Raw genomic sequence first — 113,951 nt, forward strand, 5'->3', positions numbered from 1 at the left:
CCTAAATGGGTTGGTTCTTCTAACCCCATTCCTCATGCTCCTGTCTGGTGTCTTCGGGATTGCTTTCCTAAATACTTAGGTAATATTTTCTACAAGTGTTACACAATTTTGTGGAGCTGATCATCAAGTACTGTCTTTCAGTTTAAACATTTTAACCTATTGAAAAAGCATTTGATATATTTCTACAGCATGAAAAATTAACATGGTATATGTGTTTAGTTTTGTTTGTTTTACACATATTTAGTAAACAAAACTAAAATAGTGGACCAGGTTAATTTTTAATGCTCTATAAATATCTCAAATACTTTTCTAGCAGCACTTAAACTGAAGTTTTTTTATTAGGAGAAAAAAATGAATCATGTGCCAAATCAGATTGCAATTGATTTAGGGCATGGGTCTCCAAAACCCCACCCAGGGGTCACATCTGGCCTGTGGTTGGATTTGGAGCCCAATCCTGAGCTCTACAGTGCTAGCCGTACAAGCATACTGCTGGTGCTAGGTGTAGCAAACGCGCACATGTAAGGCACCTCTGCAGCACCCAGAGAGGAGGGGCTGCCAGTGCTGGGCCAGCGCCATTTGACACTGAACCTCATTTCCACTTGGAGGGCTGACTAATATTCCAGCAGTGCCAGCCAATGGTAAGTAGTATTGGGATGAGGGGAAGTGAGGAGTGGGTGGAACAGGGTGAGGGATGGTGGGATGGAGGGAGGAACTGGGGTTGGATGGGGGTGGGACTGATGAAGCTCTGCTTTGCCAGATTCTGAACTCTGTGTCAGGCTAGAAGGTCTGACATGGAGTCTCTCAAGTCTTCACCGGCAAAATAACCAGTGCAGACTTAAGAAGCCCCATTGTGGGGCTTGGGGCTTTCCCTGGGGGAAGGAGATGAAAGTCCCCTTCCTCCAAGGAAACCTCCAGCAGCTGCCATGGGGCCACAGGATACAGCAGTAGCCGTTTTGGTGCCACTGCACCCAGCGGTGGCACTGCCTTTGGGACTGGGCTGTCCATCTGGTCAGCAGCACATGGTTGAGCAGCTTGACTGTTCTGCCCCACAGCAACCTGCTAACAGGCCAGGAATGCAGAGCCTTGTGTAGGGAGATGCTTCACTGAAGAGGCTTCCTCAAAGGGGTGTGTGTGGTGGGTGCAGAATCCAGAGTAACTTCTTCCTGATTCTCAACTCCCCAAAATTATAACACACCCTTTGGAAACCCTGAGAAGGGTTTCAGATACATTCCATATCCTGATCAGACTGCTGGCCAGTCACTCCCATTTATCCAACACATCCTGAAAACATGTTTTCTCTTTACAAAATAATTGATTTCTCAGAATTCTCCCAACTTTACTTATTAGTCCATTGTTCCACAACTCTTTATCTCTCCAACATATTAATTCTCTCCCCAATCTCTCCAAATAATTTCCCCTTCAAATTCTTTTCTCAAAAATCTTGATTTTCCAGCTCTTGGAACCATGTCAGATATATGATGCAGTCTTCGTGCTGAAAAGTTTGGGGACCCCTGATTTAGGGCATTGGGAAAAAATTTTTTTTTCCAGAAACAGAGAGCTAGGATGCTGTAGTGGTTCAGGAGTTGCACTTAGATCTGGAAGATCCAGGTTCAAATCCCCACTAAGCCATGAAGCTTCTGGGTGACCTTGGGCCAGTCATTATCTCTCAGCCACACCTACCTCACAGGGTCGTTGTGACAAAAGGAGGGGAGGAAATATGTACAATATACCACGCTGAGGTTCTTGGAGGAAGGGTGGTATAAAAATGTGAAAAATAAATAAACTTTTCTGATTCACAGCGGAAATATCCACATCATAAATGGCATGCCGATAACGGGCATCATCACATATTCGTTTATACATTTCCCATACCTTTACATATATCTCCACAGTAATTAGAACATTAATTCAGTTTTTAAATTTCTCTCTTCCATTTTTTATACAACACTGACATTTATACATGTACCCAAATAGTTGGATGCTCTTAAAGGTGATTTTTCACATATGAAAAAACTAAAAGTATATCTTGAGACTGAATTAGAAAAAAAAAATGGCATCTTCCTAATCTGAACTGCATTGCTGGAATTGGGATCTGATACCTAGAGCAGAAAAAGGAGAGAAAATCAGAACTTGTCGATTCTGGTTCTAGGGTTCTTTCTGATGTTAGTGTTCCAGTTGAACAGTGACAATCCAGTTATTCTAGAATGTTCCAGTTGCATTCAGTAGAACCACTCGGGAGTAAATGGACTGTGTGTTGAAACTGTAGTGTGTCCCTTCAAGTCCCATTTGGAATTTGACCCAAACTCCTTCTTTGCTTCACATGTCACAAGCCAAAATCTGTATTGTATGGGAAAGGGTATGTGAACAATGACTCCATGATATGCTGTACTTTACTAACAACAGAGCATGCTCAAAAGGAGTGCATTTCTGTGTGGTGGTGGAATTTGATAGTCACAACAAAGAGAATAGCAAACAAGTGTGTATGGGATGGAGTAGAGCTACCTTCCTGAAGCAGAAGGAATCATGGCCCTTGATTGCGATATGAAACAGGAGCTTGAAATGGATGGCCTGAGCGATTCAGAACAACCTCCTGGGATCTGGAGCTAACTTCCCATCTAGCCATATCTAGTCATATGCCACCTTCTGCTTTCCTACTTGCAAACTGCTTACCCACTTGTCTGATAGAGGAGGCTGTTGTAGCTGCTAGGAACAAAATGAGGGTTCAGTATCCTCCACAGAAAGACATGCAGGGACATAAAAGACACGGAGTTGATGATGAAACACATGTGCACACAGAGCGTGCCACTAAGCAAGATGTAGTTGTCAAATATATGGGATATGTTAGAATAGCAACATTCACAAGCTGCAGTTGAAATACAATGAGGAAAACCAGAAAGGACTACTCCACATTACACTGCAAAGATGAAAAGTTTGGACACATCATGCAGAGTAAGTGGCATACCTAGAGGCCCCGGCCCCCGTGCAGTGATGTCCTGATGTCACTACGTCACTTCTGGGTTCTCCACCCAGACCATGAAGCTACCACTGCCAGCACCTCCTCCTCCAGGAGAACCCAGAAGTGATGCCATGATGTCACTTCCAGATTCTCCCAGAGGAGGCGGCAATGGTGGCGTCGGCGTCACAATCTGGCTGTCCCCCCAGCCACTCCTTCTGCTCAGTGGTACAGCGCCACCCTTCAAGTGATGCCCAGGGCAGGTGTCCATACCTGCCATACCCTAGATATGCCACTGTACAAAGTCCCTAGCAGTGCTTTAGCGCAGGAATGGGCTGACTTCCAGCTTGCAGAATCTCCCTTGTTTTTTACTAGAACTCCCCTGCACTGATTCATCAAGTGGACCCAGGTACAAACTAGTGGTTCAGGAGTGTCAATACCTTTGGAATTAAAGAATAAAGTGCAAGCTTAGCCCAAGATTTTTTTTTTCTGGTATCATAACTGAGCGCACTGTCTTTTCACACAAAAACCCACCTCTGGTTTTCTACTGAGGTGGGGAACTTTTTGTTGCAGCTATTGTTGTCCTTGCTGATTTGATGTAAGTCATTCAGAGATCTACTGGTAGATCCCAAAAGATATTCTGTCAACCCTTGCTCTAGCACAGCCATTTTCAGCCACTGTGCTGTGGCCCACTGATGTGCCATGAATGGTCTGCAGGTGTGCCGTGGGAGTCTGCAGAAGGGTCATTTATTAGTAGGGCCATTGGGGGATGTGAGCCCCCCACCATCAGCATGGTGTGCCTTGTCAAAAAACTGATGGTGTGCATTGACAATTTTAGTATCTTGTCAGTGTGCCTTGAGATGAAAAAGGTTGAAAATCACTGCTCTAGCATATAGTTAATGAAACACCCTACATCAAGCAAAGAAATGCATATGCGGGCCGTATGGTGCACATGGAGAAAACACGTATTAGCCATGTTGTGTGTGCAGTGCTAGTATAGCTTATAATCTGCTTGGTTTGTAAAGCCTATATGTATGCCCCTCTCCCACAACCAGCTATTCAATATATATTCCTGAACATGTCACGTATCAGAAGGCCCAGATTAGCCAATCAGACCTACTGTCCCAGTCTGTGGTCTGCAGAGGACCACAGGTTGACTATTTCTTTTGGAAGGGGGTGGGGAGAACAGGTACCTCATTCTCTGCATAAACTGAGACAATTTGTTTTGGTTTACAAAGAAAGGAATCCTGACCTCAGTTCTGCCCTTTGATGTGGCTGTATGTCCCCCCACTTTGTAGTCTGAGGTCCTGTAGACCCCTGAGGTCCTGTAGACCCACAGCCCACTCTTATGCATGTCTACTCAGTAAGTCCCATTGGGTTTAATGGTGCTTACTCCCAGAAAGGTGCGTATAGATTGCAGCCTCCGGACCCAATCCTATTCCACTTTCCAGTGCACGATGCAGCTGCGCCAGTGTGGTGCATGTTGTGGGGAAGCAATCATGGAAGCTTCCTTATGGTAAGGGAATATTAGGTTCCTTGCCTTGGGACTGCATTGGTGCTGGAAAGTTGTTTGGGATCGGGCCCTCAGTCTGCAATTTATGCACACTTCTGAGTAGACAAGCACAGGACTGGGCTGTGGGTCTGCAGGACCTAGTCTTGCCCTTCCTAGAAAAGGCAGTTGGGATGCACCTAAAGCGCTGCTTTGGTTGACTGTGGGGCGGAAGAGGCACAGCCCCATATTTATCTGCCTGGAAATCACATGCTTCTGTCACGAAAGTCTACGTGTGCAGCGACTCGTCATGACTGCCCTGGGAGGCACTCTGCACGTGCTCGTGGGCGCTGGAGACGGGTCCAGAGTTCAGTCCCGGTTCTCACAAGCTCTAACGCTGTGCCGCCGCCCCCCCCCCCCCCCGCTGGTGGTTGCGAGCTTGGGATCTGGGTGCAGACCGTGGCTAGACTGCAGGGATCGGCTCAGCCCTCTGGGGCTCCGCTCCGCCTTCGTCTGGTCGTGATTCAGCCGAAGCCTCGCAAGGGCTGCGGGGGAGAAGAGCAGCGGCCGGCTTTGAATCCCCTCCTTGCGGGCTTCTGGAGCCACCTGATGGGCGCCAAGGCTGCCGGCCGCAGAGGAGGGGACAGCGGGCGCAGGAGCCGGGCGCCGGGCAGGGGTCGGAGCTGCCGCTGCTGACGACTTGGGGCTTCGGGGAGCCCTCCAGCGAACTCCCCGGCGAAGGCGGCGGAAGTCCCCGGTCCCAGCAAAGGGCAGCGGGTTCACCCGGCCTGCGTGCGCCTGGCCTCACCCTCCCCTCCCTCCCCTCCAGGATATGAGCACGGTTGCCGGAATGAGGTTGAACTCGTCGGGCTGGTCCCTGCCTGCAGGCCCCGGAACTTCATTCCCCAGCGCTGAGCAGGCCGGACCCAGCAGCCACACGCCACCGCTTTCCACCGGGACTGGCCCGGCGCCAGAGGAGAGCGCCGCTGCCCGCGCGCGGGAGCGAAAGTGGCTTGGGGGGAGGGGCAGCCCCCCTTTCCCCTCATGGACTAAGACCAGCTCCAGATGAACTGTTAGTCACTGCAGTCCAGGGCTGGCCTCTCCCATCAGACCAGGTCGCCCACTGCTTCCCCTTGTTGCCCCCACCTCATGACACCTTCACTTGTCGCAGTTGGTGGTGCAGGCGGACACTGGTGGTGGTGGAGGGAAGCGCTCTTTTTCCGGCCCTCTGTGCTTTCCACTCTCTTACTCGTCCTTGTTCTCCTGCCACAGCCCTGTGAAAAGGAGCACTTACAGTACTTCCATGGTACAGAAAAGAAGTACCAAGGCTAGGAAACCATTCCATGCTCACAGCCGCCGTGCGCATGGTGCCGCCACAGCAAAACCTGGTTCTCACAAAGCACCGGCAAAGTGGCAAGCAAATCTGTGTGTGGACAGTTCCACTTCGGAGAGCGTGTGGGGGCTCACACAGTGGACTGCTCATTACTACCGGCATGTTATATCATATACATGTATCCGTAGGTCCACGTGCATTTTCATGTGACTGCAGTACATGCATTCATTTTAAAAGGCCACACCAGGGCTGGAACCCTCAAAAATGGAGAGTACAGATTAAGCATACAGTACTGCTTTGCATGTACTGAATATAATGTGACTCGATGTGTATATACTGAACACATTGTGCATGTGCTGAAGGTAATATGTAAATAGGGCTTTTAAAAAAACCTTCCTATATATAGATCAGTGATTTTCAACCTTTTCCATTTCACGGCACACTGACAAGGCACTAAAATGGTCAAGGCACACCGCCAGGTTTTTGACAATTGACAAGGCATACCATGCTGCCAGTGGGAGCTCACATCTCCCATTGGCCCTATTAATAAATGACCTTCCCCCCAAATTCCTGTGGCACATCTGTGGACCACTTCTATGGTAAGGCCACACCTGGAGTATTGTGTCCAGTTCTGGTCGCCGCATCTCAAAAAAGACATAGTGGAAATGGAAAAGGTGCAAAAGAGGGACTAAGATGATTACGGGGCTGGGGCACCTTCCTTATGAGGAAAGGCTACGGCGTTTGGGCCTCTTCAGCCTAGAAAAGAGACGCTTGAGGGGGGACATGATTGAGACATACAAAATTATGCAGGGAATGGACAGAGTGGATAGGGAGATGCTCTTTACACTCTCACATAATACCAGAACCAGGGGACATCCACTAAAATTGAGTGTTGGGCGGGTTAGGACAGACAAAAGAAAATATTTCTTTACTCAGCGTGTGGTCGGTCTGTGGAACTCCTTGCCACAGGATGTGGTGCTGGCGTCTAGCCTAGACGCCTTTAAAAGGGGATTGGACAAGTTTCTGGAGGAAAAATCCATTATGGGGTACAAGCCATGATGTGTATGCGCAACCTCCTGATTTTAGAAATGGGTTATGTCAGAATGCCAGATGCAGGGGAGGGCACCAGGATGAGGTCTCTTGTTATCTGGTGTGCTCCCTGGGGCATTTGGTGGGCCGCTGTGAGATACAGGAAGCTGGACTAGATGGGCCTATGGCCTGATCCAGTGGGGCTGTTCTTATGTTCTTATGTTCTTATGACCACTTGCAGCACACCAGTGTACCACGGCACAGTGGTTAAAAATGGCTGATTTAGATAATAATGCCAGGGAGATAGGTAGGCTACAACCCTTCCTTTTTACTTACCAGTGGGAATCTTTTGGCTTGGAGGGGAATTGAATCGTGAGACCCTGCCCTGTGTCATCTGAAGTACCATCCAGGTGCAGTTCTCACTTGTGTGAGAACGAAGCATGAATTTATAATGTGTCAGGGAGTCAGAGTCAATTCCAACTCCTTGACAAGTGTATCTGTGTAGTATATATATTTGCAAATGTAGGTTTGTTTTATTCATATCTCAACTCTGATCCCAAACCTCCACTGCCTTGTGGCTACATCCAGTTATGGAAAAGGCTTCAGGAGTCAACCTCGAGGCAAAATCCGGAACGGGAGTCCCTAAGGCAGTTCATGGCTGAACACAGTCACGTTCTGGCAACTCCTGCGAACCAACCGTACTGGCTTCTGCCTTTCCTTTGGACCATATCAGAGACATGGAGAGGGGGGATTTGCTGCATGGGTAACAGTCTATCCTCCATATCTACCTTAACCAGGCTTCATGCACTGGAGAGGACACTGTTCTGGAACCATTATTCAGAGCGCGATACCATAGTCTTCTGAGACTGAAGGATGCCAACTATCTCAACTATCTTATCTTCAACCTCTTATCATATCTTCAACCTCTCCAGACTGAGAGCAAAGTCCAAAGTCCAGCTGAAATGTCTTCGTGACTTCCACCACCCACTCTGCCAAAGATCTCCAGCAGCTCATGAACTGTTTTAGCAAGGCCTGCCAAGACTTTGGACTGACAATCAGCCTGAAGAAAACACAGGTCATGGTTCAGGATGTGGACTCACCTCCCTGCATTGCAATCTCTGCGAATGAGCTGGAGGTTGTCCATGACTTTGTGTACCTTGGCTCAACGATCTCTGACACTCTTTCTCTGGATACCGAGCTAAACAAACGCATCGGTAAAGCAGCTACCACATTTTCCAGACTCACAAAGAGAGTCTGGTCCAACAAGAAGCTGACAGAACATACCAAGATCCAGGTCTGCAGAGCTTGCGTCTTGAGTACACTTCTGTACTGCAGCGAGTCATGGACTCTTCGCTCACAACAGCAGAAGAAGCTGAATGCTTTCCACATGCGCTGCCTCCGACGCATCCTCAGTATCACCTGGCAGGACAAAGTTCCAAACAACACAGTCCTGGAGCAAGCTGGAATCCCCAGCGTGTATACAGTGCTGAAAAAGAGACGCCTGTGTTGGCTTGGTCATGTCGTGAGAATGGGCGATGGTCGGATCCCAAAGGATCTCCTCTATGGAGAACTTGTGCAGGGAAAGCACCCTACAGGTAGACCACAGCTGCTCTACAAGGATAACTGCAAGAGGGATCTGAAAGCCTTAGGAATGAACCTCAACAGATGGGAAACCTTGGCCTCTGAGCGTTCTGCTTGGAGGCAGGCTGTGCAGCATGACCTTTCCCAGTTTGAAGAGACACTTTGCCAACAGACTGAGGCAAAGAGCCAAAGAAGGAAGGCCCATAGCCAGGGAGACAGACCAGGGACACACTATACTTGCTCCCAGTGTGGAAGGGATTGTCACTCCCGAATTGGCCTCTTCAGCCACACTAGACGCTGTGCCAGAACCACCATTCACCATTCATACCATAGTCTTTTGAGACTGAAAGTTGTCAACAACAACATCTCAACTTTTTTGTGTATACACCTTGATTTTGTTCATACACCTTGTGAAATATCCCTCAATTAATTTGTAACTGAGATTCCTGGTTTTGCAAATAGGAATTTACTGTCTGCTGGTGCTGATGTTCAGTTATGGTGTGTGTGTGTGTGTGTGTGTGTGTGATGAAGTTAAAAGGGAAATAACAAGAGGGGGAAATGCAAGCTTAGGAGGACCATTGCTCATCTATTAGGGTTGAATTAAAATAAGCAATTCTTGTATCTGAGACAAAAAAAAAATCCTGAAGAACATCTTTAGTGGTCTCTGAGACAGGGCATTTCAGAATGAAAGAACTTTAAAATAAAGTAAGGGGCATTCCCCAGATCAAGGGACATCTGGCAGCTCTAGTCCCCATTCTGTGCCCCATTCCCCAGGGGCAAGAACAGTGGCAGAGTCAGAGGAGGAGGAGGGGAGTCCAGGGATCTTTGGGGAAACAGCCTCTGTGGCTGACATCAGAAGCTTCCTCTAAATCAACCACTTCCTGAGTACCCGCATGTTGTACTCTGTTGGTTGACTGCAGAGGAAAGGCAAGAGGAAAAAGAAAACAAAAACTTGCAGGCACATGGCAGGAGATTGGTGGGCTAGTGTTGCTGCATATCCTATCTCATCTCCTACAGTGAGGAACAGAACCACAAGCGCTGAAACTTCTGCTTTCCCTGTTCTAGATATTAAACATTGCTTCCCTTCCAGCTTTTAGAATTGTGTTACACAGCATTTCAATCTCAGCTTTTCCCTTCCCTGTCTGCCATCTTGGCACTCAGATCAGGGTTGCTGAGAAGGCAGTCCTATCTCTGCCACTGACTCCCTTTCCTTTCTTGGGAAAATCCCTGCCACACCCTGGCGGCCTTTCCCCATTAGTGCAATAAGAATGCTTACAACCATCCACTCCACCTCTGACATGTTTAGAGTTTGGAGTTTTTAACAGTTTTACATTCAGATCAGTAATGAATGTAACAGCATTCTGGTTTTTAAGTTAAAAACCTAGAGATAGTGATATCAATAGAAAAATCTGTCAGGTCGATGGCATTAGTTTTGCTACTGTTGGGTTGCCAATACCAGGTATTTGGTGTCTGGAACAGACACTGAAAGACAGTGGCTGAGGCTCTTTGGGGGATGGGGAATTACTGAGGAAAAACCATTTTTTGTGGTTGGCTCAAAGCTGGCTGTGACTCACCCTGGCTGGAAGCTTCTCTGCAAAGCTGACCTAGACCAAATATGAAAATGCTGTTCCTCTACCTAGAGTGGATGTTCTGAATCTCCTGGACCTGTCAACTTGCTCTCATATAACCTGTCTGGTCCTGTGGCTTGTCAAGTTCTAACAGAGCTCTCTCATACCCATCAAGTATCCTGAAACACGTCTCCTTTTCACACTCTTCTTGGTTCTCATCATGTGTGTCTGTCTTCTACTTGTCTAATGGGTTGTGATGGCCAGTAACTACTAGTGAAACTCCTTCAGACATTGCCGACTACCTTGCTGTTCCTAAGCAGAATGTATGGGCATAAGGTGATATAAGAGCTGGTATAATGTAGTGGCTGAGAGACTGAGCTGCGAATCAGGTCTCTCCCTGTTCAGATTATGCCTCTGCCAGGAATTTACTAGGTGGCCTTGGGCAAGCCACTCCCCTCAACCTTCCTCCCCCCCCCCCAGCTAGAATATGGGGATACTAATACTAAACTTACCTTTATGGCTCCTCGTAAGGATTACCTCAAGATAATACATGTAAAGTGTTTTGCAGACTGAAAAAGCCTATACAAATGCTACATATTATTATTATGCTTTATACTGAGTCAGATCACTGTTCCATATAGGTCAATATTGCCTGCACTGACTGACAGCAGCTCTCCAGGGTTCGCTCCCAGCCCTACCTGGAGATGCCAGAGGCTAAACCTGGAACCTTCTCTATGCTGAGCATGTACCACTGAGCTACAGCCCCTCCCCTTGTTACGAAATGTTACAATCCTGCTCCATAGGAAACATTCCTTAGCTCCATTGGCAACAGCTGTAGCCACTCCATTTTCAAAAAACAATAAATCCCCATCTAGTAAAGAGACATCTCTCCTGTATTGCTGCATTAGGTTGCCAATTGTGTATATAATCTTCTAGCAGTAAATTTGTACCTAAATCTGTATTAGTCTCATGAATGGGGAAATCCCAGCACATTTAGGACCTTCTAATACAGATTATTACTTGTTCCATAGTTTCATGTTCATGGAGCATGCAATTCAGTGAAAGGCTCCAGATCCAGGACTGAGCATTAGCCAGAGAAGTGGCTTTGTCTAAAACAAAACTTTCAGTTAGTTTGGATGAAATTTCCCCATTGGGATTATGCTTTCAGTAGGATATCTCCTAGACCCACAAGGAGGATTGAGTTACAGCTAGTTGTCCCTTCACAGTTGAAGATGTTCAGTACATCTGCTCAATCATGAGATCTAGGTAATGAGGTAGTATGATTTACTGAACGGAGTATACGGATTTCGATCTGCAAAACTGGAATGTTAATGGGAACATTTAGGGTTTTATTCCCTTGCTGGTTCCCTAGGGAAAAGAAGGTGGTTGCCACTCATTCAGCTGCTTGAATTTTTCCTGTAAAATCTGAATCTGGAGTGTTTTGTAATGGCAAATTCATTCTAAAATCATAAATTAATCCTAAAGTCCTGACTTCTGCTTCTCTTGATTGAAGTCGCTAGATCCCAATATGTTCTCTTCACAAGTATCTGTATTCCTGGCTTTCAGTTCCCCATATGTAATCCCATCAGGTACCACAGCTGAAGGTAGAACCCAAGAATTCAGCTCACCCTTCCTACTTGATCGAGTGATTCTGGTTTCTCTTTCTTCCTTGACTCCATGATTGTGGGAGGGGTTTAGAGTGGCATGATTCCTGCCATGCTCAGGTTAGCTGTCCCCCTTGGAGGAGAGAAGGCACCTATAAAGATTAAAACCAAGTTGCTTTTTTCCATCCCAGCCTTCGTCATCCCACGCAGCTCTCTCCCAGCTGTGTCAGGGAGTACATTTATAGGAAGGAGAAGTTGAGCAGCTTTTAAAGTCCCTAAAATTCATGGGTTTTGGTCAAGTGTGGGAGGAGAGAAAACAAGAGAAAGAGAAGATAATTCAAAGTCAAGAACCTTTTCCACTGCATAAAGCTACTTGCAGCTGCAGGATTCTACCTTACACTAGTTGCTTCCTGACAATGCATGCAAAAAATCACCATCAACCCAGGGTTGTTTCATCTGGAATAACTACCACTTCAAACACATGAATGATAGTCTCACTTACATGGCCTGGGGAATGGAGGGGGCCCAAGCTGTTAATTTCAGGACTTTGGTGCAGGATCAGGAATTTTACTTCCTGCTGCAAAAGACTATTTGTTTCTGTTATGGTATGCTTGTGTATTTCTAAATAAGAGATATTACGAAGACAATGTTAGTTTCTAGTATCTCTCATCCAAGGGAAGCTAAACATGCTGCCCCCTGTACTTCTCACTGCTTAGGGAAGTGAGGAGTACATAACAAAATAATGTTAAGGAATCCCATAGTTAAGAAGATCCAAGGAAGCTGTCAGGGCTGAAGGGCAGCAGCATGGCTTGGGTTTCAGTTCAGGCTTGAGGGGTGCCTTTTATATTGTTTTTGCTATAATTAGCCAACTGTTCTGGTGCATTAGGAAAGCTCCAGGTGTGGCCAGTTAAAGGGTTTTAAATGCTGACTCAGGCTTTGCCACCCCCTCCCCCTTTCTGTCCTTAGGATGCACTGGTCCAGCCAGTCTGTGTGCCAGGCCTCCTATTGTAGCAAAGCTTGGAGGCGACGCCAAGCTGGCGCCGTGCTCTGCCCAGCCCTGGCTGGCAGGGAGGTGTCTCTGGCCCAGATGCTCCTGCAGGGGCAGGTTTCTCCAGGGTGGAATTTGCCTGTGTGAAGTGAGGCTGGGCTTGTGACCTGATGAGATAGATTCACCTCCAGAGAAATATTTTACATACCCGCTGGCTTTCAGCCCCTTGCTAGAGTGAGGAGCCTCCCAGTGAATAAGCAGCATAGACTAGTTCCTTTCAATCTTGATCAGAAGCCCTAAGCTCTTTTCCCCATGAACTTTGCTGGCTTTACCAGTAGCCCTCAGTCCTGCTCTGCAGCTTGTGTGCCATTCCTGTTTGGCAGAGATCCTGTGTGTTGGACAGTTGCATGACATACATTCAAGTTGGTGATGCTTTTTCCCGCTGCAGGATTGCATCTATTGAAGTTCTACCTGTCATGAAGCAAACAAAAGCATAATGTCCTATAAAAAGTGGTGGCAACTGTTTATATTTGTATATCCCAGTGACTGTCCCTCTGCAAGACTTCCTCATGCCAATGTAGGATTGACACTGCTACTTCTTTTCTGGCAAGGCTCCTGTGTAGTTGCATAAAAGGTAGAAATTCTTGAACCTAAAGGATAGGGAGTCCTTGTGAACATGCCAGGATCTGGTATTGTCAGAACCAGCTCAAATTCTGAAAATATGATTATGGAAAAGTACGTATATAACCACTTTTCAACCAAAAAAGTTTTCAAAGCCATTTATATAGAAAAAGAATAAGATATTTAGAAGAGCCTCTGTGGAGCTCAAAACCTTTTGAAGAAAAAAAAAAAAGGAGACCCTGCAACAGCCACTGGGTGGGAGGCTATGCTGGAACAAATAGGGAATAGTTGCTGTCCCTGGGCTAAATATACCACCATTTTAGAAAGTATCTCTTTGTGCAGTTAGCAGAGATGACAGAAGTTCTGAGATTCTGAGCAATCTAAAGATGTGATTTCCATTACATCTGCATTAAAGATATGGTAGATTTGAAGGGCTGAGAGAGGGGTTGGAATGGCTCCTGCAGCATGAAACAATTACCCCACTGGGACAGTCTGCCACCTGGGAATGAATGGACATGTCTATGACTGGTGTAGACACTGCTCTCTCTCTCTCTCTCTCTCTCTCTCTCTCTGTGTGTGTGTGTGTGTGTGTGTGTGTGTGTGTGTGTGTGTAAAAGCAAAGCAATACTCCTATAAATATATGTTATAGGGCATTTTCCTCTGTTCACCATTCTAGCTCAGTATTGTTTATACTGATGTTTGGCAGTGGTTTCCCTAGGTTGCAGATGCAGGGCTTTTCCAGTCCTATCTGGAGATGCCAAAGATTGAACCTGGGGCTTCTGCTTGTAGTATATGCACCATCACTGACCTATGGCCTCATCCCTGGGGCTGTATTGTAGATACCATTTATGTATTTCCTTAATATTGAGAATCTGCAAGCAACACTTCTCTGTTAGCTCTGTATGTGGTGCAGTCTCGCTTTCTCTCACTCCCCCCTCTTGGGTAGGTGGGTGGTGATGTGTGTCTGTATGAATTTCTATTCAATTACTCCAGTTCTCATTAGCATTGACAGCTGTGTGTATGTAAGGGTAAGGGTGAGATAGAATTTGACAGTACATGATTGAGGTGGCAAGACTGGATCATATAGTCCAGTTTCTATTGGTGTTTGCCATATATATGCTTTACAGACAGCCACAGAAAGAATCTTGTCCCTTGTCTTGGAGGACAAGACTATGACCTGGCCTCTCAAACTTGAGGATGGGGCTAGCAATGTGCAGTTGCTGAACTGGGAAAAAAAGGGGAAGGGAAGCTAGCTACCATGGCTGCAGTTGCTTAACCTTTAAAACAGTTTAATTTTTTAGGGGTATTTTCCTGGCTTCCATGAGAGTTAAAAACGTCCAAGACATTCCACACACTCGCACACAAACAGGGCAGACATTCCAGCTATTTAATCAAGAAAAGATTTCACCATATATGCAAATGCATGTGGGGAGTGGTGGGAGGAGCTTCCATTCTGGCCACTGTGACTGCAATTGTAACACTTCCAGGCTCAATCCTGCACACAGCTTCCCACTGAGCCACTTTAAGGCTACTCTGGGGAGACAGAGGCATTGAAGGAAAGAGTCACATTCTCAGTTTGGCTTTGGGAGAAGGGCTTCCAATGAACAGGTTCCCGTTTTCTTCACCTCAATAATCTCCCTTTTCAGGGGGAAGGGCAAAGCTTGCATTGCTATGTGGGGTGAGTAGGAGGCAGCAGGGCACAGCCCTGGGATGGGCAGAGACACGATGTGCCAGGATTGGAAACTCCCTGCCCTCAGCACTAATCCCTAACTGCTCAGAACCCGCAGCTTGGCCAAGCCCCTTCCCCCTCTCCTGGCAGATGCATTTCAGGAGAGAAGTGACATCCAGTCCAGTAGGTAGGGGGAGGAGTGGGGAAAGCAGATTATGTATCCAGGGTAGTGGTGATTAGGGGAAGCTAACAAGTTGGCATTCTTTGGCCACTTCTGGCTTCAGGTCTGTGGTTTAGTTCTGAGGAAATCCAAACCATGCCAGTATCTGCTTTCCAGATTTCCTACTACCTGGCAACATTTAGGGAGGACACTGGATGGGGCATGCTTAGCTCAGGACCCAAAAAACATTTCTGAGACTCTGCTCCCTGTGGCCGTGCGTGCCTCTGCTACTACCTCTCCCCTGATAAGGGCCCTCCCTCTGTCTCTGTTTTTATGACTGTCTGGAGTTCAGTTCAGACCAGGTTTGTTTATCTCCATTACAGACTGTTCCTCTGTGAGTCTTCATGTGCATGTCCCATTTGGAGAGGGCAACTCATGGCTGGTGGACCTGCAGCCGGTGTGTTAGCACAGTTGCTCCTCTTATGGATCATTCATCCATGTACATGTGCTATTGCTAGCCACTGCCTCGCACATTTGGGAAACTCCTCAAATGGAGATTGCTATATTCCTCACTCCCTGTGTGTGCAGATGTTGATTTATTAGGTAAAACTCCAGCACCACATACACAAGATCACACCCTTCCACTCTGGGTCATTTTTTATGGGAGAACTGCCACACCCTAGTGCTGTATTTTTCCAAGCTGGGGTTCTGGATGTGTGTTTGCTGCCTTGTGGGTAGAGGTACCCGCCTGTGACTTCTTCACTACAAATTGCTGCTTTGAAGCTATTTGCTGTCTGGACATCCAGTTCCGCCTTCACTAAAGAGGATTAGAACTTCCGCTTCACCCATACAGTCACAGTGAAGAGTAGTAAAAAACCTGCCATTTCGACCATTCAGTGTGTGACTAAAAATGTTGATTAAGTTATGTCAGGGTAACAATTCTGCATTAAATGATCTTATGTGTGCATTGTAGAATAGCTGCCTGATTAAGGCTGCAATCCTATCCATATTTTCCTGGAAGTAGGTCCTATTGAACACAATGAGACTTACTTCTGAGTATAGGATTGGGCTGTAAATTAGCTGCTCATTATGTAGAGGCGCTCTCTAAGGTTCTGCTTAGACCCCTGCAGGAAAGAGGTATCGCAGTACACACCTAAATACAGGGGAAATCCTTGGAAGCACAGGCTGCTATAAAGGAGCACATGCTGGAGCTTTACCCATGTATATCAAGAATGGATAGATCTTAGATGGATACTTGGTAGCTATGTTTGTTCAGGATGAGTCTGCAATGATTCATCCCCTACAAAATTGGAGAAGTATATGGAGAGTGATTCCTACAGTATTCAAGCCCTACAAAGAAAGTCCACACGTATTAAGCCTGAAATAATTCTCTAGTAACATACTAAAATTCATTGAAATTTCAATGTTGACTTTTGTATGAAATCTCAGTTTTAACTACAGAATCAAAGCAGCCTCTTGCTTATTTGGTCATTGTCAGTTGTTTTAAGGGCATATTTAATAGATCTGGATTAAATAAAAGAATGGACACTTCCAAACTAGTTTTAATATGAATATTGAGTATATTAAAATCTCAAGTTCAATCCTGGAAACTGTTTGGAAAACCCTGGGAATAAGTAAATAATAAAGGACATCCCTTATTAAGAGCTAAGATTCAGTGCTAAGCTTTTATTTGGTGATAAATTCACTAGCAGAGCAAGGCTTTCTTTTTTTGTTATAGGAATCTGCCTTATAATGAATCACTGGTTGGGGGGGGGCATAGCTCAGTGGTAAACCACATGTTTTGCATGTGGAAGTACCCATGTTCCCATGAATCCCTGGCAGCTCAGGCAATATTCAATCTGCTGGATGCGCCTTATACTGAGTGAGACCCTTGGTCCATCTTGCTCAATACTGTCTATGCTGCCTGGCAGTGGCTCTCCAGGCCTCTTCCCTAGCCCCATCTAGAGTTGCCAAGGATTGAACTTGAGACCTTCTGATTAAAAAGTATGGGCTCTACCCCTGAGCCCAGGCATTTTCCTAGGAGAGAGAAAGAGAGATCTCAAAACATTGTAAACTTACTGACATTGAATGTTAGCTGTCAGATAACAGCTGTAAGGAATCTACAGTCAAGAAAGAGAGACACTGAATGAATGAATATGAAATGCTGAACATATATTGATCAAATCATAAATAGTGAAACAAATACTACAGAGAAGCCTGTAGTCACATGTGGTCAAATATCAATTCAAACCTGAATATCAGAAGTGAGCTATCAAATATTATCACCTGTCAAACATTCAAATAGCACACAGTGTATACTCTTTTTGCCAACAATGTTACCTGGCAGTATTATCAAGGCAAGTTCCAGTGTACCTTGGAATAGTTTTGGAGATTCATTGTGTGAAGATAGAAGTTCCATTGGTTGAACTGGGACAAGATTTATGTATATATGAAATTATATTAATATACTTAATATTTCCTACTGAATTTTTCTTTCACAGAAAAAAATAAAGGAATAGCAAAACTATGGAGCCAAATAGATGTTTACATCAGTTGCCAAGATTCTTCTGGACTATTTTTCTTTATGTGGAGCAGTGGTTTTCAACCAATGTGCTGTGGCAAGTTAGTGTGCTCCAAATGATCTGCAGATGTGCCGCAGGAATTTGGGGGAGGGTCATTTATTTATTTATTAGTAGGGCCATTGGGAGATGTAAGCCCACCACCAGTGCTGTGTGCCTTGTCAATTGTAAAAAAACTGATGGTGTGCCTTGACAATTTTAGTGCCTTGTCATTGTGCCATGAGATGAACAAGGTTGAAAATCACTGATATAGAGGAATGCTGAAGGCATAAATAAGGCACCTGCTATCCCTTTCCTGATTATTTCTCTTATCTTTTTGGAGAATTCAGTAGGGGTGGATGTGGCTGTTATATTTAGTGCTTCCTAGCCAGTGATCCCAAAGGGCTTTCCACATGGGGAAGCTGAGGCCTCAGTGGGGAAGTGACTCACTCAGCTTTGCATGCTGAATCAGAAATAGGTCCAGGAATAGAACCCAAGAATCCTGACACCATGCTCCCCTCAACCCTAGATGGAGAATGGAGTCAGAAACGCTTTAATTCACATGCAGCCCAATTCTATGAATGTTCGTTTTTGTAGAATAAATGGGGCTTACTATTAAGTGCATATTATGGGACTCCCTAACAACCCAATTCTAAAGGCACCATGCCACCAGATGCAGCAGTGCCAAAGCAGCTACTGCTGCATCCTGTGGTACTGCGGCAGCTGCCAGAGGTCTCCTGCAAGCCCTGCAATGGGGCTTCTCAACTTGCTATTTTGCCAGCAGAGCTCCCACTGGTCCTTCCCTTACCCCCTGCCCCCTGCCCTCACCACTGCCTGGAGCACTTACCTCCCCCTGCCCCCAAAGCCCTCACCACTGCCTGGAGCACTTACCTAGCTCAGGGTGGCATCCAGCCGGTGCTGAGCTGGATAGCTCCCCCTGCCCCCAAAGCCCTCACCACTGCCTGGAGCACTTACCTAGCTCAGGGTGGCATCCAGCCGGTGCTGAGCTCAGCACCAACCAGTGGCGTAATTAATGATTGTGTAGCCTGGTGCCAAGTTCAAAATGTTGCCCCAGAAGTGATGTCACAGCCAGAAGTGACATCACACCTGGGCTTTTTAAAAAGTGAAAATTGGGAGGAACCCACCTCCTCCACCCAGCAGCTCACCACCCACTTGCTCTGCTGCCTCCCCCCAGTCAGTGGCATAGCTAAGGCATCTATCTGCTACCTGGGGTCAAAGAAGATTTTGTAGCCCCCCTGCATGATCAAATCAAATTTAATTAAGTAAATAAAAGTTATTGGTTCCATGCTGTACCATAATAACATCTCATTGGCACTCAGCGCAATCAATCTTATAGGTCAGATTGGAGTTAAGCAAATCCACTTTCTGTTCCATAAGCCAGTTGTGTTTTCATTTTCTGCTTAATTGGCCATAACTTTTGATAGAATACAGATATTCCACTGCAGTTTGTTTCATTGCACTCGGCATTAAATTACCTTTCCAATGATATTTAACATGATGGTATTATTCATACATACCAAGATTTTTACAATTTTGGTCACTACTGTCAAGCTCAGCTTGTTGCCCCCTAAAGCTTGATGCCCAGTACAACTGCTACCCCCTGCACCCCCTTAGCTATGCCACTGGCGCTGGCCCAGTCCTGACTTGTTGTAGGGTGTCGTGGGCCAGCCTTACAGCATGTTTGCAACATCCAGCACCAGTGCTGGAGGTCAGCGCTGGTATTGGAGGTCAGCTCTGGTGCTGGCCCAGCTCAGGATTGGGCCCTAAAGCAGCAGTCCTATACACACATACTTGGCAGTAGGCCCAGTTGAACACAGTGGAATTCACTTCCAAGTAAACAAGCACAGGATCAAGCTGCACAACAGCAGTCCTACACAGATATGCATGAAAGTCCAGCTGAAATAGTGCTTAAAGTACTATGTGCTTAAATCTATTGATAATTTCAATGGAATATAGGCTCACTTTATCTAGATTACACCACTCACATTTAGGATTGGAACTGATACTAAAAATAATACTGTTAATAATACTAAGAAATGGTAAATGAAAGTGTTCATTGGGAAATAAATTGTATTGCTGAGGCCTACTTCTCCCCAAATACATTTAGGATCACGTTGAAAGAATGAAACTCTGGTGATCTTAGTTTCATAGTTTCTTCCTGTTTAATAACTAGGGTTATTATACAGTGCAGGTTGCTAAGTGACCTGAAAAGTAAAAACAAAAACAAAAAACTGATTGAGGTGCAAGACTTTGTGTGCTTGAGCAGAGGAGCGGTTCACATGGGAACAAGTGCAACTTGGACAAACCATTTCCAGTTTAAAGGTCACAGTCATCCTTTTAAATGTTGTCATAGTGGTCCAGGGACAATTGTTCAGTACTGGAGCCTCAAATGTTTTATCAACAAAGCTTGGGTTTGATATAGTAGTAAACCAGCTAATGATAGGCTGCGTGGAGAGCTATATGGAGCTATATGGATAGAAATGGTAAAATAAACCAATAACTGAATTGTTTCTTTGTGAAAAGTTAATCACCCAATGGAATAATTCACTCTTTACCTGGTAAAAGAGCTAATCAGTAGCAAAGTGTATACACACACACACTCTCTCTCTTAGCAAGTTAGGCTATCATCTTAAGTGCACTGAAGAGTAAGTTGCATCGATTGTAATGTGTCTGGCTTGAAACCCTAATGAAGAGCATTTCAGCAATGTAATGAATACTGAATACCAGTTTACCACAGAAATGAAGTTAAATAGTAACACTGTATTCAGTCACTAATGCTAGAAAAGTTAAACAGTGAGTTTGCCTTCCACACATTGGATGCCATCCAGCTTTGTTAAAAGCAGAACATGTTTCACCACTGAATTCAACAGGAGAGGAATTGGGCCTTTTATCTGGGAAGGTCTGTGAGCTTCTAACAAGGATGCAATAGTACAAAAGTCCTGGATTGATAGTTGATTCAGTTCAAACATTCATTACAGTCCTAATAATGGCTAAGAAATACAGAAATAAATAGGTTGCTTCTGAGAATTGCACTTTTGAAAACATGAGAGGAAGCCAGAAGAAAAACCCATGTTGCCTGGAAATCTGCCACAGACCAGACATCCTTAGGTCTGCACTGCTTCTCAGCCACCTACAATTTGTCACAATTCCCTCGTTCCCCTTTGATTGTGTATTCAGACTTGTTCATGTGCAAAGTTCTGATAGTTTTTTAAAAGAATTATTTCACTGCAAATCTGATGAAGCCTGCAAAAGTAGGTTGTGCTACTTCATCCACCCCCTCCCCAAAACATCTCCATCAGGAAACCAGTCATACAGGTATGACAGCCCACCATTGTCCAGCAGTTGTTCCTTATGATGTGAAACAAGTTTCTGGGATACAGGACAAGAGTGAGGTCTCCAAGGCTGTGGCTGGGATCTAGCCTGAGGAGCTGTCCAGGATTGTAAGTGCTCAAGCCTAGCAACAGATGACAATGCCTAATACAGTTTCTTTTTGATAGACAATCAGTGAGAGCTATAAATAGTAAAAGCCCAGTCTTTTCTCCCCCTTATCAACAGAACTCCACTCATCCATCCTTGGCCAACCCGTTCTTGGCTTCCACCCTCTTTTTGTATAAGAGTTTTTGCTCTTCCAAGTTGTTACCTTCTACTGCTTTAGCCTCTGTTCATGTTCCAGTTTCTTTTGCCCTTTCTGCTTAATTCCTCCTTTTTCTGATACTATCTAAGAAACATTGTCTTCTTGGTTATGAACTGTGTTTTGGCCAGAAACTCTGCCTGCCCTCTGGGTTTCCTGGACCATTTTCCTCAGCCTGATCTAGCCTTTGCATTTCTCTTTGTCAGTCTTACAGTGTAATCCTAACTGGCTGCTGAGCAGGCGTGGTCATCCCATGCTGGCTCAGACTGTAGCAAAGAGTGCCTCCTCGCTATATCCAAACCCCCACTCCTGTGTCAGGCAGCCCTACACAGGCTTCCCAGATTTGCACCAGCGATATAACTGGCGTGGATCTGAGAAGCCCCATGGGGTGGCTGGGGCTTTACTTGGAGTAAGGGGAAATATATTTCCTTACCCCGAGGAGATGCAGCTTGGGCTGTTACTTATTCAACACACATTTTCTCACATTTCTATCCCACCCTTCTCCCAAGGAGCTCAAGACAGTGTACACAATTCCTCCCACCCACCTCACTTTTATCCTCACAATAACCCTGTGGGAAACCTGAGGCAGGAACAGGGTGACAGACCTAAAGTTACTCCATGAGCTTCAGGGTCAAGCAAAGATTTGAACGAAGTACTGTATCTCTAGACCAATGCCCTAATAACCACTATGCCACACTGACTCTCAAATACCAATCTGAAAATATAGAGTAATTTGACTTTACAACTGTATTGTTTACAAAATGATGGAGGAGAAAATATATGAATGGCTACACTGCGATATCTGATGGTGAAGTAATGGCCTTTTAAAATGGTTCAGAGTGATGAAAAATATCACCAGGCTAAGTAAGTCATGCATTTTAGCACCATGCTGCAAAGAATAGCAATGTATGCTTCCTGATGCAGCATCACTGATCAGATATCACTGTATTTTATTGCTCAGCTGCTCTGGCTTACAGAAGTTTCTTTGCAGGCATCCCGTGCTGCTTGTTTCTTTTTCCCTGCCCCCATTAAGCAAGCTCCTCAAGGCTGGGTACCTTTTAGACGCTTGCCATGCAAGGGCGTGTTGCCTGCCGCACCCTAACCTTCACCCTCCTGCATGATGCCTGGCTTAAGCAGGCAAACAAAGGCAGCTATTAAAGGGCAGTGCCAGAGGCTGGCACTTCCTGCTTTGGTGCCTGAGAGGGGAGTAAAATCCAGGACTGACCCTTTTTCCAGACTGATGGAGCCAGCTCTGTTTGCCCATTCTGGCGGAGAGCCTATCTGGACTTCCTCTTTCTAGATTTCTTCATCATACTAGATTTCTTCACTACTACTGTATCATTATTCTCAGAATCTCAGCATCTACCTATGGCATTGCAGTTTTTCCCCCCTCTGAAGTCTGTTTCCTGATTTAGTTCCACAGAGCTTGCCTCCCCTTTACTTCAGTAGTCTCTACACATATGACAGGGTTTGGACAGACATCAAGATGAGAAATAATAGTTCAAGGACTGGAGGAAAGACTTAGGGACAAGAGACTGGACTGGTACCATCTATGTCATCCCATGAGGAAGGTTTCCCTGATGAGGTACAAGCCAGTTTAGAAAGATGTGAAGCTCTCCCTGACAAAATGTTCTGTGTATGAATGCAGCCATGGAGGAATATAGCTTGCATACCCTCCCATTCAGTGGCTAAGAGAATGCTCCTTTGTTAACCGTATTGACTGCTCTGGTGTAACTGGGAGGATCAGGGGGAGGATTCTCCCCCACCTTTTTTGTTGTTTTCTTTCTTCAGGCCTTCTTTTCAGCAAAAACCGGAAGTGACGTTTTTTAGGGCTTCCAGAGGCCTCAGAGGGCCTACTGGGGGGCCAGGGAGGCTGCTCTTGTCCTCAGAAGGCCTAAAAATATCAATTCTGGTTGTTAGGTCTCTGGGCTGCATGGGGGGGCAGTATTTTGCAGTACTGGACCCAGGTGGCACAGGGGCCAGGATCGCAATTGGCTGACTAGCAATATCTGCAATCCTATACATACTTTCCCCACTGAATACAATTGGACTTACTACTAAGTAGATATGCCTAGGATTTGTCCTTCTTCAAGCTAGGCTTGATTGAGTCAACATTCATCAAGTTTTTAATCCTCTCCCGAATACCAGGTGCCATCTTGGAACATGTGAAATAATAAAGTGGGCACATTCTAAAACCTTCCCTTCCCCTTTGTAATTAGCTGTTACATGTGGTGGGCTTGGAGGAATGACTTCCAAAAGCACTTAAGTCCTAGCACCTCTCATGTTAATAATTAGCACTGCAGTCCTCATCTCAGCCTTCTGCTACTTGACCATGAGCCAGGTATACAAGTAGATATTTACAGCTAGGAAAGTCACCTTTGTTTGTCCAAATTACATCTGAGGAGACTCATTTGTAGGACAGTCTTTCTTTGTGCTAGAAAATCCCATAACCATGCAATGTATGAGAATTTTTTGTCAAGCAGACTATCACTATTGAAAGCAGAAGAGAGTCATACTGTTTTTGAGAGAGCGGTCTTATTTTATTACAAATTGTTTATATATTAGATAAAACTATTGACTACGCACCACTCACATTACTGAAGGTACAATCCTCTGCATGCTTAGTTGAAATTCAGATCTACTGACGTCAATTGAGCATAATGTGTCAGCATGCTAACTCACAGGTTAATATGTTTGGTATAAGAAGGGGTCACTCTGTATCAAAAGGCATTCACTGTTGCCATGGAAAAGTACCATTAACTGATTAATGGGGTGCACATATTCATGTGTGCTGGAATGAATATTCACTTTTCTTACCCCTATATAATCATCTAAGTCTAATTGTGTGCCTTTGTTTATGACCCTAAGCTGGTATGGAGATACCACTTCCATGTCATGTATTATAAAGTTATGGCTGTTGGGCATTTCCTGGCTATAATGAGTAAACTTATTTCACTTTTCAGTTCAGTCATTTTGGAAATGTCATTTTGCATATGACAAATGGTTCAGGTGCAAGAATGTGAGAAATGAAGGGTCTCCCAAATGCCTATGTCATGTAGAGGCCAGAATGTTGGGTGTGTATGTGCACATGTGTACACAGCAGGGTAGGAGAAAACTATGCTGTATGCAGTATGAATGCATGTTTGTAGAAAGAGACTGACCCACCCAAACTATGGTTACTGGGTTTGATAATTACTTTGCACCTTGATCTTCTAGCTGTGGATGTAAGGGTTGAATCAGGGTACATATTTCTCTGCATACAGTATATCAACACCTTTAGGTGTATCCCATTATGTTCCCCTCAAAACTCACCCTTCTGGAGAAGCCTTGACTACGATTTCTTAATTCTCACTCCCAACTTTAACTAAGCATAAATGTGTATTCATCCTTTGCTACTCTTGTCTCTCTGTTCCTTTCCTGCAGTTTGGTAGGTTAGGATGACACTTATTCTGTCCAAGTGGCCCCATGCAGTTATGGACATGGGCACTCATGACACGCACACAATTCAGCTCTCTCTTCTGAAATAATTTAATTGCATGGGGGTAGTTCAGATGAACCACTCTTCTACAGGTGCTGTTAAACCTAATTCAAGTTTAGCAGTGAGTATAAAGAGGTTGTTTGGATGAAATGCTGCCCCTCCTATGATTAAATAAATTAACCCAGACATGAGGAGAGGGGCTGTGATGTACACACACTGTGATTGTGGACAGTCATAATTGCAGGGGGGAGGGGCTGATTGAACAGGTATGTATCTTCCAATCCAGCCCATTATCAAAGTTGGAAGTTCTTTAGGGGCTGGGCCCTGACTTTTTTTTCTTTTTGAAACTCTAAGTACTATGAACATGTATGTGCTGTGTAAACTGGGACAGTAGTATGTAATATAATAGTAATGTATCTGCAATCAGTAACAGACTCAGCCCACCCAACGCCAGGAATAAAGTCCACGATGGCACCCCCTATGTGATGCTGCTCCCCCACACTCACCAAGCGCGATGGAGCCTTATACAACTCTAAGATTGATTGGGGAAGCGTTCTGAAGCTTCCCCGTAGTCTTAAACCGTACTTCCTGAAAACTGGAAGTACAGTTTCCAATCGTGTCAGGAACCTCAGTAAGGCTTCCCTCACAGTCCTAGCATTGCGTGGGCTCAGCGCCCGGAGCATTTGTCCTGTTCAGTCAGTGCTAGGTCCACCTAGGTCTGCAATAAATAAATACATTCTGAACAGAAACATATTTTGCTTTAGGTATTTTTTTTTCTTTTTGGGGATTTGAATGTGGTATGCAAGTCTCTCTAAGGCTGTGTATTCATGTTTGATTTTGAACATGACAACATGTAACTCTGTATTATGTCTTAAATGTGGCATTTAAGTATTTCTGAATCTGACTTTTGCATTTGGCATTTGATTATTTTGTATATCCTCCTCTGACATGTGTAGCTATGCATGGATCCATGTTGGGGGTGTCCATTCATGTCTAAGCACTGGGTGAATTGTGTGTGTGCAGCTGCATCTTAAGAGTGCTCAATGTCCAGAGACTGTACAGTTGTGTATTTGGCTAGCGCCCTGCTAGAGTGTTCCACATTACAAAATTTCTACATGGAAGACAGGAAGACATTCCTGTTTAAGAACTAATGCACATCTGTGGTGTTATCTTAATTCTTACAAAGTAATACTTTCTCAGGGATTTGGTAATATGGGAATCTCTTCTATCTTTGCAGAATCAAATGGGGCATTTGGTGTCTGGAAAGTAAAACTGGCTAAACTAAATGTTTTCAGGGGACCAACAAATGTCACATTTGTATCCCACCTTTTCACCAATTAGTTCTGGTTGCTTTATGGAGAGTTAATTTACTTTATCCTCATTCACGACAAGCCTGTGAAGTTCAGAGTGACGTGCCAAAGAACTTAAATGGGCTGGGATGGATTTGAATCCAACTCCCACCTACAAGACAAGTGTTTCTCAATCAGTGGTACTTGAGCTGGTTTCTGGTGGTACTCACTGAACCCCTTCTGCCCAGCAGCAAGACCAGTAACGTGACACAACAAACAGTGGTGGAGACTTTGTTCAGTGGGCACAGCTCCAAAGCGTGCTTTCCATGCTCAAAAAAACCCTCCTGTCCACCCTGAACCTCTTACTGGTGTTTGTCGCATCACATCTGGCCTCTCAATCCAGATGATGATGTCACCACCAGTTACTTCCATGGTACGTGGAATAGATGGACCATGTGAAGTGGTATGGTGGAGGACAAACCTTGAAAAACACTGAGTCTAATCCTAGGCATGTCTACTCAGAAGCAAGTTCCATTATAGTCTATGGGGCTTAGTCCAGGGAACTGTGGTTAGGATTGCAGCCTTAGAGCCCAATCCTATGCATAGCTACTCAGATGTAAGTCCCGTTACCGTCAGTGCGGCTTCCTCTTGGGTAAGTGTGGAAAGGGCTGCGGCCTCAGAACCCAGGCCTATGCATGTCTACTCAGATGTAGGTCCCATTATAGTCAATGGGGCTTACTCCCAGGAAAGTGTGGCTAGGACTGTAGCCTTAGACGCAGTGGCCCTAGAGAAGCCTGTGGGGGGAAAGCTGGAGGAGGAAAGTATCTGTGCAGCGCTATAGGGCTTTCCCAGCGGCTTCAGCCTGGCCGGTCTTCGCGCGGCCCGGGCTCTCCCCTTTCCCCCGCGGCTCTGCGTGCGTGTTTACTCCCTTCAGACTCCCCTCGCCGCCCTCCCAGCCCCGCCGCTCTGACGCGCGCGCCTTACAACTCCCCCTCCCACTCGCTGTTTACGGGGCCACGAGCTGCCGGGCAATGAGCTCAGTTCCCCCTTCGCGTGCGCCGAGGTGGGCGGGGCGGCTTCTGCTCCCCAGCCAATAGCGGGGCGCTTCCGCCAGAGCCGCGCGGACGGCCTTTATAAAAGGCCCCGGGAAGCGCACGCTGCAGCTCAGATAAGTCAATCGGCGCCCGCGTTCCAGAGGCTGCCCGCCCGTCCCCTCGGCCGGTACGGTACCTGCTCCTTTTGCTTCTGGGGAGGGCTCAGAGCCGGCGCGTTCGTAGGTCGTGGGGGACAGACGCGGATCGTCCTCGCTAGCAGAGTATAGGCAGGGCGGGTGGTGGAGAAGACGCGGCCGTTCCGCCGGAAAGACGGGCTTTTCCCACTGCGATCTGGAAGCGGAGCTGGGGAGGGAGGCGGAAGCGCGCTTGCCTCGCTCCGGGAGAAGAAGCTCGACCCGCGCCCCTAGGCGAGCAGGCAGGCAGGCCCTCCCTGGGCGACCCGGACGGTCCGGCCCGGGCTCTGCACCTTTCCCAGCGCGCGGCTGATGTGCACGAAGATGGAGCAGCCTTTCTATCCTGACTCCTTTCTCTCCGGCTACGGGCAGGACTACAAGACTCTGAAGTCGGGGATGGCCCTGAACCTGTCGGCGGAGCCCTTCCGCGGCCTGAAGTCCCAGCTCCCCCATCACCTCCGCGGCCAGGACGAGGGCCCCGCCGGCTACTTCGCCAGCTCCCTGCAGCAGCAGCAGCCCGAAGCTGGCAACTCGTCGCTCAAACTGGCCGCCCCGGAGCTGGAGCGCCTGATCGTGCAGAACAGCAACGGCGTGATCACCACCACTCCCACGCCGGCCGGCCAGTACTACTACCCGCGGGGGGCCACCGAGGAGCAGGAGGGCTTCGCCGACGGCTTCGTCAAGGCACTGGATGACCTGCACAAAATGAACCACATGCCGCCCCCCAACGTGTCCATCGGGGCGGTGGCGGCGGCGGCAGTGGCGGCGGCGTCCTCGGCCAGCAGCGGCTACGGCGCCTCCCTCCCGCAAGAGCCGCCTCCCGTCTACACCAACCTTACCAGCTACAACCCCGCCGGCTCCCTGAGCAGCTCGTCCAGCTTCCCCAGCGCCAACCTCAGCTACCTGCCGCAGCCGCACGCCCTGGCCCTGCCCCACCCGTCGCGCGGCTTCAAAGAGGAGCCGCAGACGGTGCCGGACGTGCAGAGCCCGCCCGTGTCGCCCATCAACATGGAAGACCAGGAGCGCATCAAGGTGGAGAGGAAGCGGCTGCGCAACCGCCTGGCGGCCACCAAATGCCGGAAGAGGAAGCTGGAGCGCATCGCCCGGCTGGAGGAGAAGGTGAAGACCTTGAAGAGCGAGAACGCGGGACTGTCCAACACGGCCAGCGCGCTGCGGGACCAGGTCGCGCAGCTCAAGCAGAAAGTCATGAACCACGTGAACAACGGCTGCCAGCTCCTGCTCACGCCCAAGATGCAGCAGGCCTTCTGAGCGCCCGCCGAGCCCTGCGCCGCAGAGACCTGGGGGAGAAGCGGACTCCTCGCACAAAGTTTACACGGGACCGGCCTGGCGCGCCTAGTTCCCCGCTCTTCTGAAGTCCTGTTTTCCAAGTCGCTGTGTCTGTGACTCTCGGTCTGGTGGATCCAGAACTTTGACCTGTGCTGAGTGTGTAAGACTTTTTTTTAAAAAAAGTGTGTGTGTGTGTGTGTGTGTGTGTGTGTGTGTGTGTGCGTGCGCGCGAGTGTGTATTTAAAAACACAACCTTTTCTCTGCTGCGTCGCTGGATGGTGCAGCGGGACTGGAGGTACTCTGGACCGCGGAGCCCCAAGCTGGCCCTCCGATCTCTCTTCCTTGTGCCAGTGGAGGAGATGCCGTCTGCTTAATTTATAATTGGAACGAAAGGGACCAGGACAGAGATGGACAGGGGGAGAGATGTCATCTTGGCACCCCCTTCCTCCCAAGAGGCCGCTACACGGACAGAAGGCTGAAGGGGGGGAGAGAAGGGGGTTGTTTACTACTTGTGCTCTTATTTCTTTTTTTTTTTGAGTCCTCAAATTCATTTTTTTCAAAGATTGTATTTGTGTTTTTGACATTTTATTGAAATTATTTAAGTAAACATGTTCTAACTACTTCATCTGTGTGCCTGCTTTTTTCAAAAGCCTCCCACCCTGGAGCACTTTAGTCCTGTCTCCCTAGCCTTTGGTGTGTCGAGGGCTGGGAGAGGTTAGTGCACTGTGACACCTTGGCAACAACCTAATGGTCCTCCTGCTGTGCCTTTCGACTTCCTGCTCCCTCTCCCTTCCTGCGTGCGCCTGTGATGAGCTTTTTTCCTAGCCAAGTGATGATGGGCTCATTAAATGCAAGCCCAGGATAATTGGGGCACGTCATCTTCGCTGCCTTATTAACGAGGCTCTGCTCTTTCAGAGCTCTTTCTGTGTGCCTCGTGCCCCCTGGCGTCATCCTGCTGGGGTCTTAAGTTTCTCTCCAGCTTCCCTTTGATGTCAGAGCCGCGCCTGCCTCTGCGCTTTGATGCAAGAAGCTCCCGCGCTCGGGAAGCCCGCTTGCGCTCCAACCCGGGGAGGGTGGGGGGCGCGCGCACCAGCCTCGGGGGCGGCCTCCCACACGCCCAGCTCCGCTGCCTTGATCTCGCCAGCTCTGACTTCAGCTGTGGTGGGCGGAGTCTGCGGGGCGGAAAGGAGGGGGCTCCGGTCGCTGACGCAGAGGAAGGTGGCCATATATGGTCAGTTTCTGCTCGGTGACGTTGCTCCTGGTCGGGCTCCATTCCGGGAACCCCCGCCCACGTTGCCAGGCAAAGGGGCCTTGGACGGCGGCAATTTCCAGCCAAAGAAGGAAGGGGCCGATGCTCTGCGGCTGGGAATGTCCCAGGGCGCAGCGGAGCAGACGCACTGTGGGCCGGCTGGGCTAGGGTGGGGCGCGCGAGCCCCGTTGGGCTCGGCCTCACACGCGCCTTGTTCTCACGCGAAGCTGAGGGCGCCGCAGCACAAGCCTGTCAGGGTCGCCTTGTTCGCTTTCCCAGCACAGCCCGCGCTGCCAGGAACAGAAACTGGCCGCCGAGGGCTCTTCCCCCCCACCAGGGCTTGTGCTCTTATTAAGTGTCTCTTGCCAGCTGTGTGTAACTTCTCAAAACCAGTTTCTCTGAATGTAAATAAGTTTCCTTCAGGAGCAGGACCTTTCCTTCAAGTTACATCAGGAGATGAGATGGGCAAGTACCACTCAGTGAGCCCCCCAAAACAACAGGAGCTTGTGACACCTTAGAGCCCCAATCCTAGGCATGTCTACTTGGAAGTAAGTCTCATGATCTTATAAGGGGCTTACTCCTTGGTAAGTGTGGGTAGGACTGCAGTCTAAGCCATTTCTGCCCAACGTTGCATATATGCAACAGGGACCAAATATGTACACCCATGACCCAGGCAAAAATGGGTTAGTCTTGGCATACTTAGTCTCACAGCAGAATGAACAAATTTGGACTCAAACCCAGCAGTAGCCACATCTGCTCTCACAAGGTGTCTCCTTTTAAGAAGACCTGCTCTGAAGACACAGTTGTCCTGTATGTATCTCAAGGGGGAAGCAGTATCAGCATGCTGAGGTAGAAACTTTAAGGAAAGGGCTTTTGCTGAATGGGGATAGCTTCCTAAGGGTCACTGCTACTGGCCTAAAAGGTGAGGGCACAATCATTCATGGCACAATCATTAACTTATTTCTTGGCTCCAGCTATTCCACAACCGTGAACTATTATTATTATTTATTATTAACAGTATTTATATACCACTTTTCAACAAAAGTTCACAAAGCGGTTTACAGAGGAAAAATCCCTCTCCCAAAAGGGCTCACAATCTAAAAAGATGCCAAAGATGCCAGCAGGCAGCCACTAGAACAGACACTGCTGGGGTGAGGAGGGCCAGTTATTCTCCCCCTGCTAAAAAGAGGAGCACTCACTTGAAAAAGTGCATTTGTCCATGCATCATGAAAAAGCACCAATGAACACCCATAATCTGTGACAGAGGTAAATGAGAATTATTCAGGAAATGATCTCTATGCTATGGCAGCTCTCTGCTGTTGGTTAAACAAATTTTTTTTTTTACCCCATAAGCTATTGCTTTAATGAACTAGTTAGAACCCCTGAAATCCTCTAGGCCCACTTCCTTGTATTGAAGGGCAGGTCTTCTGTAGAAATGGAAAGCTTGGCCTAAGATTCCATAGGCAGCATTTTGATGAGTCTGTGATTTTTTTCAGAAGTAGATGCAGGTCAATGAGGCCATACTAGTAACTGTATGTAGATAGTGTGTGTTGGGTGGAGGTGTGAACAGTTTCTCTCAAGGGACTTTCAAGAGGGTGTTTTTTTCTGCATGGATTTTAATTTAAGCAGAAAGCAAGGAGGCTGAACCGAACCAAGTCAGGCAGTTCTGACTATAAAACCTAGTTCTGATCCTGTTATCTCATGCTTGCTCCTCAGTCCAGGTTCCTGAACAGTTGCTCTTTCAGACATGGTTTCTGCCAGACACTCTTCAGCCAGCCTTGTGATAGTTTGGAGGATCCTCTGCTTCACTAAGTAAACAAGTCCTAATCTCTGTCAATAACAGTGCTTGCTGGCCCAGAGCTGGGGGTGAGAAAGAATTTCTTTCATGCTGCAAGTATGTTTTGGCCATCCCTTTCACTTGGTCTCATCAAACTGATGTTCCATACAGGACATTCAGTATGGGAGGATAGAGTGACCAAAATTATGAAGAGGCCATGCAATATATGAATATGGTTACCCACATTCCTGAATTTTGCCTTTAATGGCAGCTGCTTGCAGTGCAGCCATCATGTATGGACAGCAAAGCTTCAAACACCCTACATGATCTTGCTAGGGATTTAGCAGATGCTACAGACTTGATGTGTATGAGTGAAGTTGAAGACAAGCCTCAGCGAGGGAGCTTGTGGGAGCAGGGTGTAGGATTCAAAGTTTCCTTCCCCTTTGGTCATCAACAGATGATCGACAGATCATTCAGCAACAGATCAAATGGTAAAGAAAGTAAATGGAATATGGTACCTTATGGAATAAGTAGGGATTCTAGTGATAAGGACATTGTTAACTTACTCTTTTTCTGGATTTTAATGATGAAGCTCATTTTGGGGCAGATCTCAACTAGTTGTGGTTGCATTGATATGACCAACATACCAGCTTCAGCTGCATCACAAGGGGCAGTACAGTTTCTCATATTGTTGATGATACCTCTGAGAAAAGGAGAACTGACAGCCAGTGTTCTCAGTTTGCACATTTAGTTTCGGCAATGGTGTGAAATGAAAGTTTCAGTATAAAATACTGAAGGGAGGGATACTTTATAGCAGAGGTGTCCAAACCTTTTGGCAGGAGGGCCACATCATCTCTCTAACACTGTGTTGGGGGCTAGGGAACAAAAAGAATTAATTTACATTTCAAATTTGAATAAATCTGAATATATTAGAGATGGAACTTGAAGGTCTTGCAATAGCTCAAGGCCTATAAAAGGCCTTGCACAAAGCAAGGCCAGCTTTTCCTTTGCTGCCACTGCTGCATCACAGACATGAAACAACAAGCAGTGGAGGGAGCCCTCGTTCCACAGCTCACGTGAGAGGTTGAACATTTGGCCGTCGTACTGAGAACAATTGTATCTGGCCAGTGCGGGCTCCAGCAAGTTTCTGGAGGGCCAGAGATTCATTGGAGATTGGGGGCTCCCCGTGGGCCAGATTGGGAGTCGTCGAGGGCTGCAAGTGGCCCCAGGGCTGGGGTTTGGGCACCTCTGTTTTATAGAATCACTTTAAAGAATCATTTGGGCAAATAATCTAAATCAGGGGTGTCAAACTCTCTTCATACCAAGGGCCGAACAGCATTCATGGTGCCTGCTGAGTGCCAGAAGTTATGTCATTAGGCAGGAAATAATGTCATTAATCAGGCCATAACCAAAAATAAGTACTTTTTTTTACTTAGGAACACATTAGCTGCAAATGACAGAAGAGAAAATACACAAATTTTGATCATATTTCAAGTTATGGGGCAGCCCAATTTTCATGCGGGCTGTCCTTATGGCAGTAACACCTCAGCACTGCTCAGCAGCTGAGAGCTTGAGGGCCGGATAAAATGCTTCCGTGGGCCACATCCAGCCCCCGGGCCTTATGTTTGATACCCCTGGTCTAAATAGTGTGACACTTGGAAACACTTCAGTGGGAGTTAAAATGCTGAGAAAACGGTCTTGTTTATTTTAATGGCATTTAATTTTTTTACCCTTAAAGCAGGGGTGTCCAAAGTTTTTGGCAGGAGGGCCACATCAGCTCTCTGACACTGTGTCGGGTGCTAGGGAAAAAAAGAATTTACATTTCAAATTTGAATAAATTTACATAAATTAATATTTTCAAGATGGAACTTATATGAATGAATGAAGGTCTTGCAACAACTCAAAGCCTATAAAAGACCCTGCGCAAAGCAAGGCTGGCCTTTCCTTTGCTGCCGCTACTGCATCACAGATATGAAACAGCAAGCAGTAGAGGTAGCCCTCATTCCACAGCTCACATGAGAGGTCAAACAGTCGCCCTCAAACTGAGATCATTTGCTTTGGGCCAGAATGGGCTCCAACAAATCTTCAGAGGGCCAGAAGCTCATTGGAGACTGGGGGCTCCCTGAGGGCTGCAAGTGGCCCCAGGGCCGGGGTTTGGGCACCGCTGCCTTAAAGCATGAAAAGGGCACTTACTTTTTATGTTTTCTTTTTCTATTTTTAGAAGATGCTTTAAGTTAATGAGATAAGACACCTGCATTTTGGCCTCTTCTCCAGGAAAGGAGAAGGTGGAGTGAGGTGGCAGGGGGAGTTGGGCCTCTTTATTCTATATTTTAGCTTTTGTTGAAGGGTCAAGTTGTTGTAGGGGGTCTTTGGTTGGGAATGATAGGCATTAGGAATTGTGTATCCTGGGTTTAGTTTCTGAGAAGGAAGGATGAACCTTAGTGGTGATGGGGGCTGGGAGCTAGAACTCAAGGTTTTCTCCCCAGCTTATAAGAACACAGTAGGTGCAAGGGTTAAACAGTAAAGGAGGTAGGGAGATGAGAGATAGGGAGTAGCATTCAGGCTTCTTGGATTCTGTTTCCAGGCCAGCCCCATCACTAGACTGCAGTCTGGCTGAGGTGTCTGTAGTAAGATCTTACAGAGAAGCTTGGGAACTGGAGTACCACTGAGTCATTCATTTTATTTCCCATTTTCCCTCTACGCTGTTTTGCCATGTGCTTAACCTGAATGACACTGGCTGTTGCCATCATCCTTGAGTGGGGGTGGAGCAGGTTTCTTGCAGAACCAGCCTGGGGTTATTGTCAACAACCTCTTGCCACTGTCCCTGGAAGCACGAGAGGCTGATGAGGAATGGAATGTGGCCCTAGGTGCATGCCACAACTACCGACCTTAGCAGGGCATGTGCTGTGTGAGACACAGTCAGCAACCTGGCCTCCTGTCATACCTCAGGGCAAAAGAGGGGAAGGGTGAATAGATGTTGTGTCATTGTCCTCCTCCAAGTTCACATCTTGGTTGTTGAAACTGGATGGGATGCTGGAGGGGTGGGAAGGTACAGTCAGGTACTAGGGACCTGTTTAACCCTGTTATATCGTAAGGAAAATTCAACAGAAGCAGATAAGAAAAACCAGTTACTGAGGATGTATACAGCATAAATTTAGTGGGGCAAAACCAGAAAAGTAAGTTCCCAAATAGGTTGTGGTTAGCTAAAGATATGAGAAACAACAGGAGAGTGGGGTTAGAATAATATTAGTAGCAAAAGCCAGACGGGGAGGCACTGGATTCAAATGAGAGAGATTGTCAAAAGAAGGCAGAATTACTCAATGTGTATTCCTGTTTCAGTTTTTACAAAGAAGGAAACTATGATGACATATTTAGTGCTGACAAACTAAGGATGGGGAAAGGTCAAAGGCTAGGATAACAAAGGAACATGTTCAAAATATTTGGATAATCTGAATTCATGTTGGTAAATTCTGGTTTGACATTCACTGAAAGTTTTCAAAGGAATTAGCTGAACAAAGCTCAGACCCTCTAGCTATCCTAATTACGGACTTGTTAAAAAAAAATACAACGTGGTTCCAGAAATGCATTCCAGTATCTTTCCTGTTTAAGTGCTCAGTGCAGGGAGCAAGTTATTATTATTTTTAATTCCATAAGATATCCATGCCTGTTTGCCCTGACTGTTAAATGTCAGTCTAGGCCAAAGAGGAAATTTTATAGTGTTTCTAGAAAATATTGATGCCTGGAAGTTGATGGACTTTGGGTGGAAGAGAGTTCTACAGTTGTGGGGCAGCCACTACGAATTATTTTCTGTGCTGCTCAGTGCATGGTTGGTTGGTACAGTTAAGATATCCTCAGGTGCTCTTAATATTGTCTCAGTGTTACAAAGAACGAAGGCAGTCTCTGAGATACATAGATAATTTGAACAAATTTCAGAACTATCCAGGGTGAGGGTGTCAAACTCATTTTATATAGTGGGCCAAATAGCATTCATGGTGCCTACAGAGAGCCAGATCCTTAAACAGATGACCAGAAATAGATTCTTTGTTCTCATCTAGGAAATCATTAGCTGCAAATAACAAAAAATATGCAAATTTTTATCATTTGAGCATGTGATATGGGAGAGGTCAATTATGCAGACTGCCCTTTCAGCAGTGCCACTTAACATAAGAACATAAGAACAGCCCCACTGGATCAGGCCATAGGCCCATCTAGTCCAGCTTCCTGTATCTCACAGCGGCCCACCAAATGCCCCAGGGAGCACACCAGATAACAAGAGACCTCATCCTGGTGCTCTCCCCTACATCTGGCATTCTGACATAGCCCATTTCTAAAATCAGGAGGTTGCGCATACTTCTGCCGAGACATCACTTTGCAGCTCAGCAGTTGAGAGGTGCTCTATGAAATGATGCATAGGCAGAAGCAGCATTGCTGAAAGGGTGGTCTGCTCAAAAATTAGGCTCTCCCAGTACCTCCCCTCCTCCCTCTCTTGGCTTTCTTAGTACCTCCTTCTTGGTCTGCCATATCCCAGGTACCTTCTGCTGCCTCCTTCTGTTTCTCCCTTCCAGCACCATGGTGGAAGTAGCACTACTGAAAGAGCAATGCTGGGAGAGCCCAATTATCACATAGGACACCCTTTCAGCAGCACCACTTCTGCCATGGCATAATAGCTGAGCGGCTGATGGCAGTGCTAGGAGGGCCCAATTATTACAGGAACCAGAGTCTGTGGGCCTTATACTTGACACCCCTGATCTAGGGCAGCAGGCTCCAAACCATGGCCCGCAGGCTAGATCTGGCATTAGGAAAAAACCATCCCTGCGCAGCATGCGTTTTCTGTTCTGTGCCGCAGCCTCTAATCTTTCAAGCCAATCATCTCAGAAACTTGCCCCAGGCAGCCACTTCCACCCAGAAATTGGGGTGCAGAGCCTGCTGGTGATAGGTAGCAGAAGCGGCTGCCTGGCGCAAGTTTCTAAGATCAGTTTGAAAGATAAAAGACTGTGATGTGAAATGGAAAGCGCCATGTTACATGGGGAAAGTTTTTTCAGAATGCAGCAGTCCATGGTGTGCTGATCTAGAGCTTGAATTATAAACCAAAGTTATGCCTTGATTTGCTCCCAGAAGATGATATAATACCAATGCAGTATCGCAACAATATTGCCTATGTTTTTAAAAGGAAAGAAGGGCAATACAAAGAATTGCAGATCTGATAATTTAAGTATTTGAAAAGATATTAGAGCAAACCAGTAAAATTCAGGTCTAAAAATGATCAACTGAGCAATCAACATGCCTTATTGTTAACAATGCTGCTGACCTAGTTTCCTTATTTAATATAAGGGCATCCTAATCCTATACCCGAAAAGCACCATTCAGAGTGTTGTGAGCTGCACTGATGGAGGCTTCCTGGACATCTGCAAAACACTGTGTTGACAAACCTGCACCGCTAGTGTAATTGCAGCTGGTGTAAGCTCCAAAACAGAATGGTCATGTGGAAAGGACATGGGTGTGACATGGAGGAGCTGATGTACACTGTATCTTAAACCCCTTCCAGATGATGGATGTGCCCCCAAAGTCAGCAGAATGCTACTCCTATGTCATAGCTGGTATAGGAACCAAAAAATATCCTATAGATAGAGATGGGAGAAAATGGTTTTATGTTTTCACAGATTTTGCTGCTTTTCCAAGGACAGAAGTACAAAAACTGGTGTCATGTGTCTTTATTCAAAATTTACATTATAATTATAAATTATAATCATTTTAAAAGTATACTAGGTAGGTGATATAGGTTGTATAGTGTTACCAGATGAAACCACAATCACTATCCATGCACCCCATTAAATAATAAATAAAAACCAAATAAAACATTTTTAAAATTTTGTTTTTTACAAAAATGAGATGAGCAGAAAGCAATGTTATGCGTTTTATTTTGTTATCACCATTTTCTCCCACTTCTACCCATAGAATACAATGGAGTGGTGAACACAAAAGCATTCCACTTCCTGCCATACCCTCATGCTGCTCACTTTGCTATGAGGGAGGATAGGATACAGCCACAGCCACATACCAGTCCCAGTACATAAGCCTCTGCCAGGGAGACTAGACCTGAGGCAGCAGGGCAGTTGGCATGGGCCTGTTTCTCTCTGACCTTATCAGAGGTTGTGTGTGCTTAACATGCACATGGGAACTGTAGTGATTGGAACTATGAGGAGAGAGTACTTTGCATGACCAGCCTGCTGCCCTCATAACATGTGGCAAGATCGTTTGTTAACACTTGTCTTGGCAGAATGCTTTTCGCAGGAAGACTCCCCACACACACCCAAGTGGAACATCCATTCCGCCACCCCAACAGGGAAAGCAATGACAATGCGCCAACACAGGTAAGCAGGGGAGGAAATCATATGCCATAAGATATCAATGCAGCATATCTGTTCCATGTTTCTACACCCCCCATTCAGTATGGCCAAACATCATGTTCCTTAACCATCCCTACCTTTGGTAACATCTAAATGCAGTGTCGGCTCTCTTGTGAATGTCAGGTATTCCAACAATTACCATTGCTGGACAAGCAATCAGAGCGCTTTTGTTTTTCAGAAGTTCAGCATTACCATATGGAGCAGGTCAGCACTCACATATTTCCACTGTGCAATTCCCCATATGGGAGGAAGACATGATGCTTCAGATACCATGTTCTCACTCCCAGCAGGGCATTGCTGCTTCAATACCCAGCTGGCATTACTCTCTCAAACAATGCGTATGCCACTCAATCTAGAGACTCTGTGTTGCTGGTACTGCTATCTATGTCTGGCTACACTCTCTGTTTCTCTTTGCTCTCTGTAAGCAGCTGTCTGACAGGGACACTGGATCCACCACAGAATCTGTTGTGCATGCCACAAGGGAAGCCTACAGCATGCCTGGCAAGAGTGACCAGTGTAGTCTCAGCTGTTCCTCTGTCAATTGTTGACTTATTTGTTCCACATAGACCCGTCACTTTGCAAACTCCATGACAGTGATATAATCTGGTGCAGCGAGACCTCACTGACCCCCTGCTGTCTGTTGGATAACTTGCAACGTCACAACAGCCTCGTGCAGATGGGATAGTTGGCAACCCCATGTCTGTTTTTCTTTCCATCTTTGATACTGTGCAGTAGAATCTTTGACTTGATCACACTTGTCACCTTATAAGCAGATAGGGATCTCTTCTTTCCATCCTCATTGTTTCTTATCACAGCGAGCTTCAGGATAGCAAGGAAGGGCGTCTCTGCTACCAGGACTCAGGTTAGCAGCCTTCTCTAATTCCTTGGGCTCTGGAGGAAGAAGCCCCTCATTGGTCACAAACATCAACTGCTGCCAAGATGTATAAGGCAGACAGTTGGGGAGGAGAGGGAGGGTAGCATAACAACAATGCTGGGACTACTGTGCAACAAGTGTCAGCAATTATGCAAAGGGCACAGGGTATATGGCTAAATGGGTAGGCTTCTGCAATAGGCACTTTTCCCGCTCCCCTTAGGCTTGGAATATGATAAATGTTGCTTCAGCTTTATGCCAGCATAGTAGGAACGCCTGCTCTACCTGAGCTTTGGATTATACTGTAATGATTGGGTAGACAAAAGAATTTAGCTTGTATGTGAACTTAGCTGATACGTGAACTGGGTCAAAGGCTTCCAGGCCTTTGGCCTAGACCCCTAAAAATAACATACTCATAAGAAATCCTGAGGAATGAAGGCTAGAAGAAAATAATGTGCAAATGAAATGTGATCTGGAATTCAAGGGAGTTGTAACTTTATCAGTTGACATCACAGGCTTGTAAAGATGTATTTAGCAGTGTTTCTCAGGAGTCAGTGCTGTTTAACATATTCATTAGTCATTATTAGTTGAATGAGTAGCCTATCATTTGTATATATATATTTTCATATACAAATTGTATTTATATGTACAAAACAATACGTATACCTTAAAGAATAGTCTAAAAGCAATACATTTTAAAACCCAATAATTGACAAACCAGGCAGACAGCAACTAAATGAAATTCAATATGGACAAATCTAAAGTAAGAGGGTGAGAATATGACAAGATGGGGGATATGTTTAAGTTAGAAATTGGGAAAATCTATAGGGGGGGGGGGGAAGCAGTTCAGCAATACAGCAAGGTAAGTGAAAGATTATGGCATTTCTTTTCCTGGAGGATTTCAAGGATGATTTAAACATATTTGGTATTCTTGGGATACAGTGTACCCTGTTTAGAGATAGAGGGTTCGCTGAATCCATCTGAATCCGTGTAAATTTCTCATTCTTTAATGTAGCAAAGTGTATGTGGTAAGATGAGAACCCAGACTCTTGGGTTCACTCTCTATTTCCAGGAGTGATTATGATGGCCCAAGACCACCTGATGCCTGAGTGAGCATGCTAAATGCTGCTCTCATACCTAATGATGTGCCGGCTTCTTTGTCTCCCATTCTCCACTGTTCTAGCAGCTCAGCACTCTCCTCCACATTTCCTCTTCCTCTCTATACCCCTCTTCCTTTTCCAATCCAGGGAATAGAAGGAGAAGGAGAAGCAACAGAGGCATGTAAGGTGGACAGAGATGAATGATCCCTACCAATTTGCTCTCTGAAGCAACCACCTTCATGGAAGGTTTGGCCCTGCCAAGAAGCCTAAAAAGAGTTCCCCTAAAAAGAGGAATGCACAAAGTGGAAGACCATATGAACCAAGATAAGCAGGAAGGGAGAGAGAGCACACACACAATCCCAACTTGTTTTCCTAAGACCAAGCCAAGTTATGCTATGAAGAAGCACCTGCAATAAGGAGGCTGGAATTTCATTATCAGTTCTGTCACACATGACAAATTGAGCCCTCCCCCTCTTTCTGCCTCCACTTCCTTTGTTGAGTTTTCAGCAGCATCTTGGTTGAATGTAACACATGCTGAGACAGAGTTCATGACTGTCTGAATTTGCAATGCAATGTAAGATTCTCACAACTGACCTGTTCACCCTTATTCTAGAATACAAATTCCTGGACTGAGTTGTTAGTCTTTGGGTTTAAAACATTTGCTCAGTTTGTGAGCTGTCCAATGGTGCTCTCTGCTGGTACATCCATTAACTTTTCTCTTTACACATTGTTCATATTGATTTTCTTTGCTCAGAGGAACCCAGCCAATATTCTCCACAGTAGCTCAAAAATAGACAAGCATGTTGGTCTATATTAGAACAAAATTACCTGAACCAAGAAAATATTTTTGTTTGGCTCAATTAATGCTTGCAATGTGCTAATTTTTAAGTTACAACCCCAAAAATTGGTATGTGTTCTTATCTGAATGCTAATGAATTGAACCATGGGTGGGCTAGAGCATGCAAGATTGGAGGTATCTGGAAATTTGGAAAGAACATTCTGAAAATAGAAGGATGGGAGCAGGTTTGGTGGTAAGGAGAAAACAGTGAAGGAGAGCAGTGAGCAAGCAAGAGCTTCTACTGTAGACCAGGGATTCTAATCTTTCTCTTTGTTCTGTTGTCACATGCCATGAAGAAGGCCCTAGTGATGACACTTGGTGGGATGAAAGTCATTTTGGAAACTGAACAAGATATACGATAGGGACATGACAACGTGTTCAGATAGAACCAATTAATTTTATTATTTATTACATTTATATCCACATTTTCTTCCAAGCAGCTTACCTGAGGTCTCCAGGCAGTCACCCATCCATGCACTGACTTGACCCTACATCTTCTCAGTTTCAGCAAGGTAGCTGTCCTCCATACCCTTTTCCACTCCAATCACAAGAAGGATAGAAACCCACAAACCAAAATAGACAGGCACTCTGGGCAGGAATATTTCAAGTGACTCACAAACTGCCAAGAGTGAAACAGCTGCAGTAAGAAGGGGGAAGGCCAATTAAGGTGTGTCACACCCACTGCAGTGGAGAGGAAGAACACTACTTCTATAGTAACTAGGCCCCACCTAGTCAAAACCAGCTGAGGTCCTAACTGGAATAGGAAGAGTTTCCACACAAGTTACCTGTTTGTGCCCCATTTTGTGAGTTATCTGTTTGTGCTTTGCAAGTGGTGAGAACTGAGAAGATTCAGGGTGCTTCGCTACCAAAGTTCCAGTTTCCTTGCAAGGAGAAACCACTGGAGACATACAGTATCTTGTGTATCTAACTACACAACAGATACACAAGTTGAGCATTGGATGGAGTTAAACAGCAGTACACTCTGGCTGCAATATTAGGCTACATCAGTTTTACAGGCATTTCTGAACCCAAGGTGTTGTAGGTTCTAGCTTGCTCTCACCCACTTTCTCCATTCTAGTCTGCTGCTTTTCACATAGAACAAATACAGTCTGTTACCCAGAAAGTGTCAGCCTGTCAATATTTTCCTTTGTTCACTGACCAAAGTGAAGGAAGTGGGGGTGGGAACAATAATCCTCCTCTCAAGTACTGTACACCTGGATTTCAGTTGAGATTTCTTATTCAGAGGAGCATCTTTGTGCTTCCTGAATGATCAGCCAGTGACTTGGTTAACAGAAACCTGGGCTCTTGGTTCCTATTAGAGAATAGTAAAGAACCATCAAACAGCTTTTTGAATTCTCAAAGAGCTGCAAGAAATCTGGCCTGTATTATAGTGTGTAAGAGCAGTTAATCTCTTAGCTATTCATAATTCTGAATCAGTTCTTAATCCCTCCATATTTTGTGAGTGTGAGGCCCTACTGAATTGGGGTTCCTCCTACAATAAAATTACTTAAGACACTCCACTACTGTTTTTGATGCTCCCAAACTTTAGCTTTTGAGTAAAACACATGGAGATTAAATAAGCTATATTTTGCCTGTGTGCACCTTTTCATACCAGTATTGGCAGATGAGACAGTTCGAGGTAAGGGGCCAGAGTATGACTGCATAGTGGCACTCATGCTTTTTAATCTATGACTGCATATACCAGTAGGTTTCAGCAAGTGCTTGGTGTCATTTGAATCAGTAGGAGCTGGCTCATGAAGCTACAGCATCCTCTAGTGGCAGAAGATAGAAGTGTCTATAACAAGTATGAGTGTGGCTGTATTAGAAACAGGACCAGTCATCTCATGGGGGGAAAAGTGGGAAACCTCAAAGAAATTGCAACAAAAAAGCAATGCAATTTTTCAGAAAGGTATCCCAACACCTGCCAAACCCAAAGTAGAGGAAAGCTTCCACTTGGCAGTAGCATAATTTAAAAAGTGAAGAGCCCTCTAGACCTGGCCCCAAGGCTATTGGTTCAAGGGGAATAGGAACAGGAACCTCTTGAGGCTTCGCTGACTCATCCACCAAAAGCTGGTGAACAGATGCTTAGTTTATATGCATTCACCTTTCTATCTGCAGAGGTATGAAAGAGTGAAAAAAAATGCAAGTCAGGGACCAGAACACAACCACTTCCTAAGCAAGGGGATCCTGTTTCTATGACTCAAAATGCATGCAGAATTCTGGATTTCTCATGATTCTACAGGTAATTTCAGAACAAGTGGCTGGAAGGGGGGAATCTATTGGAAGGCTCACTGGGTGCCAATGCAGCTTGGTTTGCTAAAATTGAACTTTGAAAACAAGGTCTGCAGTGGTTCTAGGACAAGCAGTTCCAACCCAAATTTGCATTGAGCAAGTTGACTCCATGCTGGCTGGCACCTTTGATTGATGCCCCAAGCCTCAAAGAAAAGGGCTCAGAGGAAGAAGTACTTTTCAACATGGCTGGAGATTGAGGACTGGAGACAGCAGTTTGCATAGAATCAAGAATAGATCCAAAGGGGATGTCTGGATCACACAATCTTGTTGGTGAAGGAGGGACTTGTTTGGAGAAATTGAGCAGACCATGTTTACAGGGTGCTTGTAGCATAGGGATGAGTCATGTTTACTTGACTGTTTAGCAAGGAGTTATGTGGCATCAGAAGGGGTTCTTCTTTGAAGGCAAGGTTTGGGAACGTGGTAGTTACATTTGCCAGAACCAAGGCAAAAGATTTGTGTACTGGATGCCCAGACTACTTCTACCACTTAAGGCAGACACGGGTGGAATCTGACTGAGACTTCCGGGGCAAGATCTCAGTTCTCTGGCCATTTTATTGCATAGTCAAGACAAAACAAATCCCATTTAAGTAAAATCCAACACAGCTGAATATTGTTGTGGCTCAGACAGTAGCAGGAGGGGGTTGAGGCACCAACACCTGATTGGGCACAGAGATGTCACTAGGCTACCCTCAAGTTTTTTTTAAAAATGCAAGTGCATTAGCATACTCTGCTTTCACCCCCTTTAGGAAAACAGCAAGCCCCCTTAACTTTCAGAACTAGCCCCCTTAACTTTCACTGCAGCACCATTAAGCCAGCACTGCTCATCCTGCAAGAGTAAGGTGGTGGTAGCACCAAAGTAGAAGGTATGGGAGTTAGCTCTGGCTGGCCATGCTGTGCCTTACCTTACACACCCAACTATTTTCTACATAGCTGGATGGTGATAACTTTTCTCCTTCCTCTCGCAGCATTGCTGAAGAAGGTGGGCTGCAACTGCCACACTCTTCCTGTAAGCAAGTAAGCTTGAGTAGAGGAAGGTGCAAGCCACAGCCCAGTTTGCTGCCCCCCTCTTGCCACCTGAAGCAAGCAGTTCAGCTTCATTGCTATGCTGGTCCTGGGCATGAGTGATGGATACTGGTTAGTAATGACTTGTTTGGCATCTCAGATGCCACATCATGCCTTACAAGAGGTGCAATGTAGTAGAGGCAGTACAACTGGGACAAATACTGGTTGCACATGTCAGATTGCCTACAGTGTAACTTGAGAGCCAAGGAGAGCGTGCACATGTGCCACAAGTCATTATGCTGAACTTCTTGCTTATTGATTCTAGCTATGGGAAGACTGAGGGCCCAATCCTATTCAACTTTCCAGCACCGGTGCAGTTGCAATGCAGCCTTGAGGTAAGGAAACAAATGTTCCCATACCTTGAGCAGGCCTCTGTGACTGCCTCCCCACCGCAGGATGCAATGCATGCCCCACTGGCACAAATGCACTGGAAAATTAGATAGGATTTGGCCCTTAGACCACATAGGCATCCAAGGTATGCCATGTCTGTAGGAGATAAGTTACCAGCATTTAGGATCTTTGCCCAGGAAAAGCTTCCAACAGGACCCCTTCATAATCAAGGGAAACATCTTTAAGAGAAATAAAAGGTTAGCCTGCTCTTATATTTAGAACTAGGGAGCAGACATGTTTTGCTAAGGTGTTTTCCCCCCACTTTCACTCACTGTCTCAACAGTGACTTGATATTTCAACACACCTGGATGAAGCAGGTTTTTATAACCCATAGATCAGGGGTGTCAAACTCATTTCATACAGAGAGCTGAAGTTAGCATTCAGGGTGCCCACTGAGGGCCAGAAGTGACATAATTTAGCAGCTGATGGCCCAAAATCGTTCTCATATAGAAGCTCATTAACTGCAAATGGCAGAAGAGAAAATATGCAAATCTTGATCGTATTTCAAGATATGGGAAAGCCCAATTTTCATGTGGGTTGCCATTTCAGCAGTAATACCTCAGCACTGCTCAGCAGCTGAGAGCTTGAGGGTCGAATAAAAAGCTTCCAGGGTCACATCCAGCTCCCAGGCCTTATGTTTGACACCCCTGCCATAGATGATGCTTTCCACAAGTAGCAACATGAGCTTAAGTTCTTACAGTAACTGCAGATGGATGTTATCTTCCAGACCACTCTACTGGAGCTCCACCACAGCAGCAACTTTTATGTCAGGAATGCTCAGCAGCAGCATGGTGGGAGAATACTCTGAAATCAGGATGGAGCTGTGAGCAGCATTTCCCCCCCCCCAACTGGCCATGCAGCTCTAGTGAAAAGCCCACACAGCTTCGCTTTTGCACTCTGAAGCTTGGCAATGACATCAATGTTCTAGCCAAGCGCTCCAGAGCTGCCCTTGTGCATCCATGGGAGGGCCCTGGGCATTTGGGGTGAAGATGGGGAACACTGGCTGTGAGCTGAGCAGGTGTGTTCATGGTTCCCTTCCAGCTTCCATTTTACACGTACACCCCATCACTGCACACTACACCAACTTTTTGGGGACTTCATGTCACTGAAGATACTCCAAAAGACAGATTATTTTAACCACAATTTTATTGAGGCATTACGAGATTCCCTATGCAGACAATATTCAAGCTAGTTCTACCAACTACTCAAGGGAGACTCAAGTGTAGCCCAACTCCAAGAGAGCTCTTCCTTCTAGGTAGGGTGGATTCAGAACGGAAAAAAATCTCTTCATATTAGGCTAGATTCCTTCAGCAGCACAGCAGCCATGCAAGACAGGAAGCCTACTGCTGCTTGGCAAAGAAAGCCTTGCTGTCTTTCACTGTTGGCTTGATGGTGTCCCCACCAGGTTGCCAGCCAGCTGGGCACACTGCAAGAACAGTGGGAAGTGTTAGAACAAGTGAAGCAACAAAATCTAGGGGCAGTCAGAATAGGCTGCGGACAGATAGCAGGAAGGCAACCAGAGAAGTTGGAAATCCAGAAGGTACAGTTCTGTCAGATTTATATCCCAGGAATCTCCTTCAAGTTGCATTTTAAATGCCATGTACAGCTTGCACCCCATCAGTTCTGTATGGAGCAATCAGTGTATTGGCAGAATTCTAGGAGGCAGCAGCTGAGGACCTCATGGTCTTGCCTGGAGAAAAGCAGTAGCTAGAGAGACCTAACCCAATTGTTCCAGGCAGGCCACTTCAGCAAACTCTTGCACAAGAGTAGACAGCAATTGACACTACGCTTTGCCTCATCTCTTCCACCAGTGGTGGTTTAGGCTTTAGGATCACAGTTGAAAAAATTAATCTAAGCCTCACCTCACTGCTGCACTGTTGCTGTCAGATATTCTCAGCAGCAGCTTGAGGCTTGCCAGCTATAGCACTGGGCCAGACAAGTTATGATAGACGTTTCCTTGATTTGAAGTCAAGACTCATTCCTCCCTAGTGTGTCTCACCACATCATAGAACACAGTGGTTTTTAGCTCCTACTCATTGGTGCCTGCACTCACAACACACATGTCTTGCCAGAGAGGGAAATACATTAAATCAATTGCACAAAGACACCAAACAGATACACAATACACAACTGATAGAATTGAAGACCAAGACTCAAATATTCAACAATACAGTATTTCATTGAACTACATTGAAGGCTGCTTTTGTACAGAGTCTGCAGTCTGAATATGTTGTCCAAATTAAAGGCTACAATTTAGGATCTAAATTGTATTTAAAGTTTTAAATTATATTTAAAGGATCTAAAGTTCTATTTAACCTTTTAAATTCCAGTTCATTTCTCTACATGCAGGTTGCGTATCATTATTTATGATGTTAATCATGAGGGCTCCATTCCCAAAACTCACGTGGATGACAAAAATCACATTAAAGCAAATCCACTTAAAAACCAATGTCCCTTTGCTAGATGATTTAAAAACAGCTTTGCTGACATTTGTGATGCAAGACAAATCCATCTGTCTCTCCAGGTGCTTAGAAAGGCTTCACTTCGAGCCAGCAATCCCTCCGTTCACTCAGAGCACAGCAATGGGAAAGAATGCCAAGTGATGATCTTTCACATGTTGGGGGAAGGGAGGGGTCGCTTGCCTTGGAGTGAAACTGTTCTGAGTGCCTGAAGAGAATGAATGACGGATTGTCAGCAGGCTGCCCTCTCTAGCATTAACAAGGCTATTGTTAAATGACTTTTCTCCTTTAAAGGGTCCTTCTCATCACACTGAGATAAAACCACAGGTGAAAAATCCGTGGATAATTATGTTATACCTGTACTTCTCCTGAATCCAGTCAAGACTGCCATGTTATACTCTGAAGTCCACTCTAGGATATCAAAGTCATGAGCAATGAAGGAGCACCAGCTGTTCACCTGGATGGCTCCAGAAGAACTGTGACGTACTACTGCACTCAGCAACACAGGAAGGTGAAGGCAGCTTCCTAAGTAAAGCATGTCACTAGAGTTACCCAAAGCCTTTTGCTTACAGAGGTTTGGAAGTTGTGTACAGACAAGGCCAAACCCTTTTTCATGGGGAACTGATGCAACTAGGACTCAAAACAGATAACCATTCCCAGAGTAATTGGCCCATCCTTGTGTCAACTTCATTATTCAAGACCTGTGGAAAGATCCTACCCCTTACCTTCACCATGCTGGTCTGTGAACTGGAAGGCTTGCACCAGGCGCAATGTCTCATCCACTGAACGCCCCACAGGTAGGTCATTCACTGTGATCTGCCGCAGAATGCCTTTGTCATCAATAATGAATAGGCCTCTGAAAGCAGGGGAAGTGACAGATAACCCTTAAAAGGTACAAACTTGAAAGATGACATAGCCAAAATATAAGTAGTCTTACCCTGCACTGATATATAGAATCTTTAATAAAATCCAGCTGCTAGTGGGACAAAATTAGACTGTATATTCATGGATGTAGAATTGCCAAACACCACAAAGTAATCTGGGAGAACTGAACAAGGACAGGTGAATAGGGCAATAGGTTGTTGCAGCCACAAAAAGGTGCTTCCATTTCTCTGTTCAGGACTAAGGTTCAAGTCTATATACATACCAAAGAAAGGAATATATTCTCATTAGGGTTGGACACTTTTACCTGGCTAGGTTTAATGTTTGAATTATATGTGGCCTGCTGGTTGGTCAATATGTACAAAAAAGGTCAGCATCAGGAAACTGGGCAGATCTATCAGGGATGAGTAAAACCTTAAACCAGGGGTGTCAAACTCATTTCATACAGAGGGCCGAATAGCATTCATCTGCTGAGGGCCAAAAGTGATGTCATTAGGCAGGAGGTGATATCATTAAACAGGTCATGACCAAAAATAAGCACTTTTCCTCACCTGGGAACTCATTAGCTGCAAATGACAGAAGAGAAAATATACATATCTTGATCATATTCAAAATATGGGAGAGCTCAACTTTCAAGTCGGCTGCCCTTTCAGTAGTAACACCTCAACATGGCTCAGCAGCTCATGAGGGCTGGATAAAAAGCTTCCGCGGGCCGCATCTGGCCCCCGGGCCTTATGTTTGACACTCCTGCCTTAAACAGTTGAGAAGAATCACGTACATCTTGCAGTATGTAACTAGGTGCCAAAACTAAGACTTTAGAAAGGGATTGATGGATGCCAAGATGCTCTCAGAAGCAGTCGCTATCAGTTACAGTCCCAACATCTAGAAGACTAGCCTATTATGGTTTCCATACCTGTAAGAAATACCATCCTCCACCTTGAGCACTCCATACATTTTGGAAAGACTGTGGTTGACATCTGCCACTAGGGGGATATTTATGGAGCCCAAGCCCCCCTCCTTTCTTGGGGTATTGATCCTGCAAGGAAATAACTGTTAATAGCAACAAGCTGTGGGCAACACTTTTGGCATCACCTTCTTTGGCTCAAGTCATATCTGAAAAGAACTACTCTAGCCATTTAAGAATTTGATACTCAGACAAACTATAAGGAATAAAGGTTCAGATTCTGTGGCTTAATTCAATCTCTGTAACCTGTGCAAGCTATCTTCCTCAGTGGAAACAAGAGTTATTTGAATCAGATATATAAAAATATATATTTTTTAATTCTGTAATTCTAGCCCATTTCTCCAACCCTAGTGAATTGTTCTCCACACCAGTTTAGGCTGCAATCCTATGCATACTTCCTGGGAGTAAGTCTTACTGGACATAATAGGACTTCTGCATAAACATGCATAGTTAGCTGGGCCAAGCTGCTCTGCCCACATCAAGCAAGAGTTGATAATTTTCTACTGAGTCAGACTGTGGAAGATAAGGGTGGAGGTCCCCAGCAGTTAACGTGCCTGGCTCTCTCCCAGTCTATGGAAAACTGGTATTAAGGCATTATCTGTGTTAGCAGAGTATAAAGATTTAGTTGAAACATTTCAGCAATTATTCATGGTTGCCAGGGAGGTCGTTTGGGACTACGAGCGAATGCATTTGACTCAAGGGTATGTGAGAAGTACTCTTGAGAATTCCCAAGTAGAAAGAATCCTAGTGGCAAGCTTGTTCAAGGCAATCCATTGGGGTTAAACCTTATTATATGCACAAGGCAAAGCAGTGGGAAGTTAGAGATTGGGCTGTATGTTATAGGACTATTATAAGCCATCAAGTACATGTTCTGTGCCAGCCAAGCTTCTTGATGGCAGTGCTACTTGGAGCATAAGTAGTGATCTTGAAAGCAGGTAGCCTTGTGCACACTCCCTGCATCTCCATTAATCAGTATTATGTTGCAATTCAAATCCATTTGCTTTTAACTCAGTCTAGTCGAGCAGATTTTGACAAGGTCACACCACTTTGTGAATCCGTTACGCTAGTACATGGAGAGTGAACAAAAGCACAAGGATTCACATTTCACCAAGGTTACAAGTGATTCCAAGTGGACCATTCTGTTGTCTGCAAGGCAGTGACAATGCTTTCATCAGACATGCTCCAGCTCTCCAAAGGCTGCTCAACTGCCCCAATCCTCGGATCACAAATGATCACTGTAGAACAGGGGTGTCTAAACTGTTTTGGCAGGAGGCTCACATCTCTCCAACACTGTCGGGCGGGGAGGGGGAAGAATTGATTTACATCTCAAATTTGAGGAAATTTACATAAATGAATATATTAGAGATGGAACATCTATGAATGAATGAAGGTCTTGCAATAGCTCAAGGTCTATAAAAGACTTTTTAAAAAGCAAAGCTGGCCTTTTCTTTGCAGCAGCAGCTGCTGCATCACAAACATAAAATAGCAAGCAGTGGAGCAAGCCCTCGTCCCACAGCTCACACAAGAAGTCCAATCGTTGCCCTCATACTGAGAGCAGTTGCATAGGGCCAGTGCAGGTTCCGGCAAGTCTCCAGAGGCTCATTGGAGGCTGGGGGCTTCCTGTGGGAGTCCCCGAGGGCTGCAAATGGCCCCCCGGGCTGGGGTTTGAGCACCCCTGCTTTAGAAAAGTGCTCCATTCATTCATGAATGGAGGTCATGCTTGGCTATTAGTCATAACAGTTGTACGCTGCCTCCAGCGTCAGAGACAGCACTGTGCCTCTGAATGCCAGTTGCAAGGGAAGAGGGATATGCTTTTTCCCCTGCTTGCTGGTTTCCTAAAGACAACTGGTCAGCCACAGGGTGGGCTTTTGGTCTGACCCACAAGGGTTCTTGTATTCTCAGCTGATCCTGAAAATGCAATTAGAGATTTCTATGAATTATCAAGACTTGGTCAGTGCAGCTCTTCAGGAAACATTAAGCAGATGCCTTTCATTCCTTTTCCTCAGTTCTAATCAGGCTTCAGCAACCAGTACTTGTTCTCCATGATAGCTCCATGCTGAATAGTGGAATACTCACCAGGCCAAGTGGGTGAACTGCGAGTCAATGGAGGCAGCAATAAGCTCACAATTGATCTTGTGGAACTCTCCAACTCTGTCACTGAAAGCTATGATCTCCGTGGGACAGACAAAGGTGAAATCCAGTGGATAGAAGAAGAGAACTACATATTTTCCTGTGTGAAAGACAAGGTAAGAGTCTCAGGTACCTACTCCATATGTCTAATTAGGACAGGTCTGCATTCACTGACAGTGTACTTAAGCAACATCTTATGTCTGGACCATGAGGAGGCTCAACCTTTTCTCTAGGGTAAAGCAAACCTATAGCCTTTTGTCTGTGTACTGCAACAGCCTATTGTATTAAGCAATGCATACTCCATATCCACCAGTTCTCAAGCTGCCATGTTCAGTGCAAAATAGCAATTTTAAGTCTCTTGATGCAGACCGAGTACAAAATCCTTTTTGGTCCTCACATCCTTCAAAGCTAGATTGTAATGGGGCATGGAGGAAAAAAGCTCTTCGCTGCTACAAACTCAGCTTCTGTGGTAAGACCTAGGAAACACTTCTACAGAAGCAACCTTGATTAACATTCAACTTAAGAATTTTCTAAGTTTGACATGCCTGGCCATATGCCCATAAATGGCATTAACACCCATTCCCAAACATTCCTCATCTTATTCCAGCCAGCCCAATCAACCTACTTTTCAAGCCAAGGCCACACAATAGAGTACTGTAAATACATTTTTCATATTTGCTACCAATAGTAGCAACGTTGAACTTAGAAACAAATAGACCCCTGGAACCCAAGAAGCTTCCTTGCTTATCCTGCAGTTCTACAACCTCAAGGCAGCTTACAACATTAACTGCTGTTAGTATGCTATTAAACTGTGCAACAAGTAAAAGCAACAGCAAACAAACAGTAATCAAGTGACAGAAACAGCAATTTATTACCTTTGTAATCCGACAACTTTAGTTCCTTGAAGGCTCCATCTACTACCGCTGTGGCATGGAAGTCTGGGGCTGGCTTCCCAATATAAGCATTACCACAGGCCATTTCCTGAAATTAGATCAGCGCAAGTCCTAAGTCAACAACTGGATTGAGTCCCCAGAACCCAGACAGCGGTTCCCAAACTTCTTAGGAGTAAGACTCACAAGGCAAGTCTTTGTAGGGGGGCAAAGGCAGCAATGCAATCCCAGGATCACATCGCAAACAGGGGCAAAGGAGGATTTTTTTTTTACTTAAGAGTGCTGCTGAGTAAAAGAAATCCCTATTCACCCCCATTAGCAATGTGATCCAGGGGATTATGTCCCTGCCTTCCCCCACCCCTTAACAGACCAGTGGCTGAAGCTCTCAGGCAGGGGCATTGCGACACCTCAGTTTGAGAACCTCAGACTAAAGAGATTCTACTCCAAGGGCATTTTGAGCTATATAAAAAAGGGAAAATTTAGGCCTGTTTTGAAGTTTTAATGAAGCTACATTTTTGACTTGCAAACCTTTCCCCTAGCTTCTACCACACATTTTTGCAGTATCTAGCAACTAAACTGCAATTTAGCAACTAAACTGCTGCTTGAGGAAGAGCGGTCTCCTTCTCTGCATAGTGGTGTACAGATCACAACTGTAGTCACACAAGTCATCCAACTGAACTGTAGAACACAACACTTGCATTGAAGACAATCTGAATGCAAGACCAGGTAGCTGTGCACTGCCATTGCTGTGAAGGAAACTTCCAAGTACAAAAGGCCTCCTTCCTTTTCTGAAAGGAGTTATGTACTGCTTGTTTGCAGCTGGTAGTCAATATTCTCACTCCCACCACAGCAGGATGTCACCCAATGGCAAGTGACAGAATGCCAATGCCCAATGTCACCCAATGCCATTTCAACTCTGAACAAGTTATAGAAAAAAAGCCTTAGCACAAACGCAGGTCAAATGCTAACCAGTATGTCATTCAGTAGCAGTCTTCTCAGCCACTTCTGTAGGTCATGTTTCAGTTTGCTCAATACCACCTTGGGCACTTTTTATGACACATGCAGTTTCTCCAGGAGATTCATTACAAAACATATTAAGGTTTACAACACTGAGCCAATCACCACTTCCATTTTGGGGCAGGAAAGGTCATTAAACAAGATAGTAGTTCCTACACATTTGAATCAATGCCATTCCTTTCCCTCATCCAACCCCCATTTTCCAGCAATCTTAGTCCATTACAAGCTCAACACCTAATTTAGGTTTGCCAGCTTTTTTGTGAAGTAGTATTTGTTGGTTTCTGTAATCACCCCAAGGCTTCCCCTGCCTTTCTTGGCACACACAAAATGTTTTGTTTGTGCATATGAGCACAGGACTGCCTATGCAACTTTTTACAGAGTTAAACCTGAAATCTTTCCAAGAAGCAGCAGCAGTATATATTCTACTTAATACCAAGGATAATGAGATAGAACTGAAGCAGCCTGCAACAAGCATGGGCCTGACTGCTGACATACCTAAACTCAAACCATCAGTGTTGGATGAGCACTAAACTATTAATAAAGTAGAACTCTCTGGATAGACCAGACGTTCCCAAACTGTGAGCCAGGGGAGCTGCAAAATCCTTGCCAAAAACCTGCCACCCTACCCTATACAATGCATAGGTTTGTAGCCCCAATGGGGAGCTGCAGCCAATGGCCCAGTAGGTCAAAGGAGCCACCAATTCAAAAAGTTTGGGAACCACTGGGAATGACTATGGAATAAATGCAGTGTTCTCCAGCACCAACTCAGAGAGCAGCTGAACACTTAAAATACTTTGGAAGCTAATCTTGGTGGAGAGGCAGGCTAAAATGTATAGTTATGAAGTAAATGCAAGATACTCTTATAAAGAGCTGGGGACAGACCATGGTGATGCACAAGAATATTGCTAACTACAGAGGAGTGTCTTTAGTCAGTACTGAACAACAGAAAAATGTAGGAGGGGTTATCAGTTACTGGAATGAAACCAGGACACAATGCATTTCAGACTCATGCACCCATTTACCACCATCATTCTAGTGACATGTCTCAAAAGGAAAGATCATTCACTGAATTAGCCTATGCTTTGAGGTAGCACATTGCTGACAATAGCAAAATATGAAAGGCAACTTCTTTGGTGACCCAAGAAGTCAGCAATTAGTTTGGCTTTAAAGGTATTGGGCTCAAACTTACCTGAACTACAAAATGACAATGAAGTTGGGAGTTATTTGCCAATCAAGGAAAAGCTGTCATGTTTGTCATTTTATTCCAAGACAGGCAGGCAGTACATGGATTTCATTGCACAGTGCATCCTAAATCAAGGTTTGCTTTTGGCAACCAAAATTCAAAGGATGAAGAATTTAATTGTGTAGCTTTGAAGCAAAAGTTTGAACAACTCCCTTTCATCTGAATGCCATTTTTTCTAAAGAAGAGATGAGGGTGTTTTTTTTTTTGCAAGAGCCAAGAGGTTTTATCACAGTTCTTCAGAGACCAAGAATAGGGCGTTACAGAGGGGGTAGCCTACCTTGAACTAGGAGATTAACAGTCTCTTCTGACCCAGCACAGGCAAACAGTATGTATGCAAGAGGGACAATGGAAGGCTTTGTTGGCTTGCTCAGGGTCTTTGGTTACTGGTGCATCCAGTTAGCACAAAAGACTAGCAGACAGATTAAGCACCACAATGTTCCCTCCAAAGTTCTTGTACCATAATCTTGCCCCTTCCAATAGCTGCAAGTCTCTTGAAAGAATCTCAATATTCCGTTTGTCCATTGAATTCTAATAGGGAGAACAGTAGCTTAAACTTACCATTCCTCATCCTACCAATCCATTTGAGAACTCACATGATTCTCTTGTAAATTGCAGCTCTTAAGCACTTTCATAGCATTTCTGCTGAACAGTAGGGAAACCCTGCATATAGCTCAATATGATTGTTTGCCCTGTGGCACCCAAGGAAGCAAAATGTTTGGTTCATCATGCTAAAACACAGGGAAGTCTTGAGCAGACTGTTGGTTTCTGTAGAAAGCTGAAACACCTAAATCAGCAAGGTGTTTGAGCTGCAGTGGACTGTCAATCCTGGAAATGGGCATGGGGTCTGGAGAAGGAAAAGCACTGGTTCAAGTGTGTAGGGACTGCTATAAATGGTCCTTCCTACAATAAGTGATGATCAAAACAATCATGGATAGGGACTTTGTTAAAAATGCATAAAAATACAACACTGCCTTTTTGGTGTTTGAGGTCTTTTTCATAAATTAAAACAGATCACTTTTGCAGGTAGAAATACTATGGCTGCATCTGCTGACACTAAAGCACCTACCTAGCATATTTTTAAAGCAACTATAATTAATAATGATAATTTATTATAATGCACCCTTGGAATAAGAAACACACAACACCACAATTTGCTATTTTAATCAAGAGTTCTTGGAAAAATATCACCCAGAAACACACACCTAATCATAGAGCACCATGCAGTAAGCTACAGGTGTCAAACTCTTTTCATACAGTGGGCCAAATAGCATTCATGGTGCCTGCTATGGGTCAGAAGTGATGTCATTAAGCAGGAAGTGATGTCATTAAGCAGGTGATGACCAGAAAAAAGCACTTTTTGTTTTTCTCATTTAGGAATTCATTAGCTGCAAATGACAGATGAGAAAATATGCAGATCTTGATCATATTTTCAAGATACGGGAGAGCCCAATTTTCATGTGGGCTGCCCTTTCAGCAGTGACATCTCAGCACAGCTGAGGCCAGCTGGTGGAGGTGGGAGAGCCCATGGGTCAGATAAATTGAATTCAGGAGGCACATCTTGCCCCCCCCCCCCCGGGCCTTTTGTTTGACACCCCTGTTGTAAGCCTTGTGCCGCCTGCCATTTCATTGTGCCACCACCTCCTGACTTTGTATAATGGATCACTTGGAGATACTGCTTGTGTGATAAAAGTCTCCCCCAGGGAACATTTTTTGAGAAACCGTTTAATGGCTTACTAATTTAACGAACTCTCCAAGCAGTGGCCAGAGAGGGGGCGCTCACAAGTTTTGGGGAGGAAGCCACAGGCAGAGACCGCCAGAGGAGGACCCTGGAGTGGAAGCGCTGCCTTGCCTGCTGCCCCCTCCCCACACTCCTTGCAACACAAAGGACTGCGATGCCGGGGACACAAAGGGAGGCATTCAGCGCGCCTCCGAGAGGCGGGAGGAAGCCGTGCAAGGGGCAGCGCTGGGGAAAAGGAGCTTAGCAAGGATCAAGCCCAGGAGCGGCCCCAGCCCGGCACGCGCGCTTTGTGCCTTGGGAAGGCGGCGGCGCGCGAGGCATCGCTCCAGGACGGGACCGGGAATTGGAATCCTCCCAGCCCACCTCGCGCGCCGCACTGCGCTGGACCACGCCGGGGAGAGTGGGGGCCAGAAGGAGAGCAACCAAGCAAGCACCTCGAGGGGCCGTTCACGCCTGCAGAGCCAAGGCGCAGAGAAAGCGCTTCAGGCCCGCGTCCTTCTGGCCTCCCAAGGCAATCACTGAGCGCCTGCAGCGGACGCCCCCACCCCAGCACCCTGGGCTGAGAGCCGCCCAGCCCTACCTCCGTCCGCGCAGCAGAGCCGTCCACCAGCAAAGCCGACCGGTGCCTAACTGCTGGAGGCGTGACGCGGGCGGGAGGGAGCGCGCAGGCGGCACAGCTTTATAGCTGGCCCTGGAAGGGGCGGGGTCAGCAAGCGTGCGGTGGGGCGTCACCCTGACCCCCCCTTGAGGGGGCATGCTTAGAGGCATGCAGGCTCCCTTTTCTGCCTCTCCTGTTGGGCACTGGCAGAATGTGGGTGGGTGTTAGTTGGGGAGCAAAGAATGCAATCCAGCTGCCGAGTATTGCCAGCCATGAAGCCTCATCACGGCGCGCTTTCTCTTCTTTAGAAAATGTATGGCAGGCAGACACTCAACAGGTGAAACCTTCTCCATCACTTCCAGCACATGCTGAGACAACGCTGCGCTTGCTGGGCTTCTATCTGCCGGGCCAAGAGTCACACCAGAAAGAAACAAAGACTTCCTTCATAGTCCCTGAGTAGGCAGTCTCTGCTCACTGTTTCCTCGCCGAAAACAGGGTTTCCACTATGTCCTTTTTTCCCCTTGAAAATTCTCTTGTGTCTTTTCCACAGCCCTGGTCTAGACTCAGAAGTAAGTCCCATTAGAGTCAATGGGGCTTACTCCCAGGAAAGTGTGGATAGGGCTGTCAGACTCCTTTTCTCCTGCATTATTATTACTCCTGCATTATTATTACTACAGTATGTACCTACAGTATACCAATTTCCAACCAGAGTAGTTCAGGAAGCAGTTGACATAGCAAAATAAATAGGCAAATGATTCACTCATTCTCATTCCCTTTGGGTCACGCCTGTTCTTGAGGAACAGGTGAAACCGCTGCCTATCTTCTGCTGGGTTGGAATGATGATCATCGGGACGCTTGGCCGGCCTTGTCTGCTCTTGCCTGACGCTGCTCTCCAGAGCCTCCAGCGGTGGTCCTTTCCAGGCCGCCTACCGGAGATCCTTAGCTGAAGATGGAATTGAACATGCGATTTCCTGTATCCGAAGCACGGGCTCTACACCGGCCTCCACCACGGCGTAGCTCTGAGGCTGCAATCCTGTCCAGGAGTAAGCCCCATTGAATATAATGGGAATGACTTCTGAGTAGACATGCATAGGCTTGGACTCTGAGTTTACAGTAGTTATCGCAGGACACGCAAGTGAACACAAGGTAGAATTGAATGGAAGAGTAGGGTTATGAGCCATGACTTGCAAAGATTGTACAGGGCTCTAAAGCTGCAATCTTAGCCACACTTACCTGGGAGTAAACCCCTTTGACTATAATGACACTTCTGAGTAGACGGGCATAGGATTGGGCTCTGAGGCTGCAATCCTATACACAATTTCCTGGGAGTAAGCCTAATGGATTGCAATGGGACTTGCTTCTGAGTAGACAGGCATAGGATTGGGCTCTGAATCCCAAATCCTTTCCGTTACACTGTCTAGAAACCAAGGAGGTTTTAGGCCCAATCCTCTGCATGTCTACTCAGAAGTAAGTCTCACTGCGTGCAACGGGCCTACTCCAGGAAAGTGCAGTGTGGCTCGGATTGTAGCCTTTGACGTCTCGCCAGATCTCTCTGTTGTCTTTGCCAGACGGGACCTCCTGCAGCGCTTGAACACAGGATGCGATACTGGTCCCTCGCGAAGGACTGCAATACCCAGAAGGCCGTGCAACTTGAAGCCTCCCCGCCCCCCCCATTTCCTGCGCTGACTTTCCCCGGGGATTCTGGAGCGCGCGCGAAGATGGATCTGGGCGCTTTCGAGCGGGATAACTCGGTGAACTGCCTGCTGCGCTCCGCGGTGCCTGCAGTTTGCAGGTCCGAGCCTTGCAGCCTGGGCATCGACGAGGCAGGCAGGGGGCCGGTGTTGGGTAAGAGCCAGAGTTACGGGGGGACGGGACGGGACCCTGGAGATGTTGCTTTGTGCCCCACACTGGATCTGGTGCAAAAAGCCAGAACGGGCTTGGATGCGAAGCACCATAAGGGGTGAGACTTGCGTGCCTGTCTACTCGGAAGTGAGCCCCATTATAGTCAATGCGGCTTACTCCAGGGAAAGTGTGGACAGGACTGCAGCCTGTGTCACCTTCCACTAGTAGTCGGGCTCGTTTATTGCAGCCAGAAACAACAAAGAGTGTGGTGGCACTTTCAGGTCTCCAAACTGCTGGAAGCAAAAGCTTTGGGAGAATTGTATGGGTTTCCTAAGTGCTCTTAGGCACGCTCAGGGTCCAATCCTATCACAGCTTATCCAATCCAGGGTCCCACTCAGGGTCCAATCCTATCACAGCTTAGCGCTGTGTACCATAAGGCATGTCCTTGACATCCAGAGAGGAGTCGGCACTGGCACCAGCTCAGCACCAGTTGACCCTGAGCCTAGTGCTGGACTCTGCCTGAAGTCCAGTAAGAGCTCCAGATGGTGGTGAGAGCCTTGGGGGTGGGAGGGCGTAGGACCAGCGGAACCCTGCCCCACCCTATCCTATCCTCCATCAGGCTGCAAAACCACGACACAGAGGCTCTCAAGTCTGTGCTGGCAAAAGTCTAGCTGGCACAGACTTGAGAAGCCCCATTTTGAGGCTTGCGGCTTCCCCTGGGTAAAGGGAATGAATGTCTCATTCCCCAAAGAGACCACCAGTGGCCCTGGTGGTGCCACTGGATGCAGTGGTAGCTGTTTTGGCGCCGCTGCACTCAGTGGTGCCACCAGGGATAGGATTGGGCTGCCTGTTTCATTTCTGTAAATGAGAATGGTAGTGAATAATCTCATGGGGTGTTTGTGAGGATAAACTACGTAGAGGGTGTGATTGATGTAGAGTCTTTTCAACAGACTCCAAAGTTTTGTTTTTTTTAATAACAAAAGAATAAAAATATGACTTCCTGTCCTTAAAGGACTTGAGATGTGGAGGACAAAAAGAGACGCCAGCAACTGCTGCTGGGAGGAATGTGGATACAGTACCTGCTTCCCCCTCCTAAATACATGTGTGTCACTGCTTTAGAAGGCTTCTCATTGTCCACTTAGCAGGGGATAATGGCAAAACATCCTTAGGGCCAGACCAAATGTGCAGAAACCCATGTGGAAATCAGCAGTTCCCATGGATGTAACATGTTTGGATACAAAACCCATGAGGGTTTCCTTATCCATGAGTCCCCGTCCCCCCAGAATAATTTTCTATTTCTTAGTTCAAGGTCAACCACATGGGTTTTGACTACATGGTTGGAAACTCATGTGGTTGCCTAATATCCATGGGTTTTGAGTCCTCATAGGAGGTGAGAGAAAGAATGATTTACAGTGCTGTAGGAGTGACCAGCACAGCTTTTTCTACAGATAAACCCCCAATTGGAGAGAATGTGTGGTTGCAAATCCCTTGTGGGTTGATGCTTATGAATATGATTTCCCACAGATGTATTGCACATTTGGGGTGGCCCTTTATTTAATATTCACATTTGTTGTAGGCTCTGATTTGTTCTATAACTAGTAGTAGCAACAATCACCACCATCTCAAGGATACTTAGCATGTTCAAATACTCAGAATATTTTAACATTGTGCTCCTTGCAACAAACGTGTCACAGGCTGTATAATTATGTTCATATTGTAGGTAGAGGATTGAGTCTTCCGGAGAATGACTTACGTTGCTTTCCCTTTTTCCCCCAGGTCCCATGGTCTATGGTATCTGTTACTGTCCTGTGGCACAACAGGGTGACCTGGAGGCACTGAAAGTAGCAGGTAAAGAAGGGAGTGCCTGAATGTAATTAAAATGTGATGGTGACAAAGTTTGTGTAGTATAAGATGGAATCTCGATGGAAATGGGAATGGGTGTGTATCTCTTTCAATTCACAGCCCAATATCTAATTTTCCAAGGGCTCAGCTCTCTGTTTTTTCCTTTGGTTCATTCTTCTAGATTCCAAGACGTTAACAGAGCCCCAACGGGAACAGCTCTTTGAGCAACTGGATGCAGCCAACGATTTCATAGGTTGGGCCTTGCACATCCTATCACCCAACTTCATCTCAACCAGCATGCAGAGGCGGTGAGCGGGTGGCGATAAGGCATTAGATAAGCGGGTGGGGATAAGGCATAAGAGCCATTAGAATAACAGATTGGAAAGGATAGCAGAATTTCATTACTGTTGGACCTGTCCAGCGTCTAAGTAGAAATGGAGTCCACCAACCATGTGGATCAGATTCCCAAATGGACCAGTGCAATAAAGAGGTTTCACAGAATATATAATCTTGGTAAACTCTTTTCTTTGGACCATTGTGGAGTATTATCAATACTACCTGTATCTCTGCAGACAATCAATATCTGATGATGGGCAGCCCAGTCATGAGCTGCTTGGCATGCAGGGCTGTAGCAGTGCCGAAAATGGCTGCCGCTGCATCTAGTGTGCCCCAGGCAGCTGCTGCCGTCTGCTCAGGAGAAGGGGTCTTTCGTCCCTTTCCCCCAGGTAAAGTGAGTAGTTCCGCAATGGGACCACTCAATTCTACGATGACCCAAGGGTCGGTGTAGAATTTAGAGCTTCCGAAGGCTCAGGATCCGGTGGAGCCACCTCTTTCCTGGCCCGCTCCCTCCCCCAACATGCCCCCTCCCCACCATCCCCCGCCCCAGAATGCTTCCTCCCTGCCTTCCCTTATGCCCGCACATACCTCTCCACTGCCCGGCGGTCTGCGTGACCACTAAGCAGCGGAGCTCCAGTGCGCCACTGGTACTAGTCCAGTACCGGCTAGCACTGGTGCTCCACCAGCACTAGGGCCTGCAAATGTGTCTTACAGCTTGAATAGGATTGGGCCCTAAGCCATTTCTGCCCAATTTTGCATATACGCAACAGGGAATCAAATTTGTACACCTGTGGGCCAGGCAAAAATGAGTTAAACAGGAGGAAGGGAGGCATCCCATTTCTCATTATGTCTTGGAGATTATCGGAATGGTGGGACTGGTCTCAGGGTGGACCTTCAGAAAAGGGAAGTAAACTCTTAAGTACTTCCCATAAACTGCTTCCTTTCTTGATGCCACTCCATCCTTAATATTCCTGCTCACTGTTGTATCTCTCTTGCCCTGTTCATGGCTGTGGCACACAACAAATGACCACACTCCAACAGCACATCTTTGTCTGCGCAGCAGTCCTCCCTGTCTCAAGCAGTGCTTACCATTCCACTGTGCTGCTGCATATCTTTTCACCTGATCTGGACAAAGCAATGTTCTCTGGGCAGTCTTATTGGTGATCTGTCATGCCAGCAGGCTTTGCAGCAGGATTTCCAGGCAGACACAACTACCGAGATAGTCCCTGTTGTTGACAGTGTTCTAGTGGAGGTGACTTTCTGTTTTACTGGCCATTAACAAACTGTTATTGATTAAAAAAAAACACACACTCTCTTTTAGCTCCCACACCTTTCCCAGCCAGCCCCTTTCTGGTGGGTAGGTCACAGAACTGGTGTACCATTCACAGATTTGCATATTTTGCTTTTCATTGCAGAGTGAAGTACAATCTGAACGCACTTTCACATGACACAGCCATTGGCCTGATCCAGCATGCATTGGACTCGGGAGTTCAGGTTGCACAGGTGAGCCAGCTCAGCACCACATGCCTGTGAGAGGTAGCAGGAACCCTCACCTACTAAATTTTGTGTGCTTCTTCTTCAGGTCTTTGTGGATACAGTGGGGCCAGCAGAGAAGTACCAAGAGAAGCTAAAGCAACGGTTTCCAGAGTTGGAGGTCACAGTGAAGCCCAAGGCAGACTCCCTCTTCCCTGTTGTCAGTGCAGCTAGCATCTGTGCCAAGGTGAATGCCAGGTTTGGGAATGCTTCTTATTGTAAATAAACTGGGTGGGTGGGTGGGTGGGTGGGTGGGTGTGTGTGTGTGTGTGTGTGTGTGTGTGTGTCAAACAATAGACAATCACTGCCATCATGATGCTTAGTTTCTCTCAAGCTGGCCACTGTTGACAGAATTCTTGAGTAGATGGACCACTGGTCTAATGCAAGAAGACAGATCCTATGTTCTTATTTTCTTCTTCAGGTGGCAAGGGACCGAGCTGTAAAGAATTGGAAGTTTTTGGAGGATCTGAAAGATGTGAATTTGGATTATGGCTCTGGCTATCCCAATGGTAAATTTCAGCTTTCTGCTTAGCTTGAGAGCAGAAGTGGCCACACGAAGAAACACTCAGGCTGCAATCCTAACCACATGTTCCTGATAGTAAGCCCCATTGAACAAAATAGGACTTACTTCTGAGTAGACCTGGTTAGGATTGTGCCCTCAGTGTGCAATTATTAGTTCAGGCTAATAAACTAGGCTGTTGCCTTGGCAATGACTATGCCTTGTTACATTTTTCACTCTTGTCCTTAGATTGCAGAGCTTGTTTATTTAGCAGTAATGTAGGGTTTTTTCACCAGATGTATTCAGCTGTCAAATATTCTCTGCTCTTGTCTACACTAATGGAACTAGACTGAAAGGTAGCTATACTGCCAGGAGGTTGCTCTGTTTCTTTAGATGCCATGCACTGACTCCTCCATTCAAAGGTTACATATCTATCGCTGCTGCTCAGATGTGGCCAAAGAAGACTAGAAAGTGGCATTTACACACAGAGCAAGTCCAGGAACTGAGGCAGAATTTAGAGGAGTGCTAACTCCCATACGATCACTTATCCCCTGGTCCCCTGTTCCCCTTCCAGAGCTGGCAGAGAGGTCTGCAGGTCCTGGCTGAAAGCTTTCTGAGAAGGGGCAACATGGAGTATTAATATTCCAGGATTCCATTTGTCCTTTTTTTCCAGATCCCAAAACTAAGGAGTGGCTTGCACAGAATCTGGACCCTATCTTTGGCTACCCACAATTTGTACGATTCAGCTGGAGTACTGCTCAGATCATCCTGGAAAGCAAGGCTGTACCTGTTCACTGGTAGGTGGGGAAGGAGAAACTGTTAGGTCTTGGAATGGCAGATGAAGCTTGGATTTAGAGGTTCAGGGAGACCTAGGAACTTATGAGGAAAGCACTGCTGCTCAGGGTTTCCTTCTGGCACGGCCTGCCTTTTAGGTATAGCTTTGCAGGCCCAGAAGCAAGTAGGCTCTTTATGAGGCAGTGATTTAGTTGGCGAGTCATAGGTCAGGAAATATGAGGTGCAATGAGTATATAAAGAGTCAAGACAAGATTGAAAAAAATGATAGCTACTTGAGAGTTTGGGGTTCCATCTAAGCAGCACAGCTTTATGGTAGTTCAGAGATGGGCTGATTTGAGCTGGGTGGATCTGCTGAGGGTCTGTAGGACTTCTTCCCTTAAGTCCAGGAATACATGGACCTATTCCTGAGCAAGGAAGATATTTCCCTTGGCTTGGCCTGCCAGCTTCCCTGTGCCTATCTCTGTGTTTGATGGTCTTGTGGGCTTTGCAGAGCTCTGTTGATTTCAGGCAGGAATTGCTGGTGCCAAAGGATGGCCATGAGTTCCCTCCTTGATTTCTACAGATCTTGGGATGTTTAGCTAAACCCACTGAGCAACTTCCCCACCTGAGTCCAAGGAACTGCCAGCTAGCTCACTAGTTTCTCTTTTAGTCTGACCATGGCAGACATGTAAGAAGCTCCAAAAGCTTCTTGTGTGAGGACAGCCAGTAACCTTTCCTTTGGATGAAGCAGGAGTCCAGTGCTATTTCCTTGAGGGGAGAGGAGCTGAATGCTAAGATGCCTATTTTCCATCTTGGCTCTTTGAATGCAGTGAAGGTCTGTGCCTGACAACACAATCCTGTACATGCCCAGTTCCACTGTGTTCAGTGGTGCTTACGCACAGGTAAATGTGTGTAGGATTACACCATAAATCCAGCAGAAGAGGCTGGAACCCAAGACAACTGAATAAAATTCTCTCTGCTAAAAGCGGAGTGTATGAGACTTTTACTACACCCAGATACCTAATTTCCCTCTACTTTTTTTGCCTCCTAACAGGGATGATAGTGAAGATGGCCTGTCACAGAAAAATACACCATCTCTGCTGAATTACTTTGCCCGGCAAGAAACTCCCACCAAGCGCCCTCCCCATCGCTTCTTTTATGAACGCAAGCTTGAGACAGTGACCAGCCTGTAAGAGGCAGCACAGTCTTCCCTTCTTGCTGGGATAATCTTGCTTTTGATATATAAGAAATATTTTAAAATGGAGGTTGTAACTCTTTTCAGTTAGAGCTACAAAGCTGAAACAGAAACACTGCTCTATGTGCAGAATCTGTCAGAGAAAAGGACTGGACTGAAGGCCTTTGTACTTCTGTTTTCTACTTATTTTTAATTCCTATGCATATATTTTTTTATTCTGGAAGTGCTCAGTATTGCTATGTGTAATCCAACTGGTGGTGCTGTAACAGGACAAAAAGGGACTGAGGCACCTCAATGCCAGAGGAGTTTGTAAGCAGATAATAACGTTTTCAGTCGATTAGCTATGACAATTTGAGTAGTGGGCTGTCCTGCCTCTCACAAGACAATATACAGTGCTTTATCCTTGACTTCTACCTGAAGGAAAAATTAATTTAACATGGTGATTTTCCATCTTAGAATAGTAATCAACTAGAGGGCTCAAGGATGAGTTGGGAGTTCTTTTATGCTGGTGCCATGGAATGGGGGTTTAGTTTATATCTGGGGTAGTCCCCTAACTTATATGAACATGCAAGAAAAACCATAATCATTAAAACTTCCTCAGATAAGAATTTTCCTACAGTTTCAGAACTAGTTTCCCTCCACCCCTTCAATCTGTTCAGTTTTCCCATCTTGTAGCCAACTGTAGCCATTTCTGATGCTTCAGAGTGGAAAAATTCCCCACCCTTGTTCCTCTAGCATCTTCAGGTAGGACCAGATGCTTCACAAGCTGTGAAGTGTATGAGTTAAGACCAGGAAGTGCCTGGTCAAATAGCCATGAAGTCCCTTGTTGACTTCTTAACCTTAGTCCCCCAGCTGAAGACTGGTCTGTATCTGGAATGCTCCTGGGGTATTCCTTATCCTGGGCGGAATAATACTTGGATTTTGAACAATCTAAAGCACTCTAGAAATTATAAGCATTGTTTAGATTGAGATTAAGCTGCCTGTATGGAGAAGAGTTTTTTGTATTGTATTAGCAACCTTCAGTCTCGAAAGACTATGGTATCGCGCTCTGAAAGGTGGTTCTGGCACAGCGTCTAGTGTGGCTGAAAAGGCCAATCCGGGAGTGACAATCCCTTCCACACCGGGAGCAAGTGCAGTCTGTCCCTGGTCTGTCTCCCTGGCTATGGGCCTTCCTTCTTTGCCTCTTAGCCTCAGACTGTTGGCAAAGTGTCTCTTCAAACTGGGAAAGGCCATGCTGCACAGCCTGCCTCCAAGCGGGCCGCTCAGAGGCCAGGGTTTCCCACTTGTTGAGGTCCATCCCTAAGGCCTTCAGATCCCTCTTGCAGATGTCCTTGTATCGCAGCTGTGGTCTACCTGTAGGGCGCTTTCCTTGCACGAGTTCTCCATAGAGGAGATCCTTTGGGATCCGGCCATCATCCATTCTCACGACATGACCAAGCCAACGCAGACGTCTCTGTTTCAGCAGTGAATACATGCTAGGGATTCCAGCACGTTCCAGGACTGTGTTGTTTGGAACTTTGTCCTGCCAGGTGATGCCGAGGATGCGTCAGAGGCAGCGCATGTGGAAAGCGCTCAGTTTCCTCTCCTGTTGTGAGCGAAGAGTCCATGACTCGCTGCAGTACAGAAGTGTACTCAGGACGCAAGCTCTGTAGACCTGGATCTTGGTATGTTCCGTCAGCTTCTTGTTGGACCAGACTCTCTTTGTGAGTCTGGAAAACGTGGTAGCTGCTTTACCGATGCGCTTGTTTAGCTCGGTATCGAGAGAATGAGTGTCGGAGATCGTTGAGCCAAGGTACACAAAGTCATGGACAACCTCCAGTTCATGCTCAGAGATTGTAATGCAGGGAGGTGAGTCCACATCCTGAACCATGAGAAGAGTTTATTTGTAATATATAGCCCCCTTTCAAAGCTCTCTTTCTGGCTCATTGTTATCATTGACTCATTTTACACTCTTTCTCATTTCCTTAGTTTCGCTCCTGCTCTTCCCGCTATCAGCTCTATCTCCCAGCTCCATACCTAGTCCAACTTCAGTTATTAAGCCACTTTTACTTCAAGCATGTCCTCAAGATCTGCTTAACTAATCTCCTTTTCTTGGCCAGCCCAAGCTTCCTGTATCTGCACCTCCATTGTGCCATTATTAATCTGTCAAACAATGAACTACCCTTCTTGCCCTTTGCTAAAACACCATGTCACTTTTGCAGCATCAACTAACAATATGCTGTCTGTTCATCGTGAGAAGACTGTAGGGTATGTTAGCAATAAAGCCTCAGGCAAGGGAGAGTGAGGATAAGCAAAGAGGTATTAAACAGAACAGTAACTAAAGATCTCTTCTTTTGAAGTCAGCAAACTAGAGGCTCTTAGTTTATAAGAGATATTAAGTGTGAGATGAGGTAAACAGCATCCCTTAACACCAGAGTGTCCTAAACAGAAAATCCAGGCACCTTAATCTATGTTTCTCATTAAGGCTTTCCCCTTCTCATTTTGATTATGTTTGATTTTACCTAGAAAGGGACTATTCTCTCCAAAACTGGTGTTTTTATCTTCTTGCTGATTGAGGCTGCAATGAGGCTTGCCTGAGTGTAAGCCCCATTGAACATAATGGGACTTACTTATGAGTAGACCTGCATAGCATTGGGCTCTGAGTAGCTCAGGGCTTTCCAGAATCTGGCCTGTAGGCCAGATCCGGCACATGAATAACACTACCGTTCCACTGGGAGCCTCCTGTTCGCATTGCGATCACTCCCAAACTGCACTCTGGCTAGCCACTTCTGGGTTCTGTGACCTCAGCAGTCATTGCACCCAGATTTCCAAGCAGATGTGGCAGGCTGGGGTGCAGTTTCAGGGAGATTTGTGGCACAAACAGGAGCCCTCCCTCTTCACACCAGGGACACCTTTCCCATTGTGCCGCAGTCTCCGCTTTGGAGACCGTTGGAGTAGCTTATGAGATGATTCATTCCTACCCACTGATTTCCTTACAAAATCATGCACACATAAATGTGTGTAGATATATATTTAATTTGCCCCCCTTACCACATATTGACAGATTTATGTATTTGTTTCATGTGCAGTTTGCAACATGACTAAGGGTGAACAAGCAAGAGCATGAAAGGATGACAGATAAAGCAGGATGGATCTGTTTTGGATAAAGAGTAGATGATATTCCAAAAGGAATTTACATATAGTGCTTATGCTTCAGTCTAGGCAATGGAGGAGGTGGCAAAGTTCAGGATTCCTGCATAAAGATGGAGAGAGATCTTGCACCTCCTTCTCTGCAATATTAGATGTTTTGTTTTGCTATAGACTGCTATTCTGTTAGGACAAACTACATGGCATGGATCACTTTTAATGGAATACTATGCATTTTATATGTAGTGCTTGAAACTTTCTTTTCCCTGACATAAACATTGCATTACAAAATTATAACATATCTAGCTCTAGCCATCCCAATTTTACAATCGCCCCACCACCTTGTGGCTGGGTTCGTAAACACTAGAATTAGTACTAGACATGAACTAATTTAATTGTGCAGGAGCTCTTGATCCTCTAATAGGTGCAAGAGGGTCTAGCCCCTGACTGCATCTGTAAAGCTAGCCATGATCCCACCTCACTGTTGGTGGTTTTCCTATTGCTTGCTACCACCGTATTGAGTCCCACCTTGAAGGCTATTCCATTGTGGCTCAGTTCTACAAACAATAGTATCTGAAGCTTTATAAACTGTTGGGCCTCTTTTCCAAAATGGAGTATTTCACCCATTTCTTTTCAGGCTATGCAACCCCTTCTAATCTCAAACTTGTTTCTTCACCAGAGCCATCTTCACATCAGTTTCTGTGGTGGTGGAGAATAACTAGGGACTACTTGGGCCAGCTCTTGGAAGGACAAAGCAGGGCGTTAGTTATAAGGGAAAGCCTGCTGTCGGGAGCGAAGGTGTCATCAGTTAACGGCTATCTTACCCCATCTTTATAGCTGTAAAAAATGGAGCAAGTCTGGAGGATATAACAGCTGTTGGCAGAATTACAGGAGGTGAAAGTGTCCTGTTGGGCTAAACTCTATTTCTAAGGCATGGGACTAAGAGCCCTGCTAAGGTGCCAGTTCTGCTTCCCAGGCCATGACCACATCAAGTTGCACAGAACTATACAAAATGGCAAGAAGCTGGTAACATGGGACAAGACAAATTTGCATAGATCACAAGCGATCCCCCCCAAGCCCCAGTTAAACACAGGGGAGGGGGTTATTTCCCCAGGAAGGGTGGCTGTGTTGAATCAGAACCCACTCCCGCTCCCTTCCACATCTTCCATGAAGACTGAATGCTTCTGCATGTTCCTTCTCAGGCGCTGAAGCAGCAGGTTGCCTGTGCAGGGCCCTTCAGGACTGATGCGGCCATCTCTTTTGCTGCCCTCCTTTGTGATATCAGGCTCCTCAATGCTGTCATTATCATCAGGCTGGGCATACGAAGTTGAAAATACCGGACTGGAGGTGGTCAGTGTCAGGCAGTCACATGAATCGGCACTGACTGTGAAAGAGTCATCCCAAATGGTCTCGCAGAGCTCCTTCCCATCCCGGTACATCTGAAGAAAAAATTGGTATCAGAGTGCTAAAGACTCATTCCTACGGGTCAACGCTTAGATCCAGTCCTATGGGGGCTGCAGGCTGGAAATGCCAAGAAAGAACCACTTCCAGGAATGATAAGTTATAGAATATGGGTGTAGAAATCTACGTGGCCTTGTTAATTTGGATATCTTTTACCAAACCCAGAGAATGAGTGCTTCCCCACCCCCTGCACCCCACTCCCCTAAGTACTTTCCAACATCTCACAAACAAAAACAGATGCACTATTAAAAATGTTTCTTAGAAAATGTAATTGCAGATCTGGTTATACTTACAAAAACTTCAATTTAACTCATTTCTGCCCAGCTCACAGGTATACACATTTGATCCCTGTTGCATATATGCAACATTGGGCAGAAATTGTTTAAACACAATCAGCAACATTTACTCCTTTGATAAGTCGTTGAAAGGGTAAAACAACAGTTGCAAAGGCATTTCATGATAACTGCATCTGAATTAACACATGGAGCAGGTCAGGATTAGAACTGGGAACTCCACCCAACTTCTTATCTCCCCCAGCCCTCCCTCCCTCCCTCCCCTTTCTTCCACTCCCCTCACTGCTATGTGCTTCTTCCCTCCTCAGTTCCAATAGTACCTATATTCAAAATTCTGCAGTTAAAATTATATAGTATAAATTTACCCAAGTGCATGCAAATGTGACAGATTTGTAAATTCTGATCTATTATAGGCTGTAGGGAGTCAACACTAAGTTCTAGGGGTCTCTACAAGTGGGGCCAATTATATTAAAGCATTGAGAACCTTTCTTGAGTGGATTGCAAATCCCCCCAAATCCAAACCAGCAGACATGGGAGGAAGTCAGAGGAAAAGAATAGAGGCTAGCCCAGTCATCTCCAGAGGACCAAGGACAGACAGCAGTGGCTTCTGTGGCATCTGTGGTGACTCCTTCCAGGCACTGTAGCCCTGGCAGCCGCCTGATGGTGCCAAGCACTGATGTAAAGAATAGGTTATGTTTCTCAGTGGGGAAATGATACTTGGTGCATGATTAGAGACACCGTTCCTTTATAAGTCATACAAACCCAAGTGTGCAGAAGGGGGGCAGTATTAAAAACTGTTAAGTTCATAAATGCAAAAGGTCATTGACCATCAGTGACTTTCAGTGAGTCTGTCATTCATGGTGGAAGAATATTGGGTAGATGTGAAATTGCACTGACACGGTCACACTGTCAGCCATGTACTGCCCATGTTTTCTGACAAGCTCCCAGCCAAGTTGTTGCTCGCTGCCTGCCTGCGCCCGTTTGAGGACACTGACTCAGCTGGTTGCTTGCCTCAAAGGCAGGCCACCATTGTTCAGCAAGAATTAGCTTTGCCTCTGGTGACAGGCTGAAGCTTGTCATGTGGAGTTACATGCTAGGAGAGATTCCCATCTCTCTTGACCCTGGAGGCAGTGCGCTAGGCTGACTGAAACTGCAGCTGGCTTTGGTTGAGGTTTCTTTGATAAGACAGGAGATCAGTAGAGGCTCCATGAACTAAGTGTGGACCCTCAAGACTGCCAGTAGTCTCAGGGTGAAATCAAACGGAACATTTAAACAGAAGTCACAGCGGGTTCTTCATCCTGCCTTTGGAATTTACCCACTGGGCAACAATCACAGCAAACTGAGCACTAATGCAGATGTCTCTCTTGTTTCCACACACAGCTTCATTTGGGTTGTCACTAAAAAAAGTTTCATTAATTTGAAGATCAAGTGGCAGATTTTTTTTTAAATATCTGACAAATATTTTTTAAAGTCTAGCTGCACCGCTAACACAGGAAGTAGTGAATTCTTATAAGTAAATCAATGCTGTCTACAGCTGTCCATCATTTGAATTAACCACTCTGAAAAAGCTGCAGTACAAGAATTTTAAGAGCTCATCTAGGATTGTGTCCAAGATAGGACATAACCCTCCAAGGCGGCTCACAGGTGACAACTCCAGCCATGAATCAAGTCCATCTGGTCTTGATGCATCTTATCTATCTTGTCCCAACCTATAGCAAGGACAAAAAGATGTCCCAAGATCCTCCACACTGTCCCAAGTGGCAGGAAATGGATGTCAAACTGAATGCAGTTGACTACGCCTGTCCCCCAGGCTCGGGTGCAAGCATGGAGACCACAGGGTGTCTGTGCAACCTCTGAGTAGCAAAGAAGTGTCCACAGCTATAGTAGCTTGTTAAAAGTACAGGTATGTAACATTTTCTGAAATGCAGTCACATACCATGGTAGCATCATGTCTAATATACAAAAAATAAAATATTGAAATGAATGGGGACCCACCTGAAATTGGCTTGTGACCCACCTAGTGGGTCCCGACCCACAGTTTGAGAAACACTGCTCCATGCTATTTAGAACTCTGGGCATTCCTCCATGCATTTGGAACCCTGAATGCCCAGTATTCTAAATGGTAGGGAGAACAGTTCCCAATTTCAGAGTTGCTCTCCTTCAGACACTGAACCCTGAAAAAGCAGGGGGGAGTGGCCACAGAGCACATCAGCATAGCGGGCAAGGCTACGCAGCGCACTCTTGTTCCTCTGCAATCTGGATACAGCCCTACCCAGTTCTAGCACTGCTGAATGCGGCTACTGTTTCTTTGAATTCCATAACATCTTTTCTTTGGGGAGGCGGCGGCCTTGGTACCACTGCAATAGTACAGTGCAAGCTTTGCATGCTAAAGAGTCTAGGTTTGATCCCTGGCATCTCCAGGTAGGGCTGGGAGACTCCTGCCTGAAACCCTGGACAGCTGCCAGACAATGCAGGCATTACTGATGTAGAAGAACCAATGGTCTGGCTCAGGATAAGGTGGTTTCCTATGCTTGGGCTGGCTGGAATACAGTTTGTGCCTCCTGGGGATTTTTTATCCCTGTTCCCCACATGATTGCCCTTCCCAACTATGGCAGTCACAAAACCAGTACAGGGAACAGCTTGAAACCACTTCTTAACCACAGGATGAGTGGGCTTCCTCCTTGACTCCAGGTTAACTGTCTCCTTTGGCGCCCTCACCTGGCCATATGGGAGACAATCCTGACTGCAGTTATTCCCATCAGGTCCCCAGTGCCAGTCCGTAAGCCAGTTGCGAGCACAAGTCAGGTCTTCCTTGCAAGCATCATACCTGAGAGGAAGATGAGATGGGAGGGTAAAGAGGACGGCTGGATTATCAGTGCAGAATACAAGGGTCCAGGCATTTGTACGAGACTAATTCTGTGAAAAAATTACTACACACAATGTTCTTCATCACTTTCCCCACAGCTGCCAAGTCAAGACCTTGAGGCCCAAACTGCAAACATTTGCAACAGTAGGACACCAACCTGTTTTGAACCAGAAAAGCCATTTGTCGTGGATACAATCATGAGTGGAGAAGCCAAAGACTGTCCCCCTCAGTGTCAATCTAGCAAGGAGATGCAGCGAAATGTTATTTAAATTATTTCTGTCCACCCTTTCGCTCTGAATAAACAGAGCACTCAAGGTGGTATACAAGATAAGAGAGATGGGGGAAAAATAGTAAAATGCAAAAGTAGGGCTGAAGTATCAGGTGCAATAATATAAAAATAAAAAATAGTACAATAAAAAACCCTATTTTGCATGTTTCTAGTATCCTGGAGGCTTCTGCGATGCCTCAGCATCCCAAGCAAGTTGCTCAGTCATCCAGTTGCAGTTGCCATTGTTGTTGTTGTTTATTGAGCATCTCCTCCAGCAGACTGGTACACAAAGAACTTGGCTTTAAACCAGCTCCCTGGACTATGAAATCCATCTGATTTCCAAGAGTGGGAATCAGGCAATTCCTCCCAAATCAATCTCACAAGGGAAATCTGGTTAACACCCACAGGCCATAAAAAGTGGGGTCACACACACCCCTTGATGCATTTGCCCAGATCTGATGTTGGAAGCATCGAATACTTCACAGGAGGCCCACCCACTCTCCTTGCTGCAAGTGTGGATTAGGAACCTGGAATAGTGTCAGTAGGATAGGGATTGTACCCAGTTAGTCACATTAACTTACACATTAAGTTCCAAACAACACAGTCCTGGAACGTGCTGGAATCCCTAGCATGTATTCACTGCTGAAACAGAGTCGCCTGCGTTGGCTCGGTCATGTCGTGAGAATGGATGATGGCCGGATCCCAAAGGATCTCCTCTATGGAGAACTCGTGCAAGGAAAGCGCCCTACAGGTAGACCACAGCTGCGATACAAGGACATCTGCAAGAGGGATCTGAAGGCCTTAGGGATGGACCTCAACAAGTGGGAAACCCTGGCCTCTGAGCGGCCCGCTTGGAGGCAGGCTGTGCAGCATGGCCTTTCCCAGTTTGAAGAGACACTTTGCCAACAGACTGAGGCAAAGAGGCAAAGAAGGAAGGCCCATAGCCAGGGAGACAGACCACGGACAGACTGCACTTGCTGCCGGTGTGGAAGGGATTGTCACTCCCGGATTGGCCTTTTCAGCCACACTAGACGCTGTGCCAGAACCACCTTTCAGAGCGCGATACCATAGTCTTTCGAGACTGAAGGTTGCCAATACATAGTCACATTAGGGTTTTTGTATTACTGTATTTGCTGCTTGCCTGTTAACATCTTGTTTACTCTTTGCCCTTGTCTCCTTTGCTAGTTGATCAGTCCCTGGTTTTTATTGATTGCATTTTCCCCTCCACTGCTATTATTTTTTCAGTCTTTTAATACATGTCTAGTATTTTTATCATTTAGCCTCCTAGTTCAAGTTCACTTGAGAGGGACTGGGTTGCCCCATCAACCAGACCACTATTGTTTCACAACTGCTTAGTTTTAAGAAGATTCCTTGGATTTTGGGACTCTCTGTTAACCTGGAAGGGAGGCTTTCACAAGACTGAGCTTGTTTTTCTTTGGGTGGTAGAAGCGAAGACTACCTTTCCCCAGTCCAAGTCCAACTTACTCAGTCAAAGAGTGACTCGGGGTCCAATCCTATCCAACTTTCCAGCCCTGGTGCAGCTGCAATGTAGCCTTGAGGTAAAGGAACAAATGTTTCCATATCTTGAGGAGACAACTGTGACTGCCCTACCACCACAGGATGCAGTGCATGCCCCATTGGCACAGCTGCACTGGCACTGGAAAACTGGATGGGATTGGGCCCAAAGGCAGTTTAGTGTCATTTGTTAATAGCAAGGCACTGTGCTTGTTTTGCCTTCCGTCTGTCTTCACATGACTATTCTGTTTTACCCCTTCCAAGACATGGGGCTCATTCCTTATTTTTTCCACACCCCACATGAGGCCTCCCTCCAGTCAAGGAAATGGAGCTCACCACTGGTCACAGAAACTCTGGCAAAGGGGCACAGCCAGTACAGCTGTAGGTCGTTGTGGATGAGGCCAATGGGCAGCAATGGGGGAGCAGCGGTAAAAACATTCCAGGTGTTGCAGATACTCCTCGCACCTGAAGGAGAGAAGGAAACACAATGGTATCAAGAAGGTAGAGGACTCCTGAAAAGTGGGACTAGGGACCCCTCCATTATAGTGTAGCAATTGTGAAAGTGGATCTTCATTGAACAGTGAAGCACAGGGAAAAGTCAGAAAATGGTGGTACCAAGACAGCAACCTATATGTTACACAGAGGCAGGCAACCATCTGCAGTGGTAGTATCTGGAACCATTCACTTTAGCCTACAGGTGTAGAATCATATTTTAGAAAGCTTTCCCATGCAAGAAAACCATGTAGTAAGTGTGCACTCTAGAGCAGGGGTCTCCAAACCCTGGCCCGGGGGCCAGAAGTGGCCGGTGACAAGCCTCTATTCAGCCTGCGGCAAGCCTCTGATCCCCTGCAAGCCTCTGGCCCACTCAACCGAATGTGACCAAAGCTATGCTCCAATTGCATCTGGAGGGTGCTCTGAGGGACCAGGAGGCCATGCAACACCCCTCAGAATGCCTTCTAAAGGCCTAAAAACATCACTTCCTGGTTTTCCTGAAAAACCAGAAGTGACTTTTTGGGCCATCTGAAGGCCTTAGGCTTTCTAATGTATTTATTTAAATTTTATATTTATTTTTCTGGCCCTCGACACCATGTCAGATATTTGATGTGGCCCTCTAGTCTAAAAGTTTAGAGACCCCTGCTCTAGAGCAGTGGTTCCCAACCTTTAGTGGCCCATGGACCACTGATGCAAAAATTGAAATTGTCATGGACTACATGTAAACCCCTACCCCCTACACACATAAAAATACAATTAATTTGTAATAATTAGAGAAGATTTATTAGATATGTATTAGATTTATTATTTAGAGAGAAGATTTTGTTGGCTGAGGCTGCAGGTGGTCTCTTCCCTCTCTGGTGGTCCATGGGGGAGCATCTCTTGAGCAAGCACTGCCCCATGGACTATCCAAGATGGTGGAGAATGGACTGTCCACAGCCGACACTTCAGCCCTCTCTGGTAGACCATGGGGGAATGCTTTCTCAATGAGAAGCTGGAAGTGATCAGAGGTGATATTGTTTTTCTGAGGATCACTTCTGAGGATCTCATGGACCACCTGTGATCCATGGACCACAGGTTGGGAACCAGTGCTCTAGAGGAAAGATTTAGAATAGACCTCTCTCTGATTTGCTGGTTTATTACATGCAGAATGTTCGTTTACTTAGGGGAGGATTCAAAATAATGACTTCCTATCTGCAGCCTGAAGTAGAACAGTCCAGCATTCTTCCACCCCAGTTTACTACTTCACCCTGCAAATGTGTTGATTTGGTTTCAGTGCCTCACTGATTGGCAGCAAGGCTCATGGGGAAGTCAACATTATGACTATGACTGCTAACATTCGGGGAAGGGAATGCAAGTGACTGCAGCAGAACCTGGTAAGTCCTGACGGGCAGAGGGTCAGCAATGGTGCTGTCGTGATTGCTGTGCTAGCAGGACCAAGCGGCTTTTAAACCTACTTGGGAGGTTGTGCTTGCCTCCAGTAGGGTGCCAGAGGCTCACAGCCCTCTCTGTGGGCCTCCATACTGCTGCAAATTGCTCCAATCAGCAACTGGAGCCCACATCTGGTTTTCAATCAAAAACCAGAAGTGGACTCCAAAAGGTGATCTGAGCTATTTGCAGTAGGTGCAGTCACTTGCAATTGCTGCAGCACCACTGGGGCACTCATTTCTGAGTCACTCCCCTTAAGGGGGTATGGCTCTCTTCTGGTTCCCCTGGTGGGTTACAATCCACCAGTTTGGAAACCACTGGACTACTGCAAGCATGTCACATTTCTTTGTCCTCTGGCAATAGGGACTGTGCATGACCTGCTGCTGAGGCTCCCACAGCGATTCCAGTAGATGTCATTCGCTCTGGAAAGGTCCTGGACGACTTCTGGTGAGCAGCAGGCATCTGTGGAAAGAACCACCTGTTAGCTCCTCCATTCATCTTGACTGAGATGATGAGTCATTTACATTCTGGTCAGCTTACATGTTATCTTTATTAATGCAACAATTGCAAATATCACTTGATAAGATGTACAAAACCAGCCATTAAGATCATTTATGATCTTGCTCTCTTACTTCCTTCAAATCCCTCCTCATTACCCACCTTTTCCCAAGAAGACTTTAGCATAATGGCTTTGTAGTCCCTTTGCCTCACTTGCAACTAAGCCAGACAGCCCAGTCCTATGCCAATGATGCGTCAATCAGGGCGATGCAAACCATGGCCTACATCTATGGACACCTAGTGCAATGGAAGCCCCATCAACAGAGCAGCCAGCCTGTCAGCATAGAAGCTCTGGATGCTGGTATAAGGACACACCAACATGTCTTGGACTCCAGAAGAACTCCAACTTGCAGGCAGGCTAAAGGAGGGCAAAGACATGGCTGGGACATGGGCAAGATGAGGAGGAGTCAATGTACACTGTATCTTATCTTTCTTTGGATGATGGACACATCCTTAATGCCAGCAAAACACTATGCCAACAACAGAGCTAGCATAGAAAAACCTATAAAAAATATCACGAAGGGGAAAACACCAGAAAATTGGACCAGACTATAAAAGTTGTGCTTTTAACTTGAGAAGTTTCCTTTGGCAGTTCTAAAGGAAAACCCATTTGGGGGGGGGGGGGCTGACTAGATGCAAAGGGGTGCAGCAAGTTTAACAGTGGTGGAGAAAAATGAATTTTGGCAGAATTTTGGCTGCTTGTCACACAGGGGTAAGAAAAGCATCACCTACTGAAGCACCCAATTCTCCATAACTCTTATTGAGAGGTATGAGAACACAGTCCAAATCTGCATCTGCTTCTCTTATTTGTTTAGTTATTCTTTTTTTTTTTTTTTTGCACATTTAAAAAAATTATAGGGAGGTTTGTTCTTGAGAAGAATAAAGCTTTTTTCTGAGCAACTTCAAACCTGAGAAAATAAACCAAGAAACTTGAAGTCATAACTAAGCTTCCCATTTGCCCTGCAATCTTCAAACCTCTTTGCTTCCTCTGCTGCCTTCATACCCCCCAGCTGCTAATACTCACTTTCCACATAAAGTTGACAGACACCCAGCTCTCTTTCTGGGCTTGGGCCGGCTTTGTGTTTCCCTCCAGGCAAGCAACGGCCCTCCATGCCCTTAATGCCTGTCCACAGCACTGCCAATGTCCAAATGATGCCCATTATCCAAACTGTGCTACTGCTGCCACCACCACCACCACTCATGGCTACCTGAGGAGAAGAAGAAGAACCAAATCAGTTGTGATAGGAAAGTTCCACCTCCACCCCCATTTTCACAGCATGCCAGACAGATTAAGCAAGAGGGGTTCCCCCCACTAGTATGGTCAGGGGCAGGCTTTGCTTTCATCTCTGTCTCATTTCAACAACTCCCCTCCCTTGCTCTCTTGATAAGCCACTGCAGGACCTTTCCCTTTGTTCATTGTTTGACTTCAGACTGGGAAAAAAAACTTCCTATAGCAGCTGTGTTAACTCCCCAAAGGTATTTCAAGGCATGCCAGCTGCAGGCAACTCTTCAGCCTCCCAATTTTGGGTCAGCTGACCTGGGTTTCATCAGCATCTCTTCCCCTCTTTGATGAAAGAACCAATATAGGCTTTGTTAACAAAACAGCTGAACAGCTCACAAACTGTACAACATTAATCCATGTTCATTACATAAAAGTAGGTGCATCTATAGGCAGTCATCCCCTATAACTGGGAATTGTGTCAGAGGACAGGCTACCAGCAGCCAAGATTTGTATTTCAGAGGTGCTGACTTTTCAGCTGGTCTCTGCAGCTGTGCCTTTACCAAACTACACTAGTACACAAATGGGTGCTGCAGAAGCATGCTTTCAACCAGAAGCAGCAATCTGTCAGCACTCCACTCCCCCCCCCCTCAAAAAAGCACTCCTTGAATCAGGGATTTGGCCCTGAGGTGGCATTTTCACTTTGGAAAAAAACATTTGCTGGGCATCCCACCGCCCAGGTCTGCAGTGGCACTAAAATGGCTACCATTGCATCCCATGGGGCTGGGAAGCAGCATCAGGGCTACTTGGGGTAAGGGAGCTTATGCTCCCTCATCCCATGTAGTGACCAGGCAGCCCTGATGGGTCTCCTCACATCTGGACCTGCTATTGAGCAGACACAGATTTGAGGAGACCTATGTCGGATCTCCCGGGCTGGGAGAGGGGATAGGATATGGCAGCAGAGCCTTCTGCCATATCCGCCCCCCTCCCACTGCCACGCCTTCTCCTGTTCTCCCCCCAGAACATGTTCCTCCCTGTCACCCAGCGCTCGCAGAGAGCGCCAAGCAGTGTCCAGTCAACCTCCGAACAGAGTGGGCTCGCACTGAACCAGCTCTGGCACTGGGCCAGTACTGACTGTCACAGTCATGCCTTATGGCACGTATGCAACAGTGTGCGCTGGAGGTGGGTGGCAGGAGCCCTTCAGGATCAGGCTCTCAGTTGTGTGATTTTCAGCAGAAAAACTATTCACAGGGGAAAAATGAACTTTCCTCTCAGTTCTAAGATTACCATTCTGAATGGCTGCTTCTGTCTTACAAAAAAGGGTACTCCAGTTGAAACCAACCCATAATAGCACATGTTTGAATGCTAATGTAGTTTGATGCCAACAGTGATTCAGCCTGTAGCAATCAGTGTGATAATACTGACCTCCACATGCAGAACAATTTTATCTGCTAATCCCTACATGTCAAATCACTGATAAAGGTACCTCTGAAACATTGGTTTTTCCACATGATAGCTCTTCTGCTACTGCTTTTCCTGCTCCTCCATAACAAACCAGAACTTTCTATTTTCCAAAGAATAATTCTGCCTAGCTCAAATGTTTGCATCATCCTAACCCAAACCAACAAACAGGGTTGGACCCAGCAGCAGTGGGGTCCAACATAAGGCATTTTTGTGGTGGGGGAGGCCTGCACCCCCACTCCACCCCAAGTAGCCACAGCACAGAGAAACCACAGTGATCCCAGGGCTCTGTCAGATATGGCTTCCAGGACAAGATCTTATGCTTCCGCAAATCCCTTACACTCATTTTACAATCTGAGCACTGCAGTCACTAAAAGGAAGAAAGACTTTTTGAAAGAGCTATGGAACTAGGGGGATAGAGGTGCAAACTTAGATTCCTTGTGGTTATTTTTTGGCAGTGCAAGAAACAAGCAGAATATACTGGAGAATAAGATACATTTGATCTATCCTCACTGCTGCGTCTTTGAGCAAAATGTGCCAGAGAACAAAATCTCACCACAGTAAGTACTTTCAGGGCAAGGTGACCCTATCCCTTCCTTTGCTGTGTCTAATTTCAGGGAAATGGCCTAATTTGCAACAATATGAGGGGACTGTAGGTCTAAATCACCAACTCCCTAGAGAAGGAATCACCTTGGATCTTGGGATAAAGACTGCTAAGGGAACTTTCACAACAGGACTTCCTTTCAGAATCAGTTTAGGGCCAATCAATAAAACCAAGCTCCTGAAGGCCACCAGTCTGAACCATGCAGAAAATTCATTGCATCACCTTGTGCATTATGTAAGATATTGAAGGGATGGAGAACCCTGCATCTAACTTCAACCACAAATCTAATAATAGGTGTTTGTATAGCACTTTTGAATGTTCAAAGTCCTTCATGTGCATTACTTTGTTGAAATCCTTACAACAATCTTGTAAGATAAAGGAGTATATTATCCCCATACTGCAGGCTAACAGCCCAGACAAACTCTTATGACAACAGAACAGAGATTCTGCTGTCATAAATGGTCATATGGTGGCATGCTGTGTGCACCACCAGCAGTCATTTTGGAACTAGTGGTGGTATCAACAGCCCATTCCTGCTACACGTGAGAGTGCAGGTAAGCTGGTGTGGGGTGGGCAGTGGGAGGGAAGGGGTGGGGATAAGGAGGAGTGGGGGAGTTTCTGAGGGGAGGTTCTCAGCAGCAGCACCTTGTGCCAGATCCTATCCCTGTTCCCTCTCCCTTACTCTCCTTGAACTTACACCAGCAAAACAGCTGGTACAGATTTGAGGAGACCCACTAGGGAAGCAGAGGCTTACCTTGAAGTTCCCTTACTTTGAGGAGGCCTTAGTGACTGCCCCCTCCCACTGCAGGATGCACTACATGCTCTGTTGGCACAGCTGCATCAGAACTGGGGGAGTTAGGATTGGGCTCTAAGGCAGAGTAGCATGCCTAAACTCACCTAGTGAGTTCGTAAGTGTCAAACCAGGGAAGGCCTCATGTGCAGTTCAGTGGCTTAGCCAGTAAACAGCATCATTTCTTGTTCAAGAAGGGAAAGAGAACAGATCCAGTCAGGTCATATGGACTTTGCAGTTCACTCAATTTTCTCCTCTCCAGTGTGTAAACAGGACCCTATGTATAACGTCATAGCTATAACTAGTCTATAACTAGCCATAGTTCCCAGTTGTTCCTTCTTCAGTCTCACCTGATCATACTGTGTTCTGATCTTTTAATTAAAATATGTTACTTTTTAAACATTTGCAGCACCACAAAATTGGCAGTGAAGGGCCATCTTTGTCCTGTTCACACATTCATGATTTCCCTACATGACCTTAAGGCTTTCATGTACCATTATTCCTCCCTTTCTGGGCTGACATTAACCCGTGGCTCTCAAGTGGTCACACTCTGATTCATTCCTTGGCTGGGAGCCTGGAAAATACTTGTGGCTTCAATCCCAGGAAAGATTAGGGTGAAGCTGGCTTTCTGACCCAAGTAACTATGATCACTTCTTCCTTCAGTAAGGTCAATGGAGCAGAAGAATCCACTAATGCCAAATTGCCAGTACTATACAGGCACCTACAGAATATCAAGAGATTTTCCTTTGTATACTATGACTCACAAACAATTGAGAACCAGAGTCATGGCTAGAGTATTGGACCATAACTAGATCACTTCTAGTTTCAATTCAGCCACAAAACTTGCTGGATGATCTTGGGCCAGTCTGTCTCTCAGCCTTACCTACCTCATAGCATTGTTGTGAGGATAAATATCAGCTTATGTCATTGTGAGGGGGGATTGTGTATGTCATTCTGAGCTAGAAGCTAATGAGATAAATAAAAGGGCCCCTTGCAATCTGAACTGGAGTGATATGCAAAACACCAACTCTGGGTTCTATCCATAACCATGGAGAGGAGCAGTGGTATCGCTAGGCTGGTGACATGGGAGGGAAGGTGACACCACTAGAGCCCAGAATTGTATATTGAAAATCTTGGTATTTTCAAATAATACCATCATATGATGCAGTTTAATACAGAATACAATTAAACAGACTGCATTGAAATATCTCTGTTCTGTTAAAAGTTATAGTCAGAAAACTGGAAAAGGAAATCACAACTACATGTAACAAAAAGTGAATTTCCTTAACTTAAAACTGACCAATGAGACTGTTCCAAGAGCCAATGAGGCATTATTATGACACAGCAGAGAACCAATAAGATGTTAGTATGGGTCAGCTCTCATTTCCATGTATCAGAGGCAATACTAGAACTCTTACTCAGTTGTGTGTGCCATCAATTTGGTCCCTGATTTTTGGTTGGTTACTGATTTGTTGGGTGACCTGACTTTTATATATTAAAATAAATAAAGTTAATGGGGGGTTATACCAACCCTAGTGATGCCACTGCATTTAAACTGTGCATATGATGTTGTAATTTATTCTGTATGGTCTAGTATGGGAGGAGATCCATCATGGGGGTGATGCAGTAAGATCCCGCACTGGGTGATGCAAACCCTAGTGATGCCTTTGGAGAGGAGCACTTAATTTGAACCAGGACCAAGTTCAAAAACTAGCTTTTAATGTCAGAATACAGGGTCACATAAAGCAATAATAATAATGCAGAAGATCCTGGTGCCTCAAATACATTTCCTCATATTTCCCAGTATGCAGTATGATGAGCCCATATGCATTAAGATTACAAAGCAGGATTTCAGACTTGAGATTCTGGACTCTGCTTTGAATCTTTCTTCTCCCTTTTCTTCTAACACAAAATCAGTACAGGATGGGTGCGAGGCATTTTTCTCCCCACCCAGTACATTTTCACAGGGTACACTCAAATAACTTGCCTCCACCCATGAAATTATAAATTGCAGTTTGAAAAAGGAGTTACTGCATATGCATGTGTTATACAGGTACACTATATGCATCTGGGAACTGCAGCTTTCTACCTGCACATGTGGTAGCACATGCTCATTTGCATCTACGGCAACCTAAAATGTTTAGTTTTCACATTTTTGTACCTCCCTCCCTCCAATGAGCTCAGAGTGGTGCACATGGTTCCTTCTCTCCTTTTATCCCCACAACAACCCTGTGAGGTAGGTTAGGCTGAGAGATAGCAACTGACCCAAGATCACCAAGGAAGCTTTGTGACTGAGCGTGGATTTGAACCTAGATCTTCCAGGTCTAACTCCTGAACTGCTACATCATCACACTGAACAAAACTTCAGTCCAAAGATAGTACATAAGAATTTGAGCCCTTCAGAGAACCAATACTGGCTGAGTAAGAGTATGTGCAGAATGAATTGAGTCTGTGAGACTTAAAAGATTACACACCCTTTACACTAACAGAAGTGGGTCATCCAGTAAAAGAAATCACCTTTCCTTATTTTTCTCTAATTCTTTGGATCAAACAGCATGACAATTGCCCATGCTTATCTTTGGACATGATGTCCAACACAATGATTCAGACAATTAGCCTTGTTCAAGAGTTCCCCAATATGGTTGTCATACGAAGTGGCTGGGCATTTGGATATGTGCAGGCAACCAGTGAGCTTTAAAGGAGGCTCAGGGTCCAATCCTAGCCAACTTTCCAGCACTGATGCAGTTGCACTGCAGCACCAAGGTAAGGGAACAAACATTTCATTATACCTTCAGATTGTATACCTTGGGATATACACCTTCATTATATCATGACCTCTCCCCCACCATAGGATGCAGTGCATTCTCCACTGGCACATCTGTACCAGTGCTAGAAAGCTGGATAGGATTGGGACCCAAGTCAGGAGAGAGTTTTTCACTGTAGGTATATATGTCCCACCCCCTTAAATGCTCCCCTTCTTCTCTCAAATTCATTTATTGCAAAAACATTTAAACAGGATTCTGTATTTTTTCAAATTTTTACCAGAATCACTAAGGGAGTGAAATTAACATTTGAAAATGGATGCACCCATTGCACAACAGCTAGGAAAAGAGAAACACTCTCTAACCTGTAGACACATTTTGATTCAGTTTATGGTAGGGCTGTCACCCAATTAATTGATAACTCAGTTAAACCATTTCTGTCCAACATTGCATATATGCAACATGAACCAAATGCGTACACCTGTGGGCTGGGCAAAAATGGGTTAATTAAATCTACACACATTTGTATATAAAATGTGCAAACAATGATTTTGAATCAGAAGGCATTCTTCCTTATTTCCAGCTGATGCACATTTGTGTTGAAGTAGGCACCTTCTTAAAAGTGGCATTGTAAAAAGAAGAAGAGGCATTCCAGCATGCAAAATTTTATGAGTAGCTGGGTGGGTACATTAGAAAAACATTGAAAGCATTAATACAACTATTCGGACTAACCAAAATGACACAACATCAATGTGCAGTTGCTGCTCACAACTTTGTGTTATTTTGGCGAGCCCTAATAACCATACAAGCAGACTGATTTTCAGACTCCTGCAGCAACAACAACGCTGCTGCCTGATTGACTGGGGGCATTTTCTCGGTTGACCAAAAAGGATTTACAGCCCCACCCTATGCATGTCTACTCAGAGCTAAGTCCCATTTTAGTCAATGGGGCTTACTCCCAGGTAAGTATGCATAGGATTGCAGCCTTAATCAATTAATCTAATTAACTTTGATGAAACGTTGCTGAGAGTTTATATTTAGGTAGCCATACTAAACGAAATCACCCCGAGGTATGTCCCCGCTAGGACACGCAGTTCGAAACGATCGCATGCCGCGACACTCACAGCCCAATCCTATGCATGTCTACTCAGAAGTGCATCCCATTAGAGTCAATGGAGTTTACTCCCAGGAATGTGTGGATAGGATCGGGCTGTCACACGTTACAAATAGTGATGGTGTTTCCTCTGCTGAGTGCGAGAAACCTTTCCGCGCGTGGTCCGCTCCCACGCGAGTCCGCAACTACCACGAAGAGCGGGGTTTGCAGATTCCTCTCTCTCTCTCTCTCTCTCTCCAGGCAAAGCACGAAGCGCTCTCCTTAGCAAAGTCACCCAACGCAGGAATTTCTCCGACTGCGATCCGATCCACGCTTTCCTGGGAGTAAGCCCCACCGCCTATAATGGGATGCACTTCTGAGTAGACATGCACAGGGTTGGCTTCATCTTCCAGCCCCTGAAACCTCAGTGCACGGAATCCCAGACTTCTACTTCAGAATCTTTCTCTGGGAAGGACAAGCAACCCCGCTCCATTCTCACAACCGCCAGACACGCGTCAGGACCTTCAAGGCACTGGAAGCGTGGGAGGGAAAAGAAATCCCCGCGTAGAGCCGGGTGCCTTGCAAGGGGAGGCAGGACGGCGAAGGCGCCCCACGGCTTCGTCTTGGCTGCAAGAGGAGGCGCCGCCGGGGCGATGCGTCTCTGACCTGCCCTCACCTGCGCCCGGCGGCATCCGCAGCTCCGCCTGCGGTGTGGAGACGCCTGCCTGCTTGGGCGCTTACCTGGAAGCCGCACGGGCGACGAGTCCCCCTTCTCCGGTGGCTGACCAGAGGGAACCGGGCGGGGAGGATGCGCCTGGCCCCCGCACTCCGGCTTGGGCGAATGGAGCCGCTCGCTCGCTGCCTCCTACAGTGGGTGCAGCGACAGCACCAGCCCAGCCCGCGCTCGGAGTGGCGGCGCCCAGGGCTCGGCGCGCCAGGCACGAGGTCGGGGGCTCCCTGGTGAGCGCGCCGCCCCTGCTGCCCCCTCGCCTGGCTGGACTGCGCCACTTGCACGTGCCAGGCGCTACGACGGCCCGCTCTGCCCGCTGCGCCCTCTCTAGGCTCGCGCCGGGCAGGGCAGGAACTGCTCCCAGCCTGCGCCACCCACCACAATGAGTCGCGCACAGCCGCCCCATATGATGCGCAGGATCGGCCCAGGCGGCCACCTAAGCCCCATTACAGTCAATGGGGCTGACGCCCAGGAAAGTGCGGATTGGACTGTAGCCTGGTCGGTGCCTCATCTAGTCCAGCACGCGGTTTCCAACAGATGCTCCAGAGAAGCTCCTAAGCAGGTCAGGGTGGAGACAGCCATCCAGGCTGCAATGCAGCCCCTAGGCGAGGGAACAAATGCTCCCTTACCTTGTGGAGACCTCCAGCCATAATTACTCGCCCACCACAGGCTGCAGTGCTGCAAACCCCACTGGCACGCTACACGGGGGCTGGAAAGTTGGACAGGATTGGGCCCCTAGTCTGGTCCCACTCTCTGATTTTACAGTGCTTGAATACCAAAGAGCCACTGATCTCTATTATTCTTGAATTTAAAATCATTAGTTGCCATCAAATCTTTTGGTAATTATTCATAACAGGAATCCTCTCTTATGTGAACCTCCCCCCTTTTGTTTCTCTTTTATCTCTGCCATTCAGTGGCACTGGAAAATTCCATAGGAAGGAGTGAAGGAAACCCTATGCTGCTCTCCTTAAGCAGAGTCACAGACTGGATTTTTCCCCAGCCTGAGGAAGGAGAGAAAAATGGAGAAAACTGAGGAGGGCAGGGAGAAAGTTGCAAAGCATATCCCTGGGCCCAAGGAATCAATAACAATTAAAAAGAGAAAACAAAACAAAGACATCACAATGTGAGGAGACTCTTCCATCCTCTATGCCATGTGCAAAACAAGTTTTGCCTTAAGCCAAACCAAGCAGCTTTCTAAAAATAACAATTGCATACAGCACAATGGAGGGTTTCTCATTACACTGTTGAACTGTGGAGATAAAAGAGGAGGAATTTCATGCATCTAGAATGCTTTGCAGAAGGGAAGAATGGAATGCAAGAACCACGTATTTTTCCCCTTCAGTTCTGTGCAGAACAAGTCATATAATGTGTAGTTGAGGGTTGACAGTTAATTTGGGGTTTCATTATATGCCCAACTAGCCTTTAAAAATATCAATTTTGTATTGTCTCCCACAATGTCCCATTCAACTGAAACAATCAAAGGTTTAGTGTTCGTATATATCTAAAGAATCTTCCTGGATAATTAGTTCATGGTGCAACAAATGTGATGCTTGCTATTACAGGTTGAGACTAATTATTCGCATGGGTTCCTTTCCAAGCACTCAAGAAAGTGGATAGGCACTATAGCAAATCAATTTAAAAAAACAAAGTTTCTTTGCTCCAGTGATTGAAAAACAGCCTTGCTGACCTTTTGACTCTAAAATAAGAGTCATTAAGAAGACAATCCATCAGCACTTCACTCAGCCCCTCCCTTCACCAATGCAAAATGATCACATTTCTTTCAAGTGCTGGGGGAAGGGAGGGGTCTGAAGGAGAGAGAAGGATTGATGGATTGTTAGCCTGCTGCCTTCTCTTGCTCTCATTAAGGAGGCTGTTGTTAAAGGACTGTTCAGTTTTTAAAACTGATTTTAAAAGGATGCATTTTTCCCCTTCTCCAGGGATCAGCACATGCTTTCTCATTTGCAGGGGCCATTTGTGTTGAGTCAAATCCATGTATAAAAAATCCATGTATAAATAGGCTGGACCTGGACCTGTTTATTGTGTGGATTCAGACATATTTCTACTATTGCAGAGATGTCTTTTCTCAGCATACCAAAGAGCTTGGTTCCAGTTCTTACGTGGAAGCCACTAGCAACAGGTGATATAATCTAGGCTTGTGTCAACATGCCAAAAAGGTGACAACGGCTATTGGGGTCAGAGCATGCTCAAAGCACTAGAATTAGCTTAGAACACAGGATTTGCTCTATAATCCTGTCAATGGCATAAACTGGGGCTTACCTCAGACACAATTAGTGGAGATATATATGGGACCTCATCTTGAACAGAGGTGTACAATGATATTTTATTGGCAGGATGCATAATACAGGTTTAACGGAAATATTATCTTCAGATATCTACTAGAAATTTGACCTCGGTCATCTGACATATTTAGAGACCTCATGCTTAGCGGTTTGTGTCCACTGTTTAGTCCAGTCCATTCTAGATATGACAAGATGCTCCTCAGGGCAACATTTTCTTTCTGTGTTTGCTTTCTCCAAAGAGGAAAGAACACTGTTTCTCTCCATTGTTGTTTGACATGTTTGACATGCTTTGTATATTTCTGATAGTCTGAGAAAGCATCTTCCTCTGTTTAGGACATTGGAGCAGAAAGCGTCTGATTCAGACTCTTCTGTCACATTGATTATGATGTTTACAATGCTTTAAATAGCTAAAGAGGCTGGGGAACAGGCAAGCTTGTTAGCCAAGCTGCAGGCCTTGCTAATCCTCAGGATGTCAGCTATGTTGGTCTCCCTTTCACTGACACTTCCTTGCCTTCCCTTATCATTACAGGGAGTTGTCTGGAAAAAAACACAACACTGCTGGGATCAGAATTACACGAAATGCTGAGGATGCAGACTCCTCTTTCTTTGGCATTCTGTCCAGTTTTGAATCTAGCAACTGCAGCTGAAACCAGTCACTGCACTAGAGGCATAAGGGCCCAATCAGATTGGGCCATTGCACCAGCGATGAGTTCCAGTGCTGGCACTAGGTGTTGTAAACATGCGGTAAAGTATGTTTACAGCACTGTGGAAGCACTAACACCAGGCCAGCACTGAAAAGAAACTGCCCTCCTCCACTGGATCCTATCCTCCATGTCAGACTGAATAGCCTGACATGGAGCTCTCCCAGTCTGCACCAGCAAAACAGCTGATGTAGACTAAAGGAAGCCCATTGCAGGGCCTGCGCCCTTACTTGGGGGAAGGGGGCAAATGTCCCCTTCCCCTGAGGAGATCTCCAGCAGCTTCCCAGCACCACAGGACACAGCGGCCACCATTTAGGTGCCATTATTCCTCTGGGCACCAGGATGCTTAGGATTGTGCTGTAAGTGACCTTAAATGCATGATGGCGTAGTAGTGGTGAAATGTGCAGGCTGTGAAACCTCTAGTTCAATATTCCTTCAGCCATAAACTCACACAGCAGCTTTAGGCCCTAATTCACTGTCACTATTAGGGGGATAATATGTCCCACCTTGCAAAAGTTTTGTGAAGATAACTGGGGCAATGTCTGAAACAATCATGTGGCAACAGGAGCAGTATTCCTCAGGATACAAGTTCTAACTTGGCTTTAACACTGTAGTGTGCCATTCGCTACTTGAAAAGGTAGTTCACACTGCCACCATTCAAAGTTAGAGAGCCTACATGGAAAGAAGCTTCCTTGAAAACTGCCCCCCCAAGTAGTCCCCAAATCTGGGGCATTCCCTAAGAATCAAACCGCAGCGGAATGTGTGTGGAAGCCTATAACTGAAAAATAACATGGATTGAAAAGAAACGAAGACCAGATATCCTGCCTTTTCACACATTTTGGCTTCTGGGCCCCCTTTTTGACCCTGGGCCCAAATTACCCCCTTTACCCCCCTCTGCTGGTGGCTTTGCAGCTCTATTCCATTTCCTGTGCAAAACCACTGCAGCAAGTGCCCCTCCTCTGGGGAGAATCCAGAAGCCACACAAGGTAGTCACTTCTGGGTTCTCCCTGGAGGAGGAGGTGCTGGCGACTTTGCAGCCCCTGTTCCTTTGCCTGTGGAGGCCCCCCCCCCTTGAAGGGGAGCCTCCACAGGAGAAGGAACGGGGGTGAGAAGCAGCCGCAGCAAGCACCCTTCTTCCAGGGAGAACCAAGAAGTGATTGACTTGCACCTCAAGTGGCATAAGGCATTCATTTCTGGGTTCTTCCCAGAGGAGAAGGTGTGGCAGCTTCGCACCCCCTGTTCCATCTCCTGTGAAGGCTACTCTTCAAAGGGAGCCCCACAGGAGAAGAAACAAGGGCGAGAAGCAGCCACAGTGAGCTCCTCTCCTCCAGAAATGATTGCCTGGGCAGTCATTTCTGGCTTCTCCCTAGAGGAGGTGGCGCTGGTGACTATTCCTTCTCCTGTGGAGGCTTCCCTTCAAGGGGGTGCAAAGCCACCACAGTGAATGCCCCCTCCTCCAGGGAGAACCTGGAAGTGATGTCACATGACTCCCCTGGGCACCAGGGCAGTGCATTATGCCTCTGAGGGAGACGAACTCAACATTAACAGGAAGCACTTCCTGTTAATGTTCAGCTAGGCTCCATCTAGCCTGCAAGCTGGTTCAGTCGCTCTTCATATCAGCAACAATTTTGCTTTGTTTAAGGAAGAAACATTAGTGCTTCCAGCGCTAGTATACAAAAGATAAGGTAATGGAATCAGTGCAGCCCCCCCCCCCCACCGATCCACAGTTAATTGAATCCACAGATACCTGATCCATAGATATAAAGGACTGTATATGTGTTTTGTGTGTGTTTTATCCATTCAGTCATGTCTGACTCTTGGCGACTTCATAGGCCAGAATTCTCCATGCTACTTTGTCAAGCATGGCTTCTTTCAATGATGGGATGTTCATCTTTGTATCTGTTTTGATGGTATCAAGCCAGAGCATTCTTTGCCTGCCCCTTCTTTTTGTTCCACTAACAATTCCTAACATCATTGAGTTCTCTAGTGAATTTGCACACGTGACATGTTCTATATATGGGCAGGAGGTCTGGTCTAGAGGGTAGAGCCTCCATTTGCCTGAAGATTAACATCCACAAGGTCGCCAGTTCGAGGCCACCGGCACCGTGCGACCTTGAAGCAGCTGGCAAGCTGCAGCTGAGCTGTTCCATCTGCTCGGAGCGTGGGAGGATGGAGGCCAGAATGTTAAACCAGATCGGAGTGTAACATCTTGAATGTGGTGGTTCTTGAAAGAGAGAACCTTCTTTCAATTTGTAAAAATCCCTGCGTGGATTTAATAAGCCTGCCTGTGTAAACCGCCTTGAATAAAGTCTTGAATAAAGACCAAGAAAGGCGGTATATAAATACTGTATATTATTATATATTATTATATATGTTGTGGCATTCATCCTAAAATTTCATAGTGGAAGCCACGCTAGTCCCTTTTCCGGCACTTCCAGTCAACCTCCAGCAGACTCCCAAGTCTCCCTAAAATCTTTTAAATATAGAAAGTCATTGCAGAAAATTCGAAGCATGGTATTGAGACTGCTCTAGAATGGGAAGTGTCCTCTTGGCACCAAATCAGGCTTCTGCAGCAGCTGCACCCCCGCAGCTGTGTCCCTTAGCGCCTATGGGCCAAGCTCTGGCTTGTGGAGCTGCTTCCCAGGAAGGCGTGTGTGGGGCGGGTGGCCCCCCTTTCAGCCTGAGGGCTCCTGGACCCTGCAAAGTGGTGCAGAAAGGGCGCCTTGCCCTCTCGCAGATGACATGCACCTGCTGAAATTCCCCCCCCCCCGTCAAAGGTCCAGGAGCCCTGAAGTTGAAAGGGTGGCCACCCTTGTCCCGCACACTCCTTCCTGGGAGGCAGATCCACAAGCCAAAGAGCCACTGGAGCACTCACTTTCCTCCCACACTTGACACTGCGTGTCCTTCCGGATCCAACCCAGCGAGCACTAGGACCGCGCGGTCGCATCCCCGGCTCCAGCTGCTCAGCGTCCTGCGGCTCTCTTCAAGTCCTCTCGTGGATTGAGAACTGGTTGGAGGCCAGGAAGCAGAGAGTGGGTGTCAATGGGCAATTTTCACAATGGAGAGAGGTGAAAAGCGGTGTGCCCCAAGGATCTGTCCTGGGACCGGTGCTTTTCAACCTCTTCATAAATGACCTGGAGACAGGGTTGAGCAGTGAAGTGGCTAAGTTTGCAGATGACACCAAACTTTTCCGAGTGGTAAAGACCAGAAGTGATTGTGAGGAGTTCCAGAAGGATCTCTCCAGACTGGCAGAATGGGCAGCAAAATGGCAGATGCGCTTCAATGTCGGTAAGTGTAAAGTCATGCACATTGGGGCAAAAAATCAAAACTTTAGATATAGGCTGATGGGTTCTGAGCTGTCTGTGACAGATCAGGAGAGAGATCTTGGGGTGGTGGTGGACAGGTCGATGAAAGTGTCCACCCAATGTGCGGCAGCAGTGAAGAAGGCCAATTCTATGCTTGGGATCATTAGGAAGGGTATTGAGAACAAAACGGTTAGTATTATAATGCCGTTGTACAAATCTATGGTAAGGCCACACCTGGAGTATTGTGTCCAGTTCTGGTCGCTGCATCTCAAAAAAGACATAGTGGAAATGGAAAAGGTGCAAAAGAGAGCGACTAAGATGATTACGGGGCTGGGGCACCTTCCTTATGAGGAAAGGCTACGGCGTTTGGGCCTCTTCAGCCTAGAAAAGAGACGCTTGAGGGGGGACATGACTGAGACATACAAAATTATGCAGGGGATGGACAGAGTGGATAGGGAGATGCTCTTTACACTCTCACATAATACCAGAACCAGGGGACATCCACTAAAATTGAGTGTTGGGCGGGTTAGGACAGACAAAAGGAAATATTTCTTTACTCAGCGCGTGGTCGGTCTGTGGAACTCCTTGCCACAGGATGTGGTGCTGGCGTCTAGCCTAGACGCCTTTAAAAGGGGATTGGACGAGTTTCTGGAGGAAAAATCCGTTATGGGGTACAAGCCATGATGAGTATGCGCAACCTCCTGATTTTAGGAATGGGTTAAGTCAGAATGCCAGATGTAGGGGAGAGCACCAGGATGAGGTCTCTTGTTATCTGGTGTGCTCCCTGGGGCATTTGGTGGGCCGCTGTGAGATACAGGAAGCTGGACTAGATGGGCCTATGGCCTGATCCAGTGGGGCTGTTCTTATGTTCTTATGTTCTTATGTTCTTAAGTCGGCGTGTGGCGTCATCCGCGCTCGTGGCCGGGAGCCTTGCCGTGGCTCCTCCCCGCTCAGCAGGGCCCCGAGAGCCTGGTCGCCGATTGGTCCGAAGGAGGAAACAGGAGGTGACGCGTGCGAACGCCGTAAGGGAGCGACGCAGCATCAGGAAGGAGCTCAGGTGTGCAGGAGTCAGCCCGAGTCCTGGTACGGGCGGGTGACGGTCCGCAGGTCTTGGGGGTGGAGTGCTGGGTGATCCCCGCTGGCATGGAAGCGGGGAAGGGGATGGAAGCGGGGATCCCCGCTGGCTATGGAAGGCATACCGGGTACTACGGGGAAAGAACCGGTTTGCCCTGGAGGGCGAGTGTGCATTTTGCTGCCACTGGCTGCAGTCCTATCCACACTTACTGGAGAGTAAGTCCCATTGACTGTAATGGGGCTTACTTCTGAGTAATCATGCATAGGACTGGGCTCACTGTCGGCGAGGGGTGCAGAGCGAAGCCTTTAGGCTCCTGACGTTGGAACCTTGCTGGGTTTGTGCAGCCTCTGGTTTTGGAAGTGGGCCGCCTCAGAATGCCAGCTGCGGGGGACAGCCCAAGGATGCAGGGCTCTTGTTGCACTGTATGCTCCCTGGGGCATCTGGTGGGCCACTGTGAGATGCAGGAAGGTGGACTAGATGGGCCCTGGGCCTGATCCAGCAGGGCAGGGCCTGATCCAGCAGGGCTCTTCTTATGATATGACGAGTGGGGGGTGTCTGTTTGTCAACAGTGAGTTGGTCTGATTTGCTGCCTTTTGCTTTGACTTAATTTCCAGATAAGCCCATGTCCTAAGAACAAAAGGAAGATATTGGAGGAAGAGCCCTGGGTGACTGGTGTTCTCAGATTGAACTGCAGGTAAAGGAACCTCAGAACAGAGGGCTGAATAAGGCTCCAATCCTATCTTGCTTTACAGCACTGTTGCACCCATGCCAGTGGGGCATGCACTGGATCCGTGAGGGGAGGGAATCACTGAGGCCTCCTCAAGGTAAGGGAACATTTGATCCCTTACCTCAGGGCTGCATTGTGGCTGCATCACCACTGGGCAGTTGGATCAGATTGGGCTCTAAGACTCTTGCCTTTCGTTGAACCATTGTCCTAAGACTAAATTGGTCTGATGTAGTCAAAGGCATATCTTAATGCAGTGTTTCTCAAACTGTGGGTCGGGACTCACTAGGTGGGTCGCAAGCCAATGTCAGGTGTGTCCCCATTCTTTTCAATATTTTATTTTTAATTTATTAGACTTGATGCTCCCATGGTATGTGACTGCATTTGGAGAAATGTTACACACCTGTACTTTGAACAAGCTACTATTTATATTCTTTTAACAGTGACAGTCAATGGGACTTACTTCTGGGTAAGTGTGGATAGGTTTGCAGCCTAGGATTGTTACAGATTTTCCTGCTTGATGATGTCATTTCTGGTCCTGACAGATTCTCATTTCTAAAAAGTGGGTCCTGGTGCTAAAAGTTTGCAAACCACTGTCTTAATGTGTTTTGTGGCCACCGAAGTTGTAGTCAGTTTCCTATTATGCTGCTACTAAAGGCACAGGAAGACCTTGAAAATCAAGAAAGCAATTTGGCAAATGTCATTAGGGAATGATGGCCTGTATACAAATTTTGCATTGTAAACTTAACTTTGGTTAGGGTAAAGTGCAAACATGTTTCGAGGACGGTTTCATGCAATTAGTTTGTGTTAGACATCTAATTTTAATCCTGTTTAGCCATTACTTGCACCCTGGATAGGAATATATGGTCAGTGTGTCAGTGCCAGCAGCTGGGGCTTACTAGGGTGGCCAGTGTTCCAGGTCATGAGGATATTTCTGTGGGTGCAGACTTTCTCTGTATCTGCTGACAAACATGGTTACTGTGGAGAGCTGGGTGGGTATGTACTGGAACTAGGCTTTGTGGCATACTTTTGCTTTCCTGAAACGTGCATTGCTATACATGAGGTCAGTAGCAATTAAACAGGACTTGGTAATCTTTTTTTATTTTTGTCGTAATGGAAAACATTTTTTTACAATAGGATAGATACAGTTGAGAAGTTAAACCTGTTTCACAGAGTACTGCTATCAAAATAGTAAAATATTATTTAAGTATTTCACTGAAGAGGCTAAAACTTATTTATCATAACTAGGTGCAAGGATTGATTTTAGGTGTCTGAGATATTTTGCCCACTCTGTTTAAACGATTTAATGGTACTGGTTGTGGTATGTAATTTTTCTTTCCTCAAACAGATTACTTACCTTGTCAAGCTCAGCATGGAGTCAGAAGATGCTGTTCCTCCTGAAAAACTTGTTGAAGATTTGAAACTCTCTGAAGAGCAAAATGGACTTTCACAGACTCACAGCAGTAGTGTGGATACTCCCCAAATTGCCAAAGGAGGAGTCAGTCAGTTACCTGAGTCAGATGCCAAAGAAGATGATGACCTCTTCCATGACTGTAATGACTCTCTTGAACCTGGTGTGGTAGAACAGAATGATAGCAATGAGGCTATCACTGGGGAGGGGGCAGAGATTCCTTCAGAGAATCAAACAGAGCCAGATGAAAAATACTTACTAGAACTGGAGAAAGATATGCCGGAGGAAGAAAAACAGGTATGCTTTAACAAAACTATACGTTTCTGTAAATGTGCTGACTCATAGTCCAATTGTGCCTGTGTTTATTTGCGAGTCCTGTTGATTTGAAAGAAGCAAATTTCCAAGTTGTGTCTCCTCTTTTCCTTCAAATTCCTTCTTAAAACACACCTTTTCCATAGATCCTTTGGCACAACCCCCGAGTCCCTGTGCAACCTTACTGTGATTAAGCCTAAGGATTTCTTATTGAAAATTGCATATTCTTTTCCTGTTTATCTGTGTCTCCATCTTCCTCTCCATCTCTGTTGTCTCTCTTCTGTTAAGACTTGGATTGTGAGTTTTTGGACGCAGGGGTCTGTCCTCATTACTTGTAAAGCACTATGTGTGTGGATACCACTATGTAAGTACTAAAGTGAATATACCTCACCCCAGCAGTGTCTTTCTAGTGGCTGTCTGCTGGTGTTCTTTTGCATCTTTTAGAACGTGAGCCCTTTTGGGACAGGGAGCCATTAGTTATTTGATTTTTCTCTGTAAATCGATTTGTGAACTTTCTGTTGAAAATCGGTATATAAATACTGTTAATAATAATAATAATAACAACGTACTTAGAATTCTAGCATAAAAATTCTGGTATTTAGGCCTGTTAGTATTTCTTGCAGCTGGGTTTTGGTTATTTAAAGACTCAGTGGTATTTAGTCCAATTAATCATGTATGGTATTGTAACTATATAACCAGATTGCAGCTAATAAACATGCAAGGAATCAAGTCCCATTTACAGGGCAATCCTAACCCTGTGCCCGTATAGCCACCCAATATGGCCTTAGATGTATCTAATGCAGGATAGGAAGTTGCTGGAAGTCATCTTGGGGCAAGGAAATTTTTTCCCCTTACCCCATGTAACACCTCAGCCTGCCCTATGGGGCTACTCTGATCTGTGCCAACTATTTAGCTGGTGCAGATCTGAGCAGGCTCTGTATGGCTCTGAGGCTAGGGAGTGGAGGTTAGGATACAGTGTTTGCTACCTTTGATCCTGCCCCCTCCTGGACCAGATCCTCCACCCGTTGCACTCTCCCCATCCTAGGAATGCCCTCTTATCAACCTATCCCACCTCCTGCGCCGCCTGGCACAATAATACCTGCTCCACCCCTGTGGGGACTGGATATGGCACCAGCACGTTGTACCTTGTGGCATATTTGTGACACTTGGGAGCCAGTGCAGGGGGCCTGCACTGGTCTAAGGCGACCTTAGCATTGTGCTGTTAGTCTTAACTTAGTGGAGTTTGCTGCCAAACAAGTGTGCATAGGACTAGCCTGAATGTCTAACAGCATACATGCTTATGTCGAATAGCATGTATGGTTATGCTTAAAATTTTCCTTTGTTTTATGATGATCGTTTATGTTCCAGTTTTGAGCCTCCCAGAAATCCTGAAAGCAATTTACTTAGTAAAGGGAAGAGGAAAGCGGTTCACTGTCCTGAAGGGGCTTACAGTCAAAACAAGAAAAACACCAGCAATTGCCATTGGAAGCTACCTTGTGTTAGAATGGATAGGGACAGTTACTCTTTCTCAGATTAACATAAGCCAGACATGACTTTAAAAGATGCTTCTTTACCCAGTTAGCATGGGTTACTGATGACACTTCTTTAGGTTACTGATGACACTAAAGTGTGTGGTTAACTTCCAGCAATGAGTTTTTCAAATTTGCTGACATGATTCACAGATAAAAATATCTACATATTAATACTCTAATTTGGCTTTATAAGATTTTGTCCTCCACATTCCCTTACTACCATCTTTTGTTTGTTGATTGTTCTGTTCCACTTGTCCTTCTCTGCCTTTCTAAGATGTTTGTTTTCCAGGCAATTATTGGCATTCTGCTCCCCCCCCCAGTCCATTATGTTTTGGATTTACAGACTTTCAGAGCTAATTTCAGTATCTTGCATGCAACCTATTAGATTTCAGTTCAGAACAGGATATAAGTAAAATAGCTGCTGAAAGTTAAAACCATAACTTGCAGTGGTTGATGGGCAAGCACTTCCATTGTAGTCAAGACTGCTCTGAAAAATTTGGTAAAGTGTTTTTAATATAAAAACTTTTGTAAAGAAATTCATCAGACTTTTCCTATGGAAAATTTCTGGATACATGTGCTTTGAATACTGCTATTGCTATTGGCTGAGTTCTTAATGATGTCATAGGGCCTGAAATCTAGGAAGCAGAGTTGGAAACGGGACCAGAAAGGCAAGGAGCCTGGCTGTCATGGATGTGTGGATAAGAGGGGTATGGAAGAGACTGAAACCTGGGGGGCTGAGAAGACTAAGGGAAGCAGGGCCAATGAGAAGAGGACTGTGGGAAAGGGGAGCGGTTAAGCAGGGACTGAGGGGAGTGGCAAAAGGAACAAAAGAGATACTGGATACTCCTGGCTGCCTATCTTTCTGTTTTCCCCTTCCCTCAGGACACTAGCTGAGCTGTTACGATGTTGTAGACTGGAATGAGAATGCAGGTCTTGAGGACAGAAAAGCATGTGGTGATGATGATAAGATGAATTGTAGGCGTGTGCTTCTGTAGTTCTATCTTTCTACAAACTTGAATTGTTTCTCATCTTGTCAAAAGAACAAATCATATTTGTCAGTATTGCTGAATCTATTCATGAAAGTAAAATTGTGACTTTAAGATGTTTTCTCATGTGCCTTAAAGCCCAGTTTGCTTCAGATTCTTTCTAGTAGATGAAGAGTAAGTGTAGTTGTAGGCTTGGAGCTATAATGACAAGTCTCTCCTCACCTATGACTTTAGATGTACCTAGTGTCACAGTGCAAGTCTCTGTGACCAATCCCACACTCCTGGCTCACTGCTTCCCAGTGAGTCAAAACTGCATGTTTCCCATTTAGTTCTTGTGAATCCTACCATCTCTAAAGGTCTTAACACTTCATGAGAGAGCAGTGTTAAGACCTTTTCCCATGCAATTAAGCCAAACACTGAGTACAAATTCTTGCTCCTGTTCGTCTGACTGGCCAAACACACCAAACAGATGGGTGTACAAGTCCTCTGGGCAAACTGCCCTGTTGTAGCTGTCACTTCTCTTTCTAGACATCCTTCAGCCAAAGGGAAGCTGAAATCCTACAGGCTAACTCCCCAGCTCTTGCAAGCTCTAAGCTTTCCAAACTCCAGAGACTCAAGCCTCAAGATTCTGGTTCATTCTTATAGCAGACTGACTGCCCAATTCTTAGCTTTGCACTCCAGCTTACTGAGCTAGGAACAGAGCCAACCCAGCATGATTTTGCACTGGGCTATCACTGGTGGAAGGCCAGTGCTCTGTTGCTCAGCAATTGCCTCAACTGCCAGGTGACAGAGAGGTAGGTGGGGGTGTGGGAGGAGGCATGCTGGGGGAGGGAGTGGGGCAGGGGGAGGGCAAGACCTGGAGGATCCTGAGCTCCATGTTGGGCTGCATGGCTTGATATGGAACACTGATTCTGCAGCAACTCCAGAGCTGCCACAGAATTAAGTAGCCCCATTATGGGGCTACTTTCCTTACCCAGGAGAAGGGGACGAATGTCCCCTTCCCCTGAGGAGCTGGCGGTGGCTACCCAGTTGTGTTTAGGATGCCACAGCAGTCCCGTGTACCGGGCAGCTCACGATTGGTCTGTGAGTGGTCTAGGCCGGACTTAGGTGAACTTAGTTCCTTTGTACTCACAAAGACACAAGCTTGTAAGAAGATTGATTGATTGATTGAATTTGTACTGTCTTTCCACCCTGCTTAAGGGCCCTCAAGGCGGCTTACAAAGTAAAATTTCAATACAACAAAAACAATGCTAAAACATTAATATAAAAACAATTAAAACCATAAAAACAAGGCATAATTAGATCATAGTTAAAAATATGTTTCATAAAAAGCACCAACCCCTGATGTCAACTTTTAAAAGCTTCCCAAAATTAAAAAAAGTCTTGAGATCCCACTGAAAGGACTCCAAAGAGGGAGCTGTTCTCATAGAGTGGCTTATTTAAAGAATGGAATTAAGGTTACATGTTACTTGAAAGGCATTTGGGTATTTTGGAGAATAAATAGCTTCAGCACCTCTTGCATAAAATTGAAAGTGACCTCCCTGGTATGATTGTTGTGAAGGCAAGCAAGATACATAAGCCCTATAAAGAATTTGGCATGTCATAAATAGTTGTCTCTTCCTTGCCCACAGTATGTAGCATCTTCCAAATTAGCTAGGAAAACAGAATTTGGTATGATTATTGTTATCCACAGGCAGTACTGGGAAATAGTCAAACCCACAGAATCCTCAATGGGTTTTCATGGAAGAGAAGTCCTACCTTCATTCTGGAATATTGCTCTGGTCCAGAAATTCAGAACATTAAAAACATGTCTACAAAGCAAGGAAGCAATGTGGCTATATATGGGTGCCACATTGCCAGATAAAAAGAACGGATTTTTGGTAGCTATGCCCATACTACAAGTGGCAGTTAATTCCACTTTCTGTTTGTGGTAGCGCCAAACTTTAGCTGTTGTACTTGCTCATTTCAGATAAATATGATATAATGCCATGGTATTTTGTGTGTCCTGCAGAACAGAAGAACTGAGAGCACAAAATTAAAAGAAGAAGGAAATGAACAATTTAAGAAAGGAGGTGGGCTAACTATTTATTATTCTATAATTTGTAATATTCAAATTGTGGTCAGTGGAAGCAAACAGTGCCATAGGATTTGTCCTTTCCATCCCTTGCCATAGATTTGTCTTTATAGTGGCATTATATAGCCCAGTGCAGTCTTTAGGTGAGTTTAGATGCTCTTGATGCGGAACAGATATCTTTGGAATATATGCCCCACAAATGGTCTAATTTTAAACCGTTCCATTATATTTACAGAGTTGTTCTAATGGGTTCTGTGAATTAAGAATCTAGAGCTGCAGCCTTACTTACACTTACTTGGGAGTTCTAATTGAACTTCACTCTAAGTCCTTGCAAAAAAGAGTCTTGGGGCATAATTTTTATTATGTCTCAAGTTTCTCTTTTGTGTTTGCTGTAACTGACTGATAGCTACTCCTCTGGAATACTCTTGAGTAGATGCTTTCTGCTGAGAAGCTGGCAGCTGTTGGGAGGAACGAATTTCTTCCTTATGTTTCTATGCAGCCTGCAAGTCCTCTTTAAATCCTGGAGAATATTGGCAGGAAGGGGAAAGGACACACTGAAGAGGCAGAGACTATTATTACCAGATAACTGAAATATTTACTGAAGAATGACACAGATGTTTCCATATTAACCAATAATCCCCGTGTTAATAATATCTGCAAGTAAATTCCAAGACTGTAAATACTTGAAATGTCTTTATTCTGATGTACTTTCTTTCACTCTCACTATCTGACTCTCCTTCACTGGCTTAGAGTGGATCCAGCTGTCATATGCAACTCCTCATCAATATTCCAGAAGTGCAGGGGCATTACAATGGCCAGGCCTCAAATAGTACAGTATTTGTAGAAACAATAAACCTTACCTGCCTGATTTGGATGCTTATATTTGACCCTGAAGTCCTTAGAGGAGCTAAGAAGCTTTTTTGAATATTGGGTAATACTAAGACAAGGTGAAGTGGATATGTAGTTCATTCACGCTGAACTTATGACTCCTCCATTAAGAAGTGCTATGCCAAGCCGGTTCAGAGCCTCCCTCGCCTGCAAATGTTTCACTCTTATTTTTGTTGGAAAGTTTCAGTCTCCCATATTTAGAGTCAGACAGAGCCATTCACTGGTTCAAGTGTTTGTCTCAATCAAAGCAATTAATTGTGGAGGAAAGCTATAAATTTTACACACTTTTATATTTTATATCTTGGTATGGAGTACATGAGTCAACTTTTAGCTTACATATTTAATTTTCTTTGGTCGGCATGAACATACTCTTGAGCAAAAAAAGGACTGTTACCAAAAAGGCTGCTTTGTTTAGGGGAATTAGTACATTAGTCTTTTGGAAACTCTTAGGATCGCAGGCTGGATAACAAGACAGCGTAAAGCAAAGAGATCCCTTGTCTAGCTTAAAGAGGAGACTGGGAGAAAGGTAACTTTCAATCAAAGGATTATATTTTTATTGCAAAAACACACAAAGGTAAACATAATACACATGGAGAATTTATAAGTATAGATTTCTAGTACTTGTGTCTAGTGTACCTAGCTTATGGTGGCTGCATGTGCTATGTATTTGGGTGCATCCGAAAAGGAATCAGAAACGGATAGGTTGTAGGGAAGTATTTTAGGGGTTCCTTAATCTGCTAAACCCAGTTTGCTAACTAAAGATGGGGGAAGAAGGGAAGAATAGATAGGGAAGAAGGGAAAGAGTTTTAAACGCAAGATACATTTACCTATCCGGGGAGCAGTTGGGGGAAGAGTCCTAGGAAGAACCACTCCCGTGGGAGGGCAGCCAGAGAGCGAGCATGTGCTCGGAGCCTTCTCTTAAGGGGTTGTGTCTGACCTAGAATGACCCGGATGTGTCTTAGTGCTGGTCTAGATGCGCATGCTCAGTACACAGGATGGTACATGTGGAGTATGTAAAGAAAAGGTGGAAGGGTCCAGAAATCAGCTATCAGCAAAGCCTGACTCTGGGGGAGGGGGAGTAGCTTGCTTCCTGTTGCTACTGGATTTTTGAGTCTGGAGGTAGCTTAATGGCTGTGATTTAGTTAACAATAGGTGATAGACTTTGCTGCCAAAGTCCTCCTCCTTTAAGGTGTTTGCGTATTCAGTGATTGACTTAAACAATAAAGACATTTCCAGTGTCTCTAGAGAAAATGAGTCTTCCCAGACTGAAGGTGGCCAACAACATGAGAAATGAGTGAGCTTATGATTTGACTCCTTTTGTGGCCTGTAAGAGAAGTTTTAGGCCTGCATTTTAGTCCAAAATACATAACCAGATATAAAACACAACTTGGAAGGGAAAAGGGGATTTTCACGTAACAGGACACACTTGTGTTGACCAAATCATCTAAAAATTAAAATGGCTCAAAAGTTGAGAAGCATCTGTCCCAGCAGTCCAAATTAATCTTATCAGTAAGAAGTTGACAGGTTTTCTAGGCAATCTGTTCCAGTTTCTAGGACAACTGGAAGCCACAGGACTTGTAGCAAACTTTGTCTCCAGCTTAAAGCAAACTTTTGAGTATACAGACAATAGGCTCTTTGTGTGCTTGATAACTTACCTTGGTGTCCTGGAAACTTTCCTGACAAGCTTGTGCTGGATTTTAAGTCAGAGTGAGGCTGTTCAAGCCCAGAGATCATACAGAGCTTAATAGCAAATATAATATGAATATATGACCAGGGTGAAGATTCTCACTTCAGAACATTTACTCCTTTGAATAAGGCATCAATATAATGCATGCTTTCTTAACTTGGCACGTAGTGTTTAGCTACATAAAATAATTTCTCTAGGGAATGAGATGTGTTGGCATGTAACCTTTAAAAACAAATTCCAACTCAAGTCAAGTTAAACCCAATACCTTGCTTTGTAATTCCAAAAGCAAATGCAAGGCTTTTAAAATGCTGAAGGAAACATTGGGATTATAGCTGACAGTAATACTTTGGGTACTGATTGTTCTTGTTCCTTCTTTTGCTTGTTCTGTAATTCAGCTGTGTTGCTTTCTGAGCAGAATTTAAGTTCTGGCGCAGAATGGATTATACTAAGGATGTTTTCAAAGTACTAATTTTTGTGCATGGCTTGATTATCTTCCATTGTAATTTTCTTTCAAACTTCAGATTACAAAGAAGCTGAGGGCTTGTATGCAAAAGCCCTTCAGGTTTGTCCAGCTTGTTACAACACAGAGAGATCAATTTTGTACTCAAACAGAGCTGCAGCAAGAATGAAACAGGTAAACTTCATTTTCCATGATTGTGCAGTGGTAAGAATTGATGTGATGGCTGTCACATTTTTTCTCAGCTTTAGTAGAGCTGTACTTTTCAACTCATAGCATTCATTTCATTAGATTTGGATAACATGGGAGAGATGGTAAATTGAAAAAAGATAACTAGGCCTTCTGTTTGGGGCTCAAAGTAGGCATGTAAGCAGTTTGGGGCTCAAAGTAGGCAGACAACAACAATACTTTTACTGTCTTGAAACTTTTAGTATGTCAGCGCTAACAGTTTCAAGAGGGTAACAGTATTACTGTAATCTGTTGCCAAACTAGATGTGCTTTCTTTTCCCAACACATTGAAGCTCTTGGTTAGTTCAGGATTTCCTTCATTGGAGCAGTTCGGCATACATACTTACACAATGCTGATTTCTGTATAGGTAGGTAGGGTTCTTTGTAGCACTTGTCTTCAAGTGCTAATCATACTTCCTAGTTTAACCAGCTTTTTCCCTGTGGCTTTGGGTTAGAATACCTGCAACATACTGCCTCTTATGGCAGAAAGATGTTCATCTCTCTTAATTCACTATGGAGTAGCTGTACAAGCATGGCCAGTTTCCTTAATCCAGCACTAGATGTACTCATTCTGTTATGCTGTAAACATAATTGAAGTTTTTATTAAATATTTCTGAATATTTATAAGTGATAGAGAACTAATATTTGATGTTAATGTTGCCTCTTGTTTAGGATAAGAAGGAAGTTGCCATAAGTGACTGCAGCAAAGGTACTGTTTTGTTCTTATGCTCAGTTTGTTTTTTCTTAGTTAGGTGGTTACCAAAAGTATTTTCTTTACTTTGGGTTACCATGTATTTGGGAGGATAGGGATAAACTTGCAAGGCCTTTCTGACCAGTGGGGCATCTGTATTTTGTAGGGTACAGAATGACCAGTGGCACTAGAGTGCTGCATTTTCCCCAATATGCATGCCTTGAATGTTTGTTTGCGATTAGGGCTGTTTGTTGACTGACGCCAGTAGCATGCCAAGTAGCTGTATGGTGAACCTGTTACTGAGAAGTCAGATGAGAGCAAGACTTGGAATATGTAACATGCAGAAACACACTGGCTAAGTTTAACCAAAATATGCAGGAAGGACTGGCAAGGTATAGGTTGTGGGAAGGAATTTGACTGTTAGGAAGCGGAGAGGAGTAGTATAAATGAGAACAAGTGATTTTCAGTCCAAGTTGGAGATAGTGTAGGAATTGATACCTTCCTGACTGTGAAGCCAGTTGAGATGCGGATTAAATTGCTCAGAAATTCTCAACTGTTGCCATTCTAGGGAGTACTTTAATAAGCATCCATTGGGGATTTATTTTCTTGCCAGCATTGGGATTGGGTTTTATTCTAATCGAAATGCATTGGCTATTCCATCACAGGGCAAATTGACCTTGGATCAAGACAGCAGCTATGCAACATTTCAATTTAGATTAGTAATTTCAAAAGTGGTTCAGTTGATGCTTCATTTTTTTTTCCAAAGAAATGTGTATGCTCATTAGCTAACATTGTAAATAATGTTGATTTCAAATAATATTTACTTGAAGTACACAGAATCCTTTGCAATCAAAGAATAGCACTAACTTGTTGGGCAGATAAATGTGTTTACATGATGTGTTAGAATTAGATTTGCTGTAAAGTTGTAGTACATTTGGGTATGGTTACTTTCTGATATCTTGGAGGCTTTTAAGGAAGGGCCAACTTAAACAGGAATCTGTTAGACATGCTCTGGTCTAGAGAAACATTCTACCTTAGTGTTTCCACTATTTATATCTCTTGTCTAGCTCTTGAATTAAATCCAAACTATATCAAAGCACTACTGAGAAGAGCAGAATTGTATGAAAAAACAGAAAAGCTAGATGAAGCCTTGGAAGATTACAAAAATGTGCTGGAAAAAGATCCTTCAATACATCTAGCAAGAGAAGCTTGTATGGTAAGTCCTTTTCCAGTTGCCTTCTTAGACCAATATAAAAATGTACTATGACATGATGCCCCCTGTGAAAGTGTTGGGCAAGAGACTTAAAGCTTTCTGACCATAAAGCCTGGACATTGGTGTTCTTGGTGCAGTTTTCTTCTAATAAAAGTTGGTGCTTCTGTCCATTTTAAAGATATAGGCTAGAGCAGTGGTTCTCCAACTCACTGAGAGTCTAAGAATAGCTTCTAAGTATTTGTGGGGATGGAGACTGGGGGGGATGTACCTCAGCAGTGCTGCAGTGATTGCAGCACTGTGGGCACCCAGAGGCTTGTCACTGTACCTGAGGGGGTCTGCAAGCTTTGGAAAGGGTGCGGGAGGCCCACAGCCCCATCTGCAGGTCTCCTACAAGTTTTGTTTCACTCCGATCTGCAGACTTCCGCTTTACCCCAAGCCTCTCCCAGTAAAGCAGAAGTCGCTCCGACCTGCAGATCAAAATGAAACTTGTGGGAGACCCACAGAGGGGGCTTTCCGAGGCTTGCAGACCCCCCCCCCTCAGGTACAGTGGCACGCCTCTGGTTGCCAGTGACACTGCAATTGCTGCAGCGTGACCGGGACACCCATTCCTGGGCCACTCCCTTTAAGGGGAAATGGCCTGTGTTTTGGTCCTATGGTGGGTCATGACTGAGCACCACTGGGGTAGAGAGCTGAACTACTTGCAGTTCAGGCTTCTAGCATGGGAGGACTTGGGGGAGAGAGGGAAAACCAGCATCAATTTCTGGAATGTCCTTTGAGTTTTCAAAGATAGTACCCTTCAAAGTAGGACAACAGTGCATATAAAATTTTAAATCTTTTTAAGCATATAAAAATTTTTTAAACTAAAGTGTGTATGCTTTAATTTTTCCATGCAGCTGTATTAACTAGTGGAAAAAATGGTGAAACAACTTTGTTGTAGCTAGTCTGAAAGATTTTTCCATTGCTGCTGCTTTCATAGCATTTCATGTGGTTGATGGATTCCTGCAGGGCTTGTGCTTGGTTTGGACGGGTCTGTGCTCTTTTGTAGCATTGCTCCCCCTAGTTTCTGCTCTCATTTGAGCAAAGGATCCTAGTAAAACTGTTGGCTTCACCCTCCCTGATTAAAAAAAGTCTGGAAGAACAGAGGCATCCCAAAATAAGGGTTCTCTGTATCGTTTGAAGAAAAATCTCAATAATCCTTCTCACTCTTTTGTAGTACGTTTCACTGCCGGTTTCTTTACAAGTATCTGAAACTTCTTATCCTGATAATGGAGTATTGGAGGAAAACCTCTTCTAAAGTAATAAAATTAGAAAAATGCTGGTAATACATTTAAAATAGTTTAAGGCATAATCCAAGAGGAAAGTATGGACGTGATCAATTCCCACAGAATTCTGTGAAGCCTTTAACTCTCTCTGCTGCTCTTCAGCTGAAGATATGTAATGCTGAACATGATGCTTACTTAGAGTGGAAAGCTCCTGAAATGCTGTTCAACTGATTTCGGTGGAGCAAGGCAGCTAAATCACTTGGTGGGTGGCATGCCTGAGTTTCAGTGGCAGTCTGCCAAGTGCCACATAACCCCCCCAGCCACTGAAATGTGACATGCCTGGCCAGCTGTGAGTGGCAGCCTCCCTACAGGCAGTCAGTGGAGAAGGATCAGCTGACAAGCACTGAGGTGGCTTGAAAAACATCACACTAGAGCAGAAAGGAGAGAGAGAGCCAGACAAGGAGGTGAAGCAGCAAGGAGGACAGAAATGGAAAAGAGGAGGCAGTAAAAGCATCGATAGCTAGACACAGGAGTGGCAAGAACAAAAGGAGGGAGTATGGGGGAGATGACCATTAGAGGAAGCTACTCCCACTGGAGAAGGTGGGGAGAGAGCAGGGAAGGAACAGAGACATGAGAGGGCTGAAAGGCTGGGAGAAAAGCAGACAAGAAAGCAAGGTAACGTGGGACGGCCTTTGGAGAGCCAGACGGTCAGAGAGGCAAGCAGCACCAGGAAGAGATAATTGCTAGGCAGTAGTTGATGCCTGACTGGAGGGGGTGGGGGGCTCCTTTCTGGGCACGCTCACTGCCCAGGACACAAACCCCTGGTGCAGTTGATCTTGCTGGGCAACCAGGCACTTTGGTTCCCTCAAGCAGTTAGAAGCATCCTGGGGTGGATATACTTAGCCTGAGGATCAAAACTCAATGAAGAGGCAAGCACCCCAAGTTAAAGTCTTAACATTTAGGGTTATGTGACCTACTTCCATTGTCTCTCAGCAGAGAGTACCCCTTTGTTACACAAGGAGATTAAAAAGGGTCTTGAGAAAATTACCTCTGGCCTTGGTAGTATGTCCTACCCTCTGCCTACCAATGTGGTCTCCTCTCCCCCTTTGGACAAGGGGGAAGCTACTCCCACTGGGGAAGGTGGGGAGAGAGCAGGAAGGGACAGAGACATGAGAGGGCTGAAAGGCTGGGAGAAAAGCAGACAAGGGAGGTGGAGAGTGCTCACAGACATTTCAGGTAACATCCAAGTGTATTGCAGTGCTCTTGGTGCTGCGCGTGCTAAGCTGAGCACCAGCTGAGGTTGTGCTCTCTGAATTTTCTTAACTGGTATATTAAAGGACATGTACTGCATATGGCTATTTAACTGACAATGCTGCCCAAAACCACCTTCATTAAATTGATCTTTTGTTTGCTCTGCTAGCGACTGCCAAGACAAATAGAAGAACGCAACGAGAAACTTAAGCAAGAGATGTTAGGTGAGTAGCTTTGGTACCCAGCTTGTGATTGTTTCTAAATTTCAATATAAAACAGAACTTTCTATGCAGATTTTCTTTGCAGGCCAGGGCATGTCTTCTTGTACGATGCTATTACTAGACTTAACTTGGACTTCTTTGAGTTACTGATGTAGTGAAATGTAGATTCTACAAGTTGAAGCTTGGAAGGGAAGTGGGGCACAAAATGATGAAGGCAACAAATAAATCAGGAGCTTTTGTTGATGCTAGTGCCTTTCTCCAAAGTACACAGCTCAGTAGTTCATAGAGTAGAGAATTTCCCTCCCTTCTTGTGCTACTGGAGAGAATGGGTGGAAACCCCCCCCCCCCAATGAATTCAGGACTTTGGTTCTCATGTAGATTTAACAAACTCCTGATGTTCTGCCAAGCTCCCTGGTCTGAGCTTTGCCTAGAGATCCTATGAACACTTTAAAGCTAATTAGTTCCCCCAGTTTGACTACCGATAGATCTAGCAGAAGAACTACTTGTGCCCCAGCACTAGCAGGAAGGAGACCAGTAAGTCTGGTCTTGTCTGGCTTACCTGTAAGTCTGCAGGGTTCCAGTTCTTAAGACAGCTGTCCTTCCAGGTACAGCAGCAGCACCTCAGCAGTCTGTTTGGGTAGTCTGTTAGTCAGTGAGCCAGATAATTAGTCCAAAAGTCCAGAACATCATTAGCTGGTCCATTGGTTCATTAGTAGAGTTATGGTTCAGTCTGTGAGTAAGCAGTCCAGTAGGTCAGTTAGCCACAAAGTCAGTCTGTTCAGTCAGCAAGTAAGTCTCCTTTCCCTTTCCACTGCAACCCACAAACCCTTCCTGCCTCAGGTGCTCCTTATATCACTAGGGACCTCATTGCCTCTAGTGGCTGCAGCTGTGCGGCACACCCTTTGCTTGAAAGCCCAGGTCTTAACCCTTAAAGGGGTCACTGCTGACACCACATCCTATCCCCTTGCCAGATCTTCCGTGATTCCAATACACAAGACACCACCAGGCTGTCTTAATCTCTTTCTTAATAAGATGCTGTAGTATAACATCAGTATTTGTGTAGTGTTTCACATTCTGTAGTCACCTGGATTTTACAAGACTAAAAAATGGGTTTGTTAGGGACCTAAAGAGCTGGTACTTATGTTGTAAGGTTAAAGGTAAGCTGAAATGGTGTTCAGAAAAGTTTGCCTTTGCTTCAGTACCTGCTATTCAGAAGGATATGTAGATCTAGTATTGAGCCCTTTTTTCCTGACTTTTGCCAATAATTCTGAACAGTATACAGGTGGGTACTCTTTATCCATGGATTTGGAACCCACCTTGAGTTCTAAGCCAGCAGATGGAGTATGTGTGGGAGACCTTCTGAGGTGCAGGGAGGTCTCATGCGACCTCTGTGCCTCAGAAAAACTCAAGACTGCTAATTTCATTATTGGCAGTTTTGGCATCAGTAAGGGTTCCAGGAATGGAACCCCCACGAAGGCTGAGGACCAACTTGTAGTCCAGTGCACACACATTCTTAGCATGCAGTGGCTGTAACTGGATTGTAAAAGGAGTTGGGGTTCTTCGTCAAGCACTGGTGAGGCTGGCACTTAAAGGTGCCTTAAGTTGTTTCAGAGTCAAATCTTGTGTTTTGTTCTTTTGAACAACTGGGCCCACAAATTTCTGTACCTGTGGCTACAGCTGTTTCTTCAAAATAATTATTAAGCTGCTAGATCCCACCCAGTGTTGATTTTGGTTTATGCAAACAGAATTTCCTTTATGTGGAGCAGGGTATGCTTATCCAGCACAGACATTGCCCTCTTATCCTTTACCCAATGCTTGGCCTCGTTCTGATACTTCATAGGCAAAGTTTATCAGAATTTGGTTTCAGTTCTTTGCTTTATAGCTTCTGGCTAAAAAACAAAAATTTAGATCACTCATTCTGTCAAGTACTTGTAAAAAAAGTCTTACTATAGGTACATAGAAGTTTGAGGGTTGATCCATTAGCTATAAATAAAGCATTGGTCTCTTAAAACAAATCAACTTTTGCAAACAAATTGCAGTCAGGTGCCAAAACTATTTGAAGAATTAATCTTTTCCTGTGTGTGTTGGGCTCTTTAGAACTTTTCTAAAGCTCTTTAGAACATTTGAACGTCTTGTTAAAACAATTTGTTACAAATGACTAATGAGATTTCTTTTCTGTAGAACTTATTGCTAAATCATCAACCACCCGCTGCTTTTTAGTGCAGTTCAGGGTATTATCATGCTTGTCTGGGTACCTTTGAAACATAGTACTTAGAACAACTTACTGTAGAAGTTTATTCTGGACCATATCTATATGGTCAGGAATTAATTCCCCCCATTGCTGTGCTCTTGTGTTTCTTGTACATACTGGGAAGCATACTTTCTTATTATTGTATTGTAGGAAAATTGAAAGACCTTGGCAACTTGGTTCTTCGCCCTTTTGGCCTGTCAACAGATAACTTCCAGGTGAAGCAGGATTCATCTTCTGGCTCCTACTCTATCAACTTTGTCCAAAATCCAAGTAACAACCGATAACATAAGCCCAGGCTAGTTTTGGTAAAAGTTTGATTTTGAAGCTTGGTGATGTGTTTCCCATGAATGCAAACAGGGGCTGAATAAAAATTTAATGCATAACAACTTTGTTCAAATATGAAGATTCAAAAATATTTCTATGCATTTCTTCTTAATGTGGGGTCTTCTTTAATAGGTATGAACAACAGAAGAAAATCTGATTTTTGCAGTGATCTTACCATATGCACTTTATTTGGGCACTTATCCTCCCCAGTGAGGATGTTGGGTTGCTTGGCTTGCTAAATGGAAGAATCCCAGTGTTCCCATATCTGTAACCAAAGTACAGCCATTTCATGTTTTGTGAAGTTTGCAAATCTTGGTAACAATCCATTTGTGTGTATGACAGTGTGTGCAGGAGCAAAGACCTCTGTTTAGAGAGGACATTTTTATCTTTAGTGTAATAAAAACATTAATGCTTTGGTCAGCTGTACTTGGTCAGTTGCCTCTCTTTATCCAAAGCAACCTTATTAAAAACAATCCTATGTATTTTATACAAACTTGAAGAGTATGTTAGACTCCATTATGTAGAGCCCTTGTGCTCTATTTTGTACTTTCAGTAAAAAAATCATAGTTCCACTGTATCAAAATACTTGGGGGGGGGGTGAGGGTAGCTCTTGTTTGCATTTCAGTAAGGCCCTTGTGATCAAGCTTATTTTCAGGTCTTGGCACCAGTTGCTCAGTTCTCAGTATATCTTACAATAAGTAGTAAGTGGCCTGGAAAGAACAATCCTACCATCCTATTGTAAATTGCAATTTGAAACTGTTTAGTCTGCCTGTGAGCAGCTGTTATGCTTGATGATACTAATCAAAGTTGTACTGTATACCATGCAAATAAGGTACCCTGTTAAAACAGTGTTTCCCATAGTGTGGGTCTCAACCTCATCATTGGTGGGTCATGAAACTGAAACACTGATAGTCGACAAGGAAAATGTATTGAGTGCCATAGAAAATAAAACTGAGCAGCAGGTGTTTACTTGTAAGCACCCGTACCTCAGTCCACTTTGAAGGACATGCTGAGAGGAATGCAACGTGGTCCTAATTTGATGAACTGTGGCCTCAAACAACTCAAGAAGGAAGCTCCCCAAGCTGACAAGGAGAATGTATTGAGCCCTAAGGAAAGCAAAACTGAGCCATGTGTTTACTTTTGAGTAAACAAACAAGCCTGGGTTTCTAGCAAAGGCTGTGTGAAAGGGAATGCAAGGCCACCAAAATGGTCCTATCTGATGAATATGGAACCCAACAAATGCTCCAGAAGCCCTCCCCCCAATAAAAGCATTAAAAAAGGCTTGAGCAGCTGGTAAGGGGAAACTGTTTCTCTCTCTTTCTCTCCCCCCCCCCCCCCGTGTGTGAGGTCATGAGAGTATAATTTTAAAAAGTGGGCCCCTGTGTTAAAGTTTAGGAACCACTGAGTTAAATTTTTTTTCCCCAACAAGCTTTTCAAGGTGACTAATAGAGTTCAAAACAACCAGTACAATAAAAATTGCAGTATCTGGAATCTCCAGGATTGAAGGGCTGTCAGTTTCATGTGGGACTTTGTCAGTTTTCCATAGGAGAAAGAGGGTTCTAGGAGAGAGCATTCCACAAATGGGGTACCATCACTGAGATGGCAGGGGTACACTGCCACTAGCGTGCAAATAGTGGAAGCTGCAAAAGGCAGTTGAATCTACTAATGGGTAATGAAGCAACCAGCTGACAAGGAGGCAAAAGATTGTTTAGTGTAACATTTTTAAAAGTGCAAAGAAAAAAATCAAGGCTTTATTTGAATGGATGTTACACAACATTCTTGAACACTTAATTTCAAGCAAACCTTAACAGGTGAATCATTTTCCTCATTCAAGTCTACCAAATGAAGGAGGCATACTGACATATAATATACAGACATAAAAGGTAGCATGGAGCAAAGCTTAAATATTAAGCAACTAAAGAAAAAGATGAAAAGCAATACTTTACTTCTACCACTAAAATTTCCCTGACAATATCATTTCAAAGTGGAAAAAAATGGCTGCATTTCAACTCAATTCTTCATGAGGAAGTATTAAACTAGCCATCTCTTCCAAACTTATCCTCCCTTTACTTCACCCATACGGTAGAAACCTACAGCTCTCCCACATCATACAGTGTTGTGGATATAAAATGGGCAGTGTTGGTGCTCTTGAAGGAGAAGGAATAAGAGCGTTGGCTAAAAGTAAGATGTTTATGCAGGCACTACTGGCTCTACCCATTATCAATCCAGATATGTACCTTTAATAAAGTACAGCCCAACACCATTTTCCTGAGTAGAAACTATCACTTTGTGCCATGTTACCTCCCAAGGTGTATGCACCTTCTCCAGTGATGTCCTCTTTTTAAAGGATGCTACAGAATAGCATTTTGTCTCTAGAGGCAAGACTTAGTCACTGCAGTTTTTTAAGCTTTTCCCAAATTAAATTTCTAATAACTTTACTGAATTACAACTTGTGGGAAAATACCACACTATTCATCTTTCTTTGACTACATTGGAAAAAGCACTACAAAGTAGTTGCTTGTGAAAAGTCACCTGCACTTATGAAAAGTGGCACAGTTGAACCTACTATTTAAAAAATTATGTAGGTAATCTTAAGTAGGTGCTATACTCTCCCAGATCATAAATAAAAATTTAAATGTTTTCTTCTTACAATTATTAAACTTTTTTTATATAGAATTGCATTGTAATATACTTATATAATTAATACATCTTTCTTGTGTTTAGAATGCTATTTAAAAATATAAATCTGTTGCCAAATAAAGTCAAAGGGAAAATTGTTTCATTACATCACCATGCATGGAAATTAGGAAGTTAAAATTCCAGTACATATTTGCTGGTATGGGTGACTTTAGAAAAATGATATTTTCTGTTAACCTTAAAAGTTACCTTTATGCCTATATTCAAGACTGATAAGAGTCTGTGTGCAGAAGGCATCATTTTATTTTCTTGAAAATTTGACATTTATTTTTAATTATTCTTTAGATTGTGCATACATTTGACTTAAGTTTATCACCATCTGTCAGGCTAGTTAGTGATTCCTGTTCTGTTAAGGAAATTAAATAGAAGTCAACGAGGTGCGCACAGTGTGAGAACACAAAAAGCAGATAAAAGAAGACTGTAGTAGTGGCTCTTTTGATAGCAGATATAAATCCTGGGGGGGGGGGGGGTATACCGTATTCCCATTGAAATAAATGGAACCAAATTGCACAGTTAAATTCTCAAGTTTTGTTGATAAAAAAAACACACACACACTTTATCTGGAGGAAAAGTCAATGTAAACCAACTACCCTAAAAAGCATTAAGCCCCCAATGTAGCTGAAGTACATTATGAGTAAGTCCCAGTTCCATTGCTTTCAGTGGGACTTGCTCATGACTAACTTTAGCTGCATGGGGGGGGGCCTAGTCTACCGTTTACCTATGTGCAATATATCCATGTTCTGGAAAGAAAGGAGACCTTATGACTTTGGATACCAGTTACCAATCAATCTGAGCATATCCTCTTTTTATGGAGGACACTGCTAGAGACTGAAAAACAGATACAGACATCTGTGTGCTGTCAGGGACACAAGCCTCTCCCAATGCATTTTTTAAAAAAATAACCCTCAATTCTCATCAAAAAACAATTTTCACAAAGGACTATTTTGACCATAATTGCTCAAGAGATCCATGGAGTTTGCTGTTGCTGCTCTCAGTACCACCTCTGGGAAAACTTGGTCTCAAAAGAGGACTGTCAATACTTGACACCACAGCTGAATTTGGACATGCTTCCAGTAATAGGTTACAGTTCTGCTAACACCTGCACTACAGACTAAGGTTTAAGATGTAAAATATAAACACACACTAAGAACAGAAGTAAGTGTTCAGAAGTTTACAGCCAACTTTCCAGATGTCTTGACTCCATTGCTGGGGCCTATTCAGACTATCACATTTGAAGAGAGAATACACTTTGTGATTCTTCATACTAGTCATTCAAGTGG

At 45.3% G+C, this 113,951-nt stretch overlaps 5 protein-coding genes across 6 annotated transcripts; 3 read left to right on the forward strand and 2 right to left on the reverse strand.

The window, feature by feature from the left end:
• The first annotated feature begins 27,148 nt into the window (after window positions 1-27,148).
• Window positions 27,149-29,107, forward strand: JUNB (JunB proto-oncogene, AP-1 transcription factor subunit). The gene has a single exon (XM_066617632.1). It carries the CDS (start codon window positions 27,513-27,515, stop codon window positions 28,467-28,469), a length of 957 nt encoding a protein of 318 aa, XP_066473729.1. The 5' UTR covers window positions 27,149-27,512; the 3' UTR covers window positions 28,470-29,107.
• A 16,494-nt stretch (window positions 29,108-45,601) lies between these two features.
• Window positions 45,602-56,484, reverse strand: PRDX2 (peroxiredoxin 2). The gene is made up of 6 exons (XM_066613803.1): window positions 56,377-56,484; window positions 51,784-51,889; window positions 50,855-51,008; window positions 48,728-48,850; window positions 47,658-47,788; window positions 45,602-45,899 (listed from the first exon to the last, which is right to left on the reverse strand). Exons 2-6 carry the CDS (start codon window positions 51,884-51,886, stop codon window positions 45,814-45,816), a joined length of 597 nt encoding a protein of 198 aa, XP_066469900.1. The 5' UTR covers window positions 51,887-51,889; window positions 56,377-56,484; the 3' UTR covers window positions 45,602-45,813.
• Window positions 56,485-57,968: 1,484 nt separating this feature from the next.
• On the forward strand, window positions 57,969-65,410 carry RNASEH2A (ribonuclease H2 subunit A). The gene is made up of 8 exons (XM_066617350.1): window positions 57,969-58,239; window positions 60,013-60,084; window positions 60,260-60,386; window positions 61,830-61,917; window positions 61,997-62,134; window positions 62,369-62,456; window positions 63,120-63,243; window positions 64,275-65,410. The coding sequence occupies exons 1-8, from the start codon at window positions 57,993-57,995 to the stop codon at window positions 64,411-64,413; spliced, it is 1,023 nt and encodes a 340-aa protein (XP_066473447.1). The 5' UTR covers window positions 57,969-57,992; the 3' UTR covers window positions 64,414-65,410.
• A 2,000-nt stretch (window positions 65,411-67,410) lies between these two features.
• On the reverse strand, window positions 67,411-85,500 carry RTBDN (retbindin). The gene is made up of 6 exons (XM_066617351.1): window positions 85,093-85,500; window positions 77,447-77,630; window positions 76,242-76,326; window positions 74,281-74,409; window positions 72,014-72,122; window positions 67,411-68,980 (listed from the first exon to the last, which is right to left on the reverse strand). Exons 2-6 carry the CDS (start codon window positions 77,622-77,624, stop codon window positions 68,675-68,677), a joined length of 807 nt encoding a protein of 268 aa, XP_066473448.1. The 5' UTR covers window positions 77,625-77,630; window positions 85,093-85,500; the 3' UTR covers window positions 67,411-68,674.
• Window positions 85,501-91,259: 5,759 nt separating this feature from the next.
• On the forward strand, window positions 91,260-112,585 carry TTC1 (tetratricopeptide repeat domain 1). 2 transcript variants are annotated; one of them, XM_066613622.1, is made up of 10 exons: window positions 91,260-91,370; window positions 92,280-92,470; window positions 93,077-93,156; window positions 94,535-94,894; window positions 99,439-99,499; window positions 102,598-102,710; window positions 103,434-103,470; window positions 104,520-104,668; window positions 107,348-107,402; window positions 109,801-112,585. In XM_066613622.1, the coding sequence occupies exons 4-10, from the start codon at window positions 94,559-94,561 to the stop codon at window positions 109,932-109,934; spliced, it is 885 nt and encodes a 294-aa protein (XP_066469719.1). In that variant the 5' UTR covers window positions 91,260-91,370; window positions 92,280-92,470; window positions 93,077-93,156; window positions 94,535-94,558; the 3' UTR covers window positions 109,935-112,585. The 2 variants fall into 2 exon arrangements, with proteins under 2 accessions (XP_066469719.1, XP_066469720.1); XM_066613623.1 differs by having other exon boundaries at window positions 92,280-92,444.
• Window positions 112,586-113,951: the final 1,366 nt, after the last annotated feature.

The sequence above is a fragment of the Tiliqua scincoides genome, chromosome 2 (genome assembly GCF_035046505.1).
Source record: "Tiliqua scincoides isolate rTilSci1 chromosome 2, rTilSci1.hap2, whole genome shotgun sequence".
NCBI classification, from domain to species: Eukaryota; Metazoa; Chordata; class Lepidosauria; order Squamata; family Scincidae; genus Tiliqua; species Tiliqua scincoides.

Coding starts and splice junctions, on each gene's coding strand:
- JUNB (XM_066617632.1), top strand. CDS start 27,513: ATGTGCACGAAGATGGAGCAGCCTTTCTATCCTGACTCCTTTCTCTCC.
- PRDX2 (XM_066613803.1), bottom strand. CDS start 51,886: ATGGCCTGTGGTAATGCTTATATTGGGAAGCCAGCCCCAGACTTCCAT. Junction 47,789..48,727: donor GAGGATGGTATTTCTTACAG/GTATGGAAACCA, acceptor CCCTGCTTTCAG/AGGCCTATTCATTATTGATG. Junction 45,900..47,657: donor CACAGACCAGCATGGTGAAG/GTAAGGGGTAGG, acceptor CTGTTCTTGCAG/TGTGCCCAGCTGGCTGGCAA.
- RNASEH2A (XM_066617350.1), top strand. CDS start 57,993: ATGCGATACTGGTCCCTCGCGAAGGACTGCAATACCCAGAAGGCCGTG. Junction 58,240..60,012: donor AGGCAGGGGGCCGGTGTTGG/GTAAGAGCCAGA, acceptor TTTTTCCCCCAG/GTCCCATGGTCTATGGTATC. Junction 60,387..61,829: donor TCAACCAGCATGCAGAGGCG/GTGAGCGGGTGG, acceptor TTTTCATTGCAG/AGTGAAGTACAATCTGAACG.
- RTBDN (XM_066617351.1), bottom strand. CDS start 77,624: ATGAGTGGTGGTGGTGGTGGCAGCAGTAGCACAGTTTGGATAATGGGC. Junction 72,123..74,280: donor CAGAGTTTCTGTGACCAGTG/GTGAGCTCCATT, acceptor TCTTCCTCTCAG/GTATGATGCTTGCAAGGAAG. Junction 68,981..72,013: donor ATTGTCTCCCATATGGCCAG/GTGAGGGCGCCA, acceptor TTTTTTCTTCAG/ATGTACCGGGATGGGAAGGA.
- TTC1 (XM_066613622.1), top strand. CDS start 94,559: ATGGAGTCAGAAGATGCTGTTCCTCCTGAAAAACTTGTTGAAGATTTG. Junction 103,471..104,519: donor CATAAGTGACTGCAGCAAAG/GTACTGTTTTGT, acceptor TCTCTTGTCTAG/CTCTTGAATTAAATCCAAAC. Junction 104,669..107,347: donor TAGCAAGAGAAGCTTGTATG/GTAAGTCCTTTT, acceptor TTGCTCTGCTAG/CGACTGCCAAGACAAATAGA.